The sequence below is a fragment of the Lycorma delicatula genome, chromosome 9 (assembly GCF_047948215.1).
Source record: "Lycorma delicatula isolate Av1 chromosome 9, ASM4794821v1, whole genome shotgun sequence".
NCBI classification, from domain to species: Eukaryota; Metazoa; Arthropoda; class Insecta; order Hemiptera; family Fulgoridae; genus Lycorma; species Lycorma delicatula.
The window spans coordinates 34,175,759-34,314,451 of NC_134463.1; the positions used below are offsets into that span (position 1 = coordinate 34,175,759).

At 28.7% G+C, this 138,693-nt stretch overlaps 2 protein-coding genes across 4 annotated transcripts; one reads left to right on the forward strand and one right to left on the reverse strand.

Moving 5' to 3' along the window:
* Positions 1–10,893: 10,893 nt before the first annotated feature.
* On the reverse strand, positions 10,894–17,466 carry mRpL12 (mitochondrial ribosomal protein L12). The gene is made up of 4 exons (XM_075375468.1): positions 17,288–17,466; positions 15,866–16,106; positions 11,793–11,921; positions 10,894–11,127 (listed from the first exon to the last, which is right to left on the reverse strand). Exons 1-4 carry the CDS (start codon positions 17,332–17,334, stop codon positions 11,011–11,013), a joined length of 534 nt encoding a protein of 177 aa, XP_075231583.1. The 5' UTR covers positions 17,335–17,466; the 3' UTR covers positions 10,894–11,010.
* A 13,617-nt stretch (positions 17,467–31,083) lies between these two features.
* On the forward strand, positions 31,084–121,139 carry LOC142330328 (uncharacterized). Of its 3 annotated transcripts, XM_075375550.1 has the most exons (5): positions 31,084–31,248; positions 35,178–35,357; positions 108,483–108,533; positions 112,619–112,702; positions 115,749–121,139. In XM_075375550.1, exons 3-5 carry the CDS (start codon positions 108,485–108,487, stop codon positions 116,138–116,140), a joined length of 525 nt encoding a protein of 174 aa, XP_075231665.1. In that variant the 5' UTR covers positions 31,084–31,248; positions 35,178–35,357; positions 108,483–108,484; the 3' UTR covers positions 116,141–121,139. The 3 variants fall into 3 exon arrangements, with proteins under 3 accessions (XP_075231665.1, XP_075231667.1, XP_075231666.1); XM_075375552.1 differs by lacking the exon at positions 35,178–35,357; XM_075375551.1 differs by lacking the exons at positions 31,084–31,248; positions 35,178–35,357 and adding an exon at positions 35,484–36,070.
* The last annotated feature ends 17,554 nt before the right edge of the window (positions 121,140–138,693 follow it).

Here is a 138,693-nt window from a genome sequence, read left to right on the forward strand (position 1 = left end):
GTGTATTGGGGGTGTTCCCAGGTTTTGATGTTTCATTTTGAACATGTGGATTTCGAGATTATACACTTTTTGCAGAAATCAAAGAGTCTGTTTTTTTCCGCAAGCCATTTTCTGATGATGTCATGGTATCATGGTTTATCAGTATGTTATTTATAGTCAGGTTGAATAGATCCCAGAACTTTTATGTTTCTTTATGGTCTTTTGGAGAGTTATTTTTATTATAAGTGGGTAAATGGGAATTTATTATAGAGTAGATTTTACTAAATGTTTTTAGGGTGAATATTGAGATTCTTGGGGACTGTGACTTGAATTCTTGTATGAAGTTAATGATTTTGAGGCTAACTAAAAAGCCAATTTCAAACTGTGGGACATTTTTCATCACTCTCTTCCCACATATACCTTTGTAGTCGTATTGGCATGTAAGTTGGCACAAAAAACTACCAGCATTCAACAAACCTTTGGCATGGTACTAAGCAGACTGAAAACATTGTCAGTTTAATATAGATCATATTTATAACCAAAAATACATACGACATTATTTAATTAAAACTAGTTTAATACCCCAATTAATATTATTATTTTAAAGTACTCTGGTAAATTCTGAAGTTGCTGTCATTAGTAGATTCTTAAGAACTAATATCTGATTCTGAATTTACATTTATCACAAAACTGCCGATGTCCACAACATATTAATGTTCATCTTCAATGTATTTTTTTTCAACATTAACATGCTCACAAATATCGCTCCACTCAGCCTCAGACACTTTATATGAAATTCTTCTTCAGCTAACTTAAGAGCATGAAACATGTTAAAAGTTGTATTTCTTTTAGTTACTTTCCCTTTCACTTGATTCCAAATCATTTCAATGGCATTTAAGTCAGGGTGATAAGGTGGCAACCACAGAACTGTGTGACCTTAATTTTTTAGAAAATGTCATCTCAGAAATTTCTTTTAATTTTTTTTATGTAATTTTATATCATATAATTCATTCTTTGTCATAGCACAACAGTTAATTTGTTGTTCAGCTAACCAATTTATCATATTGCTTTTTAAAGAGTTAGAATTTGGTTGCTTTTGTAGCAGAACATTGTGGTACGATACATTATCTAGTACAATGACTGGCTAAGGTGGCAAGTTGGGTATACACTTTTCCCGTAACCATTTTATGTACCTTTCGAAATCTCATCAATTTGTGATAATCAACTTTCTTATTTCACTCATACATAAGAAAAGTATTGTTAATGAATCCTTTATTACAGCTGGCACGAACAATTATTAATAGTGAGCTCTCTTTGATACTGGTGTTTTCAGTCCCTCATGAAGGTTTGTTTGTCATGTCGACCCATGATTTTGGTGTCACATGACAACTGTGAATGTAGGTTTCATCTGTTTACAATTTATCTTACTTCTTCGTAAAATAGGAAAATTTGTCATAGAAATTTCATTCTTTGCATTTTAATGTCGTGCCGTTCTATCAGTATTTTCGTGTTGTCTTCTGTTTTTTCCATCTAAATCCCATTTTATGTAATATTCTCCATAAAGATCTTTCACTCCCTTTGAAATTAATTTTTCTTTTGGAGGCTTTTTGCAAAATTATCTTTACAGTAGGAACGCATTTTCGGTTATATAAAATTTATTTATTAAATGCCTCAAAGCATTCTTGTCAGATGAATCTAAATTGCGCACAGCACTGGGGCGATTAACATGTTTTCTCGGTGAAACAAACATGGTTGGCTTCTCAGTTCCATTTGATTTCCCTTCTGCTATAATTCTTTGGATCATTCATTTTGATAGTTATGTCACTTGAACAACCATATTCAGCACTTCAGCCTTCCTCACTACTATGGTTCTGGCATCGTTTTGTAAAAAGAAGTTGTAAACATTGAATATGATTTTCCTCGCCTAACTACAAACTGTTGTATCCTTTTCTCCTAAATTCGGCATTTTAAAAGAAAATAACCTTATTGAAATATTAAAAATTTAAATGACTGAATTTACAATAAAACCTTCAGTGAAAATAACACAACAAATAAAAACAAATTGCTAAGAGCTATTCACTTCATTAAGTAAAATATACAATGCAATAAATGTTTCTATAATAACCACTTCTAGAACATAATTACAAGTGATGTGTGACTTATGATTCTTCACAGCGCAATCATTAGAGTAGATTAAATATAAGTAAATGAAATTCTTAGAACTGTAGTTGTGTTTACAATTCATAAATAGCACATTAGTCATGCACAATTCATGAATGATTCTAAAATTATTAGTTGCTATACAACAGGAACTAGGCCTAGATCACATCAATATATTTAAAATAAATCTCGACAATTATGCTACAGCAAGTTTATGAAACTTTTTTTATATATTAACGTTATTTTACATATTACCATACCTGAAAAGACATACAGAAATGACAATGTTTTTAGTTTGCTTGTAACAGAGGCCACTGCATGCAGACTGCTAGTACATAATCAGTCCCTGTGCTAACATCTATGCTGATGCATTTAAAGCCTATATCCTTGGATTCCATGGTGTCCTGGACAGTGTTTCTTATTTCCTGCAGACCCTGATGAGAACTGTGTTGGTCCCTTAGGCCAGTTATTTTTAGTTTACCAGTCTACATGAGCGAGCTTACATTGTGTGTGGAAATGTACCTGATTTGCGTATTTTTCTTGTTTATGATTGTATGTTATCTTCTAAGTGGCAGCCCACTGTATCCAAATGCCTTCTCTGCCTGTGAACTCTCCCTTCGCTGCCTTCTCTGAACTCTGGTGTTGCTCCCTTGTGATGGGACTGAAGATGTGATCTAGTGAGGTGTGATTTGATGATAAATGAAGCTGTGAAGTTTGTTTAGATTCAATTCACCAAACAAATTTCTCCTATTTTTTCCAGATATATCCAGACACACCTCATGGAGGCACAACCCGACTTTTGTTAAAAGTTATTAAGTCTGATCCAAAACATTACGCCCGAGCAACTAATTAAGATTATTTTCACTGATAATAGACTTTGTTAATTGTGAATTCAAAATGTTATGTTTGACCCTTACTTAACCAACATTTTTTTTTCTAACCTTACATTAATTAACATCGAGCCAAAAGATTTTTAGGATGAATATTTTTTTCCTTCTAATCCAACATAAATAACAATATAAAAGTCCATTCTGTCAGTTCTCATTCTTCTTACTGCTGCAGATATTACAATTAAAATTCAAACAGAACAGTGGTCAGGGAATATACTGGAGAGCTATTAGTTAAAATTTACCCCAATTATTAATCTATTATAGGAAGGTAACACTGCTTAAGCTGCTTAACCACCTGCACCATTCTAACACAATTAAATAGTAATAAATAGGCAGGTTCTACTATATCTATTCTTCATTCTGAATGTTTTACTAATAAACTTCTCTATCTCAATTTAGTTACGGGAGAGGAGAGTCTGTGCAAAATATTAATTGAATTTATTAATTCAATTAATATTTTGCCTTCCTTCAGAGAATGAAACTTCTTTTTTGTCTATAGTGAACTATACTTATAAACCTAATTATGCAAAACATGATGATGTGTGAAGTACAATAATTTTATTACATTAACTATATTCTTTTAAATAAATGTTTAAAAAATAATTTTATATTATTTGCTTTATTGTTTAGATTATACCACCATAAAAAGTATAATTCTCAGTTGGTGTGCACTATACTTTTTATTTATATATTTTATTATGTCTCAGGAAAAAATAATCAAAATTATGTATTTTAAATAACAAATATTATTTTTATTGAAATATTGTATGTATAAACAAAATTAAATATAAAGAAATATATGTTATTTTAACTTATAAACATTATTAATTATAAATAAAGCTCACGTAGTTATATTGTGGTTTATAAAATACATTAAAATTTAATATTTACTTTTTTCTTTTCCATTAAATTCTATAAATATCCTTACTATGATCAAAAATTAATTTACCCTAAATGATATTTAAATTAGTAATAATAAAATACATAACCTTTACAATCTGCAACACTTTTCTTTAGTAAAAAAGTTGTTTGAAATTTTAGAAGAGAATTTAATAATAAAATACGTATTTAGGAAAAATTAAAAATTTATTATATTTTTAATAAATAATTCCAATTATTTGTATACTTTATAAGTCATATGTTTATTTTAGTTAAGTAACGAGTTTCATATTATAATTTATGTATTGTTACTAGGCGATTGATTTTTAATTATTGAACGTAATTACCATGTTAAAGTTCATGACATACAATAATGTTTTCGTTCAGTAAAGTCTGAAATTTATGTTTCTATTTATTATAGATGTCTATTATTTATTGCTATTCTAAATATATATTTAACCAAATTGCGAAATTATTGTCACCATAAATTTTATTTTATACATGTATGTACTATATATATATATATATATATATATATATATATATATATATATATGGATGTTTAGACAGGGGACTGTTCCCCCTCGACCCCCATGTGTTTATTAAACACATGCTTGTGAGAATAATACTGATAAATAACAATTAAAGATTTTCAGTTTGCAAAAAAAATCAGTGTATTGTAATTTCTTCAGAGTAACAGTTTGGCAAGAACAGAACCCACGAATATGGTCCTGTACTTATCCAACTGTTTCCCCATGGTGGTCTTGCTCACGAAACACATAATCAGAATCACTTATATAAATTATCATCATAATGCTACCAAATCTCATAATGATTAATTAAATAGCAGTAAAAATAGGGAAAAATGTAAAAAAAAAAACAATTTGTTATTTACGCCGTGAAATATTAAAATTAAAAAAAGCACGAAAATGTTTAGACATTTATCTGAAGTATATTTGCAGAAGACCAAATCATGTGTATATCTCACTTAGTATAGTCGGATATGGGGAAAATTTTCAATCATTGTTCATATTATTTTATCTTTCTTCATCCCTTTCTAGGTTGAATTTCGAAAAATCTATAAATTTGTTTGAAGATATTTACACACACCAAAAATCAAGTTAATATCTTCATCTGTTACAGATAAATTAAAAAAATAAATAAATTTCTTTATTACTTCATTTTTAACCCTTATACTCGGAATTTCAAAAAATCCTTTCTTGTGTGCACCTACACCATATTAATAACTTGTACATCAATTTATCTTCTGTAGTTTTTCTGGGCGTTGATAAAACTGTCAGTCAGGACATTGGTTTATAGGTACATAAGATAAGATGTTTTATATATATATTTTTATATATATATTTTACATATATATGTAAAACACATATATATATATATATATATATATATATGGGACATTCTTTTACAAACCGAACACCTTTCTGACCGACACATTTTTGATTTAGCTAAAACTTTTTTTACGTGTTCTATACGACAAAATATACCTATTCCAGGATTTTTTTTTCTTTTCATTTTTTTGGAAAATAGAAAGGATTGAAAATTTAAGAATTTGGTGATTTTTGGCTTGTAGTATATTTTTAAAAAATTCATAACTCTGGTTCTATTTGAGCTACAGATTTCATTTTAACAATTGCCAGCGTATGAAGTTTTTAATATTTCTATCGTGTTCTCTGTCAAATTTCCTTTCAAAAACGCTTTTTTTATCGATGGGGAAATAATTATTACTATATGAAAAAAATTAATTTATCTAGCGCGGTTCATCACATCGGCGCGCAAGTCACAGCGCATGCTACTGAATCGCACGAGGAGTACTGACAGAGCGGAAACGGCCAATACGCAGCTGATGCGAATAACGCGCTAGATTAATTTTTTTCATATAGTAATAATTATTTCCCCATCGATAAAAAAAAGCGTACGGTTTGCCGTGTGAGGTCGGGCATTGTCATTCAAAAGCAAAATTTTGGATGACAATTTTCCTCGGCGCTAGTTTTTGGGACAGCTCTCCTAAGGTTTTGCAATGTTTGGCAGTACTGCTCAGAGTTATTGTTGCACCACGCTCGAGAAAATCACAATAAGAACACCTTGCCTGTCTCAGAACACTGTTGCCATGATCAAAAGTTTGCAGACATTTCCTTGGTTTTTTAGGGGAACTTGTGTGCCCCCACTCTATGGACTGTAATTTTGTCTCACAATTCACATGTTTCACCCAGGTTTCGTCTCCTGTTACGATTCGATCCAGTAGTGCATTTCCATGACTGTGGTAGGCCTCCAAAAACATCAAATCTGTTCCTATTCGTTGTTCTTTATGGTGATCTGCAAGCATTTTTGGCACCCATCTTGCACAAAATTTGTGGTAGCCTAGCTTCTGTGAAACAATTTCAAACAATAAAGTCCGTGAAACATGTGGGAAATAGAGTAAGCTCAGTTATTGTGAAATGGCGGTTTTCACGAATCTTTTCGTCAACTTTGGAGACCAGATCGTCAGTCACAATGCTCGGACATCCACTCATCTCTTTATCGTCAACGTTTGTTCGGCCATTTTTAAACTGAATGCACCACTTCCTGACAGAACTTTCACTCATTACGTTGTTCCCGTACACTTCACACAGTTCCCGATGAATTTCTATTGGTTTTAAGTTTTTTTCCAACAAAAAACGAATCGCAGACCGCACCTCACATCTGGCGGAATTTTCGATTGCAGCACACATTTCAAATTTGTATATAAAAAAAACGGGCATTGTGGAGATGTTCCCGTTGTCACGGCTGGATGCTGACTGAGGTGCCGAGCACGAGAGCACACCAATAAATACGCAATTAGCGTGCGCCTGGTGGCAATGTTCCTTACTTTCTAAACAGCCCTCGTATCTTGCTCTTTACTCTCGTCATTTTTCCTTCAACCAAATTTCTTTATGATAATCATACATAGCCTGACACAGTGCGAACCAAAGAAATATTTTTTTAGTAAATAGTTTGTTAATTAAATTAAAAATGAGATTAGATTCACTATATTAAGTTAGGTTAAGCTTAAGTGCAATATACGTTATTCAGAAAGTATATAACTTGTTAATTAAATTTACTTAGGTTTAGGTCAAGGTTAAGCTTAAGGTTAGGTAACTAATGATTTCACCAATAGAACTTTGTAAGATATTATCATAACCTAATGCTCATTAACATTAAATTGGCCAATTGATAGGTGAGGCCATAATTATATACAATAACCAATTACTTAGTCCAAAAATAATGTATATTACACTTGTACAATGCTGTATTATGAAATTTTAGGTGACTGTTCTGTGTAACTTACAGGAACATAACTTGGGTGAAAGGTATTTCTGACAAATAATTTCAATTGTAATAAATAACTTAATCTTAAATAAGTTACGTTCTTAATTGTATGTAGATGTATCTTTCATAACCTCTATCTATGCATCAAAAAATAATGTAAAAATTGCGCATACAAACATGCTCCGTTTGAGTCAGCCTTGCTGTGTTCTTGAACTGAAAGGGATATATTGATAAAGGGATAAGGGATATAACTGAAAGGGATGTCTTGTGGTGGTAACACTTGTGTTGTCTTCAAGCTATCCCAGCAGCAATTCTGTACAACATTCAGTACGTGTGTAGTGTCCACTGACAATATGGCGTATCCTCTAGTGGTTTTGTCCAGCATAGAAGTGCATTCAGTAGTCCAATAATTGTTATGAAATTCATTGCCAAATTGTTGAGGTATATGGTGAGAATGCATTGTCATACCTCATGATCACAACTAAAATGCTAAATGGAAGAACAAATGTGAGTGACGAACTACATGTTGGGCGTCCTTCAACAGCAAGATGGGTAACGTGAACACGTGAATGAAATGATCTTGAGTAACCAGTGCGCATTAAAATTACAGATTGCAAGTGAACTTATCATCAGTTATGGTAGTGTGTTTGCGATTATTCATGATCAGCTTGGTTCCCATAAAATGTGTACATGACAGGTGCCACATCTGTTCATCGACTACCACAAACATCAACGATTTGCATCTGCTCTTTCTTTTCTTCAACGTTATTCCAGGGCTGGTCCATAGTTTTAAAAATAATCATCACAGGGGTTGAGAGCTGGGTGCTTTATTACACTCCTGAGACTAAACAAGCATAACGTGAATGGAGACATAAAACTTCGCTGCAGCCAAAAAAAGGAGGTTATGCTGATGGTCTTTTTTGATTCTGAGGGAGTTGTTTACAGTGAATTTATGCCCTGAGGAACAACAATCAATGCTGAATCTTACTGTGAGACTTTAAAAAAGATTAAGTAAAGCCATTAAAGATCGGAGACCTATGAGGGATGGGGTCGTTTTTCTTCACGACAATGTTACTCCTCATTCAACTCTTGTTACAAAGGAGTTACTGCAAAAATTCAAGTGGAAAGTGTGGTCTCATCTATACAGCCGTGACCCTGCAACTACCACCTGTTTGGTCCTCTCAAGCGAGATCTGAGAGAGGAGCATTTCGCTAATGATAATGAATAATGATGATGAAGGAAGCAGTCCTTAAATGGTTGAAGGAAATTGGATGAAACTTTTATGAGAGTGTTATTGAAATGTAGTTTTTAGCTCAATAAAAAAAATTTTCTTATAAATATGTGTTTGTTTCATACAGAGGGTGTAACTTACTTTCTTATGGTCCCTCATAAGAGGCAGGATTAAAAATAAAATGAGTCCTAGAATCGTATCTAGAGTAGTTTTTGAGAAATCTGGGGCAAAAACTAACAAATTGACACACAATAACTTTGTTGGTTAATAGAGATAAAACTAATAGAAAATAACAAAAATTAGAATTTTCTTTAGAAACTGTACATTAGACCACAGTATAATATGTACCAATTTATAATAATGTTCAAAAATGAGTCTGCCACTTTCAACACACTTGGCACACTTCTGTACTGCTTTTGTTGCTCTTTTTAGTTCTTCATAACTGTTCTTTATTTGCTCAGCCACATCCATAATGCAAAAATTAATCCCTCAGAAAAATATTTGTTTTGTATACAATATTTGTTTTTCATCCATCCCCAGATGTAAAAATCTCTAAAGGTGTGTTAGATCAGGTGATACTGGTGGCCTCCAATATCAGTGGACCTCGATAACAAATGCATTTCTCAGGGAAATGATTTAACTGAGAGGAGTCTGTACAAGAGAAGTGGGGAGGCGCACATTGTGAAGTATATTTTGCATCTTAGCACTAGAGGAACTTCTTTAAGCAGCTGTGGCACTTTCTTCTTCTAGAAGAAAGTGCATGTAGACTTCTGCATTTGAATATTAGCCAGCTAATATGAATAATCAACCAAATCAATAAGATTTGGTCGGTTCAAAGAGCTGATTTTGAAGAAGACCACACCATACGACGACATTAAATTGGTGTTGAAAATTGCCTTCCACTGGTTCATGTAGAATTTACTTCTACCCATATATGCTCACAGCATGCCATATCGACAGAAATTTGCCTTGCTGGTAAACAAAACATACTTGTAGAGTTGTAATTTATATTCCACAAGTTGCATAACTCATACCGAAAGGGACCATCTCCTAAGTGCAGATGTTGAACTGGCTAACAACTATTCTTGTGTAACAGAAAATAAAAAAAGAATTTTATCATCACTTCACAATGAAAAGTTTCATGATATAGATCGGTCAACAATTTTTATCTTTTTTCTTTCATAACTATGTAAAATTCAGGTCATACAATCCTAGTAGCAGATGAAAACAAAATAAAAACACAATTGAAGCAAATTTCATATTATGAATTTTTAAGAAATAATTAAAAGATGAATTTTTAAACACATCTAATTTTCTACACCTCTGTTTTTTAAAACAAATCTGAATTTGATGCATCTCTATTAACTTGTACAAATTTGATCGACTATTATCTTCACGCATTTGTATTTTAAATTAATATGAACTTCATCAGTAAATTTTGTTATTTTATAACTGTTTATTTTGTGATTTCTCTAATCTTACTTTAACAATAGTTTTCCTTGATCTATCCAGGCATAGCAGTTTATTTGATGTAATTACATAACATATAAAATGATCAGAATAACATGTCTATTTACTGCATCATTGTTTTTCTTTTATTAAAATGGAGTGACTGCAGTACAATTAGTGAAGAAAGCAATTAAATAGTGCTCACATTTTCTGAACCAGAAAATATTTACCACACCTGTTTTTTTTTCTAGGAATGATGTCTGGGTCAAAAATATATATTTTAGAAAATATAAATTAATTTCATATAATTCATTATATACAGAATATTGATTACAAAGATATTGATTTATTGAAAATTCATTTAGTTATATTTTATGGCATAAAAATACTCTGAATTAACATAATCTTTGTAAAATACACACATGTATATTGAATTTCAATTGCTTATGCATCAAAATATAAATTTACAATATAAATTATAATTGAAAATTTGTTCCTTTTATAGTTGTTTCTTGTTACTACACAGCATACAAGATTTGTAAAATTTACGGCCGTGTTTATAAGTAACATTTCCAAGAATCTGAAAATATTGTATAGAGAATTTCTGTAACTGTTAACCTATCAAAAGATGCTAATAATAAACATGATGGAAGGAAGCCATTACGATAAATTAGCAATGGCAGGTAAAATAAATGCTGATATACAGCAGAAAATGAAGCTAAAATTAATAAGAAAAAAATTAAAATTCAGACTGCAATGCTAGAGCCAAATCAAAAAGATGAACAGGAAAAGGTAGCTAAAAGTGAATAAAAAAAACTAAAAGGAAAAATTAGGTTAAGATGGAATGTAAGAATTCAGAATGTATCTAGAGAAGAAATCTGAAACTGAAAGCAGGAATTTGAGGTGATACAAGAGTGATACCTGGTGGTACACCAGGTGTAAACATACCCCATATATCTGGTCAGGTCATTAGTTTAGTAATAAATAATTCAAAAATAAATTTCTAAAATATTAAATTTATTATACAAACAGCAAGATAACATTTAAATAAATGCGCCTGCTTATTCTGAAATTAACACTAAAATGTTCAAATATGAAACAAAAGAAAATTATTTAAACAATCTCACATTCACCCCCAACTTTAGCAAACGCTTCTTTCAGTTTTTCAGCTTCATCTTTTGGTATATCAGCCTTAACTACAGCAGGAGCACTTTCAACAAATTTCTTAGCCTGAAAACAAAATAATGATATATTTAATAATCACAATAACCAATGTATATTAACCTTACATTCACTATGTTCCTTCATTGCTTTCAATATAAAAAAATGTAAAGTATACATCTTTAAATCCTTGCCTCAAACTTTTATTAATACTATTTTTATGAAAATTTATTTAAGCAACTTGAAGACCATTAAAAATGGATGTTTATGCAGCAACAGATCTTATTTTCTACTCTTATCATAATTGAAAATAATAATACAATTCTCAAAACGTAAATAAACAAAAAGTATCACTTGCAAACTTATTCATTAAGAATTTCTTGAACACACAGTCCTACAAACTAAAATTTCCAATTGTCATAGATAAATGTTAAAAAATTAAAGAAAATTGTGCATATGTTCACTTTTCATGTAACAATTGTTACATGATATTGTTAAAATAAAATTTTAAGACACAAATGTAAAATAGTTCATATTTTTATGAATAAATTGAATCTGATCTCTATGAAGATCCTTTAAAAGCTATTAGCCCATTAGTACTGAAGTTAGCAATAATAATCCTGAGAAGATATTCTGGAATTTTGTTTCAATTATATTTTTTGCATAAATAACTTCTTGGATAGGTTTTTCAAATCTTTTTATTAATTAAAGATATTAGAATAGTGTTTGATTACCTGTACAAGATTCATTCCTTCTAATAAATTCTTGACTTCTTTTATCAATGCAACTTTCTGTTTGTCATCAAATTTTAACAACTTTACTGTAAAGCTAGTCTGTACTGCTACTTTTGGAGCTTCTTCTTCCTGGTAAACAAAAAAAAAGGAAAAACCATCGTGATAAATTAAAAAATTTATTCATTCATTTCTTTAAAAAAATAAATAAATAAAATCATATATATAAAATCATATATATAAAATTGTGAGAGAAAAACATATTTTATCAACATACAAAGTGGACAGTTCAAACCTTAAAACACTTTCATTATATCTTCCACAAATGTTTTTAATTACAAATTAAAAATCAACAATGACTTTAGATTGAAAAACAAAGCATTAGTGATATTAAGGTAACACTAAAACATGATTTGCAACATGTATTTTAGTGTAAAAATAAAAATCATTTAAATTTTAATTTGGTTTGGTTTTTTAATAAAAACTAATATATATAAAACCATCAAGGGTACCACCAATACAACTATAGACTGGAATAATAGTAAAAAGATTTTACCATCTATATATCTTTTTCATTAAAATTAACTAACCTATCCAGGTTTAGAATTTATTAATACAAATCATGAATGAAAATTAACATATGGTTTATCTTACTAAATAACCTACCAACTGTTAAGCTCTGCAAAGTTCTATACAATTGTTTTGTAAATAAATCAAAATTTTCAACAACCCTCTACCATCATAACACCATATAACAAATGATTCAAATCTTTTTGTTTATAACTTACCTTTTTGTCATGCTGTGCTATACATAAATATTATATATATTAGATATATATATCTATATATTATATTATATTATTATTATTAGATATATATATATATATTAGAAATTATATATCTGAGAGGGAGGGAGGGAGAGAGAGAGAGAGAGAGAGAAATTGCGATTGAATTTCTTTTACAAATGTTGATCCAGTAGTTCTCTGAAATTAGCTACCCGACTGTGGCAATGGATTTGCAGAAACTGGAATCGATTAATCAAAAATTTCTCACCAAAGAAGTGAATTGAACGAAGGACATCCATAGCAGGATGGTGACTGTGTAGGGTGATATTGTGCCTTCACAATACCAAGTGAAATTCTGGTCCAAACAATTTAAGTGGGAGAGGGAATCCATCAAAGATGATCCCTGCAGTGGAAGACCTGTGGAAGCAACCACACCTGACATATACCAGAAAGTGAACAGATTGGTTATGGAAGACAGGTGTATTAGGGTTGCAATACTTGTTACAGAATGTTAAGTCTGTGAAGGAGCCAATAACAATACTTCAACACTATTTACACATGACAGAAATCAGTCTCAAATGAGTCTCATGAAACTTCACACCACATCAGAAGCAATGTCATGTGCAGTTGAGTGCTGAGAACTTGCAACTGTGTGAAAGGAATCCTATGGTTTTTTAAGCAGGTTGCTGACTGGTGATGAAGCATGAGTTCATTACTGGGATCCTGAGACCAAACAAGAGTCCATGCAATGGAAACACAAAGGATCCCCAACACCCAAAAAATTCAAGATCCAGTCATTGGCTGGGAAGATCTTGGCCACAATTTTTTGGATAGTGAGGGAATTTTGTGACTGAATACATGGAGCACAAGCAAGCAGACTATCAGTCTTGAGTATCTTCAGAAGCTTCGGGCAGCAATAAAGGCTAAATAGCAAGGGAAGCTAACCAAAGGTGTCTTGCTTTTGCATGACAATGCTCCAGTTCACTCACCACATATTGCAAAGGAAACTTTGAGAGAGTGTGGGTTTCAAGAACTTCCTCACCTTTTGTTCAGTCTGGATCTGGTACTCAGCGAGTTTTCCTGTTCAGAAACCTACAAAAAACCTTCAAGGCAGACGTTTTCACAACGATGATGAATTGAAAGCAGTTGTTTCAGGATATCTTGAGGAGCAAGACAAAACGTCTTTTTACTCTGGCATAATGTCTGTGCAGGCTAAATGGAGCAAGTGTGTGGAAGTGCAAGGAACCTATATTGAAAAATCAAAATGACACTACTTCTCTCCACCACCACTCTTTCTAAGGTAGGTACATAACTTTTTGAGTGCCCTTTGTATATTATATAAAATAAATTGTATTTTTTTATTTTATTATACAGAATGTATAAGTTCTCCAAGGACTTTCATAACCTATTCTATTCATGAAATAACAGAAAAAGTTCATGTAAATAAATGCCCTAAAATTCATCGTTTTAAGATTTAATTAAGGGCAGCATTAATGATTTTTATGGTATTTTAGCCTGAAAATCAAATAAAATAGGTCCCAGAACCATATTTGCAGTAGTTTTTGAGAAAAAACTACTGGAGATAAATTGGGGTAAAAAACCATGTTTTCTTAAAATACAACTTTGCTAAATGAGTAACAAAGGGACAAAAATTTTAAACAAAACTAATTTAGAATTTAATTATGAACAAAATTGTGTAATATAAGTTGAAAAAAACGAAGAAAAGTTATAAATTATTTAGAAACAGAACACTAGACCAATATGCATTATATGTATCACTTTTTAATAAATGTTCAAAAATGACCCTGCCATTTTCAACGCATTTCTTGGCACACTTTCGTTTTCCAGGATGCATATATACATCTATAATGCGAACAATTAATTCCTTTTGAGAAAGTACTTTTGTTTTGTATACAATATTTTTCATCTCCATCCCTAGATGCAAAATCTAAGGGTGTATCAGGCGATCTTGGTGACCAAGAATGTGAACTTCCAAAATCGATCCATTTCTCTGGAAAATGATGATTTAAGCAAGCGAAAACTGGACAAGAAAAAAGGGGAGGCATGTTATTGTGCTCTTGCTGGAAGTATACTTTGCATCTCAGCACTAGAGGTACATCTTCAAGCAGCTCTGGCAATTCTTCTAGCAGGTATACCTCAGCACTTAAGCGGCGATAATATGAACAGTTCAAACAGCTGATTATGAAGAAGGCCACACCATACATTGAAGTTAAATTTGTATTGAAAATTGCCTTTCATGAGGATTTACTTCTGCCCATGTACCTCCAATCTCGGGTGAAATCTGGCTTGTCAGTAAACAAAGCATATTGGTAGAGAAACATAGTTTCCTGGATGTAGTTGTTGAACTGGCTGTCTATGATAAAGATAAAAATTGTTTTAAGTGTTCTAGAAGCCATGAAATGCGAAACTCTGATCCGCTCAGAGAGAAGTCTTGTACAGACACCTGGACTACACCATAGTTCACAATAACCAAACTGAATTGTTTATTAGCTGTTATTTTATTGCCAACTTTAAAATAATAATTTTTCAAATAATTTATTGTATTTCTGTAATTAATAAAAAATAAAAATATTATATAAGTAATTCTTATTTATTTTACAATCATGTAATTAACTGTTTTTAAAAAATGTTTTAACAGCAATTTTTAACACTAAATTAGGTTTTAACAAATTTTTCACAACAAAAAAATTATTTGGTTTTTGTTTACATTAAATAAATACTTTTCAGATACATGTGATAGTATGTTTCTAAATAAAATTTGAATTTTTCTAACTCCTTTTTGTTTTATTCAACTTATCTTAAACCATTTTGTTCAGAATTAAACTCTCTACAAGTTTTGTGTATTTATTACCCCATTTAACAACACTATTCACATCAAACATAAAAAAATAACCCCAAAATTCCTATTCCTTTTTTTACCGTAATTTATTGGTTTTCACCTTAGATTCTCAAAAACTACTGTAGTCGTTCTAGGTCCTATTTTATTCTATTTTTTCAGTCAAAAACCATAAGAAACCACTAATTCGGCTTCTTAATTAACATTCTAAAAATTTCAGTACAACCTCATTACCAGGTAAGCTGATATCCAAGTGAAATCTTTCACTAGCCATAACTCACAAGCATTTTAGAACATATGTTAATGAATTTTTCATTATTTCCACAGGTAGAATACGTTACAAAAGTCCTGGGTGAACTTAATGATATATTTTTATATTAAAAAAAATATTTAGGCAGATTAAAACATCCAACACAAGTATATTGATTTTTTACCTCAACAGAAGCTGGTGCAGCAAAAGCTGCACCCATTGCCATTACTGGTGCATCAGGAAGATTTAAACGTTTCTTGAGAGCCGTTGACAATTCAGAGACTTCTAAGAGAGTTAATTTTGTAATTTCAGCTACAAGACTTTCTACTTTGGGAGAATATACAATTTCATCACCTGGCTGGCCTTCTGATGGAGGTACTCTTAAAGTTTCTGTACTCAGATGCATTACTCCAAAAATACACCTGCTGCAAAAATTTATCAAACAAAACAATTTTCAAATATTTTAGTAATGGGTCTAGTTTTATTGCAGACGACAGCATTCTTCTTACTTATTTTTTAAGTATAACATTGCAGTTACTTTTCAGTCATCATTGTAGTTAGCCAAAAAAAAACCAACTTAAGTATTATAACCTAAGTTCAATTTCTATTTGTCATTAAAAAATGTAATAATTTTATAGAGCATATTTAAACTCAACATGTTAAACTGTCATCATGGCAGAAAATGTTATAATTTTAACCTTTTTTTTAAACTTTCACTAACAAGACTGCTTCAGAATACTAGAAGAGAAAAATAATTTTATATAATATTATATAAATAATTACTATTCTGTTGATTTAATAAATGTTCGGTCACTTGTAGTAACATGAAAATGTGTGAAACACAAATGTTAAATGGTGCAAAAATTTTCTAATTTTGTAAAATTGATAGGTTAAGTTTGGTTATAGGGGTAGGTTAACTATGGTTAAATTATATTTATAAAATAAATAAATAAATGGTTACAGAAATGGTAATATAATGGTGATATTAACAATAAATACTTTTTTCAAACTGCAGTATCACTTAAAGTGCACAAGCGCCAGATTTATTTACCAAAAATAAATAATTTACAATCAAAAAATGATAATAAAGTCAGGAATGTCATGTTACACTGATTTATTTCTCATACAAACAACTTTTTTTTTTGTTTTGAGAGTAAGGTTTACAATACCTAGGCTATTATATTAAGAGTGCAGGTGAAGAATATTTGTTTACAAATACATCTGTTACAAGGTTTTAATAGTACCTCGTTTTAAGATTTTTTTATCAATAATAAGCACGAACGATACAAAAACGAGTAAGCAAATTTCCTGCTCCAGAGCACCAAAAATTATCATGCGTTATAACCTAATATTAACTCCACAATGTTTATACCACCAATGTTCGGCCAGGTAAGAACAGTTATTTCAGCACTTAAATAAAAATTTGTAAAAATAAAAGTATCAGAAATATTACTTAATATTACAGATTTAAGTACTCAACAGTAGCATTAATATTTTTTTTTTAAGTAAACAGTTAACATCAGTTTCACTGGCCATGGAAACCATGCGATTTCATAAATAAAAGATATCAATCTCATTTTATTTAACAAAATAAAAGAATGCTTACCATTTCTGAAGCGATGAATTTTTTACTGCGGAACGAAGTGCTAACATATTAGCGATACTATTACAGAGGTCGAACAAAATCTCTTGGTGTAATGAATTTCCTAACCTCAAATTAGATCTCGGGGTAGATGAAGATGCGAAATATCACGGCAGTCTATGATACCAACGAAGATTCCCGACTCCCGTCGTGCGGCGACCTATCGTCAGCTGATGAAAATAATAAACGAAAACCAGGCATAACCTCGGCTGATATTTTTTTGAATCATGACGAATTAAAAATTTAGGCCTCCTTGGTACTTTAATACTTTATTGCATGTGAGCGATATAATAAAAACTACTAGCATTGCACCTATTCTTCTAATCAACTGAATTTGTTAACTGAAGTTTAGCTTCTGGGGTGTAAGTTAAAACAGTGACTATACATCTCTTGAAAACAGTTCAGTTTGAGAATGTTGCCTAAAATAAACAGTTGAATACCTCAAATACTTCATTTAAGCACTTCATACTTGTTTTTAGAATTATAATCTGCTAACATTAGGAAGTCGCATTACTGAAGAGACACATAGCTGTGTGCACTTACCTAGCACATACACACAGAAATAAAACATTTTAGCACAGACAATACTCTTATTACATTAAATAAATTTTAGAGAGATTAACTCTTAATTAAAAATATCTGTAAACAACATTGTTTTTGTTTGGAAAAAAATGAACCCTTATGTATAGGACATTATCAACAAATAATACACAATGCTCCAGGAGTATGTTAACTGAACTTCATATCATCTCTTGGCAGGCTAAACCCAAAATATGAGTTTTTTTATTGTCTTTATCTAACATTTGGTGAGACGTCTTTTATGTTAAGCCAAGTTTAGAGATTAATATAAATATTTTTCAAAACCTTCAATGTGTAAACTTATTATTATTTGTTTTAAAAAATCTCAATTTTTGCTGTTACTCATTAGAAATTTTTCAGAAAATTGAAAAATATTTCTAGGCCTTCCTTATGCGCATAGGCTTTTCTGAATTATTGTTAAAGTTTACACATGGTAAAATGTCCTATGTTATGAACATGAGAGGTAATGGAAGGCGAAATAATATAGACTGTTTAAGAAAAAAATAATGACAGTAATGTAAGTAATGGGAATTGAAGATAATAATGCAGGTGTTGATAACAGACATGCAGATTCATTACTATAATAGTGAAATTGATCACATTGTAAAATTAAATTATGAAGGAAACTGTCAAGAAGGTAAACTTACTGATAATGATGAAAAACAAAGGGAACATGTAAGAAGGAAACAAAAAAGTTGCATACTTTCTTGACTTTGTCTTGAACAATTTTTTTTTCAAATACACCATACAGTTTTTAAAAAATACCGATTACAATTATATGAATATTTAAAGTAAAACTATCAAAAGTATAAAAAGTTTATTAAAAAAGTTTAAATCTAATTGATTAAATGATGTTTTACTTCAAAAATTGTACAGTATTAAAAGCATAATTTAATAACATTTTTTATCTTGTAATTAATTGTGTATTCTGTGATATTGTTCTGACCAAGGTTTTACCAGCATCTCTCTTGATCTACCTAGATAAATGCTGGATCAGTAGCCTTTTTAAAAATGAATTAGCATACCTATTCACTCCTGAAATGATCTGCGTCATGTATTTTGCACCAATAAAAATAAAATATTTTTTTAGTTAATTTAGACTTTGTGTCATTTTAACTAATTTAATTTTGCACTGATTTTTTCTATATTGTTAAAATTTGTTTTATTTAAAACAATTGAAAAATGAAATTCCTATTTTAAAATGTACAAAATTTTATTTAGTATATATTCTTATTTTTGCATATTTTAAAATCATAATTTCATTAAGAATATCACACCAGCAATTAGAAATTATTAACATTGGGAATTAATATTTCTATTAATTTATTATAACAAGAAAATACGTAATTCAATAAAAAATATTTATAAAATATATTACGGTTTATAAAAATACATAAAATACATTATGGTTTTCCAACCATATCCTACAGATGATTTCAAAGTGACAACAGTTCCACTAGTCCCTAAAGATGCCTAAAAAGAGACTAAATCATTTGAATGTCTATTTTTTTAAAAGTATTAAAATAAATTTAGTATTACAAAAAAGCCAGTAAACAGGCGGCTGGTTTTGCTCTGGTTTTATTCTGGTTTTGCTCATGACACATTTCTACCATAAATATGCCATATTGTTTTTAAATATTGATTACTGAAATTTGTAATACTTACAGTACAATTGTAAACAAGATCAAAGTATTCAGTAAACAAATGTGGGTACTATTTGACCTCATTCTTCAAATAATATTTTTACCTTATTAGATGTATTTTCCAGCCCACATCATTATATTTTGGTGCATCTGTGATTTTTCTCATAAAAGAGGGAATTTTCTTTTAACCTAAAATACAGATTCCGATATCTATTACTCAGGTAAATTGCACATTATTGAAAATAAAACTAGTCTCTGTGACTGAACTTTGGGAAATCTCTATAGAAGAGCTTTGCTACAAGTTTCTCTTATAGCCATGCTTCAGTTCAAAAATTCATTTAGATGAGTAGGCTTAAGTGTTAAAACACAGAATTTCTTTTCATCATTTTTTTAAAGTATTGAACAGGGAATATTTGGCTTTGAAGACTTCTTAGTAGTTGATTTAAGAGGAAATTATAAATAAGATTCCTCAACAACTATCAGAACTGTTCAATCAACTGGGAAGATATCAAGATTGACTCAAATTGAAAAATATTTTTTCCCCTACTTTTGGAATATTACTGTGAGTAGAGTTCCCTTACCAAAATACTGAATGAAATCCTCTTATATTCATTTGCTTTTGTTTATTGTTTATTAACTTTATTGTTCACATTTTTGTTCATGTACCCAAACACTAGCAACAAGTTTCTATTCAGTTTAATATATGCTTGTGTTTGTCACCTCAACAACATTGCACAATTCTCAGCAAACATATAAAAAAACCTCAACTTTTAGCAAACATGGCTTGTTGTTGAATAAATGAAAGCAGCTAATTAACCTTTAAAATCATGTGATGATATGCAGTGTTACCAAACTATATGTTATATTATGGAAACAGACTTTCAGGCCGCAATTTAGAAGAACGGATTAAACATGGCTCAATAAATATTACCATTGTGGTATATGTATTAAATTAAATAACAGTTACACTTCAAAAAATAGATGGAGGAGCTTTTCAATTGACCCACATATCTTTGTTTATTAGACCTTATGTTTTACTAATTGCATTACTTTATTATTATTATTTTTTTTACTTCAGAATCTAGATATTCAATTCCAGTTATTATTTCCTTACTTCTTTTTTAGTAACAAGAAATGAATTTTGACATCACTTTTGTTATTTTGTAGTGGAACGTTACTCTGGTGGTTTTTTGTTGTAAATTTTTTTTGAACAGTTAGGTGACAGATATTTACAAAAAAACAATTACATAATCAATTTTAAGTTATTTTTTGTTTCATCATTATTTAGCACTAGTTTGTTGTTGCATGATGATATGATAGTACAATACCTTTCATATTCAACTAAATTGGCTGCAAAACATGAGGTAAAGAAATAATACATATTTCTATATTTCAGAGAACCTTTTTTTAGCATTAATAGGCAGTTCAGTTAATAGGCATTTGTGCAGCAGTGGACAGGAAACAGTCCGTGAATCAGACTGCAGACAGTCTTTTCCCACATCAAGGATGCAATGGCTCTTTCATAAAGTTCCCAGCTGGGTTAGATCTACACTCTAGAGAACTGATCAATGGAAAAGAAGGGATCAAATATACAAGGTAGAATTGGGCAGAAAAGAAAGAAAATTGTTCAGGGCATTTCACAAACTTGTCCAGGATCTGTATTCTAGTCTGCATGTAATTTCCCTACACTTCTTTTACTATTTTTATAAAGATGCAGTTTTCTTATTTTTTGTATTTCTTGTGAATGGTTTTTTATCTCTTATGGGTCACCATTTTTTTGTGGAGTCTAAGCATATTTTGAATAAAAATATAACTAACAAGTTTAAAATAAATAAACTAACTTAAAAATTTCACTAAAAAATACTTTTCAATTCTTTTTTAAAATTATTTGGTTTGTTTTTAATTTGGATCTATTTTTAAAAGATAGAAATTAAAAACAAAATTTAATAAATATAATTTTTCATTTTTATATGTATTTTAAAGGGGTTTTAAATGTTTATTTCATTTAAAATAATTCTGTGAAATTGCTTCATAAATATTAAAAATATTCCCAAAAATAATTCTGTATAATATTTACATGAAAATTATATCAAAATCTCTAGCTCTATTTTAGGAAATTCACCTTTGTGTGTGTTTGTGTTTTTTTTTTTTTTTAATTATGGTTATGATTATAATGCAAAGGTCTTAATTTAGTTTAAACTCTTTTTTCTCTCCTTATATTCTAGACTAAACACATCATTCAATAACCTTACAAAAATTTAAACCAACAGAATTTTTGTGTATAGGATATATTTTTATTTTTTATTTATGTATTGTTTTGTGTACCCTAGAATATTATACTTCTGCAATGTTTTTAGCAGTCGTGGACAATATTCTTAAAATGATTTTAAATAGAATAAATATAAAAAACCTAATTTAAAAAGACATTTGAGTAAAATATAATACTTCAAATTTTATGAGATTTTTGTGAAAATTTTGTTGTACTACTGTGTTTTGGTGAAGTTTGAAGTTTCTAATTAGCTTTAAGCCAAATTACAAGTTAACAGCTAGATTTACACTATGAAAATGGTGTAATTCTAGCTGTGTATTTTCATTCCTGAATGAAAATGTATATATAAATTTAAGCACTTTTATATTGAAAATCCTATTTACTCATGTTATATTAGAAATAAATGAATACAATTTAAAAGGAAAATGTAAATTTCAATTTTCTTCTAGTTTATCACAAATTGCCTTGCCAAAATTGCTTGTTTTTTTTTTTAATTTTAAAAAACTTAATGCATTTTAAAGTTAATTTTTTCTTTTTTTAAGGTGTGTCATCATCGTTTTAAACAATCAACTCTGTAATGTCTACTGTTTACAAAGTTATTTATGATAACAATAAAATGTAATACATAAAAGTCTGATATAAATTGCTAAATTAAATAAATACTGTAATATTAATTCAAGACACAATTTAGTAATATTTCATTAAATGTTCTTCATTAAAAACACAGCCTCAAAAATAATATAATAATAATAACTTTATAATATTGTTACAACATTATATTATGTGCTATACTTGATATGAATAAAAATATTAATGGTAGAGCAGTTGTAAAAACAAGCAATGTTTCTATATTATGGAAATTACACAGTTAGGTGTAGAGATAGAAATGAATAAATAACATTAAGTCACCACCCAGTTATTTTTTTATGTTGTAACTATTACAAAAGAGTTCTCATTATTCTAATGAAAAAGACAGAAATGACTGTTACTTCTATAAAAGGAAACAGATGATTCTTTCAAAATATATCCTTGAACTATAAATTTACTTAATAAATAACCTTAACTTTTTAAATTTTTGACCTTGATAGTACCGTTACAAAATCTACAAGAATTTAGTATTTTTTTTAATTTACCATATAAAACTTCAATTTAATAAACAAAGCAAAGCATAACAAGTTTAAGTTAAAAAATAATACAGATTATTTGTGTGTTTGTTAATATTTATGTGTGGTATTTTATATCGATTTTTTTACGGTATTTATTCCAAATATGAATTAAGATTTCAAGGATAAAATAATATTGTGTAATTGAGAAAAAATATATAATGATTTTATTCAAGTTTTTTGATATTAGCTTATATTTTAAAATTCAACTCCGACTCAGTGAAGTTGCAAATCATTTATTATTTATTTTATATATATAAAAAAAATAAATACCAGATCAATTTGTTAACCAATAAAAAGGAATTGAAATTCATTTACTTGTAAACTAAATTTTCAACATGTATAATTATAAAAATAACAAATAATGTCAAACAGTTTTATTAAAAAAGGATAAATATTTTAATAAATTACATATATTATTACTGTTTTAATAATTATATATTTTTTTATATATGTGTTGTTTTACAAGAATGCAATTACAAAAAAAAACTTTACACATCAAAACAAAAAAATAATAAAATTTCTATCAACATCTATGACTTGCTAGATTGAACAAAACTGATAATAATTGTACATAAGAACTAAAATTGTCAATTGTTATAAAAATTGTTTTTATTTACTTTAAGCACCTCAAATAAGCTGCTTAAGTTGGTACTAAATAAGGTGCACCAGGAAAGCAGCCAAAAAAATATGTATATTGAATTTATCAAAAACAATACGTGCACATATATTACATTTACCAATGTAATACTCCTGAAAGTAGAAAAAAATCACATCTTTTGTATCTGAAAACACAATGATAAGAATTTCAATAGCTAAATCTGTATTTTTCTTTTTCATTGGTGAATTGAGTGCTTTCACTTTGTATTATTTTTAAGAAGGTATTAAGTAACCTGGCTTGAACCAATAGTCATTTAAGTCATTAGGCTTATTGTACATCCATTAGAAAGGACAAAAGAAATCCTTCAACCAGTATATAGGCAACCCTCCAATCAGATAAAATCAATGTTTTTTTCTATAAAATGAGTAAATAAATCTTTTATTCTGATTGGTACCAAATAATAAATTATTTAGATCACATTATTAAAGGATAAAAAATATGATTATTTATGATTAAAATCCATATTAATTATACAAACATATGAAATAATGCTAAGGTAAATACATAAATATAAAAAAATTGCTACAAATAATTTAATTCAGAAGAATTATTTCATAATTTTCATTATTTCAGTTTTCAAAATTATTTTGAGTACTTATTTATGTACACACTGAATAAGATGCAGGAAAATCAGAGGTTCTTAAAATTATAATTATTTAAAAATTTATTTATAGAGTAAGTAGTATTGTTTCTGTAAACAAAGATATTTTAATTATGTTTTAAATAAATTGCTGAGAAAATTTTTCAAATACTTTAGTAATTGTAAAAAATTACAAGACCATAATAGGTCTTTTCTTGAAAGTTGAAGTATTATATTGAATTATATGAAAGGAGCTCTGTTGTCTGCTTTGATAGAGGTGGATATTGCTATTTTTTAAGAATAAGTAAGTATTCCCTTCATCAAAAGTGATATACATAAATATAAATATGTGTAAGTGAAGATATCATATTTTCTAAATAATGAAAATATAGGATGCATACTTAAGGCGACAGATAATGATCTGACATTATACTGTCATCAAGGTTTGCCTATCCAGCATGAAGGATCCTACAGGATCAGACTTACACCCAAAGAACTAAGGACCAAGGATATAGAAAAGGGGTGTGGGATAAGAAAGGATAATCTATTTATCAGGGTAGTTTTATATAGGTTACTACTATGCCAAGAACCAATTATTCACTTAAGTGTTTTCGATTGAAAATAAAAATAGTGCACTAAATACTTATTATAAGTTATAAATTGAGTAAAAATTCATTAATGTGAGCTTGCTTATGGTTTTCAGAAAATTTTATACTGAAGCTATGATCTAATGCCACCATCCTTATCAGTCTGGAATATGTTTATTGAAAATTCAAATTTATAATAATGGAAAAACTGTATCTTTACTAACAAAATCAGTATGAGTTATTTCTTAGCCATTACTAGCCTATTAAATTTTATAATTTCAACAATATCCTGCAGCAAGCTTGAAGTAATTTGGAATGGATAATTCAACAACTGGATAATTCAACTATAGAAATTAGAGTTACGATGAATATCATCGAATATTTAAACCGATATGGATATTACATAAGAAAGAAGCGGCTTCATTCGGCGTGAAACAAATAAATTTTATTTTTTATTTCACAAGCGCCATTTTTCAACTGCAATTACTTTTTATTACTGTAATTAGTCGCGAAAAGGCATCGAGACATTAAAGCAGTATATATGAAGCAAATCGAAAAGTTACAATGAATCTCATTAAAAGACATGTAAATGAACGCATCGATTAACTAAATATAAATTTTTTAACGCGAATTATAATACGGAGGAAACACGATAGGCATCTTTTACGGCCTAAAATATATATAATCATTTATTAAAATTGTAACGGACAATAAAAAAAAAATATCGCAGTTTGTGTTTTCATTTTCTGAATTTTTAAATAAATAAATATAAAAAGCGCGTAAATCACTTCATATTACAGAAATGAGTGCGGGGCTAGACGTTAAAACAGATGTGTAGACGATTACAAAACACTACAGTAATCCCTCGCTATTCACGGGGGTTCCGTTTCGTGAAAATAGAGTGAATAACAAAACCGCGAACAGCAGAGCCAAACTTATATGGAAAGAACGGGGTTACATTCTTAAGTAACCCGAATGTCAATACAGAACCTATTAATAAACTACATAACACATTACTATATGCTTATAAATGAATGTGGACGTAATAAATATTTTTACTCGTCTACAGTATCGCATTTTTATCATGTTATTTTGAACGATGAAAAACGCAAGTACAGTACTGGATATATATAAATAAAACCGTTAATCATCTTTGTTCATCTGCAGTGATGGAATTGGTAATACTTTACATGTTAAATCTATATTTACAATATTTTTTAGGTTTACATGTAATTTTTTATACTGTTACAAAAATCTAACCTTACTACTTTGATTGATTTTTTCAACAAAAGAACATTTCTCTAATTGTAAGGTGATAATTGAAAAATAATACTATCAAACAAAATTAAAGGGTTAATTTTTTAGCAGTCAAAACACATTTTAAACAATGATATCAGCTTAATTTTTTAGCAGTTTTCATGAAAAATTACATTGAATTAAAATTCTAAAATGAGAATAAAAAGAATTACCTAATTTGAAATTTATTTTTTGTTGATAGTAATTGGGACAACACATGTTTATAGCAGTACTTTCATATTGAAGATTTGTTAGGTGTAATCCAATAATGATTACTTTTAATAATTAATGAGATAAATCTTACAAGTTAAAAAACTTTAAAAAAGGTATTCTGAATTTTCTCTTTTTAATAACAGTTGTATAATTTTCCCATTTCATAGCAGTCTTCTTACATTTTATGTATAAAACCTTATTAACATTCAGAAAAAATAACTTTTGTTAAATTATTTTGCAATTTTAATGGAAACCTGCTATTCCAGTATATTACAATATATTATTATTATTATTATTACTATAAACTGGATTTAAAATTATGCTAAAATCATGCAGTGACATTTAATTTATAACATATATCAAATCTACCCAATAATTCTGTTGAATTAATGTGCTGGTTAAAATTTATTTACAGAAAAACTGAAACAGAACTGATAAAAATTACTCAACTCTTTTTTGCTAAATTGATAAAAAAACTAGATTATTTAAAACTTAGAAAGGTCACTTGTTCATGCTTATCTGTATCTGAATATTCTGATTATGTTTTTAAAGGGTTCAGAACCATGCTGCACATGGTATACAGCACTGCCTTTTCATTTAAGCATTACTAACATTAATCATATACAGTAAAATGTTTAACCAAAGTCAATGTGTACAACAGAACAATATACTTGAACTCCATAAAAAGTTCAAAACAGAAACCAGATTAACAACCAATTAAAAATATTGCCTAAAAATTAAAAAAAAGTAAGCTGAAATATTACACAAACTATTAACAAAATAAAATACATGTTGTCAAACAGAAACAAAATAAAATCTCAGTTACCTGGGATCTTTTACTGTAGGAAGATATATAAATGTCAAACAGATACAGATATTAACAAGTATACTGAGATGACAAAAGTACATCAATCTATCAGTGAATCTACTTTTACAAACCACTTTATTGAAACAAGTTATACTTGTACGAACTTCAATCAAATTAAAATCTTGTATGTAAACAATAAATTGCAAAAATCAAATTCACTTGAAGAAATCAAAATACACAAAAACAGGTAAAAAAAATAAATAAATAAAAGATAATATGCAATTTACTCGCTTATGCTTTGAGTACATTACAAACAACAAAAATTCTTCAAAACCTAATCTAACACCAATGGCAAAAAATCAGTACTTCTAGTATCAGTCTCGAAGAATCTTGATTTTGTAGTGAAAATTAACTGAGACTTGGGTAAAGTTTTTTCAATCCATACCATAAAATAAAGTGTAAACTGATCATTTTAAAGATGTTTTTATATTTTTTAAATATGGTGCATCATGGAGAATCAAAATTGAAATTTTTTGTTTCTCATGTCATCCAAACAAATTAGAGAATTTTTTTTGTTAATACTGTCTAATCAACTTTACAAATAAATATAAAATTTTAGATGATTTGTTTTCTACATTAAATAAGACATATATTCATTAACTCTGGAAAAGAATGCATCTGAGATGTAAACATCTGACAGATAATGTTCCAGATATTTTAAGGATAAAATATTAACATATGAAACCATGGTTCACAAATTGGTTGTTACTAAAATTAATTAATATATGTTGAGTGTTATTTTTTTCTGCAATAAAAAAGACCTAGTAGAATTATAGCATGGAATAAGAACTATTATGTATATTTCAAGTCTGATTAATTGTAAATTCATCTTTCTTAATACAAATGACCAGTGATTACCTATGTGGCAGAGAAATAGAGATTAAGTACTAGAGGATAAAATTCCCAACAGATTTTTTGGAAAAAAATAATAAGGGTTTTGTTCCTTAATATTAATTAAATATTAAACTATTACTGTAGTCTACCTCATGATAGTAAAGGGATTTTCTTTATGTATAATTTGATGGTCTGCAACATAGGAATGTAACAGGGAGTAATATATTCTCTAAATTGAAGGCTTTGAATATGTTGTAAGTGATAGAAGGAAATCTCGAGTCAGAAATCATAATATCAATGGACAGACATTGTTGCAGTATTCTTTACAATGAACTAAGTACATATTTTACAGATTTACTCATGTTCCAAAAATGTTGTCAGCAACATTATCGATCTATACTGGTAAAGAAATACCTTATATGTATAAGTAATGACTCTGAAGTTTCTCTCACTTTTCTGGATTTGGCTCCAGCTGATGTTTACTTGTTTTCTTGCTTGAACTTGTCTTTGTAAGAAAAAGAGTACAATAACACTGATCAACAACAAATTTGAAGGGGATTTTTATGAATAGAATTCCCTATTTTTTTTGGGGGGATTTTTTGGGATATTTCCAAAAATGTATGAATATCTGTCAAAGGAAACGACATTGAAGCCAATATAACGTAGAACTTTTTAATGTTCATGGATTTTGTAAAGTAAATGGTACTCTGGGAACATTTTAAAACTATTAAGCAATAATCTCATTTATGTAGTTCTAAATACTTAAGAATATTTCTACTGCTCGTTGTGTCGAATATTTATGGTGATACCCAAAATTCTCAGATAATAAATCCTTGTAAAAGATTAAACTGCTTTCATCTCTAGTAAAATAAACTATACACTTTCAGGTAGATGTGTCTAAATAAATGTTATTTTTGCAACTTTTATGAAAAATTATACAATTATTACTTATGTTCCAGTTTGAAATATTACACTGGTCTCAGGATTCCTTCAAAAAGCTCAAAATTAATATTTAGCATATAAAATAAAGAACCATTATTTGATGGTTAATTATTTAATGATAGTTATTTTTTTTAAATAATGATTTATTTTTTAAAAATAACAATAATTCCTCTTTCAAATCACAGTAGGGAACTAGTTTCAAATAATATAACAAAATACTTTTATAAGGGAGGGTTTTATTTCTGTTACCATTTTTAACAAATTACTTCAGAATTAATGATTTTTCTAAAAAAATCAGTTTTTAAATAATAGTAATAATAATTTACAAAAGTAATTTTAATTTTCTTTATCCTTGTTTGGTAACTGGTAACTTATTCAGTGAATATACTCAAAAATTTCTCAGTTGATGTTTTAAAATTATTGCTACATTACTTCTCTTTATTACTTTTACATATTTGATTTATTATTATTTCAAAAAAGTTCTATACTTATAAATATAGAATTTATATATTTTTCATCTTTTATGATTAATTTTATATTTTGTGGTGCTTTTCTGATCAAGGTTTCCCTTGAGCCTTCTAGGCAGATGCTGGATAAGTTCCTTTTGTTTATCTTTCAGATAGTACACGTAATTTCTAATATAGTTTATACATCTGAATTTATTTATCTGAATAAAATAATTATACATATTCATTCATTTATAAGTTGAATATTTACAAAATATTTATTCACTTATAAAATAGATTCTGAATAATGTCTTTCAGTTTAAAGAACAAATCAAACAAAAATATAACTTATAATATATTTTCCATATCATAAATTATGCTGTGAGAGTTTGTGGGAATACAGAATTTGCACATGTATTTTTAAATATTACATAATATACTTGTGTTCTTTTAATTTCACAGTAAATTTTTAACATAACTGTGACTTCTTCTTCTTTCTTTTTCCTGTTTAGCCTCCGGTAACTACCGTTTTAGATAATACTTCAGAGGATGAATGAGGATGATATGTATGAGTGTGAATGAAGTGTAGTCTTGTACATTCTCAGTTAGACCATACCTGAGATGTGTGGTTAATTGAAACCCAACCACCAAAGAACACCGGTATCCACGATCTAGTATTCAAGATAACATAACATAACTGTGACTAGATTCTCAAATGTTTTCTTATTTAGACAATATATTTTTTAAATAAGACTTAATTTGTTTTTATCTTATAAAGATAAATTAAGATATCTTTATCTTGTAAGATAAATTACTTTATTTTATAAACTAATCTTTATCCAATAAAGTTTATAATATTTTTTTAAAAAGAAATATTACTAGTTATGAGAATTAATTTTCTGATAATGATCTGACAATAATAAGAAAGCTTTGCTCATTACTCGCATGTTGCTAGAAAGTTATCTTTGGCATTCTCACCTTTTAATAATTTCTTCTTTTTATTCAGTAAAATTAATTTGTTTTTTTATTATGATAACTACAGCTATGGTCGTTAGCCCGGAGAAAATTGATAGCATATGAAAAGATGCCATGCCTAACCGGATTCAAACGCGGGACCACCTCACAAAACTCTGAGACGCTACCTACTCAGCCACGAAGCTGCAATTCGTTTTTTAATTTACTTGTTAGGAGTAAAAAACATGATCATGGGCAAATTTATCCAACTCTCTAAAACTGTGAGTTCAGTGTGGCAACCCAATAGAATATCATGTTTTAAACTGATTTCAAAAAGAGACAAAGGAAGAAAGTAAGTATTCACAAATAAATGCATAAACTTCAATTTTTTTTATGGAGGAAGTTCTTATAACATTTTTTAGAATAAAATTTCATGATCCTGTAGATACTATATGAATATTTTTTATTTGTTTATTTAGTTTTTATTTTTGTTTTATATTGTTATTTAGTATAGAATCAGAATAGTTTTAACACTTTAAATCCTTTATCCGAATGTAGCCCGCGTCCTACATTTAATTCTATTACAACCGGCACGCGAGCTATTCTCGTGAACAGGATAGATACAATGATTCTTTAATTCATTTTGAACGGTTCTGGGTAGCTCTTCCCGCGATTTTGTTAACTACGTAATTTTAGTCATGTGATTCTTGCCGGTGAAAAGCTAGGTTATGGCCACTTCGTTCCAGGCACTGCTTGATGTTGTGTATTTATATTGGTATTTCGCTAAGATATCAACATAATGTATTTAATTTTTATTAGTGAAAGAATTACTGTGTTCTTTATTCGTTTTAGTAAATTAGTTTTTTAAAATATTCGTCTGTTTTACGCCGGTAAGTATTTTTTAATTTGTGGTTTACGTGCTATTATTTTTTCTAATGCGAGTCGATGTTTTAATTTTTCCAGGTGCGTTTATTGTTTTATTTTCTAATAATTATTATTTGATCAAGTAAAAATTTTCTTCAGTATGAGTGAACGTTATTACGTAGGCGATCCAAAAACAATAAACCTGTTAAATGATCTGTTAGATTCAGATTCTGATATTGATAATATTAGTTCAAATGAAATTCACTCTAAAATTCTAAATGAAATAAGTTTTGATCTTGGATCTGAAGAGAAATTGACGATGAGGGTGAAGAGTCAGATTTTGAAGTACAGATTTTTTAAACTATAGATTGTGGTGATTCAAAGCATGTAAGATTTTCTAATTTATGTTTATAATGAAGATAGTTATAATTTTTTCAGAATATCCCTAAAATGTCTAGTATTACGGTATCTGGTATTACACAATGGCTTAGGATTCAAAGTTTTAAATCAATACTACTCAAACTTAATATTTAGCTAAATACAGCCACCACACTCACACACGCGTGTGCGCGGGAACACACACGCGCGCGCGCGCATACATTAAATTAGTTGAAGTCTGGTTTTTAAAATACTTGTATTTTCACTTAAAATTAAAAAAAAAAAAACATTAATCATTATATTAAGGTAAAAAATCTAATGTGGACAACACATGACTTCATGTACGCCTATTAAATTAACATTACATATTTTTTAAAATGAAAAGTACATAAAATCTTATTTCATTAAAAACTTGTGATATTTTTTCATTTTTTTGTTGTTGTTATTATTGAATTATTATTTATTAAACAACGAATAATCAATCATAAGAATTGTATTATTTCCGTAAATGTGATATGTATTACATGTAAATGAAATCGGGCTGGTAAGAGAGTATTGTAACAATTTTTTCTTTTTTTTTTGCTTGTTGTATGAAGCGCTTAAACATTGTTTATTATTTATTATTGTATATCTATTTCCATTATTATATTTAACATGAATATTTTTTTAAACAAAATTCTAATTTATTAACAGATTTTGATATTAGAAATGTAGTGTCAAACGTATTTTGATATCAGTATCATTTTGTTAAAAACAGTCTTATTTATATACAAAAATGTTTCTTTTTGAGCGGAAGAAATGATATCTGCAAGACTTTTACCGTACGGTTTACAATTTCATTGTAACTTTTCTTTTATATCACTGCGTTTTGTTAGATTATTCTTTTATTTTTCTATGAATTACTGATTGTTATCTAATGAATTTATCTTAGAACAAACAAATTGAATTTCACAGGCAATTTTTTTTTATAGTCACTTCATACCATATTTTTCGTTTTTTAATAAAACTAGTATAATGACCTTTAAGAATCGAAAATCCGTGATGAATTATTACTTAGTAAGTGTAACCTTCAATTTTTATCGTTAAATTCGATTTTAGCAATCGGAATTTATTTCTGTTTTATTTATTCCTTTTTTATCACTAATAATCACTTTTATAATCGCTTGTAAACTACTTTTATTTTTTTTTTTAAATAAGTGATGAGAATTAAAAAAATTGTTTCATCTTCAGTACTTTCATTTACATAACAGCATTTACTATTAAATTATTTCTGATGTTATCTGTTTAATAATATACTTATTATATTCCGATCAGAATAAAATATTTATCCTGCTTCTTATTACTATTATTTTTCTTTTAAAAGGGAAAATTTTTATTGTATCAGAAATAATAGTTGTTTTACTGTTCAATAAATGTAGTAAATTTTTGAAGAATTGGGACGTTTTATTAAGCGTGATTACCAAATTTATTTTTTACACGACTGTCCAAAAAAGAAATGTATTTAGGGTGTATGTATGTATGTATGTTTGTTTGTTTGTTTGTTTGTTTGTTTGTTTATTTGTTTGTTTATTTGTTTGTTACACCGTAGCAGATCAACCGATTTAACCGATTTAGATGTATTACATTGCGTTGGAATCCTAAGTTACCGGGGAATGTCGTAGGCTATATATATATGTGCAGGTGATTCAAAAGGAAAGGGAAGTAATCTGGAAACTGATTCTAGAACTTGAAATAAGGAAACCAGTTTATACAAATGTATTATGTCTGAAAACAAATGTATATATGTCTGAAAACAGTTAAGGCTTGCAAAAACTTTTGCGCGGATTTAAATTCCTCTGGTTAAATTGTTGTATATTAGCGGTAAACATTTCTTATGCTTTTTGACCTGAAAATTGAATAAAACAGGTTTAAAACTGTATTTCCTGTAATTTTTATTATATACAACGTAAAACAGAAAACTTCGGTGACGGAAATCATTTTTTTTAGGTTTGAAGTACAATAAATTTGTTAAATGACTAATAAATGCGTCATCCTTGTAGATTGCGTACGTTATGGGGCGTTGCGTAATAAATTTAAGTTGCCCAAGAACACCTGCCAAATCCTGGTGAAAGATAATGACGTTTTGGACCGGCTGTTTTTATTTGTCCGGACGTGTTAATATTTTACATACCTTTTAATTGTGTTAAAATTATGATTTTCATGTTAAATTTTTTTTCGTTGTCCGAGAAGGAGCTTTTACACTCCTCTCGGAGTCAAAGATATTATATATATATATATATATATGTGTAGTTTTTTTTTCTGTGGTCGTTTTTATAATTAATTTTTTAGTATGTTAACTTTAATAGTAGTATGTTTTCGTGTTCAATATTTTGTTTTTTGATTTTATTATTTTAATTTAAGTTTTAATTTAATTTTTAGTCTAAGTTATTTTCTGGTTTTAATATTTTAGTTTTAAGTTTAAATTGTGTTTTTAAATTTCTAGTTTAAGTTATTTTTTTGTTATTTAGATTTTATATTTCATTTTTATATTTTTGTTTCTCGGGCGATAACGTTAAAACGTTTTTCATCCCCCGCCAAAAAAAAAAAAAATATAATGAGTAAATTTTATTATCAAATTGTGTAGAAAATTTTATTCTGAGAAAATTGATTTAATAAAGTCTATGTAAAACAAAAAAAATAAAATAAATATTTTTATTAACAAAAAAATCTTATATACAAATTAAAAGCAGCTGTTTTTTGTACAATAAATCAGACCTTTGAGAAATTAGACCTTTGAAAAATAAAAGAAATATTTTTAATTTCGTTTTTATAAATAACCAGTGTGGTTCATAATCTTTCTTTCTTTTTCCTGTTTAGCCTCCGGTAACTACCGTTTAGATAATTCTTCAGAGGATGAATGAGGATGATATGTATGAGTGTAAATGAAGTGTAGTCTTGTACATTCTCAGTTCGACCGTACCTGAGATGTGTGGTTAATTGAAACCCAACCACCAAAGAACACCGGTATCCACGATCTAGTATTCAAATCCATGTAAAAATAGTGGTTCATAATCTAACAATTTATTCAACGACGCCCAGAAAGGGGTGTAATGTATTTAGGGTGTATGTGTGTATGTTTGTTCCATCAGCTCAAAGACTGAACTGATTTAGATGTGTGACCGTTGGAAACCTTTCGTTATCTGGAATGTCACAGCTATATAAATATGTATATATATGTTTAAATAAATTTAAAAGATTTGAAAACAAAATTTTACTCTTTACAAAACTGTCACCGCACGCTCTTTAATTATCCTAATTCGTAATAATCCTACATTAAAGAGAAATGTTTTTCAGTAATGTTTTTTTTTTTTTTTTTTTAGTAATCATGTTTTTTAATATTTATCTCTTTTTACACAATAAAAATGGCTGATATTATTTTGTATAATTGTTTAAAAATTACTTTGGGATATACGAAATATTAAAAAATCAGTTAATAATATGCTTATTATAAATCATATTAATAATGTCATAATTTTTATGTCATTTAAAATTTTTTTGCTTAATGGGACGTAATTTTTACATACATTTATATGTTCAGGAAACCTGATGCGATTACCATACTTACTATTACATCAGCTGAACAACGTATTATTAGTCTTTGTTAAAAAACTCATCTTTGGTAAAATATGTAAAAATAAAAATAATAAATACAAGGGATTTTGAAATGATCATAAAAAAGATACAACCGATCAGCTGTCTCCAAGGACGACAAAAACAAGTAAGTACTAAGCTGTAGCAATAAGATGAAAAATATAATAGTTGTAGTATAAGTGGAGGGGGTTTTATGTAGTATAATAAAGGTAAAAATAACATCAATGAAGCAACAATCTCGTACAAGATTCAATCAAGTTGGTGTTGGTGTTGTGTTGTGCAGTGAATTGAAATAAAAGTGGTGGTCAATGAGTCGCTGTGTGATAGTTACAGTAATAACGCAGAACTCTCCGCAAGTATTTATACAACGTTAGTGTTTGTTCTCTTTTCATAATGCATCAACGTATAGACAACAAAACAACAAACTAGTCGGTTTATTTAACTAAATTTATAAATTGTTACGTATAGTTAATTTTTTTATTTCTTATTTTATTTACTTTTTAATAAATATAAGAAAATAATAAATTGCAGTTTATTTATGAAAAATAATTGTGTTAAATTACCGTAAACAAAAAAAAGATGATATTAAAATTAATGATTCAAAGGTATAAATTATTTATTAAAAAAATTATTTTAGAAAAATAAATAAAAAAAACTAGGTGAAAAGGAAAACGAAAACAAATAAGAAAATTAGTGAATAATCATTAATTATTATTATTTGTTACTAATGAACATTAAGATTGAAGTTTCTACGAAAAAAAATTATTATTTATGTTCTAAAAAAACTACGCACTAATTATTAATTTTCTTCAAAGCAAGAGGAATATTTATTTCAAAAAGGTAGGCTAATTATTTAACCAGTTATATATATATTTTTTTATTATGTGATTAAACTTGATTTATAATTAACTAATATTTTAGAATAATTTATTATTTATTATAAGGAAACCTACTTCCGGATAAAAAATTTAAATCATTGTTTGTGTAAATTAAAATTTAATTTAACGTGTAAATGAACTTAATTAAAAACTTTAGAAAAAGTAAACATATGTTTCTCAATTAAATTTGAGTATTTAAATCGGCGCCAAATTAAAAATAAATAGATAAATTTACCAATTAATTTGTCGCCGACTTAAAAAATACAAAATTTAAACAGTTGAAAAAATGTATTTTAAAATTCGCTATTACAAAAATTATTTTAAAAATCTATTTAATAATAAAAAAAAAAATTCTAATTTTATTTAAAATTTGTTTAGATTAGCAGAAAAAACTTTTATGAAACAATCTATCACGAAATAAAAGTACGTTTAAATGCTTTTTATCGACTTTTCGAAGAAAAGTATGGTACTACATTCGGTCGCATGGTGTGAGTAGGGGGTGAAAATGAATTTTCTTTACGTACTTAAATTGGGGTTTTCTTTTATATATATATATATATATATATATATATATATATATATATATATATATATATATATATGACTATGTGCAAAATTTTGTGGCCCAAAAATCTCCAAAAGTACTTGGTAAATTCATTGAAATTTAAATATATTACAGTTGGTGGATCTGAAGTTGTGCATGTTAAAATTTTATGAAGATAATAAAAGTTTATTCGTTCTTCATCTACGCAATTTAATGCCGAAGAAATTTGAGCAGGGCAAGTTAGAAGCGTGGTTCGTTATGTTGTTGCAAATTGGAACGTTGCCGTTTATTTAGCTACGTTACCTTATTGTTAGCAATATTAAAATAAAAAATTAAAATCTAACTAAATTAACGAAAAATCGGTCTTCTTGAGCAGAACTGCGCATGATTTTTATAATTTAATGACATTCGAATACATATATCATTATACTATAAAAACCCGGAACTAAGCTATGATTGTGACAAAAGATTTTAAAAAATATCTTCAATTTGTGTAGGAAGGCAATAAAATTTTTAATTTAAAAAATATGTAAATAAAATTGCAGGACAATCATATTAAAACTTTTTACAAAATAAAAAATTAATCATCGAAATCGGTCAATTTTGATTAAGAGTAAAGCCTAAATATATTATTAAATTGAATAAATCGAGAATCTCGTAATTTTTCAAATCTATTAATGCCAATTTAGCACTTGAAACATTTGAAATGACAAATTGATCAAAAATGCTTACAATTTTACATTCTTTCCTACGTATTCTCATAATTGTTCTTTGTATAATTAATTTTATACAGTAAAGTATGATGATAAATAGTGATCATTAGAAAAAAACCGGTTAACATTTTAAGATTTATTGTAAATACAATCAGCCTGTTAACATTCACCTAAATTTAATATTTTATTCAGAATATTAAACGAACTGAATTTTACAAACAAAAAAACTTCAGAAAATTGTGATAATTAATTTTCTTATTTAAAAAAAAAAAATTGCTAAAGTAGTAATCTAAAATGTTTTATCTCATCAATAAAAATAACCAAAATTAAAAATTCCAAGCAAAACTTCGCTGTTCATACGATCAATAATAATAATAAAAATAAAAAAAATTATTTTTATGCACATGTGCAACTATCAGAGTTCTTTACATCTTATAAGATTAAAAATTTTGCTTATTAATATCATGATTTTTTTGTGTAAAATAAATTTAAAATAAATCATGACATTTGCCTTCGGTATATTATAGAGATAATGTCAGAACCGTTTTAACTTTCCCTCCATTAATCAAATAAGAACCTATCAATGAATGAACTGAAGAGTGAAAAATCGCTTATTATTTTTATCATAGGCGGAAGAAGGATTCAGACGTATAAAACGTGATTTAGGTAAAAAAAAAAACCTATAAATTTAAATTCATATATCTTCTTTATTGTTCTTTCATATAAAAATAAAAATATTTTCTAACGGCTTTTTAAAATTTGAGTAAACGTTTCTGAAGTACGTAAAGCTGATAATTTTACCTTTACGAGGTAATTTTGTATACATTACTTTGATGATGTTGCAAAATTGTGTTTTATTAAATTAATATTTTTTTCGTGAACAAAATATCACACTTGTTGAAATCCGTTTTTTGTACAGCTCAGATATGATTGAAATTATTTAAGTTTATTTATCCTAATGTTGCGTAGCAATCTGTTCAGTTAATGAACAGTAAGAAACTGCCCCCCCTAAAACCCCAATGAGTTGAGGTTAATTCATTTATAACACTTTCGGTGTTGTATATTTATCCAGTAGTTTTCTAAAATCGGTTCTTTCGAAAATCATATTCATCTGTACTATACAAATTATATTAATCCAATTAACTTAAGTACAGAATAATAAAATAAAATAGAATGACACCTACCTTATTCCATAATTCAAGCAAGGGCGCTTTCGCGAATCCCTCGCATTATCAGTTGCTCTATTTAATTTCGGTTTTAATGTGTAATTTGGTACGAATGATTTGAAAAATTATATAGAGCAACTGATGATGCGAAGGACTCGCGAAAGCGCTCTTGCTTGAATTATGGAATAAGGTAGGTGTCATCCTATTTTATTTTATTTTATTATTCTGTACTTAGAGTGATCGGATTAATATAATTTTTCCAATAATAAAATACTTCATTAAATGACTTTAATTAATTGAATTAACGCTGTTAGATGGATTCCTTACGTTATACAATTTATACAATTCGTAATATAGAAGAATTAATGTGCGGTCCAAGTTTATTTTATTATATTAACATTATTAATTTGTATTCGATATAAATACTTTATTAATTAACAAGTACTTTATTAAATAATAAAAAAGCTGTTAACGCTGTTGTAGGAATCCACAGTTGTAGGAAATTCCTACAACTATGGCTTGTTTCTGATACACGATTTAGACACACAAATTAATTAAAAATATTTATCATTTTATTTAAATATAATATTTTTTTCGTTTATTTAATTTAATGAGAGAAATTAAAGCGCGCGCGCATAAATTTCGTGCGGGTGTGGCGGTATTAGCTGTGACGGTCGATATTGAAGCTAAACTAATATAATTTCACAACTTACTTAGAACGAATTTTGCATGTACGGTCGGCAGTGGTGTAGCTGCCAGGCTTAACGCACTAGGTACAGAGTCAACCGGGTGATCGAGTTCTAGACTTGGCCAGACCGAGTTACTTTTTTAAACTTTAAATATTATTCATTTATTTAATTCTACCGCTCACCTGTGATGTCAGAACACTGCAGGCAACTACAACAGAATTTTTGGGTTGTAGGGCTGTGATTTTGCAAGTATTGTTATTTTTTTATTTTTAACAAATATGCCTAAGAAAAATGTGACCTTAATTAGGCGAAATCTCGAAATACTGAGGGTGACTTTGCTCTATAGTTTTAGCCATTTAAGTTGAAAATGTAATGGTATCAATATCCCATATAATGAAGTAGTCTGACCAAGTCTGGTCAAAATCGGGTTCCGTAATTTTTGATATATAAGGTGATTTGGAAGCCAATACTGAACACTCGTACATACGAACATTAACATCCGGAAAATTTCCGTCCGGTTTTTTGGTTTTTTAGGTTCCTTAAATGGCAAAACGTCAAAATCCGGGGAAAACTGCATATGCCCAAATTGGACGGATTACAATAATTTCCTTTCTAGAGATGCTATCTAGTCGGGAAAGTAAAATATTTAAAATAATTTTATAATTTTTGAAATTATAAAAATTACATAGCTCTAAATGAGATGTAGTCATGTACAGACTCAGGTCGACCATTCCTTAAACGTGTTACTTGAACCTCAACCACCAAAATACACCGATATCCTCTATTTAGTATTAAAATCTGTATAAAAACAATTAATACATACTAGGATTTGAACCTCAGAACCTTCGACTTCGAAAGCCAGCTATTGTATAACTGATTTGCAACGACGAGTTAACCACCGCAACAGCCTGGTGGAGTTATTACTTCTTTGTGCAAGTGAAGGAAATATTATGATCGCGAAAAATTTCGGTTTTCAGATCTCAACGGAAGTATCCATTTTGATCATCCCCGAATCCATTTTGACTAGTTTCGGCGTGACGTCTGAACATACATATATTTTTGTGCATTCAAATAAAATATAAAATTATAATTTTTTTAAATCTGATAGAAAAAAGGCAGGCCTATGGCTCGCTGTGAAAATGTTAGATGGTTTATATTTCATTACACGTGATTTTGTACGTGCATATATCTCGCATAACTAAAAAACGATTAGCCGTAGCATGTTGAAATTTTGGATTTAGGACTTTTGTAACATCTAGTTTTGTACCTCCCCTTTTGATTACAATCAACTGAACTAAAAGTACTAAAAAAAGCAAAAAATCCAAAAATTTGGATTTTGGACGTTTTCTTAATTGCAGTTCTTCATTGAGAGCTTTTCAACGATATATCATAAGTAGTACTTATTTTCATTGGTTCCAGAGTTATAGTCAAATAAAATTTTAATTAATGAAATATTTGGATCTTATTAGGGGAAGGCACATCGGTTCGAATCAGACTTCTTCTCCTTTTTTTTAAATTTAAATATATTGATTTATTAATAATTATTAACCTCTGATGTTTTTTAAAAATTTTACGATAAATAATAATTCAGGAATAACAATAAAAAAAAAAGAAAAAATATCAGAAATTATTAATGAAATAAAATATTATGCACTTTTAATTTAAAATAATGTGTTTATGTAATTTAGTAAGAGTACAAGGAAGTCATGTAGTGTCCACATCAAATCTTTGTCTGTAGTAGAAATTATGTAGTCTAACAATTTATTCCTGCTTTCATTTACTAATAATAGTAGAAATTATAATTAATAATTTTAATTCAATTAGAGAAAGATTATATTTTTTACGAGAACTAAAAGATGGACGATTTATTAATCTAAATTTATTTTTGCTTAAAGTTAATAAGTTAATAAAAGTTCAACTGAGATAAAAAAAAATTACATTAACATTTTAAAAGTAATATAAATTAAGTTCTGATTAGTACTGAAAAAAAATAAAATGGTAATTTAATTCATCAATATTTTTCGGTATTTGAGCAATTTTTTTTTTTTTTTACCACCCGAGGTTCATTAAGTCACCATTTTGATCATCCTAAATCAAGAATTCTTTAACAAATTTGAAAACAACGCGCCCAAGTGTGAAATATACATTCGTTATTATTAGTTACTGGTTAAATTGTAAAATAATAACGAAAAATGAATGCAAATTTAAAATAAAGTTTATCTCTTTCTATTTTATCTGCGTACGAATTCGTCTTAGAAGGAACTACACAATAAAGATTAATAAAAAACCTCTTTTATGTGTATATATCTATATATATATATATATAATCATACATGAAAACTTATCGGTTGTTTGTTCTAACAGACAACAAGTATTATAAAATTGTTGTGTTACCAAAAGATTTATAAAATAAAATATTTGTTATAAAAATATACATGATATAAATATAAAGTTAATGATTTTATTTTTACTTTCCTGACATCATAGCTCTAAGCTATGCTGAAAAAAAGGAAAGTGTGGTAAGCAGTCAAAAATTGGGACATGGGTTTTTGTACATTTCGTGAACCAGGGACCCCAAAAAACAAAAAAAGGAAATTTGTTCGTAGTACGTAAGTCTGTACGTGCGTTGGCGTTTGAAGCTTAGTGCGTTGGCGTTTGAAGCTTAATAACTTTTGACTGTATAAACTAATTTTGATGAGATTTTATACATAAACTCGTGTATATGGGGAACTATTTTGAGGTCAATATCTTCAAAAAATGGGAGATTTGTGGAGGTCAATTTTCTCAAAATCTTGCAAACATAACCCCAATTAATACTAAACTCATATTCGTGCATGCCACTTTAAAAAAATTGCCCCAAAATTACCCCTTTCCGAAAAATCAAAAAGCTATCTTTATATTTATTGCATATTTTTTAACCGAATTGTTTTTAATGTCTTCTTTGGCATAATAGTAGTGCAAGTAACCTCAAAAAATACTTTGCGGGTGGGGGAGCCGTTCAAAGTTTAAAAATATCGACTTTTTGAATTTTTCAAAACTTTTTCAAAATTATTTAAATTTTTAATAATATTAAAATTTAAATAATGAACTTTTCGAATAATATTACAATCAAATTTCATTAACAGTAAATAGTAATCTCAGTTAACTTTTTATTGGTTGTACATTTTTTTAGTGGAATTTTTTTGTTTCTTCCGTTTAAGAAAATAAACGTGGAAAAATCAAACCAGTTTCTGGAAGTAATTTTGCAAGTGGGAAGCAGAAAAAAATAAAAAATATTGATTTTTGTAATTAAATTTTTTTTGGTTTACTTAAACATATAATGTTTAAATTTAACTTCAAAATTTTTATCTTAAATTAGCCCCCTGAAAAAAGTAATCTTATGTAACTTTTTTCATGTAAAGTTATATAAGATGTAACTTACATCTTATGTTACGTCTTGTATCTTTTTTCATGTTAGTTTATTCACAATATTTTTTTTTTGTCTTCAGTCATTTGACTGGTTTGATGCAGCTCTCCAATATTCCCTATCTAGTGCTAGTCGTTTCATTTTGGTATACCCCCTACATCTTACATCCCTAACAATTTGTTTTACATATTCCAAACAATGCCTGCCTACACAATTTTTTCCTTCTTCCTGTCCCTCCAATATTAAAGCGACTATTCCAGGATGACTTAATATGTAGCCTATAAGTCTGTCTCTTCTTTTAGTTATATTTTTCCCAATGCTTCCTTTTTCTTCATCTATTTGCCGCAATACCTCTTCATTTGTCACTTTATCCACCCATCTGATTTTTAACATTCTCCTGTAGCACCACATTTCAAAAGCTTCTAATTTTTTTCTACTCAGATACTCGGATCGTCCAAGTTTCACTTCCATATAAAGCGACACTCCAAACATACTTTCAAAAATATTTTCCTGACATTTAAATTATTTTTTTATGTAAACAAATTGTATTTGTGACTGAAGGCTCGTTTCGCCTGTGCTATTCGGCATTTTATATCGCTCCTGCTTCGTCCATCTTTAGTAATTGTACTTCCCGAATAACAAAATTCTTCTACCTCCATAATCTCTTCTCCTCCTATTTTCACATTCAGTGGTCCATCTTTGCTATTTCTACTACATTCACTATATAAGAATAAATAACCAATGCCAGGAAAGTATTACAACGTTGTCAGCTTTTTTCCTTTATATAAAGTTATATAAGCAAAATTTGCTACTAGCAAAATATCGATTAATTTTATAGGTAATTAAAACTATAAAATTAAAACGTTTAAGCTATACATTATAAAATATATTTATGTAAAAAAACAAAATTAAAAAAAATACAAATAACGGAATTAAATGAAATTTTATTATTTGATAATGTGATCATTAAATAATCGGTATGTTCCGATGATAATTCTAATGCATACACTTCATAATGCTGTACAATAAATTAGTGTGGGATCTAAGTTTATTTTTTATATAAATGTCCGCGTGCGCGCGCGCGTGTGTTTGTGTGTGGCTAGTAATGAGTCGTAGCCGGCCTCCGTGGCGCGAATGTTAGCATCTCGGCCTTTTGTCTGGAGGTCCCGGGTTCACATCCCGGCCAGGTATGGCATTTTCACACGCTAAAAATTTGTCATTCATCTCATCCTCTGAAGTAATACCTAACGGTGATCCCGGAGGTTAAAAAAAAATGATTTTAATAATTTTCGTGTTTTGTAATATATAACCATAAAATTATATTATAGGTCGTATTTTTATATCTTAATAAAGCAACAAAATACTCACTTCAAGCAATAATCATTGAATATTTCAACTCCTGACACGTTGCGTTGTTTAAAAGATTACAGTTATTAATCGACTAATTTTAAACAAATAAAGCGCAGAGGATAAAATTGAGAGTTAACAGATAATGTTAATAATTATTTATTTAGATTCTTATAATAAACTCTAATTAGAGTGATGACAACCGTAATTATTAAATTGAACATTAGAGAAGGCTACGTTTAATGAAAGAGAAATCAAAATTGTTTTACTGAATTAACGGGCTAAATTAAAAAATACGTTTATATTAGACTGGATTTTATAATCCCACCGTTGTTTGGTTATTATATTAAGCAAACGATCTATGACTGATCTCTTGTTATTTGGATGCAAGTATAATTATATTTAACAAATAGAATAAAAAACGAAAAAATTAAATTAAATTTTAATTTTTAATAGAATTGAATACATGCACTTTTTTCTTTCCCTTCTGAGCTTCCAGAATTAGGGTATTAAATTAAACAGTCAATATAACATTAAATAAATATATATATACATATATAAAGAAATATTTTTTTAGCGAAAAAAGAAAGATTTCTGCAGATGTGTTTAACAGTTGTATTTTCCTAAAAAAAAACAAAACAAAAAATTAATATGAATTATTTTAAGACACATTTACGTATTAGATGATCGAACAAAAATAAATCTTATTACCGCAACTTGACATGAACGAAAAAATACAAAAAAAATTAAGATTAATTTTTTGAATAATATTCGTACGTTTAATTTATACATTTAGAATGGTATAATGAATATGAAAGATTAATTTCGTAACGTTTTATAAATGTAAAACCAGTTCGGCGGCCTCTGTGGCGCGAGTGGTAGCTCTCGGCCTTTCACCCGGAGGTCCCGGGTTGAATCTCGGTCAGGCATGGCACTTTCACACGCTACAAAAAATTGCCATTCATCTCATCCTCTGAAGTAGTACTTCAGTAGTACTAGAACTTCAGAAGTAGTACTTCATGGTGGTTCCGGAGGTTAAAATTAAACAAAGAAAAACCATTTCGGGATTGGAACTCAGGACTTTTCGAATGAAAAACAGAGATTTTACCGCTTTGAAAAATATTAAAATGGTTTGGTAATTTACAAAAAATAACAATTGATTTGTAATAAAGCCCTTTCTCGTAAGCCGAAATATTTTTAGTTGTATGAAAAGATTTCTATTGTCTGGTTTCATAGAGATGGATTCTGTTGTTTTATAAATAATTGATTTATTTTAGCGAAGATTGTGTATTTATAAATATAAACAATAAGTTCACATTTTTAATTTTTTAAATATCAGCGTGTGTTGTTCATACTTGGGGAACAACATTCGTTCTGATAGCCCAATTTTTTATTTAAAAAAAACTAGTTCTAATTTTTTTCAGGAAGAGATAATATTGTATTTCATGTTAAACATAATAAATGTTTAATGTTAGCAAACTTAGCGTTTTGCGTTTTATTAAGGCGCTACATAGAAGAACTAATTTTTTTTTTTTAATTTATCGAGGAGTTGTATTTATACAGAGGCAATACGTAGCATATCTCGATAAAGCGCCCAAAAAGTTTTTTTATTGCTTTTTTCTGTTGTCTTTTCTATAAACGTAATTTTTTTTGTATTGCTTTATTTAGAATTAGCTTCCTGAGCAATGAAACCACAAGTAAATTGCACTGTAATAATGACGTGAAAGGAAGGCATCCAGTGATCAGTGGCGGCTCGTAGCTGAAATTAGTGGGGGTGCTGCTCCAGAAAAATCTTTTCTGGACCTTTTCAAGGCCATGATTAAAGGGGTTTGAAAAATAAAAGAATCGAAAAAATCAAATAGAATAGCTGGAAGCAGGATAATAATCTAATTCTACACTTTGTCACATTCAAGAATATGGTGCACGGTTTGTAAGCATATTGTGCTTAAAACCCGTATTCAGTTTCACCGAATAAATAATAAAATGTTAATACAAATAATATTTTTTAGTATTATTAGATAATAACTTAATAAAATGTCCGCTTAAAAGGACTTAGTCCAATGGTGCTTAATTTAAATTTCTATGTGCACAGAAACAAATATATAATTAGTTTTTACTAATTATCTTCTCTTTTGCCCTTCCAGCGTGTTTTTGAATAGATTTAGCGATCAAAGAGCCCTTGCTTTCCGCCATCTTCTGATCACTACTGAAAAACCAACTAAACCACTTTCATATTCCTTTCACCGACTAAACTAGAAAGGGAACGAACAAGAAACGTTCCATACATGCGGAGTAAAAAAAAAGTACCTTCCACAAGCATGCCAGGGTCGGCGTTGCGGAAGCGACAGTGCTTTCTCTTCCTCACAGCCTTGCGTGCAGCTTCCTACGTCCGCATGCGCACAATAGCCAAACACCACGCGGGTGGAACTGTGAAGCGCACAGTTCCACACAAAGACTTTTGTATCTTTTTCATAAACTACGGGATGGCTACTGACATTAAGCTTACGGATTATATATTGTACAAGTATAAAGAAAAAAGGACTCATTATTTTAAATGTTATCGATAATATCAAATGGAAATAGGGGTGCTGCAGTTCAACAGTGCTTATACGCGAGCCGCCACTGCCAGTGATACTTCTTAAGACAATATAAAGGTTTAAACACAGAATAGTAAAATAAAAAATATAACCAATAAATTTATAACTATGCATAGCAAAGTACAAACAACTCGAAAATTGACTGTTAAGAACAAAAAAAAGTTTAATGGTAACATAACTTAGGTATTGAGAACAATAAAATTAAACGGTTAACAAAAGAGAACAAGCAATTGAGTATTAACAAAATTTGCACAAGTCATACATGAGAAAAAAAGAAAACTAATATAACAAATTAACACTGATTGCATATGAAACGAAGTCAATACCACGAAACTTAAACAATTCATAAGCAACAAAACAAAAGAATTACTAAATTTAAATAATTCATCAATAGTATCAGAAAATTTCACTAACAAAAGTATGATGATATTCAACGCACATCAGTCTCGAGATCCAATACATGCGGTTCTTTAGTAGTCTCACATCTTCACTATTATCCACATGGTTAACAGCCAGATGGTTTTGGTGCGCGTTAAGCGAAGTACATACTTTGAACTTAGCCGGTGGATTTCTTCAGGAATAGATGACATCCCTAGGTAATCATGTCTTGTTTTTCGCAAACCATGGTGCCTATTACGGAAAAAAATTTCCGATAATGTTACTCTTTTTTTTAAATAATATTTACTCACTTTTTCCAAAAAATTAATGTGGACACCACATGACTTCTTTGTACGCCTATTAAATTACATATATAAATTCTTTTAAAATGTAAAGTACATAAAATTTTATTTCACTAATATCTTCTGTTTTTTTTTCATATTTTTTTTCTTGTTATTATTGAATTATTATTTATTGTAAAACTTTTTTTGCAATCAGAGGTTAATAATTATTAATAGATAATATATTTAAATTAAAAAAAGGAAATGAAGTCGAATTCGAACCGATCTGCCTTCCCCTTGTAAGATCCAGATAATTCATTAATTAAAATTTTATTTGGCTATAACTCTGGAACCACTGAAAATAAGTACCACTTATTATGATATATCGTTGAATAGCTCTCAATGAGGACTTATTAATGCAATTAGAAAAAATCCAAATATTTTGGATTTTAGGCTTTTTAGGACATTTTTGGTCAACTAGATTGCAATCAAACGTGGGGAGGTATGCAACTAGATGTTACAACAGTCCTAAAACCAAAATTTTAACATTCTACGGCTAATAGTTATTGAGTTATGCGAGATACATGCTTACATATGCATGTACAGACGTGACGCCAAAATGGATTCAAGGATGGTCAAAAAGGATGTTTCCTTTGAAATCTAAAAACCGAAATTTTTCTCGATTACAATACTTCGTACAAGGAAGTAAAATCTGCTCTTTATAAAACATTTCAAACTTACCGCCAACCAGTTTTGGTGACAATAATAATATAATTGTTTTACTAATTTTGTTACATTTCCTGGTAAATTATCCAGTTTTTACCGCATTCTTGTGTTAAACATTTCTTTAATGTCTACTTATGGTATTTAATAATTAAAATGGGTTAAATTTTATGTAATATTTTTGAGATTTAAGTACAATATTTTCTTCCTTGTAAAGGAAGTATTGTGATAGCGAAAAATTTCGGTTTTCAGATTTCAAAGGAAATATACATTTTCACTAGATTCGGCGTGACGTCTGTACGTACGTATGTATGTATATATGTATCTATGTCGCATAAGTTAAAATCTACCGTTTTTATTAGCTATAGTATGTTGAAATTTTGGATTTAGGACTGTTATAACATCTAGTTGTGCACCTCTGTTTTTGATTCCAATCGACTGAACCAAGTGTTCAAAAAAGCCAAAATCCAAAAACATTTGGATTTGGGCCTTATTTTTAACTGTAGTAATAAGCCCTCATTGAGAGCTTTTTAACGATATATCATAAGTGGAACTTATTTTCATTGGTTCCAGAGTTACAGAAAGAGTAAGAGTTAAGAAAAAGTATAAACTCCAAATTATTTTGGATTTTGGGTTTTTTTGGTTCAGTCAATTGCAATCAAAAGGAAAGGTACACAACTAGATGTTACAACAGTTTTATATTCAAAATTTCAACATCTTACGGCTAATTGTTTTTGAGTTACGCGAGGTACGTAGGGTACGTACAGATGTCACCCATTGTTCTGAAAGTGTGTCATAATTAACTTACCAGCTGTTTTTCCTCCACTTCTCCGTTAAAGCCACTACTGTCAAGAAACGGAGAGGGTGGTGTAGCGACCGGACACGCTACGGTGGCGGGATCTTCTCCCCTCGGGTGGGGGGGGGGGGTAATCGAGATGTTTTTCCTCCACAGCTGTTTGGGTCTTTAATAATTGAATTACCCTCTTGAGAAAAAAAGTGTGTGTATGTGTTTTGTGTGTGTGTGTGTGTGTGTGTGTGTGTGTGTGTGTGTGTAAACAAAATATATATACATACATTGTATATATATATATTTATATACATGTATAAATATATTTATATTTTTTCCTATTGGTGTATCCATTTTTTTTACTTGCTTTAACTCACAATGGTTTTTTTTTTCATGTTTGTCCTCAAATCTTAAGTCCTTAATTTTTTTATATACTTCTTCCTGAGATTGCCTATTGATGAAATTTTTGCATAGTTACTAAAGGCGGGTGACAATACAATATTCAACCATTACGTTTGCAAACATCCCTCCGTATGGGGGTAAATTAAGGGTGCGGGTGTAACAAATTGAAAAATGTGCAAACTGGTTATGCGAGGTTTTTGGGGTCGCAGATGACAAATCCGACAGCCGTTTGACATAAAACAGTGATAAAAACTTGGTACGGGAGTTTTTGTGGTTTCGAATTTGACATTTCATCACTCATATATGTATACAGATGATTTTTGGCGGACAGTTGAGACACAGCTCCTGATGATTCACTCGGCTCCGTACCATTCACACAGTTCCTGGCGGTTCAAAATTTGTTTGATATTTTATAAGTTTATTAGAAATTTCAATATACGATGTTATGTTTTGAAATTCAAACTAGCCTACTAATTAAACTCATGCTTTGTATGATAATAATTTGATAAACTATGACTAAAAAGTATAAAGCAAATTTGTAACACTGTTTGTAGTATTATTTATTATTGTGGACGGAAAGGAATTAAATAAAGGAGTCAAAGTACTTGTTCTTACTTATTGATTAAGACTTGTAATTAAATGTATGAACAATTATTGATATTTCTAATTGGTACCATAAGAAAAGGATATCATTATTTGTACTTGTCCTTTCATTTGAGAACAAAAAATTTGTAGAAAAAAAGTTTCTCACAGAAAACTTTAAGTATTCATTGGTGGAACACTGCACTAATACATCCCTGCATTAAGTAATAATAAAAACTAACCATAATCAATTAGTTTCATTATTAATTAAAAATAATTACTAAATTTATAAGTTTTTGTAAAATTATACCAAAATTAACCGGTTTTTATGTCGTAAATTTTTAAAAAAATTTATGATTGTAAATAAACATTTATGCTTATTTAAAAAAAGATAAATAAACAAGTTTATGGGACTAAAGATTTATTATTAATTAACTTTTTTTTAATAAAAATGTAATCAATACACTGAAAAATATTAAAATAGAATTTGTTGCAATTATATTATTATTTGTAATTAATGTAGTCTATGAGGAAAAATATCACCGTAATTGAATTAGGTCAAATTAATTCAAAACATTACATTTATTCCCATACATATTAGAATATATAAACTTACACGAAGATTTTTTTTACAAACTTTTTAATGTTTTCGATTATACAAATATGGAAGTAAAACTAATTTTTACTATTTTTTATATAAAATTTTGTTTATAAATAAAGAAATATTTTACTACTTAATTCTCAATAAGTAATATATCCTGAAAGAGTTGTATATCCTTAATTATCTATGTGTTACCAACTGTTGCCCGCGGCTTCCTTCAAGTGGATTTTGGATTTGAATCTAGAAAAGGTTTTCAAAAGAAATAGTAAATTTGTTTAAATTATACCATATTTTAAAGTTTGATATTTTAACGGATATATTGGCAAAATGATATACCTGTTTTGGCGAAGATTTTGGTGTTTAGTGGCTCATTGAGATTAACTTTGTGAGTTTTTGGAAATTTCCGTTTTGTCTGGTACGTATATTATGTGCGTTTAAAATAGTCGTTAGTTTTAGTATGAAACATTTTTCGAACTTCAGATGAAAGGCCGAGCGCTACCACTCCGCCACGGAGGTTGGCGGATTAATTAAATAAGAATGAAATATCATAATCATTAATAAAATTAATATTTGTAAAAATCTGATGTGGACACTACATGACTGACTTCCTTGTACGCCTATTTAATTACATATACACATATTTTGCTACACTTCATTTAAACTAATTTCAATTGAACGTGAGATACGATCCACCAATTCTTTAATAAAGTGGTCAGTTAAATAATTGCATTATGGTAGACACCACATTGCACCACATTTTTTCGTGGTGTCTGTATCAGCATTATTATATTAGTTTATATATTAATTTTGTTTTGCGTCGCTCAAGTAGTTATGTGGTGTAAGTGAGAACGTGTTAGATCCGTAACCAGGCCACATCAGTTCGAATAAGACTGTATATACATATATTTTTTTAACTTTTTTTTTTTTAATTTAAATATATTGATTTGTTAATAATTATTATTACATCTGTAAAAAGTTTTGAATTAAAATGAAAAGTACATAAAATTTTATTTCACTAATAACTTTTGATTTTTTTCAATCGGAGGTTAAAAATTATTAATAAATCAGTATATTTAAATTGAAAAAAATTAAAAAGAAAAAATGTAAATGAACCATTCACTCATTCGAACCGATGTGCCTTCCCCATTATAAGATGCAAATATTTCATTAATTAGAATTTTATTTTGCTATAACTCTGGAACCAGTGAAAATAAGTACCACTTTATGATATGTCGTTGAAAAGCTCTCAATGAGAGCTCTTTACTGCAGTTAAGAAAAAGTCCAAAATCCAATTTGTTTTGGATTTTATACGGCTAATTTTGTACGCCTAATCGTTTTTGAGTTATGCGAGATACGTATACGACAGACGTCACGCCGAAACTAGTCAAAATGGATTCACTGTTGGTCAAAATGGATATTTCCGTTGAAATCTGAAAACCGCGCGATTACAATACTTCCTTTATCGTACAAGGAAGTAAAAATTAAATTTAATAAAATAATCGAATCATGAGATATATTATATTATATTTAATAAATTAAGACAAAAGCATTTACACAGCATTTAACTTATGAAATATAGTTTGTTTTCGTCTTCGTAAATAAAATTTACAACTACCATCACACTGTGGGATTATACAGACTTGAAAAAATCATCAAACAGAAAAAAACCAAGCAAGTATTAGGATTAAAACTCGCTTGCACGTAAAAATTAGTTGAGTGGACAAAATAATTATATTTCGCATCGAATTTGAATGTTAAAGACGGTAAAGAAAATGGGCTTGAGACGTTACCTATAAAATACAGTCACAATCATTAATCATTAATTATTAAAATTAAATAATTAATTAAAATTTTCATGGAAAATTTTGGTTTTTTCTTTCCCCATCAAATTTGATTTTTGAAAATAGTGAAACATGTTCACTTTTGTTAAAAAAAAGTCAAAATATCAATTTTTCGTGTGATATAACATTTTTGATTTAATATAGTTTACTGGAAAACTTGTTATTCCAAATTGGATTTTCGAAAAAATGTTTCATCATTTTTCGATGATCATTTTTTATGCAACTTTTTTTTTACTCTATAGACTAGATTCGATATTTTGGTAGTTGTTAATCATTCCCTTTAGATATCATTATTTAAACGTAAAATTATATTATCTACATGACGTTTTTTTTTTTTTTTTATCGCCATTATCTATTATTGGATCGTTGCAGAATAATAATATATAGTCTGAAGTAAATATGGTACTTAAAGTATCTTTACGTAAATTTCCAAAAGGACTGTTAGGAAACTTAAGGTAAACATATGTTACATAATCTGCAAAAATATATTATATAATCAGCATTCCAGTGAGGAGCTAAGCTCCTTTGTTTCGTAATATTCTTTCTACCTTGTTTCTGTGCACTCTTTTTCTTATTTTTATCAACATGGAGGTTACAACTTTTGTGAGTCTTGCACAATGTTTCTTTTTTTTATATAGGCGCCGTTAGTTTATTTCTTTGTAAAATTTTAAATTAGATTAACTATGTAAACGATTTTAAGACATTCATTTTTTATTCATTTAAAACATGATGAAAAAAATTTAATGTTATGAAATGTTGAAGTCAGCGTAGCGTTAAAGGTTAGGAAATAATTATTTGTACGTGTGATTTTAATTTGATGCTAACTTCAAAATTTTGAAAATTGAAGAAGGATTGAATAGAATTATTAATAATTTTGAATTGTACATTACCTATCAAAGATCTTACTAAATCGTAATTCTTATTTTTCGCTATGGCTTTTTTTATTTGAATTTAAGATTCATTGGCAATTCGGAAATATTTATTAATTCTTTATATTGTTCTTTATCTATTAATTCAGTTCTTCATCTATCACTCTAGGGAAGTGGAAGAATATTTTTATTCATTAATAAAGTTTTAATTATAGGCTACAGATGCCCAATTAAATTGTTTTTTTTTTTTTGTTTTGGGATGACTGGCGTAACCGACATTCAAATTCTTGAATGCCAACCTTCCGAATGAAAACAGAAAGTTTCACTCTATCATGTAGATCTATATTTATTTGTGAATACCACAAGAGATTCATTAGTTTTAATTATAATCTTTATTTAAATAAAAGTTAAAGACAAAAAGAAAATTAGTAAAGGATACAATAAAATGAGCGTTTTTAAATAAAGCTCGTATGTACTTATGTTCGCACGTAAGTAGTTATACTTCTTTGACGTGAATAAAAAAATAATTTTTAAACGCATTCAAACAAATTTGAACTGAGTCAAACGATCGATAGACGACATTAAATATAATGAATACAAGTTTGAATAAATAACACTTAAATTAATTGATATTTATTTCACACAGTTTAAAAAGTATTGAAGTATTCGTTGTCATATAAAACAAAGTTCATCGAATATATTTCCATTAGTTTAGTTCCATTAATGCTTCGGATTACGATTGAATAGGCACGAGGGTTATCAGCGGTTTATGATATGAAAAATGTGATACAAATAGTGTATTTATGATAGCGTATTTTATCGAAAATTTTGTTTTTGGTAAATTAAAAAATTATTTATGCAAAATCAAGAATGTATCTTGATGTGTGCTATTTTCTGTATCATTAAAAAATATAATTTTACTCAAAAAAAAAAAAAAAAAAAAATACTTACATAAATATATCTTGATACACTATTTTTACAAAATAAAAATAAATATACGCAGCAATATAAATAAAGTTTTATGAATATGAACAACAGTTTTCACAGTTTAAAATATCCGTCTTCAGAAATTCGTGTATATAAATATATATTTATTACGATTCAATATTTGTTATGTTTACAACACGTGATAATCACTTAATTGCATTGAATGACTGACTGAATTAGACACTACACGCATGTACGTGCAAACTGATCCACTTGGGCCTGCGCAAATCTTCATAGTGTGTTACATCGGCGCGCGTAACTTCCGTAACTTGCTGAAAATACACTCTGATCAGTTTCTCCTAACGCGCCAAAAGAAGTATAACTTCAAAAAATTACTTAACCACTCTCTACACTCCGCGTGTGCGTGTGTATGTGCTAGCGCGCTTGCCTCCGTTCACTTCCTTTACTCGAGCAACTTATACTAGAATCTCTCTACTTGGTATCCTTGAAATTAAAAAACGTACAATTATGTCCACCAGTTCTATTTGTAATTAGTATGAAATGTAGTCAAATCAGATGCCGTGCGAAATCTATTAGGTATAAAGTTTTGTAAAGAATTCAATCTTTTGCAAAATCGAGCAATACACCGTAGATATACGTTGAATAACAATGACAAAGTATTTATTAATTATTACGATTGTGTGTTGTTTTAACGTAGTTAAATTGTATTTTCAGCTAATCAATAACGTGTATAATCGATTGACTACCGAAAAAATATCGTCATTATACCATAATTACGATCTTATAATTTTTATTTCAAAACTTTATGTAAACAATTAATTTGATTGTAGACCAACTTAACTTAGTAAAAGTTCTTTATTAAGTTAATGAGTTGAGTATCCTTTGTTACAGACTTATTCTAATGTAGTGTTAACTTTGTCCAAAACTACAAATATTATTATTCTAGAAATTTCTTTCGCTTTGAATACTGAAATTTCGACTTTAATTTGGAATAATAAGTAGCTGCTCGTTCAGCAGATATATAGGATTATTAATAATAAATAATTACTAAAAATATCTAGTTTCTGTGTATTTATAAGTTATAACTATTAAATAAAGTTATAAGACAGGCGCGTCCAACTAAAACGTTCCGGTACAATCCTTAAATTAATAAATAAATATAATCGTAGAGATGAAATAGAAAGTTGATAACCAGAACTCATACATTCGTATGTTATCTTATATATATATCCTATCTGGAATGATAATCAACACCCAGCAAAAACTACTGAAGATAAATTGATAAAAATTTTTATACACGTTTTTCTTACAGTGAAAGTGCACACTAAGAAGAATTTTTTTTTGAAATCCTAGTTTAAATGGTTAAAGTAGAGTAAGAATGAAATTTACTATTTTTTTAATTTTTCGGTAACAACTGAAAATATCAACTTGATTGTTAATGTATATAATCTTCATATAAATATCTAAAAACTAATTTCTAGATTTTTTTTTTAAATTCAGAGTTTAAAAAGGATTTTGAGTTTTTTTAAAAGCCGGCTATTTTTTTTTTTTTTTTAATTTCTCGGTAACAAATGAAGATGTTAACTTGATTTTTAGTGGATGTAATTTTCGTGTAAAAATATCTAAAAACCAAATTCTACATTTTTTTTAACCTCCGGGACCACCGTTAGGTATTGCTTCAGAGGATGAGATGAATGACAATTTTTTTTTTTTGAAAATGCCATGCCTTACCGGGATTTGACCCTGGGACCTCCGGATGAAAGGCCGAGACGCTATTACTCGTGCCACGGAGGTCGGTTCATTTTCCGAACTTCGACCTTGAAAAGGGGAAAGAAAAGGTAAAATAATTTGAACAATGCTTACAAATTTTTCCCATTTCCGACTATACTGAAGTACGCATTCATTGGATTGAGGCTTGCAAATAATCTTCAGGTAAAGATCAAAAAATAATTTTCGGGTTTTTGAATTTCGATTTTTTAAGGGGGTGCGACTGTGTACGGCGGGGCGTTTCAACCAACACAATCACTGTTATTGTATGTACCACGCGAATGGCTACACCTGCCTCCGGTTACTTAATTAAAAAACATGAAATAAATTTAATTAAACGATTTAAAAAAAAAACAAATGAGACGAAGAATAGTCACTTTATAGTGGTGTTTGTCGAGTAATGCTAAGAACCGGGAAAAATAAATTTTTATCCATACGAAGTATGGTAACCAGTTATAACTAATATTTTTAAGATGAAGGGTGATTGTTTTGAAACCCATATTCTTAAATCACTCAAAATTAAGGCCTGCACTGACCAAAACTGTTGCTGTGAAAAAGTTATAATACACCGATAGTTTTTGTAAATAGAACAAGCTTTAATTTTTATTTATCATTATTATTCTCACAAGCATGAGTTTAATGAACTCAGAGGGGTCCAGGGAGCAGAGCCCTGACCAACTCAACATTCTCTAACCGTGACAGGAAACACAAGTAACCATAAAAAGCGCGGGCGAAGCCGCGACGGGGATGTTAGTTTATTATAAAATAACCATGAAAACCTTTTTGTTATATACTTGATTAATAAATATTTTTCATTTTTCCCTATAACTCAGCAGTTTCTAAATGATAAGCTAAAATAAGGTGTTAATCTTTTCTTTTTTTTTTAATTAAGTATTTAAAATATTTAAGTCTAAAGTATTCCTAATATATAAATCTGCAAGTATTATGTTCCAACTTAGGCAAAAAATAAAAAAAATAATAATCTGCATAAAAAATTGATTAGCAACATATTTTATTTCTTAATACAAACATTTATAAAAGAGTATTTATATATTAAAACATATGTTGTACATTTATTTCATAAGATTTCGGAGGATGAATTTTGAGATTTTTTTTTTCTTTAAAAAAGCGACTTAAGTATATAAAACATAAAAGATATGTCATATGATATAAATATTAAAATTAAATAAAAAGATTGAAATGTGAAATTGAAGATTTACTGTTATCACTGCATAATGTGAACATTTATGTAAATTTAAAACAGTTTTAAATTTTAAATAAATTTTTCAGTAAAAAAAAAATACTGTCCCATATAAAAAATTTAATGTTAAATACTTTATATAAATCAAAGAAAATGGTTTTTTTTGGTAGAAATTATTTTTTCGAATCACCTGATGGTTGGTCACTAATATTTAATAAATAACAGTAATAATGAAACTGAATAATGCAGTATAGCAGAATAGGAAAATATATAAAAACTAAAATGTTACTTATTATATAAGGAACGTGTACACCATAAACACGATAGCAAGTCAACTCTATTTAACGGTGCCAACAAGATTTCAACATCAAATTTATGTATATACATATTAGAAATTTCGTAAATTTATTAATAGATTAAAATGTCCTCATTAAAAAAAGTTATATATAATGAGTCAAAAATTTTAATGAAATTATGAAAAATAATTCAGGGTTCAAATACAGAGATAGAAGAACAATTGCTAACATGTACAGGAACCAAACAGCAACAGTAGCAATTGAAGAACATAAGAAAGAAGCCATAATAAGAAAGGGAGTCCGACAAGGATGTTCTCTATCTCCGTTACTTTTTAATCTTTACATGGAACTAGCAGTTAATGATGTTAAAGAACAATTTAGATTCGGAGTAACAGTACAAGGTGAAAAGATAAAGATGCTACGATTTGCTGATGATATAGTAATTCTAGCCGAAAATAAAAAGGATTTAGAAGAAACAATGAACGGCATAGATGAAGTCCTACGCAAGAACTATCGCATGAAAATAAACAAAAACAAAACAAAAGTAATGAAATGTAGTAGAAATAACAAAGATGGACCACTGAATGTGAAAATAGGAGGAGAAAAGATTATGGAGGTAGAAGAATTTTGTTATTTGGGAAGTAGAATTACTAAAGATGGACGAAGCAGGAGCGATATAAAATTCCGAATAGCACAAGCTAAACGAGCCTTCAGTAAGAAATATAAGTTGTTTACATAAAAAATTAATTTAAATGTCAGAAAAAGATTTTTGAAAGTGTATGTTTGGAGTGTCGCTTTATATGGAAGTGAAACTTGGACAATCGGAGTATCTGAGAAGAAAAGGTTAGAAGCTTTTGAAATGTGGTGCTATAGGAGAATGTTAAAAATCAGACGGGTGGATAAAGTAACAAATGAGGAGGTATTGCGGCAAATAGATGAAGAAAGAAGCATTTGGAAAAATATAGTTAAAAGAAGAGACAGACTTATAGGCCACATACTAAGGCATCCTGGAATAGTCGCTTTAATTTTGGAAGGACAGGTAGAAGGGAAAAATTGTGTGGGCAGGCCACGTTTGGAATATGTAAAACAAATTGTTAGGGATGTAGGATGTAGAGGGTATACTGAAATGAAACGACTAGCACTAGATAGGGAATCTTGGAGAGCTGCATCAAACCAGTCAAATGACTGAAGACAAAAAAAAAAAAAATGAAAAATATTGTATACGGGTTGTTCTACAATACGATTTTTCTACTCAGTCGTTCGAGATTTAAGAATATTAGTCGAAATTTCAACTTATACCAATTGTAAAATTAATATAACTACGGATTGGAATTATATTGAAAATAAACACTAAAAATCTGGTAACAATTCTGTTGAGCTTTCCTGGTGTTTAAAAATTAAGTTAAAATTGAATCCCTTCTTTCAGTAAAAAAAAGTTTAAAATTATCATAGTCCGTAGCACGTTACACATTTATTTATTTTTATTAATTGAAAAAAAAATAAAAAAATAAAAAAGTTTTGAATTTGTAAAATATAACAAAAATAAAGAGATAAGATCTAATGAACAGATATACGATAAAATTGAAAACCTGGAGGTAACAACAAGAAAACTACGACTAAAATTCTATGGACAAATCATTCGAATGAACCAATCAAGGCTAAACAAACAGAAATTACGGAATTACGGAAATAAATTACCATCACAGTGTTACAAATCTAATAAAAATTGTTCAATAGCGGTCGCATAAAGCGGCAAAAATGTAAAAATCAATTTATATTTTTTACCCCTTAAAATATTAAAATTAATAAAAAAAATCTAAGATTAATTTTAGATATTTATGTGAAGAGTATTTATTTGCAAGGCCAGATCTAGTAAATATCTCATTTAGTAAAGTCGGAAATAGAGGAAAAAAACGAATTTAATCACTAGACGATTTCCTTGTTAAGCAAATCATTATTCGAAATTTTTTTTACCTTTCTTCACCCTTTCAAGAATCCTAATTTCAAGATTTTTAAAAAATCTAGAAATTATGTACATATTCACATGAAAATTACATACACCAAAAATCAAGTTGATATCTTCATTTGTTACAGAGAAATTAAAAAAAGAAAATAGTATAATTTAATGTTACTCCATTTTAACCTTTTAAACTCGGAATTAAAAACAAAAACACAACTGGAAATTGGTTTTTTGATATTCACATAAAGATTACATACACCAAAAATCAAGTTGATATCTACATTTTTTACCAAGAAATGAAAAAAAAAAAACTAAATTTTGTTGTTCATTTTAACCCTTTAAACTTGGAATCTCAAAAACTCCTTTCTTAGTATGCACTTACACCGTAAGAAGAACACGTATACAGATATTCATCAATTTATCTTCATTAGGTTTTGCTGGGCGATGATTATCAGTCAGTCAGGACATATTCTTTTATAAATATAGACTATTAGTATTATAATGTACATGGTAAACATATTTCGTTATTTTATGCAGCAGTATGAGTAAATGTTTAACCTTTATTGAACTTTGTTTCATGATTTATACTAGAATAATTTGTAATGAAGTACAATGTTTTATACTACATTAAATTACAAGTGAAAGTTACATTAAAAAGTCTAAATTGCATATAATCGTAAATAATCTATTAAAATTTAACATAAATTTAACATCTATTAACATAAACGAATATTAAAATAAATTTTAATGAAATAATAATAAAATGATTTAACAAAAATAATAAAATAAAAAAATATAATGACGTATGCTACGAACTATTTCATTATTAATTAAAACAAAATCCTATACTTAATACTCATGTACTTATACATATTTTCATAATCGGAACGCAACTCTAAGGATTAACTTAGATTATTGTATTTCTTACTCATATTTCATCCTCTATTATATATATATATATATATATATATATTGTGCGCGCGCGCGCGCGCGTGTGGTCTCTTTGCTCTAAACCCATATTGGCATGGAGAGAAGATCTTAATTCCTTCCAGATGACATTTCAGTCTGTTATTTATCACCTTCTCCATCACCTCGCAAAGGGTGTATGTTAAGACAAACGGACGGTAGTTCTCTGTCGAAGTGCAGTTACAGTTGGGCTTAACCATAGGGATGACTATAGTCTCCATCCAGACATGCGGAAATAACCCTTCCTCCAGGATAGTGTTGAATGGATTTAACAAGCGGTGGAGATCGCGTATTCTTAGTTCTTAGAAATCTGACGTCCAAGTTTAAATCACTCGAATATTATTTTTATTTTAAATATTATTGTATTATATTATTTTTACTTAATATCGATCAATTAAATTATGAAATATAAATAGGAAACGATTTTGGAAATAGATTTTAGATAATAATATGGAAATGTTTTAATTAAATCTCATAAGTTAAAATATAAAATCTGTTTAAGGATATTAGAAGAAAATTAATAATTGTGAAATCTTGTATTACAAGCATTTGCTACAAAGTTGTATTACAAAGGGATGGAGATGGAAAATTATGCAACCTGACAGTTTTATGCCTGTTCTTATGCATAATTTGTGCGCTACTTTAATTATTTTAGTCATATTGCTGCTGTTTATCAGTCGAGTTGGATAAATAAGGTCCCATTTTGTTCTCAACAAAAGGGTTAACAATTTACCTAAAAAAATATTATTCAATAAAACTATTATCTAAAGATCTATTAAATATTAAAAAAGATTAATGACCACCATTTTGGAATTTTCTATGGTAAAATTTTCAAATTTATTTATTTTTTTATGTTGTTGGATAGATATATACCAAATATCATTAAAATATCTCAATATCTTCTTAATATATCTGAATATCTTCTTCAGATATTCATTTTTTGTGGAAAAAACGTATGGTGAAGAGGGAAAATAAAGCAAGATAGGGGATTTATCGATGTGAAGTTTTTTATTTATTTTAATGCCTTGAATCTGACCGTTAAGTCTGATTGACACCTGTTAAAACACTCCGTATAGCTATTGTGAGGGAGGGAAAAAGCGGCAGAAAGAGGGAAAATAAAGTGAGATAGGGATTTTATCAACATGAAGTTTTTTTACCGACTTTTATGAGAAAAATACGGTATCACTTTTGTTCGCACGGTTTTAGGGTTGGGGGTGAAATTTAATTTTCTATACGTTTTGAGGTATGAGAATTACGAAAATATCATTCACTTAATACATATATCATTATATATATATTTCTCGTGTGCGTATGTATGTCACTGAACTCCTCCTAAACGGCTGGACCGATTTTGATGAAAGTTTTTGTGTATGTTCAAGGGGATTCGAGAATGATTTAGATTCACAATTTGGTCCACTGGAAAATGTTTTTTTAATTATTTTTTTATTTATAAGTACTTGTTGATTTTGGAATGTTTTACATTGGATCCGGCAGACTGCACTACCATCGCAGTATCGAATATTCAATAATATTCTATTTTAATTTTAGTTTGTCCCGACAGTTGGTGCTGCGATCAAATTGAGAAAAATATTTCGTAATTTTGTGTTATTGTGTTACAAAAAATCGCGAGAAAACAGTTTTTTAATAAATAAGAGGCTAATAAATCAGATGGAAATGTAAACAAAGGAAAACCAATCAGATCAATGCAAGATGGCCGCTGTTAAACACAACGACCAATCACAAAGAGCCCGTATGGCCGTTGCCAATGTAAACAAAATCACAACTGATTAAGTAACAAGTAGGCAGCACTGCGATCGCGTTTAGAATTGTGCGCGTATTGAGAAATATTATATTATTATTTATTGAAATAACGTTTTAAAGTGTAATTAAAAAATATACATTGTGCAAATTTGTAATGTACAGTATTGAAGCGAAAATGTTTTTTTAAATTTGTTTATGTGTTGATCTTGGGATGGTTAAGGTTCACAATTGGGTCCGGTAGGCAGAGTGTGGGTCCGGTAGGCAGAGCTGCGATTGCGTTTTAGAAGTTTTTTTTTATTTTTGGTTTATCAGTCAAACCCGGTAGTTGGTGCTGCGATCGGATTCTAGGATTTTATTTTGTTGCTTTTTCGCATATCAGTTACTTGCGTCGTAGCTTAGTGTTGTTCTTACATTAAAATTCGTATTTAGAGAATAGTTTGAATTAAATCCGATAGGTAGTGCTGTTCTGACAATTGGATTTATTTACATTCTGAATTTTATAAAGTTAAAGGTGAAATTTTATCATTACTTACGTAATGTTTTGTAAGTTTCTTAATGTTCAGTATTAATTGTAATGATTTTGCAGCCACAACACTTTTCGTTAAAAAATTATTTTCCACCGAATACTGTGATTAGAGAGTGGTGTGAATTAAATCCGATAGGTAGTGATGTTGTTTTGCCATTTGGATTTATTTACATGCTGACTTTTATAAAGTGAAAGGTTAAATTTTGTTAAATTGCTAATGTTCAGTTTTTTAAGGCTTTATGAAACTTTCAATTGTTGTCATTTAATCTGTATGTATACTCAGATCTAGCAATAGCGAAGCATTGCCGAGTCTGCTAGAATTGCGCGCTTATTGAGAATATTATATTATATTATTATTTATTGAAATAACGTTTTAAAGTTTAATTAAAAAATGTACATTGTGCAAATTTGTAAGGTGCAGTATTGAAGTGAGGATTTTACATGATTTTTCATGAATTTTAATGATGTATGCACGTGCATTCAATAACAATCAACTTAACCTACAAATTTAAATTATCAGTTCTCATTTGATTGTATGCAACTTATGAAGTATTGAACGGCTCTTTGAAAATAAAAATTTAAGTTTGTAAAATAAATTATAACATTTATAAAAAAGTTACTTATAATATAGTTTAAAGTAAATTTAAAAAATTGAATTTATAATGTTTTAGCTGATTAATTTTATAAAAAGTTTTCTAAAATTATTTTTAATTTACAATTATCTAAAATTTGGTAAAATAGATGCTAAAATAAAGAATGAGATAAATGATAAAAATCTACTAAAATTTTAACTACGTTGCTTTTTTACAGTGCTTTAATTTTTTTATTAATTGATTAATTAAGCTGTTACATGGTTATGAAACATCAAAATTATTAAATAAAAAAAAAATATGTAGGAGGTACTTTTTTAGAATGATGTTAAGTGAAATTTTGTAGTAATGTGGATGAAAATTTATTAATTACACTAATTATTAATTTTACGACGTTTCGATTTTTTAATTCAATTTTCGTCAGACATCTCAATATTTAGTGAAAATAAATATTAACCATACTACACAATTAATCAATAAACCCATTGCAATAATACAACAATCACAAACTGATAATATCATACTAATAGTCATTTTAATAAAATTTAGAACACATTCCTGCTAATTTTAACTTAATTAAGTTAGTTATATTTATGTGTGTGCATTTATTACAGAATAATACCGCGTCAGGACAACGTCTGTCGGGTCCGCTAGTATATATATAGATTGTAATGTCAGTGCATTGAAGTGACGTTTACTAACATTTTTATTGTAAGAATATAAATTATAAATTTGTCTTCTACTCTTATTACATATATAAAATAGATGAGACAAAAGATAAGCACTGAACACGAATGTCTGTTTAATTACGTTTTTTTAAATTACTATAAACAACTTGAACATATTTATTAACCAACCCACCGGGTTGGTCTAGTGGATAACTTGTCGTTGATACGAATACATTTTTAAATATTATTTCATTAAAGTTTTGTAGTTTTTTTATTTAAATTTTCACTATACAATACAGTACAAAAGTAGTCTAATATTTATTAGAATGTACAATAACATCGGAATATTAAAAAAAAAAAAAAAAAAGTTGACAACTGTCGGTTGTTTCTGATACACGCAACTTGATTTAAAATATCATAATTTTATTTAAATATAATATTTTATCGTTTACCTAGTTCAATGGTTCTAATTAAAGCGCGTGCGTATACCGTATGTAATTTGCGCGGGTGTGGGGTACTAGCGGTGATGGTCGGCACCAGCTAAACTAATATAATTTCGCAACTTGCATACAACAAATTTCGCTCGTACGATCGGCATCTGGTGTAGCCGCGAGGTTTAACGCGCCAGGTACCGAGACAACCGGGCGATCGAGTTAAAAACCGAGTTTTTCTTTTGCACTTTAAAAATTATTCATTTATTTAATTCTATCGCTCACCTGTGACGTAACAATATAGCAGACGACTACAACAACATTTTTCGGGGTAGAAGTGCGATTTTGCAAATATTGTTAACAAATGTGCCTAAGAAAAATATCACCTTAATTAGGTGAAATCTCGAGATAGCTGAGAGTGACCTTGGTCTACATTCTCACCCCCTTGACCTTTAAGTTGAAAATTTAATGGCATCAATGTCCTATATATAGAAGTAATCTGACAAAGTTTGGTCAAAATCGGTCCAGTAGTTCTGGAGATATAAAGTGATTTAGAGGCTAACACCGATCACACGTACATATGAACATTAATATCCGGAAAAATTTTCATCCGATCATTTTTGGGTTTTTTTGGGTTTATTAGGTGTCAAAACGTCAAGATCCGGTGAAAACCGCATATGCCAAAATTGGACAGTACTTTCCTTTCTAGAGCTGTAGCTTTGCTATAGTGCTAGACGGGAAAGTAAAATTACCGTTTTTACGGATTTCAGAAACCTGCTGTTTTACAAAAATAATTGCTAAGAAACTACGGAATAACTAAAAGGTCAAATTGATAACTTTTTCTATTTTTTTAAATCTGTTAAAAAAAACTATACAACAGTTTTTTTACGATTTTCAACAAGAAAATAATATTTATTCTTTTAAATAATTTTTTATATGAGTAATTGATACTATGTAAGTGGTAGCGTCTCGGCCTTTCATCCGGAGGTCCCGGGTTCGAATCCCGGTCAGGCATGGCATTTTCACACGCTACAAATCATTTCATCTCATCCTCTGATGCAATACTTAACGGTGGTCCCGGAGATTAAATGAAAAAAAAAAACACGAAAAAATAGCCTAAACTATTATATTAAATTTTATGAAATATTCTAGGATTAATTTTTCTAATTATGTACTCTACTATGTGTATTAGGTAACGCTAAAATTTATTTTATAATGTAGTAGATAAATTAATAATTGTTTCGTAAAGGAAAAAATATAAATTTGTATCATTTAGGACATTAATGCCATTTAAACTACATGTAATACGAGTATTAAAAATTCTGCACCAGTAATGAAGGAATACGGTGTAAAAATTTATGAAAGAATTGTTCATTGGTTATTTAGTTAGATCACGAATAAAAAAATCGTGTTCCAAGACAGTTAAATGAGTCTGTCTGATAATGTTTAACTGGCTATCGTATTAAAAATTGTAGATACATAACGGTATATAATTTACTACAATTACAAGGTGTTTCTAAAATGGTGAACTGGTTATTCTTTATCGGATTCTACTTGTAAAACTAAACAAAAAATATACTTAGAAAAAATGGCGATTTCTCTTTCGTTCTCCCCCTGTCAGCCATTTTTTTATTTTTATATAAAAATTTATATCTCAAGTTCGGATAGACGAATCACATTCATATTTGGTAAGCGTCTTGATAATAAAGATTTAAAATTAACAAAAAAATCAGAAATTAAATCTCTTGGAAAATTACAAAATAGCGGCCATGTTTATTTTTGAAAACGTTATATCACCGTAAATATTAGTTTTATCAAAATTTATGAAATTTTTTTTTAAAGTCGGTTAAAAAATAGCCGAGGTATAGCAGAAAACTGATGAAATTTTGTGTCTGTTTTCATGTCCTCCACTTTACGTCCAATTTGATTAAATATTAATTGTTAATTCTAGTTTTGTAAAGTAATTGTAATATTGATGCAGTAGTTTTGTTGATTTTTGCGCCACAAAATTTTATACACAGGCTTATAAATAAATATATATATAAGGAAACAAATTCAAATGAAAGGCTTTTCGTAATCATATCTCAAAACGGGAGAAAAAAGAGTTAATTTTCACCTTCCCCATTCCCATCATGCGACGTACTTTTCTTTGAAAGTCGGTTAAAGGAGCTGACAAAATCTTAATTGTGAAATTGTAGTATTTATTTTGGATGTCGTTTGTTTCGTTGATTTTTTCAGTACTTTTTTTTATAATTTTGAATAATCTACACTTCCATTAAACAAAATTCTTACACAACGTACGAACGTTTGGACATTTTAATGTTCCAAAAATATATGTAATTTCAAATTTCTTAACCATTTAAGAAATCTTTACATATTTTATAATAATGTTTTAGGTCTTCAAATCCTAAAAATATTTAAATATTCTTTAAAGAGCACAAGATAAAACTTTTATAAAAATTAAAGAAAGCTATTAAGAAGCTATTTAACAAATTAAAGAAATTAGTTTTTTTATTCTAAGAGAATTTATTGTACTATACATTGCCTTTAAGATATTTTATATAATTTACATTTCAAGAGTGTAGGTTGTCTGTATGTAGGTATCACACATCCACACCATTAAAATTATTATGCAACTACAAGTTACACCCCCTCGGTTTGAGAAACTCCTTCCATTAGATTGTCTCAAGGATGGAGTAATCCCGACATCCTTGGCATGGATTTAGCGGGATCAGATCTACACATTTAGAACCCAAAAATGAGGAATCAAGAGGAAAAAAAAGGTGTGGTGAGAAATTTTTATAGTAATGAAAGAAAAGTATTAAAACTGCAATAAGTACAATATTAATCTACTTATTTTGAAGATTTTTAAAGCGATCTATTAAATAAAATTCCTAAATTAATTTTTGTATAAAGTGATCCAGGAAAAATTTAAGAAACTTTCAGCGTATATTTTAGTGGTGGAAATAAAGAAGAAAATTCATATAAATATCGGTTCGGAAACACTTCGTTAGCGAATGTTCGCTTGTGAAAGATTTCGCTCTGATTTCTCCGCTTTTCTGAAAAAAAAAAACAAATTAACCTAGATTATAATTCTTACAACCGAAATTAAGGGGGTAAATATAGTGGTTTTATATGAAAACTGAGCTAAAATATTGAAAAAAATAGGTACCAGGTCTGTATTTTTAGTAGTTTTTGAGAAATCTGAGGTAAAAGACAAAATACTGGGATCGAAAAATATCAACAGTGTTTTAACTTTGTTAAATGGGTAATAAACTCATAAAAGTTTTAAAGAAAACTTATGGAGAATTTGATTCCAAGTAAAATTGTATGAATGAAGTCCACAGAAATGAAATACATACGTTAGAATTTTGTAGTTATTAAAAACATAACACTCGATACCTTAGACTTTTAGCTCAGATGATTACCTTGGATTTCTCAAAAACTATTGAAAATAAAATTCTGGGTCCTATTTTATTGAGTTTTTCAGGTCATATTTCTTATAAAACCACTATATTTACCCCTTAATGTGTATCCTAAAAAGTACAGTCTGGCTTAATTTTATTGAAGGCTCAGAAATCGGACCGATATCTTCGCCAGCCGACACTCGCTAAGAAAGCGTTTCCAAATTTCTGTTTATATGAACTTTCTTCTTTATTTTTACCAGAAGAACATGTCCGGAATTTTTTTTACATTCTTCGTGAATCATTCTATAGCTTAATTTATACTACTTGAATTTGATTTTCGTAATTTATTTTAATAAAAACTATGATTCATTCTCGTAAAGTTATTTGATAAAAACTTTCAAACTTTAACAAAACATTACGTAAATGAGTTTCTTTCCTAACAATTTTACCTAATGATACGTACCAAAAATTTAGTGGAATTGATTCAATGTATTCCAAATATCTTTGCTTATATTATAGTAAATTATATCACAGCTTAAGTAATTAATATAATACCAGAAAAAAATTGTATTAAAAAAACCGTTTCCAATCTGCTTCATTATTGTTTAGCGTAGCTGTTTCTTAGTGTGTTATATTAGAAGCTAAATCTGTGAATTTGTTTCTTGATTTTTTAGTAAATCAAGAGGAATTTAACTAAATTGAATTGTAGGACAAATTTTTTATTGTCGCGATCAACACTTGTTTTGTTGGTATGAGGATAATATTTTTGGTTTATAAAGACACAATCAACTAATGATTTGAGTGCATAGTTTAATTGAAGTTAATAGGAAGAATTTTTGTATGAAACCTTCGGTGTTAGGGAAGGCGCGGGGATTGCGCGTCCGCGAATCTGTTAATTTGGTAGTTGAGGGTTGTAAATTTGGTAGGTAATCGTAGTTGGAAGACACCATACGAAGATGGTGGTTGTGTAAATACACTGATGGAAATGTCTACCGAGGCATTTGCATCGGTAGCATCCTGACAGAGGGAAACTGATGACAGTGTTGTGTTATAAACCCACCGGGTTGGTCTAGTGGTGAACGCGGCTTCCCAAATCAGCTGATTTGGAAGTCGAGAGTTCCAGCGTTCAAGTCCTAGTAAAGCCAGCTATTTTTACACAGACTTGAATACTAGATCCTGGATACCGGTATTCTTTGGTGGTTGGGTTTCAATTAACCACACATCTCAGGTATGGTCGAACTGAGAATGTACAAGACCTACACTTCATTCACACTCATACATATCATCCTCATTCATCCTCTGAAGTATTATCTAAACGGTAGTTATCGGAGGCTAAACAGGAAAAGAAAGAGTAAAAAGTGTTGTGTTATAAAGTAGTCTGAAAGACAACCTCCGGTAAAGTTCATCAGGGCTGTGAACGGAGGGCGTGGTGTGGCAACCGGGATCCTCACAAGTCTTTCTCTTTGGGAGTCAGGATCTTTATGTGTTCTGTATGTAATGATACTGGATATATTATTGAAGAAATGCTAAATCTTATGTATGATTCAATTATTGGACATAATAGTCCTAATATTTATAACACTATTTTGTTATTGTAGACAGTTATGATTAGAGTAAACATACAAAATAAGATTGATGTATAAAAAAAGACAATAAAATAAATTTTTGATGCCTTATTGTTTGATCACAAAGGAAAAACGATGCGTAGAGTTACATTCTTTGTTATTTAATATATTACAAAATACAGCTTTAGTGTGGAAAAACGTAAACTTTTTCGGATGTGAATCATTTTTGTTATATTTTATAAATTGGTATTTGTGAATTATGCGATTAATATTATAATTGTGGAGATATTAATAAAATATTAGAAAGCTACTACTTTCAAGCCATATATGGTACACAGAATGGATTTTAGTTGCATACGGAATACAAAATACAGAACAGACAAGAAACATTAATATTTATAAATAATTTAAACATCTTTGTTTTTTTATCTTTCCGGTTTAATTATACAGTTCACTTAAGTTATTCGTTATTAATAAAATAATTTTTGTTTACGGAATAAATAAGAATTTTAATTTAATTCCTCGTTTTCAGTGTACATTATAATTTTTATAGTAATTTTGGACGATGTGTTTTTAAAAATAAGTTTCAGGTTGTTAATAGTTGAACCCCAAAAAATAAATTCTCAATATGTATTTTTTATGTATTATTATCTTTCCTTATAAATGATTTTTTATTTTTTTAAAGTTTTTTATTTATTTTTTTGTAAAGGAACATTCTTTATTGATAACGTTAATCAATCTGTAACTTCTTAATAAAGTTAGAATGTTAAACAAAAGTTACGTCATCATGTAAACAATTTGAAAATGCTTTTTGTTTGTGGTGATTGCTTAGGGTTGGATTGTTATAGGGTTAATATATTAATTTGATTTATAAAAAGGTTAATATCATTTTGATATTTAAAATATTTTTATCGCCATTTTGAGAATACTGAGAGAAAATAAAAATCGTTGAATAAAGAAAAATAATGTAAAATACATAAACTTACATTTTAGAAACCCTAATTCATTCTTGATAAATAGTTACTTTCTCTACAATTTTATTTTTGTTTTATCAAAACGCAGATTTTTTCCCTTTTACATCTTCTGAACGAATTCTTTCCTTTTTCCCCATTTTTTTTTCTTCCTTGTACGAAGTAAAGGAGATATTGTGATCGTGAAAAATCTCGGTTTTCAGATTTCAACGGAATATCCATTTTGATCATCCCTGAATCCATTTTGACTAGTTTCGGCGTGACATCTGTACGTACGTATCTTGCGTAACTCAAAAACGATTAGCTTTAAGATGTTGAAATTTTGGATTTAGGACTGTTGTAACATCTAGTTATGCACTTCCCCTTTTGATTGCAATCGACTGAACCAAAACTCTTCAAAAAAGTCCAAAATCCAAAAGAAATTGGTTTTTGGACTTTTTTTAACTGCAGTAATAAGCCTTCATTGTGAGCTTTTTAACTATACATCATGAGCGGTAATTATTTTCATTGGTTCCTGGGTTATAGCCAAATGAGATTTTAATTAATTAACTATCTGAATCTTATAAGAGGAAGGCACATTGGTTCGAATGAGACTTCATCTCCTTTTTTTTTAACTTTCTTTTTAATTTAAATATATTGATTTCTTAATATTTATTAACCTCTGATTGTAAAACAAAAATTACAATAAATAATAATTTTATGTACTTTTAATTTTAAAATAATGTGTATATGTAATTTAATTGGCGTACAAGTAAGTCATGTGGTGTCCACATCAGATTTGGTGAAACATCTGAGTATTCGTTTTTGTTTTCATTTTGTTGATGGTTAAATCATAATAATTTAAAAAACAACATAGTATTAGAAATATATAAGATACATTTATTTAAAGAGTAATAGAGGGACAAATCCTAATATTTCAAGTAAGATTGTTGAATTAATAATTGTATAAATATTTGATGTTATTAACTAATATTTTAGCAATTTGTGTAACTGTCCACTTTATAAAAGAATTAGAGAATCGTACCTCACATTCAAATGAAGTGTAGCAAAAAATGTGTTTTTTTTTGTCTTCAGTCATTTGACTGGTTTGATGCAGCTCTCCAAGATTCCCTATCTAGTGCTAGTCGTTTCATTTCAGTATACCCTCTACATCCTACATCCCCAACAATTTGTTTTACATACTCCAAACGTGGCCTGCCTACACAATTTTTCCCTTCTACCTGTCCTTCCAATATTAAAGCGACTATTCCAGGATGCCTTAGTATGTGGCCTGTAAGTCTGTCTCTTCTTTTAACTATATTTTTCCAAATGCTTCTTTCTTCATCTATTTGCCGCAATACCTCTTCATTTGTCACTTTATCCACCCATCTGATTTTTAACATTCTCCTATAGCACCACATTTCAAAAGCTTCTAATCTTTTCTTCTCAGATACTCCGATTGTCCAAATTTCACTTCCATATAAAGCGACACTCCAAACATACACTTTCAAAAATCTTTTCCTGAGATTTAAATTAATTTTTGATGTAAAAAAAATTATATTTCTTACTGAAGGCTCGTTTAGCTTGTGCTATTCGGCATTTTATATCGCTCCTGCTTCGTCCATCTTTAGTAATTTTACTTCCCAAATAACAAAATTCTTCTACCTCCATAATCTTTTCTCCTCCTATTTTCACATTCAGCGGTCCATCTTTGTTATTTCTACTACATTTCATTACTTTTGTTTTGTTCTTGTTTATTTTCATGCGATAGTTCTTGTGTAGGACTTCATCTATACCGTTCATTGTTTCTTCTAAATCCTTTTTACTCTCGGCTAGAATTACTATATCATCAGCAAATCGTTGCATCTTTATCTTTTCACCTTGTACTGTTACTCCGAATCTAAATTGTTCTTTAACATCATTAACTGCTAAAAAATGTGTAATGTAATTTAATAGGCGTACAAGGAAGTCATGTGGTGTCCACATCAGATTTTTTTTTTGTTAGTCATAACCTATTTATATAAAAGAACATGACTGATTTATAATCAACGTCTAGCAAAGAGTACTGAAAATAAATTGATTAGAATTTGTATATACGTTCTTCTAAAGGAGTAGTTCACACAAAGAAAGACTTTTTTGAAATTTCAAGTTTAAAGGGTTAAAATGATTTAACAATAAATTTTTTTTTATTTGAATTTCTCGGTAACGATTGAAGATATCAATTTGATTTTTGGTGCATGTGTAATTTTCATGTGAACATCTAAAAACCAATTTCTTAACTTTTTTAAAAATACTACCTTTCGAACAATGATTGCAAATTTACCCTATTTCCGACTAATAAATGAAATATTCAGTAGATCTGTGCTTGTAAATATTCTTCAGATAATATCTAAAAACTATTTCCGGTTTTTTTTTTAACTATAATATTTTAACGGGTAAAAATATGTACTATTTTTATGTTTTTTGCGGTTTCAATCGCTTTTGAATTAATCTTTATGAAATCTGGTTACATTGTGATCATAATTTATGTTTGTAATTCTGATCACGTATTTCGCGGGCGAAGCCATGAAGAGAAATTAAAAACCAATTAGTGGGTTCTCTTTCTCTATGTTTCTGTTTAGCCTCCGAAATCACCATAAGGTATTACTTCAATGGATGAGTGAGGATTATATGTGTGAATGTAAATGAAGTGTAGTCATGTACAGTCTCAGGTCGATCATTCCTGAGATGAGAGGTTAATTGAAACCCAACCGCTAAAGAACACCGGTATTCCCGATCCAGTATTCTAATCTACATAAAAGTAACTGCCTTTATTAGGATTTGAAACCTAGAACTTGCGACTTCAAAATCAGCTGATTTTCGATGACGAGTTAACTGCTAGACCAGCCCGGTGAGCTAAATATTGGATCCTGTACTGACCAAATTGTTGCTCTGAAGAAATTACAATAAATTGATATGTTTTATAAATTAAACAGGCTTTAATTTTGAATTATCATTATTATTTTCACAAGCATGAGTTTAATGAACACAGAAAGTTCTCTCTAGCTAGATAGGAAGGGTTGACGAAACGATTCCTATGACTTGCTAAATATCCCCTTACCGCGACGGGAAACGCAAGTAACCATTTTGCGTGGGCGAAGCTGCGACGGAATACTAGTTTAAAAATATAGTAAAACTACAAAATTAAACGTAAAATAAATTTAAAATAATAAATTAATTAAAATCAACTCTTCGGAAAGTGTATTAAAAGAATAAGATATTAACACTACCCAATTCTTTAGACTTTGAATTTTAAAATCGGCGCCAAATTAAAAGTTATTAGAATTTATTCTCAATTTGGGGCTGAGTTACAAAAACAAAAATTAAAGAATATTAAATTATCATTCATTTTGTAGTTTTAGTTTATAATTTGAAAGTCTATTTTTCATATTTTATTTTAGCCAATGTTTTTAAAATGTTAATAATTTTTTGAAACTCTCTTTAATGAGAAAGTCATTAAAGACATGTTCTGGAGCTAAAACGGTTTATTTAATCAGAATGACATTTTTTTCACTTTTCAACATAATTTCAGGAACATTAATTTATTTATCCTATCTCTGAGTCAGCTTATTTATCCCAGCTACAAAGTAAACTTTGTCTTAGTGTCGGAGCTAATTTAGCACATTATATTTGCCATCGTCATTATTATTAAACTTCTTATCACTTCTTATATTAAGGAGGCTTATAGCGGCTTCGTGAGTGGACCAAACAAGTGGAAATCTGATAGAGCCAAGTTAGGACTTTATGGTGAAGGGGTGAATGTACTTCCCCATGTAATTTGTCTAAAGTTTTTCAAGTTACCTGAACTGCATGAGGCCGGGCGTTATTGTGAAGTAGAATAATGCTTTTGCGCTGAGATCCAGACTGTTTTTTCAACACTTTGTTGATTAGCTTATTACAATAGTAAGTGCTGTTAATTGTTATCTGATCTAGGAAATCTACAGAAACCGGGCCTTTTGGATCCCAAAATATTGTCATTATTATTTTTCCTGCTGACGTTCGAGTTCGAAACTTTTTCTTCACAAGTGAATTCGGGTGTGCTTCTTTTTGATTCCGGTTTATATTGATGAATGTCTCATCACGGGTTAGTGTACTGTGAAAAAAAAAAACATTACCTTCTTGCTAATATAATTGTTACAGCTCTGATATATGTGGAGTCTTGTCTCCTTATAGTAATCTAATTCTCTTAGAACCCATCTTGCGCTTGTTTTATGGTACTTGAGTTTGTTGGTGATTTATGAACTGTACCAACACTTACTTGCAATTTTTCGGATATAACAACTGTAATCGGTCGTTTCTCTTGGATGAGAGAATCTATGGGGGTTTCATTCGCTGGAGTTAAAATTTCAATTGGTCGTCCAGAGCAGTGCTTGTAAATCGCTAAACGTTCGACTGGTTTTACAACTTTCTAGTTGCCTGTAAAAATTTCTTTGATTCATACAATTTATCTATATTGTTTGGTCATACCAGAGTAAATGTTAACCGGATTTTCACTTTTAAAAAACGGATCTCTGCACCCTGATCAATTAATTCGAAAATTAAAAAAAAAATCCCTTTCGGCACGCCGGAAGACGAAGGTAGATTTCACTGGTGTTAAATAGGGGATTAAGATTTCCACCTTAAATTTAAGAAAAACTTCAACACGACAATACGACAATGGATGCATGTGAAAAAAAGTTTCGCATGTTTACCGTACGACAAGCTCCATCGTCTTACAATTCCAGTAACATTTTGGTCATCCCATGCCGTAAGGGTTGGTCATATCGAAAATTGTTCGGAAAAAGGTTTTAGGTAATATTTAAAAGACTAACGACTATTTAAAACCGATTTGATACTGTGCCTATCAAGGGAGGTGTGATTTTTTGTCTTCGAAACCCATTTTTTCAACTCCCTGGGTCAATGGTTGGTGATATAAAAACAATTTACTTAGATAAGTTTTAGGCCCTTATCCAAAGAATAGTAGGAACTTTAAACGAATTCAATATTTTACTTAATAAGAAAGTTATAGCAATATTTTGTTTTTTCGAAAAAGCCCCCCATTCCACCCCTATGGTCCGATTTTGGCCGTTAACGAACTCGACCGAGATTTTGGGAGAGTAATTTTTAAGGAACAATTCGAAAGTGATTGGCGCAAAATTACGGCAGTTATAGTGTCCACAAAAAAGTGAAATATATACCTAAATGTTTATATAAACGTATGTATATATATATCAAATTTTGAACTGACAGTGGTTTTGGGGTCTGGGGGATGTGAAACGCGAAGATATATCGAAATTTCCCGGAAGTTGAATCATGGTACCCATTACAAAAAAATCTTATTTCTACCTAAAAGAGATACCTAAAATGAGATTTTGACGTTGTAAACAAAATAATTTTACCCAAATAACTGATCAGAAGTCATTATAGGGTTACCAACATACTGTTGTGAACGTAACATAAACCCTTTTACCAAACTGTTTTGCCTCCAAAATTATTTGTTTCTTTAATAACCCTAATACATAATTTTCTTAGCTAAGTATTAATTCTTACTATCATTGGTGTTGTAGTTAACGTTCTTATAATCGGGATAACCATCTGGAAACATATTTCTGTATATTTAGAGGAAAGTCATTTTATTATTTTTTCTTAAGTGTTTTTTTCAAAATATTATTATCATGCATTTACTTAATTTCACATGATTTATTTTTAATAAAAGTTTTTTCATAATGTTTTACTTTTGTATGTTTAAATGTTAAGATTTATGGTGATGTTAAGATTAAGAAATAAAAATTTGGTACTTTGTTTTATTAATTACACGGACGCCAGTTTGAAAGAATTTCAACTTGGAAATTCAAGTTGTCAAATTATGTATATCAATACAGTCTTAGATTTTTAACTTTCACAATCAAACTGGATAACAGGTTGGAAAGAGACCCGTTACATTTATTTTCTGAAACAAGCGAAGTTATTTACGACTTGTAACTAAATTAAATTAATAAAATATCCAAAATATAACATAGGAAATTCATTAAATACAATAATAAATTATGCAAAAGATGTGTTTAATTGTTTGAATAATTAATTTTAAAACTTGAAAAAACTTACGTAAATTTGAATTATCGAAGCGGTTTTTTTTTATCTTTGTCGAACATGAAGTTTGATTAGAATACTGAATTTTATATCATTTAATGCAGAGCTCCGTTTCCGGTCAGGTCTGGAATTTTTTTCACTTCTAGTTCACTCATTATCGTATGTTCGTTAAAACACGAAAAAGAATGTTCAGTAATTTAATTACAAGCTATTATTTAATTAAATTTAAAAAGAATATTAAATTTATGACTGAACCAAAAGTGGAAACTCATTTCAGTTATTTTAATGTAATTTCAAATACTCAAATAACCTGTTGAATCCGTAGCTTTCTTTAGTATTCTTTATTTTCGTCGGAAAACTTCGTTAACCGATTAGGCTTTGTATTTTTCAAACGCTAAAAAGAATTAATCTATTAATATAATTAACCATAAATGAAGGTTAAGTTCCTCTAATAACCTTTTGTAAATGAATGAATAAACGTTGATATATAACTAGGAAAAAGCCTACAGCCCGCCCCGAAAAATTTACACGGTTTATGTTTCATTATACATGATTTTGTTAAATTTTTTTGTCAATTTTAACTAAATAACGTTCATGAATTTAGCCTATTAATAACAACAAAAAATTTTACAACGAAAAGATTCAATAATTTAAAAAAAAAAAATTGCAATACAATGAAAAGATAATAAAAAGAATTGCGATAAATTTGCTTAATTTTTTTCAATACAATAAGGGAGATTTTTTCAAAAAAATAAAGCAAGCAAATGCAGTTTACTTCGTTGTTGAATTTTGCTAAGAAAAATAAAAATATGAGCACATATCAAACAAACCAACGCACCACGTTTCTCAGTTTAATTTTTAATCTTTAAGTGTGATGTTTTCTTTTTAGATAGATTTCATAAGAAATCTACCTATTGTAATGGGTACCATGATTCGATTTTCGGAAAATTTCCACATATCTTCGAGTTTCACATCCCCCTGACCCCAAAGCCACCGTCAGTTAAAAAGTTTATATATATTTCACTTTCTTGTCGACACTGTAACTGCCATAATTTTGCGCCAATCACTTTCAAATTGATACATAAAATATAACGAACCAAAATCTCGGTAATAGGCAAAATCGGACCATGGGGGTGAAAGGGGGGCTTTTAAAAAAAATATTGCTATAACTTTCTTATTAAGTAAAATATCGAACTAGTTTAAAGTTCCTACTATTTTTTGAATGAGAACCTAAAACTTATGTAACTTAAGTTTTTGATATCACCAATTATTGACCCAGGGACAGGGGATGGAAAAATGGGGTTTCGAAATAAAAAAAATCCAACTTCCCTTAATAGGCACAATATCGAATCGCGGTATAAAGAGGTCGTTAGTCCACTAAACATTACTTAAAACTTTTGTCTGAAACAATTTTTGATATGACCAACCCTTACGGCAAGGGATGACCAAAATTTGCTGAAATTGTAAGAAGGGGGCTTGTCGTATGGTAAACATGTGACCATGGTGACATGTGACTTTTTTCACATGCAACCATTGCCGTATTGAGTAAATTTGTAGTTTTTCGTAACTTTAAGGTGGAAATCTTTTTTATCTCCTAGTTAGGTCCGGTGAAATCTATCTCCGCCTTTCTGCGTGCGAAAAGGGATTTTTTTATATTGTGAAGGGAAAAGTTAATTTTATTTGAAATTTCTACATATACAGTATTGCTATTAGTTTGTAATTCTTATTCTATTTTGGACATATTTTAAGAAAAAAATGTGTTAGTTTTATATTTATTTATTATGTTTTGTTTTCTTCTGGAATTTATTTTTAAAACTTTTCTTTTAATAAACATACTTTATTTACGTTATTTTTATGTATGAATCATACTTAATATTTTTCTTTGTGAAAATAAATTATTGTTTTCAATATTTCTGTTCGGCGATTTCTGTTCGTTCAAAAAACTGGTACAGATACGCTTCATTCAAAATAAAAGTGTGTGAACACATTCAGCAAACAAACCAACACACCATACTACTTCATCTGGTTGATGTTGACTTTTATTTATAACTTATATAATAATTTTAGATCTAAAATGCATTAAATAACGTTAAGTAAGAATTACTACATAGGCATATATGTGAATATAAATAAATTAAATTTTTTTTAATTTGTAAATCTTTTTCAAGTTGAAAAAATATCGAATTCGTGACTGAATAAGTATAAAATAAATCACAGTTCTTTCAAGAACACACATCTCAAGATTCCAACTGTCTCTAGCTTATTCCTTCTGTATGTATTATTATCTTAAACTCTTGATTCATTTTCTTTAACTTCCATTCTTTCTTTAGTTAAAGAAAAAATCAGTGTAGTCTGTAAGGATGGTAATCATATAAACAACGAATTTTCTCTCTTTTTCTGCAGGCCAGTTAAGAGATTATGTTTTTAATGCGGAAGTTACAAAAAAAAAATTGTATTACATATTTGTACTTCCGGTTAATACCAAGATTCCTTCTCTCAGATTTACAATACCAATAAAAATTGTTTGATCAATAAAAAAAGAAAGTATGATACTTTTAATATTATAATCTTAAAAATTTTGTTACATAATAGAGCGGGTTTAAATTGTAATTGTCGTTTTAGGTTTGACATTTCTTTATTTAGCATTCTTTTTCATTGCTTTAATGAAGTAATGTATTTTTAACCGATTATATGAAGATAAAAAATACTTTAATATAATGAAAAGTAATAATTTAAAAAGGTCGTAGCGTATTATACATAATTAAAACGAAATTGTAATTAAAAATAAAAAAAAGTTGAAAATAATTTACATTATTACAAGTAAGTGGAAAGTAAAAAAGTAATATGAAAAAATATATGTATAATTTTCGTGACTCTCTATATCAGTACAAACTCATTTGTACATAACAACAGAAGAGACAGCATATTATATTTAAGTTGTCAAGGTGAAACTTGATGTAATATTTTAACGTGGACTAAACAAACTTGAAATATATAATCAAAAGTCAACTTCTAATTAATATTTAAAGATAAGGTATCGCTTTATTGATACTTTTAATATTATAATCTTAAAAATGTTGTTACATAATAGAGCGGGTTTAAATTGTAATTGTCGTTTTAGGTTTGACATTTCTTTATTTAGCATTCTTTTTCATTGCTTTAATGAAGTAATGTATTTTTAACCGATTATATGAAGATAAAAAATACTTTAATATAATGAAAAGTAATAATTTAAAAAGGTCGTAGCGTATTATACATAATTAAAACGAAATTGTAATTAAAAATAAAAAAAAGTTGAAAATAATTTACATTATTACAAGTAAGTGGAAAGTAAAAAAGTAATATGAAAAAATATATGTATAATTTTCGTGACTCTCTATATCAGTACAAACTCATTTGTACATAACAACAGAAGAGACAGCATATTATATTTAAGTTGTCAAGGTGAAACTTGATGTAATATTTTAACGTGGACTAAACAAACTTGAAATATATAATCAAACGTCAACTTCTAATTAATATTTAAAGATAAGATATCGCTTTATTAAAAAACATATAACGTGAAATAAATGCAACTAAATTTATTACCAATTATGTGGTAATATATATATATATATATATATATATATATATATATATATATATATAAAATATTTATATTAGTTGATATTAAATTAAGAGTACATGTACGTTATGCGATGTTAAAGGAAGGGAGATGGTAAATATACCTTCCATAAGAACATGTTTTTCCTCCCAGTCTAGCTTCCAAACAGTATATCTAATTCCATATAAAAGACAAAAAAAAAAATTTTGTTGCAAAACTCTTACCGGCCTGATATCAGTTATTAAACAACAAATAGTCATAAAAATTATATTATTTCTGTAAATGTGATATGTATTATGTATAAATAAAATCGGGCTGGTAAGAGTTTTGAAACAAACTTTTCTTTTTTTTTGCTTATTATATGGAACGCTTAAACATTGTTTATTATCTATTATTATAATATATCTATTGTCAACAATAATAGATGTGTTACATATATTTAACATATATTTTTTTCTTTTTGGTTTTGTTAAAAACAGTTTTATTTATATTACACAAATTTTTATTTTTTTAGCGGATGAAATATCTGCGAGACTCTTCTGTACGGTTTACAATTTCATTGCAGTTTTTTTGTGGATATAACTACGTTTTGTTAGATTATTCTTTTATTTTTTGAATTACTGATTGCTATCTTATGAATTTATTACTAAATTTTATTGCCTTAGAACAAACAGATTGAATTACACAATTTTTTTTTGATGATAGTCATTTTATACCATATTTTTCCTTTTTTAATAAAACTAGTATAATGACATTTACGAATCGAAAATCCGTGATGTAATATTGCACTTATTACTTTGTATGTGTAACCCTCGATTTTTAACGTTAAATTCGATTTTACCAATCAAATTTATTTCTGTTTTTTTATTCCTTTTTTTAATAAAACTATCTCTTGCAAACTAATATTTTTATTTTTTTTTTAAAGTAATGATGGGAATTAAAAAAATTGTTTCATCTTCAGTACTTTCATTTACATAACAGCATTTATTATTAAAACAAGCTGTAGTATATTTTACTTTAAATTTTATTATTTCAAGTACGTTATCAAGTTTTTGTACGCTTTCTAGTACTATCCAGTACTGATATATACGGCGCGATTCGTAAAGTTACATTAAAAAAAATCAATAAGATGACATATCGGAGTCCCGCGGTTCATCAAATGGAAAAAAAGACGTCTAACAAAATTCGAGGTACTTTTTTTTTAAAGTATTCTCTATTAATAATCTAATTGAACTGAAATATAATGTTTTCATGCTTATTTTTCCGGCTATTTTCATTTCACTGTTAGGTTAGATCATGTTTAGAACTGTAAACGCAGTTCGTTGACTTCGTCGCCTCTTAGTCATGGAGTTCGTTAGAACTGCGTTGGTAACTTCTGTATAAACTGTGGTTTATTAAATTTAATAAAATGTAATAAAAATATTTATTTTTTTAGTTTTTTTTATTAATAAAAAAAATTAAAGAAATAAAAATACAAGCTCTATTCACAGCTTCGTCCAGGTCTCTAAAAAGGGGATTTAAGCTTAATAGAAATTTTTATAAAGCTGCAGTATTCATTGTCTAAATCATATTTTAAATATCTTGGGAAATATCTTATGGAAGTGATACTAAAGATATTATTATAATATTGTAAAGGAAAAGGGGATTGTAAGAAGATTGCATTTGGTTTTGTGGAATAACAATATCTCAATGAAAAATAAACATAATTTTTTTAAAACTTTAGTTGAAAGCAGTATGAAGCGTGGATCTGAGTTATGGACTCAGCCGGAGACTTACGGCTGTAGAGATTATGTACTGGAGGAGATGTTGCCAAGTTACACTGACGGATAAAATTAAAAGTTATAGAGTAAGAGAAATTATTAAGGTCACATCATCTTTGTTAAAGAATGTAGCGGTTAGACATGTAGGTATGGTATGGTCATATTTGCAAGATGGGTCCAGACAGATCATCTCGTCAAGATTGAGTATGGCAGCCATTAAATTGAAGAAGAGGGGAAGGCCACGGAGGATGTGGAGGTCATGATGTGGTGAAGATTATGTGGTTTGTTGAACGAAGAAACCAAGGATAGGAAGGCTTGGGGATTAGGATGCGGGAAATGGCGGTAATGGCTGTAAAAAAGCCGCTAAATCATATTTTATATTTTTACTTGAAATGTGTGTGAGGAGGGGAGAGAAACTGTCTGACTGACGGATCACTGGGACAAATATAGACAAACATTAATACTTGCATTAAGCTTGTAGGATTGCATCAGTTACACCCACAGCCGCATTCCGGTCGACAAGTAAGGATAAACTAGTAATTTTATTTATTGTAGAATTACAATGATATTGTTAACCGTCAAGAATAATCGAGGATAAACAATCAACGCACTATGTTAATGAGCGAAGAGAAATCTTGCATATTTCTCTTTAAATTCTTTTTCCATTAGCCTGACTGTGGCTTTTACCACGTGTAATTTACACATGTTTTTCTCTCTACTCTACCTTCTTTACTTCTACATATTAATATCATTGTCATTAACTAACAGTTGGAGGTTTTACAGAGTTATTATTTTTATACGCGATAGAATAACTTCTGGTATCATGGATGGAATAGACAGAGAGAGAACGGGGTGAATGAGTGGGGCTATGTTCTCTGTTATGTATTCTATTCAGGATATGAACTGTTGGGGATAAACGGACAGAGATTTCAATCAGGTTCGGCGTATTTTTTAATAGGATATATTGTAGAATGCGTGGGTAATACGTATAAGTATTTACGAGATAGTATAACTTCAGAATAGCTACGCAGATTTTCACAGAGTAGGTATTGCAGGAACCAGCTCATTTGAGCAAATTTCTGTTTTTTGATTGTTAAAAAACGAGTTTTTTTACAATAATAGCCGGTTAAATTCTTCAAGTAAATACAAAAATACTTGATGTAAGGATTTTAAACAGATATTTATTTCATATTGTACCGTAACTAACTCATTTTAAAATTATAAAAAAGATTAGTCAGAATTCAACCAGTTGGTTGAAAAATCAAGAAAATATTAACAAAAATTTATTTTATTTAAACTAATTACTGTAACAGAACGATATGATATGAATGATAAATATCATGAAATGAAGATCCGAATAGTCATTCTCAAAAGTAAATGTCTGATGTGGACAGCAAATGACTTCCTTGTATGCCTATTAAATTACATTTACACATTTTTTTTTTTTAAATGAAGAGTACATAAAATTTTATTTCATTAAAAACTGATATTTTTTCATTTTTTTTTTTTTTATTATTGAAAGAATATTCATCGTAAAATTTTTTTACAATGAGGTTAATAATTATTAATATATTTAAATTAATTAAATGAAGTTAAAAAAATGAGATGAAGTCTGATTCGAACTGATGTGCCTTCCCCAAGATCCAAATATTTAATTAATTAAAAGTTTATTTGGCTATAATTCTTGAACTAATGAAAATACTGCAGTTAAGAAAAATTGCAAAATACAAATTTGTTTGGATTTTGGGCTTTTTTGGACACTTTTAGTTCAGTCGATTGCAATCAAAAGGGGAGGTGCACAACTAGATGTTATAACAGTTCTAAATCTAAATTTCAACAGCCTACGACTAATCGTTTTTGATTTATGCGAGATACAGTCATACGCACATATAAAATTATTCTATTATAAATTTCAGTAATGTGTTAACATTAATGAAAGATAATCGATTGCGACAATATCAACTTTACCCATTGCTTAAGGCAACTGAAATTATAACTAGTATAGAAATGTAAAACATTTTAGAGAAAAATTCAAACTTGCCTCTTATTATAATTTGTTTATATATAAAAAAAATGTATAAATAAGCCTCAGGTGAAATTTAATTGAAAATAAATTATTTCATTTTATAAATCCGCAATCCATGCAAGATAATGTAATAAGATCTACTTAGATAAAGAGAATTAAAAACGCAATCATTTTATACGCTTTCCTAGTTTGGCCTATCACGAATGTCTTTAAAAAAATTTTCTAAAGAAAATTCGTGATTGGTCATTGATATTTACTCTCTCTCTTTCTTTACCTCCCGGCAAATATAAAATAAAAAACAAGCATTGATATTGCATAAAGTATTACGTAACAAATGCACGAATTAGCATGAGATCGAGAAAACATTTTATATCTCATATGTGTGCTATTTCATTTATATGAAATAAACAGTGTATTTCGTCATTAACTTTTAACGGTTTACTGTAACGGTTTATTTAATACTGTACGCGTAAGTAAATTATATGTAATTTCTTTTACGTCCTTATTTTCAAATAAAGGTGGTAAATTAATAATAGTCTTTATTAAATTATTATTATTTTATTGTTATATAATATATATTATAATGTTATTTCTCATTTCGTTGTAATATTATTGAAGGAACCTGATGAAATTAGACGTAGCTTTCTTGGGGCAATTTTATACAAAATTTGTTCGCAAATTTTCTGAAATTCTTTAAAAATTTTTTTTTTTAAAGTGTGCATAATTTAATTCTAGTATTTCTAAATGTATTTGTTCCAAAGTTATATTGACCTTTTTGAAATAATCTATTTAAACCAATTTTAAATTTGAGAATATAAGTTAATTGGGCTTTTAAGGAATTAATAACAAATTTTTTTGATCAGATTTCAAATATATATATATATATATATAACTCACCGGGTTGTTCTATTGGTGAATTCGTCATCGCAAATCAGTTGATTTCGAAGTCGAGAGTTCTAAGGTTCACATCTCAGGAATGGTCGACCTCATACTGACAAGACTATATTTTATTTACATTCATACATATCATCCTAATTCATCCTCTGAAGTAATACCTTACGGTAGTTCCGGAGGATAACAGAAAAAAAAAATATATATATATATATATCTATAAAACGCAAGAATTTTCAATTAAAATTATTATTATTATTAAAAACAAAACGTATCAAAATGTGGTGGATTTTAATTAGGTATTAAACAACAGAAAATTTTCAGTATTAATACTGAATGGTAATATTGAAAAAGAATTTGAAATATTTTTCTAAAGTAATTAATTCTTTTGTTTTTCTAATAACTAATTAAAATCTGCCACATTTTAGATGTTTTATTTTTAATAAAGTTAAAAATTCTTACATTTGCGTTTTATTTGTATGGAGTTTCATACCATTGTATTTAGAATCAAATTCTCTACAAGTTTTATTTATAAATTTTATGCGTTTATTAAAATTTAACAAAGTTATTTTACGCCAAATATAAAATAATATGTTATCCGACCCCAATTTTTTGTATTTTACCCTAGATTTCTCGTAAACTACTAAAAATAAAGTTCTGGGAACTTTAAAGTTTACAGTTCTTATTTTTTTTTCAAATATAATCATTAAATTTACCCCTTAATTTGGTTTCCAAGACTTACAGTGTGACTTAATTTTACTGAAGACGTAGTAATCTTTCTCCAACCCGCATTCGCTAACGAAGCGTTTCTGAACCAATGTTACATTTTTATTTATTTTTACCAGTAGAACATATTCTGATAATTTATTATATTTTTCATGAATCGCTATCTAATAGACGATTTTATTGATTTTAAGAACTTCGATTGCTGTCGGTACTACACATTTTTTCTTACAACATTAACATAACTGTTACATCCTCTACCTTCTCAGTTAGTGATTTCATAATACATACTAATTTTTATCTTGTTTTACTAGTTTTTCATCTTCATTTCCTTTTAAAACCAAATTAATTAAATGTAGTTATTTTAATATATAGTCCATCAGCCTTTTTTTTTATTTTTATAACGGTAAATTTCTCTTTTCTAATTATTAGTCTTGAATTCTCTTTTAACTTTTTATAATTATTTTTGTGGAAGTTTACTAAGAAAATACGTTGAATGTCAAAAAGGCTTTCGATTTTTTATCAGTAGTCTATAAAAATATTAAGCAATTATGATATAAGAAAAATATATTTTTTTAAATCTACAACTGTTTAAAAAAAAGTTTAATAAGTCTTCTGTAGATGTTATCTGAAGCAACTTAATACGAAACATCAGAGGAACTTCTAGTAAATAATAAATAAATATTAAAAAAATGAAAACGGATTTAAACGTGAACGATCTGTTATATTATGTTGGTTACAGAAAGAAATTAATAACTAAAAGAGTATATAGGAACAAAATATAAAAAGAAATAATGATGTTTCAAGGTAAAAGAAAGTAATAAAAGCATTATAGAAAGGAACAAGTATGAAGGTCACGATTCACGGAAAATGTTTAGACAGGATGAAATGTTCCGCTAACGTAATTTAACTAATTAATCTAGATATCTAACTTATAATTAAGAAGGTATATATATAATTGTTTATTAATTAATTAAGAAGTTGTATATTATATAATATAAAAATATAGTAATTACGCATTTCGTGAATAGATACATTCATTACTTACAAGGCATATATAAATAGTTCAAATTTTTTTTTTTTTCAAAAACAACTCCCACCTCAAATTGGAATATACGTTTTAGTTCTTTTGCTCTATTTTCCTTCGGTTTAAATATTTTTCAAAAACGTTTTGCAAATTTATAGTTCATATACAGAGCTATCGAGAAACGTCTACAATTTTTTTTTTTTTTATTACACCTCAAACCTAAAATGCAGCAAAGTTTTTGAAAATTTTCTTTCTTATTTTACCACCGTATATTGTAAGGAATGTTAGAATTACAGAAAACTTTACTTAAGAAAATTTGTTAAGCTTAACCTATATATGAATATTTTTTAGAAAAAATAACTTTTATTAAAATTTATTTCACGTTCAAAAAATATTTGCTGTTATTTATTTTATTTTTTTGGCTCGAACTCTATTTATTATTATTATTAGCCGGGAAAGTAATACAATTCTTTGCCAGCTTTTTATTTATTATATATATATATATATATATATATATATATATATATATATATATATATATATATATATATATTTTAATAGAATTATTCTAAATTACTTACCCTTTCTAAGATTATTAAATTATAAGATGATTATATTATTATTATAAGCCTTTTTTTTACTATAATTAATAATACTTATTTAAAATAGATTATAATTAATCAAATAATAATTATGTGTAAACCTTTTCAAATAATAATAACAAAAGTAATTATCAGGAACAACAATTTAAGCGTGTTCAATAAACGCTATGTACTTAATTCGCGATAAAAACATACTCGTACTTATCAGCAAATAACAAATTAACTATTAAGATTATACAAATCTAAAATGAATAATACCGTTTAAAAGCGTTTTATGATAAAATAAAAGCTTTCAATACTTTAAAATATACATCTTTACTTATTAGTATTTAATTATCAAAGAATTATAAAATCTCTAATTACAATTATTATTCTACTAATTTTATTTTACAGTGGCGACAGTATATTTTAAGTAATCTTATAACTGGTCTTAAATTTCATAAAAATTATATTCAAAAACGACGTATTAATTACACGTAAGAAATTGTTATTTTAGTCATTATTTTTAAAGATTAAAAATGTTGTACATTCGTATTGATAATGTGAATAAGAAATGTTGTTCAGAATTACTTATAATAGGGCTATCGCTAAATCGCGCTTTGGAAGATCTTTCGTTGCCTTTTTCATTCATGAGGGGGGTGGATAACTGTCTGGAGGTAATGACTGGTAGGAGGCGAGAAAATGCTTTCCTCTAAGAAGAATTTCTTGCTCATTAACAGTTTCCATCATCTATAGGTACTTAACAATATTCTTCAGACGCCATGTTGATTTTTCAAAGGGCAAGCGCATACTGGCTAAAATATAGCTTTAAATTTGCGTAATAAATAAGGAACATTCTAATTGGTTGGATATGTTTGCTCATGAATGGTTACAAATGATGACGTAATACTGCACATCCTTTCCTCACTGCATACTTGTGGGCTGAAGAAGATGATATAATCTTTATTTTTTCTAAATTTAAATCTTTTAATATTATTCATTTTTTTAAATTTTATATTTATTTAAAAAGGCGCTGTATCAATAATTTTATTGCATTTTACATTCATAACGAATGCAGTAAGAACTTTAAACAGTGTTATAATATTAATAATAATAAGTATTAACTAATAATTAACAACAACAACAATTAAAACGGCTATATCAACTGATATTATTTTCAAAATAAAAATTAATGTGTGAATATCTGAAACCAGTTTCTAGATTTTTTTTAAATCCGCATTTTAAGTGTTAAAATACATTTTTGTATTTTTTTTTAAACCCGGCTTTTTTTATTTTTTTTAATTTCTCGGTTACAAACGAAGATATCAATTTGATTTTTTTTGTGTGTAATCTTCAAGCGAATATTTAGAAAAGTAATTTCTAGATTTTCCGAAATTCAACCTTAAAAGAGATAATGAAAGGTAAAAGATTTTCGAACAATGATTGCAAATTTTATTCATTTTCAACTGTATTAAACGAAATATTCTGTAGATTTGAGCTTGCAAATACTTTTCAGATAAATATTTAAAAACTATCTTCGGGTTTTTTTGAATTTATATATTTTAAAGGAGCGATGGTGTACGGCGCGGGGTCAACCAATCCACCCATTGCTACTGTTTTTGTATATGTGACGTGACTGACTGTACCTATCTCTGGTTACTTGACTAAAAAACATAAAATTAAAAAAAAAAAATTGACCGCGATGTGAAACGTTCCTAACCATTTAGGGTGGGTGAAGCCGCGGACTAAATGGTTAATTCAGTGTAATATATATATTACACTGACCTACCATGTGACATGTATAGTATATTATGTACCATTCAGAATAAAATACTCATTTTTTGAAAATATTGTGCAGTGAAAGAAAAAAATCGGATGGACTGTGTCGGAATGCGTGGCCGTTGGTTTAACGTGAAACATTAAAACGCCAGTGGTCCTGCATCGCATCAATTCGCGACTAATGTTGATATCCATCAGCCCTGGGACATCTTCGACAGATATGTGGGTCTTATCTTCACTCGTTATGTCCAGCAGTTCGGGTACAGCAGCGGTAGAGGTGCTCGCGCCGTCGGCGCCGTTCACTGAGTGAGCCGTGCCAGCTTTGCAACGCTTCCGAAAGTCTCGCCCGCTCGGAACCAGGCATTGGGGTACCTGTGCGTAACCCCTCCCCCCCTTTCCAACGATTTGCGCAATTTATATTTGCGGCTGGCTTTTGCACGGGCTGAGACTGACATATTGAAATTTTATACTTTTTTACATGTTTACTTTAATTTTATACATATAAATATTGTCCAGAATACAGTAATAATTACTTAAATCGATCTATTTGGACAAACTCTAAACACAAACTCACAAATAACCGCGCTATCACGTCTAAATCGTGAGCTATACTGAATGGAAATGAATGAGAACGCCAGTTTTGGCCGATCTGCGCTGTGCCCCCTCCCCACCAACAAACTCACCAGTGATGCAAACTCAAAGTCGGCGAGGTAACCATGTATGTTCTAAAATGACACCGCATTTACTTCTCTGAGGATAATAGTTAGGGAGTTATTAAGGCAGGACGATATTGACTACTTGAGTATTTTAGTTTTCACCTCTTTATGGTCTGAAAACATAATGAAATTACTGTAATAATGTTTTGTTTCATCTTATTTTACATCGTAAAATAAAAAAATCTGGTGTGGACACCACCTGACTTCCTTGTATGCCTATTAAATTACGTAAACACATTTTTAATAGTACATTAATGCTTATTTCTGTAATAACTTCTGATTTTTTCCATTTTTTTTTATTGTTATTGAATTATTATTTATCGTAGATTTTTTTTACTATCAGAGGTTAATAATTGTTAATAAATCAATATAAAATTAAAAAAATAAGATGAAGTAGGATTGAACCGATATGCCTTCCCCTTATAAGATGAAAATATTTTATTAATTAAACTTTTATTTGGCTTTAACTCTGGAACCAATGAAAATAAGTAGAACTTATCATATATCGTTGAAAAGCGCTCAATAAGGGTTTATTACTGTAGTTAAGAAAAAGTCCAAAATCAAATTTTTTTGGATTTTGAGCTTTTTGGACAATTTTGGTCCAGTCCATTGCAATCAGAAAGGAAAGTGCACAACTAGATGTTACAGCAGTCGTAAATCCAAAATTTCAACATTCTACGGCTAATCGTTTTTGAGTTATGCGAGATATATACGTACGTACAGACGTCACGACGAAACTATTCAAAATTGATTCACGGATGGTCAAAATGGATATTAACGTTGAAATTTAAAAACATAAATTTTTTCGATTACAATACTTCCTTTACTTCGTACTAGGAAGTAAAAATCCAACTTAACTAATTATTTTATATAATTAACTTCATTTAAAAATAGTGATAAGTAAGTACGAAGTAATTCAGTTTTATAGAGATGTTAAAATATTTTAACGTGACTTATTTGATTTTATTATATTAAAATTGAGTATAACTCTAACGCATTTTCTCCATAATCCATGTAAAACAGGTTAGAGCCTTCGACTGATGCCGCCTGCGACAGAATGTAGTACATGCTTAGTTGTCAGATTGTTAAACCTCCATTAAGTATGTTTTCCGAACTTGGTCAGCTATAGTATGTTACATTCATACATTTGTTATATGATACCAAATAATTTATATAAATACTTTTTCAATTCTATGTAACCTAGATCCTTATTTTAACTGCTGCTGTTAATCTTTTATTAAAAGCTTATATATATATATATATATATATATATTTACTTGCGTTCCCATCGCGGTCAATTTCTGTTTTGTTTTTTATATTTTTTAGTCAAGTAACCGGAGGTACAGCCAGTTGCATCGAATATACAGTAACAGTGGCAGTGGCGGCTATGTAGGTTGAGCCGCCGTGCCGTACACCGTAGCACCCCTTAAAAAATCTGATGTGTACACATTTTTTTTAAAATGAAAAGTACATAAAATTTTATTTCATTAATAACTTCTCATATTTTTTTTTAATATTGTTATTATTGAATTATTATTTATTGTAAAATTTGTTTTACAATCAGAGGTTAATAACTGTTAGTAAATCAATATATTTAAATTTTTTAAAAATCTAAAAAAAAATGAAAAAAAGGAGATGTAGTCGGATTCGAACCGATCTGCCTTCCCCTTGTAAGATCAAAATATTTTATTAATTAAAATTTTATTTGGCTATAACTCTGGAACCAATGAAAATAAGTACCAATTATCATATATACATCGTTGAAAAGCGCTCAATAACTGCAGTTAAAAAAAGTCAAAAATCAATTTTTTTTGGGGGGGATTTTGGCCTTTTTGGACACTTTTGGTCCAGTCGATTGCAATCTAAAAGGAAGGTGTACAACTAGGTGTTACAACAATCGTAAATAAAAAATTTCAACATCCTACGGCTAATCGTTTTTGTGTTATGCGAGATGCGGTCGTACGCACATACGTACGTACGTACAGACGTCACGCCGAAACTAGTCAAAATGGATTCAAGGATGGTCAAAATGTATATTTCCGTTGGAATCTGAATACCGAAAAAATTTGTCATGATCACAATACTTTCTCTACTTCGAACAAGGAAGTAAAAACCCGAAAATTGTTTTTAAATATTTATATGAAAAATATTTGCAAGCCCAAATTTACTGAATATCTCGTTTAATATAGTCGGAAATTGGTAACATTTACAATCATTGTTCAACATTTTTTACTTTTCTTGACCTCTTTCAAAGTCGAATTTCGAAAAAATTAGAAATTAATTTTTAGTTATTGACATGAAGATGACGCTCACCAAAAATCAAGGTCATAACTACGAAAACTTAAAATAATTTTCGTTATTACTCCATTTTAATCCTTTATAATTGGAATTTCAAAAATTTTTTCTTAGTGTGCACTTTCACTGTAAGAGGAACTTGTATTCAAATTTTCATCAGTTAATTTATCTTCAGTAGTTGATTATGGACGTTGATTATGAATCAGTCTCTACATGTTGGTAAATATATATATATATATATATATATATATATATACAAAGGTCTGTAAATAAAGTAATGAGACTGGTTCAGAAAAACTTTTTATTTATAATCCAGTTACACATGGACGGTATCACCTTCGAAGTAGTTCCCTTGGGAAGTCACGTAAACGGCTTCAAACGGTTTTCCCATTCTTTATAGCAGTGTTGGAACTCAGAAACCGGACATCCTTCAGATGGTCGGTTACATTTTTTTTAATGTTTCAAAATGGTGTCCTGTGAGGTGTTTTTTAAAGTCGGGAACAAGAAAAGGTCTCTGGGACTCAACTCAGGTGAATAAAGTGGTTGAGAAACGACAGAAATGTTTTTCTTTACCAAAATCTCATTAATTGAGAGTGCAGTAAGACAAGGTGCATAGTCATGATGCAGTATCCAAATGTCTTTGATGGCTGGTCTCACGCGGGCAACTCTTCCCCACAGTCTTTCAAGAATTTATCGGTAAACATATTGAATTAAAGTCTATCCTGTAGACGAAAACTTCTTATGGACAATGCCATTACTATCGAAGAAACAAATTAGCATGGTTTTGATTTGATTCATGATGCTGCATTATGACAATGCACCTTGTTACATCTTCTATTTAAATATAAAAGAACATGTCCTGACCGACTGATTCATCAACACCTACCAAAAACTACTGAAGATAAATTGATGAAAATTGGTATACACGTTCTTGTTACGATGAAAGTGCACACTAAAAAAGGATTTTTGAAATTCCGAATTTAAACGGTTATAATGGTGTAACAATGAAATTTACTATATATATATATTTTTAATTTCTCGGTAACAATTGAAAATATCTACTTGTTTTCTAAAATCAATTTCTAAATTTTTCGAAATTCAACTTTAAAAAGGGTGAAGAAAGGTAAAGAAAGATTGAAAAATTATTGCAAATTTTCATTATTTCCGACTATACGTCACGAGATAGGGGGTTATTGAAATACTCTAGATAATTATTTAAAAACAATTTTCCGGTTCTTGAATTTCATTTTGTAACGGGTGCGACTGTGTTTGATGCGGCGGCGTAACCAATACAGCCAATTTTACTGATATGCAACACGGTTGGCTGCACCTGCCTCCTGTGACTTGACTAAAAAAACATAAAATAAAAGTAATTAAACATTTTAAAAAATTGAGAAATGAAGTACGGAAAATAGATTTTTACGCATACCAAGTACGGGTAACCACTTATAACTAATATTTTTAAGATGAAAAACAACAGTTTTGAAACCCACATTCTTAGATCACTCAAAGTTTTTGATTCTGTACTGACCAAACTGTTGCTGGGAAAAAATTAAAATACGCTACTAGTTTTTATAAATTGAACAGGCTTCAATTCTTATTTATTATTATTCTTACTAGTGTGAGTTTGATGAACGCAGCGGTATCCAAGGGTCATAGCACTCTGGCTAGATGGAAAGGACAATTGAAGTAAGCCTTGACGGCTAAACATTCCCTTACCGTGAAGGTAAACGATATACCGTCGGTGAAGCCGCGACGGGTATGCTAGTATATATATGTTAAGGCTGCGAACTCAACCTTGACAAGACTGGTTATATTAATTTTTCTTAATTTTATTTAAATTCAATTTATTAAGAACAAATAATGTCGTGTGTTAATCAGGTATTTTTTATGAGTATTTTAATTCCTAAAATGCTAAACATTAATTTACATATCGTATATTTGTACATATATAATATATATTACTACTATTGTACAGGTTATAAAATTGTTTAATAATAAAGAAACTTAATTAATTAGCATTTAAAATAAATAAAAGAAACTTGTCAATGATAATAATATCAGTCCTGATATTTTCTAATTAGTGTTGTGCACAGAAATTATAAATAAAACCCTCTCACTTTTGAACTTTTATCTTCAGTTTTTTAGCATCTTTATAATATAAAATGGAAACATGAAATTACTTTATGTAGTTTCTCTTGCTTAAAAAAAAATCCCTTTCGGCACGCCGGAAGGCGGGGGTAGATTTAACCAGTGCTAAGTAGGGGATAAAAAATATTTCTACCTTAAAGTTAAGAAAAACATCAAATTTACTCAATACGACAATGGTTATATGTGAAAAAAATGTTAACATGTATATCATACGACAAGCCCCCATTTTCTGACAATTCCAGCAACATTTTAGTCATCCCTTGCCGTAAGGGCTGGTCATATCAAAAATTGTTTCAGAAAAAAGTTTTAGGTTAATGTTTAGAGGACTAATGAATACTTTAAACCGATTCGATACTGTGCCTATTGAGGGAGGTATGATATTTTTTGTCTTCGAAACCCCATTTTTCCACCCCCTGGGCCAATGGTTAGTGATATCAAAACCCATTACTGAGATACGTTTAGGCCGTTATCCAAAGAATAGTAGGAACTTTAAACGAATTCGATATTTTACTTAATAAGAAATTTATAGTGATATTTTGTTTTTTTTTCGAAAAAACCCCACCCCCATTTCCATCCCCATGGTCCGATTTTGATCGTTAACAAACTCGATTTGAGATTTTGGGACCAGTTGTTTTTTAGGAACAATTTGAAAGTGATTGGCGCAAAATTACGGCAGTTATCGTGTCCACAAGAAAGTAAAATATATATACATATATATAAATTTCTGAACTGACAGTGGTTTTGGGGTCTGTGGAATGAGAAACGCGAAGATATGTCGAAATTTTCCGGAAGTAGAATCATGGTATCATGGAAGTGTGAAAGGAAATTGCTAAATTTGTTTTAATACGAGGGTTATTTTTTTTCAAGGTCCGATCGGTCACGAAATTAAAACCATAGTGAAAATAAAAAAAATTATATTTGTAACAAGTTACTTACATAGTTACGCTATTTCTCTACATAGTCGCCACTCCGATTTAGACATTTGTCGTAGCGTGGTACCAACTTTCCAATACCCTCGTCATAGAACGGAGCCGCCTGTGTTTTCAGCCATGTTCCTACGCTGGTCTGCAGATCGATGTCTGTGCCAAAATGTTATCTTCCTAGCCAGCGTTTCATGTGAGCAAAGAGGTGAAAATCGGATGGAGCCAAGTCTGGGCTGAATGATGGGTGATCAAACACTTCCCAACGAAAACGCTGCAGGAGCTTCTTTGTTATTTTAACCTTCCAGTGAAGGTAGTACTTTACTAATCAGTGCAAACAATCTGAGATAGCTGGCCTTTATGAGATTTAGCACATACATTGCTAGACATATTTTCTTCTGAGGTTTGAAATAGGATCCACGATAATAAAAAGTAATAAAAAATAATAATTAAAAGATACTTAAAAAAATTTAAAAAATGTTATAATATATTTAATATTATAATTAAAAAATTACAATGTTAAAAAATTAAAATTTCTATCATGGATGTAATCCATGATAATTTTCTTTTACTTTTCTCATTGTCCCAATCGTTTTCTTATATTTTTTTTGGTTACATCCCAAGTGGCATTTTACATTTTTTCATTACTGATTCGCGAAATACATTGGAATTATGAAAGTTATTTTTAACAGTTTCAGTGAAAAATAAAGTAAAGAAAGAAATTTGTGACTTCCTGATAATCCCGGATGAAATGATTAACCAACTCCAGCCACTCGATGTCTGTATTATGAATCCTTTCAAATACCACTTAAGGAAAGAATACGAAAACTGGTTTTATTCAACAAACCATCCTTTAATTGAATCAGGAAAAATAAAAAAAGCAACTTCTTTAACAATCAATAGCGGAATGGTTAAAATAGAATAAAATCCCGAATGAAATAATATCTTCTTTATAAAAACGCACTATCACAAATGCCTTAGATGGAACAGAAGACTACCTGATATGGGATAGTGATGACGTTCATACCGCTTCCAGAGACAGCAGTGATAACGAAAGCGAGAGTTTGTCTGATTGTAATTAATATTTATTAAATTTTGTATTGATAGCAATATAAACCAAATTAAAAAAAAGAAGATATTAAAACCAAATTAAATTAACGAAAAAGTCTACTTGCGCAGAACTGCACAAAATTTACAAAAAATTGTTACTGTATTTTAACATTTTATCTTTATTTAAAGTATTGATAGGCCTATAAAAAGATTGCTTTCCAAACAAAAAAATTTAGTATGGACACCACATGACTTCCTTGTACGCCTATTAAGTTACATATACATTTTTTTTTTTTTTTTAATGAAAAGTACATAAAATTTTATTTCATTAATAACTTTTGATATTTTTTTGTATTTTTTATTTTTATTGTTATTATTGAATTATTATTTTGTATTTTTTTTTTTTACAATCAGAGGTTAATAAATATTAATAAATTAACATATTTAAATTTAAAAAAAAGAAATGAGATTTCGTCGGATTTCAATCGATGTGCTTTCCCCTTGTAAAATCCAAATATTTCATTAATTAAACTTTTATTTGGCTATAACTCTGGAACCAATGAAAATAAGTACCGCTTATGATATATCCTTAAAAGGCTCTCATTGAGGGCTTATTACTGCAGTTATGAAAAAGTCCAAAATTATAATTTTTTTTTTGGATTTTGTGCTTTTTTGGACACTTTTGGTCCAGTTGATTGCAATAAAAAATGAAGGTGCACAACTAGATGTTACAACAGTCCTAAAAACCAAAATTCCAACATCCTAAAGCTAATCGTTTTTGAGTTATGCAAGATAAATACGCACATACGTACGTACAGACGTCACGCCGAAACTAGTCAAAATGGATTCAGGGATGGTCAAAATGGATATTTCAGTTGACATCTGAAAACCGAAATATTTCGCAATCGCAATAATTCCTTTACTTCGTACAAAAAAATAAAAATTACTTATATGGAATTATCTTATATGTTGCGAATTTATTATTTAAATTTAAATGTTATTTTTCTTCTAGTAAGCTTATCAAATAATCTATTTTTTTAAACAATCCTTTGAAGTAATTCTTATTATTATTTATCTATTTTTATTGTAAAAAATTATTTTTAAGTAAATCTCTTATTATTCTTATTTTTATTTATCAGTTATTTCCACAAAAACCTTTTGAAAATTTATTGTCGGTTTAGAATTAGGGACGGCTTAAATCTGAACAAATACGGTAGTAATAGTACATGTTATAAAATATATTCGTATTATAAAATAAATATTATAATGAAAAAATTTCATCATTTAGAAGTATAATAAGTATACAATAAATAAAGAGGATGAATGAAGAATTTAAAATAGTTATATTAAAAATATAGTCGAAATCTGATAACGCCAGTATAACTGCTTAATGTTATTTCTAATCTAAGAAAAAAACTTTTAATCTGCTTACTTAATATGGCAGTACAACGTTATAAAATATCTTTGTTGGTCGCGTGTTCTTAAGTATTGCCACTAGTAGTAGTAGTAAGTAGCATTACTCGCATTTAAACTACGTTATTAAGAATTATAGACATACCATTTATATACTGATTTTGACTAGAAGATATTATCGTTCCTTCTCTTTTTAATACAGTATAGCTTATATCTCATTGCGAAATTAAATACTGTACATTTATCACTATGGTTAGTTTACAAAAAAATGTTATAATAAAAATAATAACTGTACCTACGTAAGAATACAGAATGTAGCGACTATGTTACGTAATTAAAATAAATGACTTAATTGTCACAAATCAATTTTAAATCTAAATAAAGTACTAATAATATCAGTAATATAAAAAAATTAATAAAAATCAGGATTATAAATTATTGTTAGAAAATCAGGATTTCATAGAAGCTTATCTATTGCGAAAACGTTTCTAGTTTTATTAAACAAATGAAGTAACCTATCTCATGTTGCTGCTATCTGCCGTATCTCTTCTTCCCACTTAATTCTCCCGACTTGTATACTTTCGTTCTCTAGTACAGTCACAGTTCTACAGCGTTTCATCTTTCACTTTTTATTATATCTTCAATCTTCCTTAATGTATAATACAAAATCTCTTTAATTCACTTCTATTTTTATTATACATATACTATATTTTTAATATATATACTTTTTTCTTTTTTATAATTGAAATAATACTTTAATAACTCAATGACGTAATTTAAAAATTACTACTATAAAATAATTACATTTCTCAATGAATTATTTTTTAAGCAAACATTTTTATAAAATCTTGCATTTTTTGTAAATACGTTTTTATGTATTTTTTTTATTACAAGTATGGGAAATATAAATTACATATTCCTAAAATGTGTAAAACTGCCCTTGGGCGAGCTTACACGCCAGATAATAATCTCGCATGTAATATACGTGAGTTTCAAAATGAATATCGGGGTTTTAAAGCTATATAATATTTCTGACGTTTCACGTAAATTGATTAATTATACATGAAATGAAAGAACAATATTTTGAGCTGTGTACAAGCTCATAAACTGTTTTCTGTACCTGCCGCTTGAAATCGTTAGTAGCAAAGATGGCGCCCCCAACAGAATGAGTTCTTTGTTTTGCAGTTTGCAAAGTGTGGATCTGTAATTACCGTTCAACGTGCGTTCCGTATGAAGTTACCTTATAATCCCCCGAGTGACAATAACGTTCGTAGGTGGTATAAACAATTTTAAACCACTGGCTGTATTTGTAAGGGAAGAGTTCAGGACGACCGAGTGCATCTGAAGACAATGTTGAACGTGTAAGAGAATATTTTGTGCGTAGTCTTAAGGAATCTTTTAGGAAGGCTAGCCGCGAATTAGCAATTCCAGTGACCTCTGTGTGGTCGGATTTTAAGGAAAGGCTTACAACTGCATCCGATCTTTACAGGTGTTATAAGCGCTAAAGCTTATAGATTATAGTTTGCGTGCTAGCTTTGCTGATGAAATAATGCACCGTGACGTGATGACTTTCTTTATCAAGTCGTATTCAGTAAAGAATCAACATTTCATGTTTTGTAAAACACTCACAATGTGCATATCTAGGAATCAGAAAATCCTCACGAAATATTGCATTGTGAACGAGACTCCTTAAAACTGAGTGTTTTTTGTGCTATATCCCAACGGAAAATTTACGGGCCGTTCTTTTACGCGGAAGAAAGTGTGTCTGGAACGAACTATTTTGATATGCTACAACTATGACTGTTTCCTCAACTACAGAATGAACCACAGAACTTTATTTGGCAACAAGATGGTGCGCCTCCCCCACCGGCATAACCCTGTACGATTGATTGAAAGAAATTCTCCTCGACCGCTGGATTGGGTCGCCGGAAACCAGATGACAGGGCTTGTTTTCCGTGCCTTTCACGTTCGCCCGATCTGACTCCGTACGATTTTTTTCTTTGGGGGTTTATAAAGGATCAAGTGATGTGCCACCGTTATCAGCTGATCTCCCCAACTTGAGACACAAGATTGAACATCTGTCGCATCAACAACAAGTATGAAGTAAATTACTTCATACTTGTTGATGAGTGTATGGGACGAACTCTCCTATCGGCTGGATGTGTGCCGTGTGATGAATGGTGCTCACGTTAAATATTTATAGAAAAAACTATTTTAGTTGCTCTTTCTTTTCTTGTATAATTTATTAATTTAAGTAAAAATTAATAAATATTATATAACTTTAAAACCCTACGAAACACACACGCGTGTGTGTGTGTGTGTGTGTGTGTGTGTGTGTGTGTGTGTGTGTGTGTGTATATATGTTTTGTTTGTAATATTGAAAATTTTGTTTCATTTAATACTTAATTAAAATCTGTGGCATTTCGATATGTTCTGTTTTAAATAATCTTTGAAATTCTTATTAGAATTTGGTAGACTTCGAATTATTTAGTTTCCGTGGACTTTAATCGTATCATTTTACTTAGAATTTAACTGTTTATATATATATATATATATATATTGAAACCTCAATCATTGATTCTCCAGTTTTTAGAAAACTTAGAAAGCTAAAATTTTGCTGTTGTTTATGACAACCTTAATACATAAACTAGGCATTAATTACAATAATTAAAGTGTTGGAAGGAGGTTAAACTTTGCGTAACACCATTATTTATTTTGTTACATTTTTAGACATTTGGTTTTTTAATTTTTTTGTTATTATCCCTGAAATGATAATAGATAATTATTGATAAATTATCGAACTCGTAGGAGATGAAAATAATAATTAATCTATATTTAGATATAATTTGTTTTCTCACATTTATATTTACTGTGTTTTATTAGAAGATTCATCAATAAATATTTAATTAAGATATACAACATACCTCATAAGCTTCTTACAAATTTTTGTCCCAAATAAAATATCGATCTAAAGTTTTATACTTAAAAAAAAAAAGAAAAAGGAACTGTCACAATTTTGAAGTATTTCTGAACAGATATTTCTTACAATACATATGGAGATATATTAATCAGCATTCAACTCTTGATAAAAAATTGATTTCATCATTTAAAAACCCCCTTACATTCTTTGAATCTTGGCGTTAAACATATCTAATTATATAAAAATTTGATTCGTTATTTATTTTTGTATTTATTTTTTTTTTTAAATATTCAATTCTTTTGTTTTGTAATTTGAAAATTGTATTTCGTTTAATACTTAATTAAAATTCCGCGCATTTCGATATGTTTTGTTTTTAATAAACTTTTAAATTATTATTTGAATCTCGTAAAATTTGAAATATTTAGTTTCCGTGGACTTTAATCATACCATTTTACTTAGAATTAAATTATGTAAACGTTTTGTAAAAAAAAAATTCCTTGTTTATTTAACAGATCTTTTTTACGCCAGATGTAGAATAGTATGTTTTTCGACCCAAATCTACAGTCTTTTACCCCAGATTTCACAGAAACTTCTAAAAATATAGTTCTGGAACCTATTTTTTAGGTTAGATATCATAAAAAACCAGTAAATGTACTCCTTAATTTAAATCCTAAGAATTACAGTCTGGCAATTTTACCGAAGGCGTAGAAATTAGGGTGAAATCGTTCTGAGGAACGATTTCACCCTAATTTCTACGTGTATTTATTTTGAAAATAAATCATGTTTGTACGTTTTCTAATCTTTTATATAATGTGAATTACTGTATGTTTGAAAGGTACAATATTTATTCAAGTAAAGGAGTAACAGTGGAATTCGTTATATGTGAACGCTCAAATTTCAGAACAAGGAGAATTTCATAACGAAGGAAATGCAAGTTTCCTTCGTTATAAAATATGTCATATTACATATCTATTACCAAATGTATTACTGAATTTTTTTCATTTTTTGTATTTATTCATGTTATATGAAAAATATAATAATACTAGCCAGCCCGTCTAGCCAGAACCTGGGCCTTCGGGGCTCAGGTTAGCCCAGGCGAATCCCGGAGCCATTTCAGGGGCTCCTCCGGGCCTTTCGGAGCCAATGGGTCCATATAGCCGCAGAGCTCGTTTTGCTAGCCATTCCTAATATACCGGTGCCTTGGACACCCGCAGAGCTTGGTTTGATCGCCATTCCCATCTACCCAGAGACCTCCATCCTACAGACCATCGCACTGTATGTTATTTTCATGGTTGTGAGAATAATACTGATAAATTATAATTATAGTATCAGGTTTTATAGAAAACTGAAAAAGAAACTAAATTATAAAAGATAGAATAATAGTAACTATGGTAACTTACAACTTTGACGACGAAAATTCATAATTTATTTCATTGCCATGGTGGTAGAAATGTAATAATAAAGTAAAATGATTAATTTATTATTTCTTTAATGAATATCTTTAGTTCACACTTTACCCTCCTTGGGGTCGAAGAATTAATGAATATTTTTAATATCTTAACCTTCAAAGGATGTAGAGGCTCAGTCGATGGCTTAAAACTTTCCCTGGGATAACACGAATGTATCCTGCAACTTTTAATGTAATCTGTTGGTTGGCTCTTGGGTGATGCGGTAACAAACACAAAATTTATTTCCGAATAACCGTGATCTGTTAGATCGAGAGTGTTCCTGATGTAGGCAAAGGTTAGCCTTCAACCTATTAACAAATACCTCATTTGAATTTTGAAAATCGGACGATTGTTTGAAGAAGTATTATAAGAGCACCGTATTGCACCTCCCAAAATAGCGCCTCGGGGGCACCAAGTTTGTTTCCAGTTGATGGTGATGATTGATCTAGCCTCTCACGAGGTGCTCGCATAACTTACCATTCTAGCCTCACATGCAGTCCCCACGGGAACCCCATTATTGTTAAACAGAAATTTTTTTAATTTATTTAATATTATTTTATTTAACGTACATTTAATTATATTATTTTACTAACATTATTCATTTGATTGATTCTAATCATTCAGTTCAAACCCAGCTCACACAATGATAGGGACTCACAAGTCATTAATTCAGTTCATTAAAGTTTATGCCTCAACCGGAAAATCTCCTCTAAACTATATATACATATTTTTTTAGAAATTTTTCTAGATGAAATACGTACTCCTTCTCAGTTATGCCGAGAAACATGGGTAAAAATTTGGTTGCAAATGATCGAGTAGTTTTTTGTTTATTCCGAACAAACAAAAACCCGCTTCCTCTTTATGTAATAGTATAGATATAGATAAGAGCAGTACCAGGCTTCATCCAGGTGATACTTTTTCTTTTCAACAAAACAAAAGTAAAAATTATTTTTACAAAAAAAATAAAATATATATATACTAGTACTCCTGTCGTGGCTGCGCCTGGGCAATATATTAGTTGTGTTTCGCGTCGCGGTTGATTTTTTTATTTTATATTTTTTTAGTTAAATAACCGGAGGTAGGTGAAGCCAATTGCGTCGCACTGAGGTAACAGTGGCAATTGGCTATGTTGGTTGAACCGCCTGGCCGTACACCGTCGCTCCTTTAAAAAATCAAATTCAAAAAACCGATTATGGTTTTTAGATATTTATCTGAAGAGTATTTGCAAGTCCAAATAACCTGAATATCACGTTTATTAAAGTCGGAAATTTGAAAAATTTGCTCAAAATCATAATTAACATTTTTTACCGTACTTAATTATTTTAAGGTTGAATTTCGAAAAATCTAGAAATCAGTTTTTTAGATATTTACATTGAAATTGAAAAACACCTAAAATCAAGCTGATAACTTCATTTGTAACCGAGAAATTAAAACAATAGCCGCGTTTCAAACAAAATTCAAATATCCATTTTAACTCTTTAAACTCGGAATTTCAAAAAAAATCTACAAATTGATTTTTCGATGTTTACAGGAAGATTACATACACAAAAAAAACAAGTTTATATCTTCATTTTTTACCGAGAAATTGAAAAAAAAAAAGAAATAAATTTTATTGTTACTCCATTTTAACCCTTTTAAACTCGGAATTTAATAAAATCCTTTCTTAGTGTGCACTTATTCGTAAGAAGAACTTGTATACAAATTTTTATTAATTTATCTTCAGTAGTTTTGCAGGGCGTTTATTGTGAATTATTCACAACATGTTATATTATTTAAATATATACTTATAAAAAAAATACAAAGTACAAATTTTTATAAGTTTATTATTCTTAATAAAGAATCACTTACATAATCTTGGCCAAGATTTAATAAAAATATTAGCTAAAAAAGTGATTTTAATTTTTTAGCCGTTCAAAATTTTTAACTTAAAATTTGTTTCAGAATTAATCTTTAGTTAAAAAATTCTCCTAAATAATTGTTCTGCTAAAAAATCTAACTGCTTAATGACTCTTATTTTATCAAATAGTGGCAAATTTTAATAGTTCATAGGAAGAATATTTACAAATTGTTAGTTAACTGAATATTATAATTATAAGTCCAGAGTTCTAAGGTTCAAATGCTATTAAAGGCAGCTACTTTTATACGGATTGAAATACTAGATCGTGGATACCGGTGTTCTTTGGTGGTTGGGTTTCAATTAACCACAGATCTCAAGTAATAGTCGACCTGAGACTGTACAAGACTACATTTCTATACATTCATACATATCATCATCTGAAGTAATATCTTACTTTGGTTCTGGAGGCTAAACAGAAAAAGAGAGAGTAGTACTTGTACTACTCTCTCTTTTACAACAAGTACATTTTAGTTAATTTAGTTTTGTTTTTAATAATTTATTTATTGAAATTTTCATCATAAATATGTACATAAAAAATACGTAACATTAAACATTAATTCATATTTATAAAACTTTTAAAATTTTGTTAAAATAAAAACTAATTGATCCAAAGGAATAAATTTAAATATTTTAGTAAACATAATACAATTAAGATTTCTTGTATTTTAAATTTAAGGATTTAATTTTTTTTAAGGTACTTTAAGTATATGTTTCAGTAACACAAATGTCATATGCTACATCAAATATGGATAGAGACTGGAAAACAAATCAACTATAATGTAGTTGCTAACATTAACAGTTGATGAGACTTAAAGAAAAAAAGAACAACATTTTGTGCATCATGTACCGTATCAATCGATGATAATTAATAATCATCATGTGGTGTTCTGCCTGTTGGCAGGTCCCTGGCATTTAAATTCTCTCCATTTGATTTTGTCGTATTATTTTCTTTTCATCTTATCACAATGATATGGACTGATTTTTTAGAGGCAATACATATAGTCTTTACATAAAAGTGTATAATAGATTTGATTATTTTGGTTACCGATGACAACTATGATAAAACTTACAAAGTCAACATAAAATATTTTCCTTTATTTTAATGTTATCCCTGCTTAAAAAAGTTATGCATATACATAAAAAAAAATTTAAATACAACAGTGATTAGGAGGAGGAATCTTCCTTGCATCCCATAGTAGGGCTAAAATATAAATAAATAATAACAGCATAGGTTATTTATATTTATTTATTATGTTTGTTTTAATTTTATATTATCTATTCTATTTAAATTTTTTGCTTGACAATAATCAATGGATTGTACAATTTTTTTTAGATGCTTAAAATAGAATAAATATAAAACAGGCAATAAAGTGATCAATCAATTAGTTTAAAAGTGACTAACATTTATTAAAGGAGTGGCTGCTTTGTAATCTCTAAAAGGAGAAGTAGTCTTTCAAGTTTAGTATGTCGTATCGTCTAGTTCTACAATATCTTGTATTGAAATTTGTTGAAAAATTGTGCACAGTATGTACTTGTAATATCATACAACCAACTTTATACGGGCCACAAGTTTACAAACTACAGATACATATATATATATATATATAATAAGAATTACTTTATAATGAGGTCAAAAAAAAAATCTATTTAACCAGTAAATTTATTTTATATATCAAACTAGTAAGATAAAAAATTTCATCATAAAATAATAAAATTTTCATAAGAAAGAAAACACGATATACAAATGCAATAAAAATAAACTAGTTCATATTACACGCGTAACAACAGTATTTTAAATTATATAACATAATTATATTATATAACATATAATCATTATATTAATAATATGATGTCAAATTAATTAATATACATTTAAATGAATTTGTTATGAAAGAACAGGCGTCAGCAGCTATGTTCGTTCATTAACCCAATGAAAATTAGTAGTGCATGAAAAGATGCCATGCCTTACCAGGATTCGAACCCGGGAATGCAGAAAAATTAATTTAATACAAATGTTCCGTATTTAACAAATTATGTCATATTTATAAAACTGTAAAAAGTTTTAGTAAAATAAAAACCAACTGACCCACAAAAATAAATTTAAATATTTTAGTAAACATAATATAAATAAGATTTCTTATATTTGGTAGATTTCATAAGAAAAACCAACCGTGTTGGTCTAGTGATAAACGTTGTCTCAATTCAGCTGATTTGGAAGTCGAGAGTTCCAGCATTCAAGTACTAATAACCAGCATTCAAGTCCTATTAAAGTCAGTTATTTTTATACGGATTTGAATACTAGATCGTGGATAAGGGTGCTCTTTGGTGGTTGGGTTTCAATTAACCACACATCTCAGCAATGGTCGAACTGAGACTCTATAAGACTACACTTCATTTACACTCATACATATAATCTTCATTCATCCTCTGAAGTAATACCTGAACAGTAATTTTCAGAGGCTAAACAGGAAAAACAAAAGATTTCATAAGAAAGCTACTAATTGTAATGGGTACCATGATTCGACTTCCGGAAAATTTCAACATATCTTTGCGTTTCACATCTCCCAGACTCCAAAACCACCGTCAGCTCAAAAGTTAATATATATATATATTTCACTTTCTTGTGGATACTATAACTACCGTAATTTTACATCAATCACTTCCAAATTGTTCCTTAAAAATAACTCGTTCCAAAACACGGTCGAGTTTGTTAATGGCCAAAATCGAATAATCATGGGGGTGGAAATGTGGGAGCATTTTCGAAAAAACAAAATATCGCTATAACGTTCTTATTAAGTAAGATATCGAATTCGTTTAAAGTTCCTACTATTCTTTGGATAAGGGCCTAAAACGGTATATAAGTAAAGTTTTTGATATCATCAACTCCAGATATCATCCTCCAGGTCCAGAGGATGGAAAAAATGGGGTTTCGAAGACAAAAAAATCATACTTCCCTTAATAGGCACAGTATCGAATCGGTTTAAAGTGTTCATTAGTCCTCTAAACATTACCTAAAACTTTTGTCTGAAACAGTTTTCGATATATGACCAACTTTTACGGCAAGGGGATAACCAAAATGTTACTGGAATTGAAAGAAGATGAGGCTTGTCATAAGCTAAACATGTGAAACTTTTTTTCACATGCAACCTTGTCGTATTGAGTAAATTTGAAGTATTTCTTAACTTTAAGATGGAAATTTCTTATATCCCTTACTTAGCACTGGTGAAATTTACCTCCGTCTTCCGGCGTGCCAAGAGGGATTTTTTAAAATTTAAGAATTTAATTACTTTTTAAGTTACTTTAAAGGTGTCTGGCTCTCAGTGGCGCAGATAGAACTGTGCTCAGCTGCTACATCAAATCTAGATAGAGTGACTGCAGTGTAGTTAGTTGTTAATTTTAACAGTTAAAGAAAAAAACAAATGACACTTAAAGAAAAAAATAACAATATTTTGTGTATCACGTACATTATTAATCATGATAATTAATAAACAATCTGATGTGGACACCACATAACTTCCTTGTACGCCTATTAAATTGTATATACACATAAAAGTTTATTTCATTATAAACTTCTGATAATTTTTCTTTTTTTATTGCTATTATTGAATTATTATTTATCGTAATGCTTTTTTACAATCAAGAGGTTAATAATTATTAATAATCAATATATTTAAATTAAAAAATTAAAAAAAAAGGAGATGAAGTCTGATTCGAATTGATATGCCTTTCTGTTGTAAGATCCAAATATTTCATTAATTAAAATTTTATTTGGCTATAACTCTAGAACCAATGAAAACAAGTATTACTTATGATATATCGTTGAAAAGCTCTCAATAACGGCTTATTACTGCAGTTAAGAAAAAGTCCAAAATCCAACTTTTTTGGACACTTAACGATTAATTCGATTCCAATCATGAGTGGAGGTGCACAACTAGATGTTACAACAGTCCTAAATCCAAAATTTCATCATCGTAAGGCTAATCGTTTTTGAGTTATATGAGATACGTACATACGTACAGACGTCACGCTGAAACTAGGCAAAATGGATTCAGAGATGGTCAAAATGGATATTTCCGTTGAAATCTGAAAACCGAAATTTTTTGCTATCACAATTTTTTCGCTTTAGTTCGTACAAGGAAGTAAAAATCATGTGGTGTTCTGCATGTTGACAGGTTTCTGGTACTAAAATTATCTCCACCTCTTTTTGTGCTCTGCTTTTCTTTTCATCTCAACCATAACCTTCACTACCCTTTATGTAACTTCCTTCCTGTTCTTTTTAATTTCTTGTACGAAGTAAAGATAGTATTGTGATCAGAAAAATTTCGGTTTTCAGATTTCAATGGAAATATCCATTTTGACCACCCCTGAATCCAGTTTGATTAGTTTCGGCGTGACGTCTCTACGTATGTATGTATCTCGCCTAACTCAAAAAACGATTAGCCGTAAGATGTTGAAATGTTGGATTTAGGACTGTTGTAACATCTAGTTGTGCACCTCCACTCATGATTGGAATCGAATTAATCGTTAAGAGTCCAAAAAATTTGGATTTTGGACCTTTTCTTAACTGCAGTAATAAGCCCTCATTGAGAGCAAATCATAAGTGGTATTTATTTTCATTGGTTCCATAGTTATAGCCAAATAAAATTTTAATTAATGAAATATTTGGATCTTACAAGGGGAAGGTACATTGGTCCGAATCAGACTTCATCCCCTTTTTTTTAACTTTTTTTTTAATTTAAATATATTGATTTATTAATAATTATTAACCATTGATTATAAAAAAATGTGTATATGTAATTTAATAGGCGTGCAAGGAAGTCATGTAGTGTCCACATCAGATTTTTTCACCTTCAACAGAACCCTCAAGAACTGTATTTATTATTCCTTTTTCCCTAATTATATGCCCAATTCAATGCCTTTCCTCCTTTTGGTACTTATCAATATTGTTTTATTTTCATTTATTCTTCTTAATACTTCTAAGATAACATTAATAAGATATTTTTTATGCAAAATATCTTTTTTTTATTTATATATTATTTTAATAGATAAAATGTTTATATAACAATAGACAAATTAAAATAATGTTAATGAATTTTTTTTCAGACATGTACCAGATTAGCAGTTTATATTATACTATATTTTTCTTCACTTCAAGTAAGTAAGATATCTATAAATCGTGAAAATACTAGCAGAATTATCAAACTATACTTTATTTTAAAGTTTGATAACATTATGAACAATGCATATACACAATGATTATCCATCATGCAAATTGCAAAATTTGTAGATCAGCTTTTCCTTTTACTATAAACACTCAAAATTCAGCAGTTGAGATAATTCTTTAACTAGATATTAAATTAATTAGATCAACTCTCTATTAGACAATGTATAATTTTTTTCTTAAATAATATTATTCCAATATCATAAGAGTTTTTTATTTAATAAAAAAGCATATAGTAAGGAATGGATGTAAGAAATTTAAAATTATTGGAGGTAAAGAAAGGTAGGAAATTAATAAAATAAAAGTAATCCCTAATATTAATAAAAAAAAGATCTATTTAAAGTAATGTAGATATTACATAATTATTAATCTTGAGATATTCAAAAAGAATTCAAAATAATAATCGAAATAATAAATCATAGAAATGACAATAATTGGTCCTACATAAGATAGTAAGTAATCTGCACTCCTTATTATCTGATGGTATCATAATATGTGAAATATCTCAGAGTGTAAAATTCTACAAAATTGAAGTTTGACATGACTAATACCAGTCATAAGCTGGTTCTGAAAGATTTTCAAACTCACAAGAACATTAGATATAACTATTCTGCATGCTATTGTTGGCATTTGTTAAAATGTTTTAGTATTTAAATCTTAAATTTGTAAAATAAAATTCATACTAATAATTAATACATATTACCAACCTCAATGGAGAGATGCACATGTAAATTTACACTAATGTTATGTGGAATATTAGTTTTCAAATGATTGTATTTGCATATATTGTTCATTAAGAATTTCTTCATTCTAGTAATCCTGTTCACATTTGCAAAGATGTAGTCTTGATAGCATGGAACTAATATTCATAATATTTACTATTATTTTATTATGCTTTTACAAGAAAAGTACATTTAAAATGATCTTGAACAAATGCTATCAGAATATACAAATTTCTGCAATTCACAGTCATCAATTCCTAATCAGTGTTGAGTTGATGATTTATTGATAAAAATTGAGTATAGAACAAATTGAGCATTTAATACGTTTAGTTAACCAAGACACTTTAATGTATATCATCTAAATTCATTTCATGTTTGTGCTTAGTGGATTACCAAAAAGTAGGGTGCTGAGCTAAACACAGTTTGTTTTATGTACATGTACGTGTGAGTGAGTGACGTGGGGACGTGTTTGTGAAAAGTTTGTTTCATGTTTATCACAGAAGGTATTAGTTTATACTTATTGTAACTTTTGTACACTTTTTATCCATATAAATAAACAGTATTTACTACTAATTACTGAAATTATAATTTATATAGAGAATGATGATACCATTGCTATTAAGTTTCAACTAGCTTTCTGTATAAAACCCATAAACATATGAATAATAATAAAAAAACTATACTGTAATTAAAATTTATTTAAAGAAAATAATAATTATTGGTAGCATTTACTATGATAATTTTTATAACATTTTTTGAAGTAAAAACTACAAAACTTTAGTCCAAGAGCTAGAACCGAAAAAGTAGTTTGATCTTTGTGCTGGACGAAATTTATTGGAAATCGATGTATTTCTAAGATATGTTACGGATCCGAGCGAGCCGGCTGACAATTCTTTTGGTACAGGGACCAGGTAAGACATGTGAAAGATGCCATTTTTCCAGGAAACCCTTTCCGTCGATGTAGTGCTTGAAAATTTGTACAATGAAAGTTAACAATGTACTAAACCTAACTTCGAAAGGGCAGACAGGTAGATTGGGGCGAAGGGTTTGGCTGATAGGGGTAAATTTGCCAAAATTTCTGCAATAAAATTTCATCGTGGATATGTCAACCAATTCAACCACTTGTTTCTTAACGTTGAACAGTGCATGTGTAAAAATAGTTGACAGAGTTGTTGGTACGTAAGGCAGTAAATCGGGGTTACATTGTCACGCTCCCATGTATGTACTATGCACATGGAGTACGCAGATACATGCTGTATGTTGCAAATAACTTACATAAATGCATTTTTTATGCTTTATATGTTCATTAATGTTTAAAAAAATAGACGCAAAGACCATGTACAATTAATTCTAAGCAGAGAAATCACCCAAAGATCATAAACAGGCAAATGTTGTGCTACAGGTAAACTAAAAAAATTTATTTTTTTAAAAATTCTAAAAAAGAATAATCATAAAATTAAAAAAGAGAAATTCTGCAACTAGTGACATACAGACAAAAGAAAAAAAAAAGTAAATGGGTGGTAGTAAAGGAACCTCATAAATAGTAGGAAAATAGTATATGATGTAAAAATCCATCGTTTAGAAAAAGTAAATTCAAAGAAAAAAGTTAAAAAATAAATAATGAGAAGAAAAACATATTTAAAATAAGTAGCAATAATTAACATTATACGCAATTTGCAAGAAATCAAAGTAAAATGTAAGACTTTATCAGATTTAAAAAAAAGTTTAATTACTGTAAATTTTGACAAAATCATCACCAAAGTGTAGCTAATTCTAAATGTTATCTTAAATCTATAAGGCAGTTGCTTTTATTGTAAGCAATCAAGAAAATAACCACATTGTCACATGGAGAACATATGTATACAAACATTAAAAATAATATGGAAATAATAAAGTTATTTAACATACTCTCATACCTGCAGAGAGTATTTAACATACTCTCAACATACTTTTACCTTGATATATTACAAAGATATCTTAATACATATAAATCATAGATTAAATGAATAAACTCAACAAAAATCAAATGTACTTTTAGCTTTTGTACATTTCTCATTAGATTCCTATTTTCAAATCTTTAAATAAACTAACTAAAACTTTCTATCAACATTCCTAAAATCCATCCTTCCACTTAACAAAGAAATATCAAGATCCCTAAAACCCTTTAGATCTATAATTCACATCAAATCTGCGATTGAGTTGGAAACATTATTAATTTCTAATATTTTATATAATTCCTGTTACTTATCTTAAGTAAGCAAACTTTGAGAGAAATTGTGTATGTTTTAAAATGTAAGGTGTTTTACAGAAATCTGATATTAGTTTAATGTAATAATAACAAATTATTACTTAACCTCAGATAAATGGATGGTATTTATATGAATGATGTCTATAACATCAGCAGCATTATGTTTGTCCCTAATTACAATTCTACATTTTATATTATCAGACTGTTTCTGTATGAAAGCTCTCCTTACTTATGCAGTTTCTATGTGATGTCTTTCCTTAGTTTGTCCACTCATTAGTTTTTAGCTACTTCTTAATTACTAAATATAATTTCTTTACTATTAAAATTCAGTGTTGTGATCTAGATAAATATTTTATTTTTTATTATCAACCTTTTTGTCATATTTCTTTAAGTTAATAACCAAAAGGAATTTTAAACATTACTAAATATTTGGTTCCATGAATGTTCTGAATCCAAGCATCTTATTCTTCTTAGATAACATTCATTCTCAATCCAAAATTGATACAGTTTAATGCATAATTTATAAAACATTTTATTATGTCTAATTTCAACAAATGTTGAGAAATGTGGTATTTTTTTAGTTCAAAAGTAACCACAACCTTTCCTTACCATGAATGTTATTTCACTATAAAGTATAAAAATTATTATGTATAGTAAAGAATAAATTAGGCTTCTTCTTAGTAAAGAATAATTAGGCTTCTGCAAACTGACAGAATTATAATAAAAAATGTTCATAAATATAGATGAATATATGATGCAGAAAAAAACTAAATATCATTACATATACTAAAGTTAACAAATAAATACTTTAACATTTTATAAATTTCATTAATAGTTCTGTAGATATTCAAGAAAAAAGCACAGTTAAAATATATTATATAGATAATGATTTACTGGTGATAAATTATATCATTTGTAATAAAAATGATATAGTACATGGAAAGAATGAGATGAGAATGCAGTAGAGCATGTACAGAGTTACTATGATTAGTATGAAGGTTATCTGTTGTTGCCCAGCATAATGTCGACTAATATGGGGCTATTGCAGCTGTCAGTGCGGGATTATTCTTCCCAGAGGATCTTCCAACCTCCTTGAACGTCGCCTACTCACGAATTCCTTCAGTAAAAACAGGTATATTTTATATAAATTTATAAACTTTATGTTAGCAGGAATAATATATTTTGTTTTAAATTAAATAAGTTTATAGTATTTTAGTAGTAAAGCAAAAAGGAAAGATTAATTTTAATTGAATTTGAATGATCATGATGTTAACTTTGTCAACTTTGATAGTTGGGAATCAAAATATTTTATCTTTATTTTAAGCACACTATTTTGTTGACCTCAGTCCAGGAAAAGAGAAACTATTAATTTATAATCATGTTAATAACAAGCATGTAAACAGTGTAATATATAAAATTCATTTTTCAAAGTAAGAGACAAAACTTATAATAAAAAAGTATGATACTTTCAAAGTCATAAGTTGGCTATTCCTGTCATCAATTTATTTTTAATTTATGTGCGTAGATACTAATGATCAATTATTTAACAATAAATTACTTTATTGTATTTCTCTACTGTATTAAAATAAAAAATTCAGTAGTCAGGCCAACTTTTATCATTGAAATTGTCAAATTTAAAGTGGTCATATAAGCGCTACTGATAACCAATGTAAGAGAAAAGTGATTGAGATTTCTTCAGCTTTGAAATCTTATGTTAAACTTATTACATGTAAGATACTGAAATTATTAATGTAAGTAACAGTATAGTTTACTTGGGTATTCATAAGAAGTTGAATTACTATAAGCCACATGCATGTTGGGTACCAAGAGAAAACTCTTCAGTTCCTGTGCATACCAAGTTGAGTTTCCTTAATCTAATTAAAGGAGATGAATTTGTTAAAAGAATTATAACTTCTAATGAGAACTGCATCTATCATCAGTCCCATTAGTTGAAAGCCATTCTAATGATATTTTGTGATGCTAAGTGTCCAGTTCTCCATGATATTTTGCAAAGATAGCATACTAGTATGCTATGTATACTTAGCACAGCATAGTAACCTATACAAAACCCACCGGGTTGCTCTACCGGTGAACGTGTCTTACCAAATCAGCTGATTTGGAAGTTGAGAGTTGCAGTGTTTAAGTCCTAGTAAAGGCAGTTACTTTTATACAGATTTGAATACTAGATCATGGATACCGATGTTTGTTCTTTGGTGGTTGGGTTTGATTAACCACATATCTCAGGAATGGTCGAACTGAGACTGTACAAGACTACACTCATATATATTAACCTCATTCATCCTCTAAAGTAATACCTGAATGGTAATTGCCGGAGGCTACACAGGAAAAAGAAAAAAGTAGCCTATACAGACATGTATGTAAATAAAGTGAAGTCCGTAATACTGAAAAAATAAATACGTTGATGAAAGAAAGTGACTTCAAAATTGTTTGTCTGTCCATTGTATAATCCATGCTTAAATCACCAGTCAAGACCTTACCTCATCAGACCTCTTTTCTTGGGCCTCTGAAGGAGTACCAAAATGACATAGAAGTAAATAAAAGAATACACACTTTTATCAGAAGTCAAATAAAGAATTCCTTGCTGTTAGCCAAAAAAATACTATTAGAACTTGAAAAAGAGAAAAAAATATTATATTTATTGAAGTTGTATGTGTGTGTGTTTTTATTAAATGAAATGCATTTATGTATATACAAGATTATTTATATATATATATATATATTTGATATAATGTTCAGTCCTGAACAGATCAAATATTTTTTTTGTTGTTATGAAACTTGCAGGATGATTTAATCTTAGGTATGATTAAAACTGTACAACTTAAAAATATTCTCTGGGATAGTTGTTCCACTCTTGGTCAAATGTATTTTTTTGCCATTCATCTCTTAAATTAATCTTATTCAACCATTCCTGGGACATTACTATTAAGTGAACTTACACAATCAAAGGAAAATTTGGAAATAATGGTACAAAAAATTCAGTTAGTTAATTTTATGTTACTTAACAAGATTTATACCCAAATACTTCAGTATCACAAAACATCTGTAATAATTTTTCCTCTGAAATTGTGTACCAATCCATTCCAGTAAGCAATAAAAATGTGCTGTTTGTATCAACAAAGTATTTAGCCCATATTATTTAAAAAATCTATAAAAATGATTTATAATAAATACAAACTATAAAATAATTCTTTTCTTTTTTCTATTAATTATTATATATTTGTCGAATTCCTTAAGTGGAAACCGTTCTGGGCTTACAGTTTTACACAGATGTATAACTTTCTGTTGTCATTATATAACTGTACACGAAATAGATGCAAGTAAGCAAGATGAAACAATATGTCAGAATCTTGATGCAAGTTAATTTAGATACTTAGGTGATGAAATGAAACAATTTTTATTAATCAATTTATGAAAATATTTTTTTACGTGGTCATCTTCCAACATTAATATAATTTAAAAATTACAAAACAGTTAACTATCTATCAATACTTTTTTGCTAAGAATTCATTTTTGCTACAGAACAAGATTTGATAGTTCAAATCCTAGTTTTTTGGGACCAAATTTTCAGAATACTTTAAACAAGTAAAAGATGAACTAAAAATCATAATAGGAAGGGCATTTTGTGGAGTGGTGTTAGTAGAACCCACAACCTCTAAAATCTATTATTGTAGTGAAAGCTCACAGTTATTATAAATTCTTATTCTTACCTGCTACTTGCATGAAATAAATTCAGAATTAATATCCATTTCGCAAATTAGTGTTATCATCTTACTAAAATGTCATTTTTTTTAAACATTCACTAAATATTTTTATGAATAATAAACAAAATAGTGCTATTAAACAGACAAGTCAGTATAAATGTTTGTCTGTTAGTGAGTAAATGTTTGTCTTTGACATGGAGGTTAGGTTTTACATTAGTATGTGTTAGTTTGTACACACAATGTTAGTTGTCAAAGAAAGTTGATGTAATCATGACGTCTTGCATTTAAATTGCACCACATCTGTTGCTAACTGCTCTAATGTTAGAAATTAGTACACACCTGGTTTAAATTGGTAATACACACACACAAATTCTATAAACTTGACATAGTTTGCTTATAATCTGATTTGAATTTTGTCTGCAAAATTGGGTAATTTTTTTGGCATTCTTTTTTTAGGGACTGATTCAAGGCTTGGTATTGGATTCCGAATAGGACCGAATGCAGATCTACAAGTTCAGTGGGAATTAGGACCCCAGGAAAATTCATTAACATCAAGGATGTTAAGTAAATCAAAGAAATCTATTAATAAAACAAATAATAATGATGGTATTGATGAAAAGCAGGGATCATCGACATCACCACCACCACCACCATCATCATCATCATCATCATCATCATCATCATCATCATCATCATCTGAAACCTCATCTTCATCACCAGAAATATCAACAAGATCACCAGTTTCAAATAATATTAGATCAACAAGATTAAGAAAATTAAACCACGATCCAGATTATGGTGTTAAAAGACTTAGAAAAACATTATTATCATTGTTCAGAAATACATAGCACATATTTTAGGTTTATTCATACTTTACTGATAATAATCATAATTTCCTAATTAGTTACCACTTTATTAAATATAAATTTTATTAATTAAATTAATATTTTATTCATCATAATTATAAGTATTTTAAACCATCTAATTTAAGTAATACGGTATAAAATGATGACACTAATTAAAAAAACAGGTACGTAATAATATTTTATGAGATAGAGGAATTCTTAGATTTGTGTTTTTTTTAGTATTAAGTTTTTATTTTGATATAATTATAACACTAGTAATTATTAATTTATTATTATTATTATTAATTACTAGTAATAACAATACAAGTTCAGAAGTGTTTAAACTGTAATTTCATTAAAGTTATAACAAGTTAAAAACAGGTTATTGAAAAATAATCAACATTAAATTTATATGAGTAGTAATATTGCATACTTGACCTGATTATGAAAATAATGAGTATCAAGAATGATGTACTTATAGATGGTGGCTGTTATACAAATATAATCATCAGTCATCAATTTTATTACAATAATTTAAAATAAAATACATAAACAAAACTGAGTATTATAAACAATATGTAATTAGTAAGTAAATAAATTAAATCTTTTGTCCATGCTAAGTCCATTGAAGAAATTTTACATTTTAGTACATGTTTACTATATAATGACATGAATATACAAAAAGAATGAGTTATTTATTTTAGCGAACCATATATGTTAAAAAGTTTTAATTACTGTAACATATCATGTTATCTAAATAAAGTTAAAACGAAAATGAACCGAAATATCATTCCCCATTTGAAAACAGTTTATGTAGAAGATAAAACATCAACTGATGTGACATGTTACTAAAAATAATACTGTCTGTTTTACTACTTACTAAGTTTGTACTTACATCACTAAGTTTATTCTATGGTATGAATTCTCTGGATTTGAACTCTACAAAAAGAAAATAATTAATCTGAAACACCATTAACCTGAGGGCTGCTTTGATCTTTAAAATGATGTCACCAAAGGCTACATAACCTTAAAAGCACTACGAAATTGCATTTAGCTAAGGGTTATAATCAGTATTATTCCAATTTCCCCTTTATATACCAACTAATGATTACTGTATCTGTACTATAAAATTATTAGATCGTGTAATAATCTAGTAATCAGCGGGGTTCCAAGCAAGAAGACAAATTATTACTTCTACAAACACCTCTAATGAGCCCTTCCCATGTATTTTTGTAGCTTATATGTCTAGTGCATAAAATAAATTATACACAAATGTAGTAATACCTTAGTTATGATCACAACTTTATCTTTGTGTTTTAATTTTTTGTTACATTATCTATCTCAGTTTTTGTGATGGCTGTAATATCTGTAAAGCAGTTATAGGCACCCACTTCATTCAAATTCCTATCTGAAAGTAATGATGTTTATTTGCCAGTTTGCTATCTTCTATGGATGGAAGTTAGCATCTTTGTCTTTCATCCAGAAGATTCTAGGATTGAATTCTTAATGGTTCTACCATTTTTCATATGCTAAAGATTTCAATACTTCATTCCAAATCTGACTATTTGGTATCAGGAATGATATTTGATTATAAAAGTAGTGCCAAATCCCTTCTGATTAACCATAGAAAAAAATGGGAAAAAATAAATGTAAAAGGTAAACAAAAAAAAGATAATATTCACAAAACTGTTGTTTTGATGAACATGAAAACTGAATTGTCAATATGAATTTCGTCAGATAAATAGTTGTTTGTATTTTTGCAAAGTTAACCATCACAACTGCATTTAATTTGTTTTAAAAGACAAAAATAGGAAATCCGTTCTATTCGTTACTTTCTGTAGTAAACCTAGTATGGGAACTTGTTTTTCATGAGTACAGGTGTGCCAATTTCATGAGTAACATGTGTTTCATACCAGGTGTAACTGCAGCATTATAACTTGGACATTAAGAGAGAAGTCAATCAAAATTCATCCTTTGGATGCTATCATAATTTTCCCACAGTGCATGCCGACATAATATCTACACTTCACAGCTTAAATTATTAATTTCTTTTTATGTTTCATAGAAATGAGGATACAATTATTTTTAAAAAAGTAATTAAAATATTAAAACTGGTACATAAGTTGGTTTGTTTAGTTTAAATCAGAAGTGTTATTTGAAGTTATAATATGAAGTTTAATTTACTAGGAATAAATTCTTAAACCATGACCATATAATTATATAAATGTTAGGTTTACTGTAAAACAAACCAGTAAATAATATTGTTATAAAGCTTTAAGCTATAATAATTATTACAGTTAGTTACAACATGGTAGTAACATTCATTAACAACTGTTGAGAAATAATAGAGAAAGTGTAAACTACAGTTGAACCCATCGTTATTATTACAACATGAAATCATAAATTAAAATGTGAAATGTATGAAATTATTTAATTGGCTATATATTAAAAAAAAAAATTAAGAAAATTACTTTAAAAAAAATAAAAATATGGATTACTAAAATTGTAACTATTAATACAGCCAAAATATTTCTGTATATAATTTACTTTATTCTAATGAATAAAAAATAGAAGTGATCATTTTACCAACCTTAACATGTTAATAAACTATTCCTCACATATATACTATTATTAAGTAACAGTTGACATAATTAGCAAATGAATGTGAACCCACCAGGTTGGTCTAGTGGTGAATGCGTCTTGCCAAATCAGCTGATTTGGGAATTCGAGAGTTCCATTGTTCAAGTCCTAGTAAAGTCAGTTATTTTTACATGGATTTGAATACTAGATCTTGGATACCAGTGTTTTTTGGTGGTTGGGTTTCAATTAACCACACATCTCAGGAATGGTCGAACGGAGACTGTACAAGACTACACTTCATTTACACTCATTCATATTATCCTCATTCATCCTCTGAAGTATTATCTGAAAGGTAATTGCCAGAGGTTAAACAAGAGAAAGAAAAGAAAGTAAATGAATGTGACTGTTCACATTTATATCATGAACTACTGACATCTTCCAGCAGGTTGTCACCATGAAGGGCAGGCAACTCAAAGATTTTTCTAAAAATCTATAAAAAAAAAAATGTTAAATTATTTCTGTGTAAAGGAACTAAGTTTTAACTAATTAGAAATGTGTCATCATAGGATACTGTTTTTTAATTAAAAATCAAAGTTTATCTGTGAAATTGTACTAATTTATTGTACTACTATTCTGTTCTTCTAGCAAGTTCTTTAATTCTGTCATATTTAATGTATTCTGTATCATTTTTATTAATGATTTTTGTCAATTCATTCACCATGTGAATTTCCATATCATATACCCCAGAGGCATGAATGAATTTTATCTTTAGGAAATATAGTATAGAAATTTCAGTGCTTGAAAAATTACTTAGCTTGACTTGTAATTAAATCCAGAACCTGCTGGATTAAAGGCAGAGCTTTATTTTGATTTTATAATGATAGCTTTTATTACTTTCTGTATTCCACATCTTAAACGTTTTTTCTGCTTGAAAGCAGTGAACTAATTAACTCTCTTCAACTTTTGTACATTTGAAATACTGCTACATAAGAGGTGAAACAGTGTGTATAAATGATTGTTTCATAATAGATAAGTTACATTAATCTGTTGCAATGCTGAAAACCTTCTTTCTTTTGACAGTGATACATGTAAGTGTCTGAAGTAAAGGAGTTCCTGTCTCTGAAAATAATGATATTCACTTTTACAACCAATAACTGAGAGAGTGAATAGTGTGAAAGTGTCATTTGTAGAAATTAAATATTATCTACATTTCAGTGAACTTGGCATGTTGCCAATATGTAACAGTATATTCATCTCAGTGAAAAAGACAACAAGAAACTATTCATTCACTCGAGCGTGGGATGATTGTTATTATTTAGTATGACTGTATTATTTTTGGCAGTGACTTACAATCATATCAGTGTTTACAATCATGATTATTACACTAAATATACATAAACTATTATATAAGATATTCTTTAGCTTTATAAACCATATTTTGCAATATCCTATGCAAAATATCTGATATTCTCTTTTGCAAGAAAGGTATGAGAAAACATACTGCCATGAGTTCAGTACTCGATCAGGATATTGAGAGACTAACAATTAAAAATTTTTATATAATTACAATTTATTAGTTTAATAACATAAGTAAAATAACTTGCAAATACTGCAAATACTTTTCCTGTTCACAAATAAAACTATCCTATAGTTTATGAATGAATTGAATATTTTATCGCTTTCACTAAATGCACAGTAACTCGTTGAACAACTTCCTGTATTCATGTGCTATCTGTACTAGAACACTTGCGACATCATGTCAAACACTATGTTTATATGCACTAAAATACTCAATTCTTTTCTGACTTCTTGCTTAATACTGATCTTAACTCGTCTTTCATGGAGAACTTATACTGCTATCCTTTTGACCTGTAGAACCAGATCCAAGTTGAAGAATGAGAATGATCGTCAGAGTTTTTACATTTTCCCATAAATTCCTACCCTGTTCTGGTGATCTTTCTCATTGAACATCTGTTGAGGTGTGTCAGGGGCAATATTATATATTATAAATTCCGCTATCATCTACCTGTTAATGGTTTTGAAAAGACTACTTATTTAACACTGATCATTTTCTTGCCTGTTCTTAAATCAAAGTGTATTATATATTAAACTAATATTACATTCCATTACAGTAATTTAAAAATTGTTGAATAAAAATCAATTGTAATAATGTAATTGAAAAATTTAACATTTCTTAGATTGCAATCGTAATAAATTATGAACAAATAAACATAATGGCAAAAGAAACCAGCAATTGCGTAAAAAAATAATCAGAACCAATTATTAATCTCTGGTAAAATGATTATTTATGTATATTAAAAAATGATTTTATGTTTTAAATTAACATAAGCTATTTTACAAAACCTGTTTATAACACCTCGCAGCAAAACTAATGAAGAATGCTGTTCTCAACTTATATATATATATATATAATATATATATATATATATTTTAATAATATTTGAAAGATATCAGCTAAAAGTTTAGGGCTATCAAAAAAAAAAAAAACATTAAATCTTTGATGTACCAATTTTTATTTTTCTATAATTTATTTATTAAATTTTGCTTATAAATTTATTATTATAGTAGATAGCATAGTGGTGGTACAGCATAGCATTAGGGATATTACCTAATTGTAGTTTGCCAATAGGAATCTTGGGAATATTGCAAGTGAAATGATTCAGTTGGTAGGAATAAATATAGAATTAAATTTATAACATTAAACAGGAAAAATAATTTATTATTATAATAGTGTTTTTTTTTATTTTTTTATTATCTGATTTAATTTGCAATTGGTTGACAAAAATTAAATTAGATATGTGTACTATTTATTTATATAAGTCATTTTTTGTAGGAAATATCTAAAATTAGTATTAAGATAATCTTTTAGCTGTTTACTAGGAAGGCCATTTTATATGCTTGATTTAATAAATAAGAAACTACAAAATGCAAAACAGTAAATTATTAATTCACAATCCATTTGTAGACTTTAACAGTAATAATGTAAAAAACATATTTCTATATTTTGCAAAACAAATAAAATATATTGTACACCTATAATTAATATATAAGGTGTAATTAGGTGTAAGGTGATTGTAATGTTACTGAAAGAAATTTTTTGCTTTATTTTACATCATTATGCAACATTAATATAAAACTAAAGTTATGCCTTTTAGATTTCTCTATCTTATTTTTATTAATTTTTTTGAAAGGTGAGAAGCAGAAGATTGTTTGTTGCATAACAAGTTTATGTTAAAAAGATTTGTTCATACGTATTTCGATATCATATAGTGAAAGTCAATGAACTAGCATTACATGACTGAGCTATTCAGAATTCAAGTTCACATTTTAAGTAATAATATCAACAGTGTACCACATTGGATTGAGGAAAATATTAAAATAGAATAATGCAATATCTTCTTTGGAACTTAATTTATTTTTCAGTTTTTGCTTTCTTTAAAGTGATCTATTTGGTATTCCAGATGTAGTACTAAAATGAAGGTAGTTATTGTAATATATTTTATAACAGTCATAAAACAGGTTTATTAAGAGTCTACTGGGTGTAATACTCACTCAGTGATCTACATAGTTAAATAAATAGAGGAATGTAGTACTAAAATTTCTAGTTTTAAAATAGTATTAACACTGATAAAAGTAATAAAATAAATGAATTAATAATTTTTTTTTTTGAATTCAAGTTGTTTTTATTAAGACGTTTTAAATTCTTTCTTTTTTTCTTTCTTTTTATACATCTCATTTTACATTGTATTACAAATAAATAAAATTAAAAAAGATATTGAAGGAAATTTTAATTTACAAAAGACATCTTAATGCACAACTTTAACAATTTAAAGCTTTCCTGCAAATCCAAAATTTGTTTATATTTTTTATTTTAAAAAACTCAAGCCCTTTTAATTATATTATTGTAAAGTACCTGCTTTCCAGGCATGCTGTAGCTGCAGATGTAGTAAAATGTAAGTGTAAAATGTACCAGTAAACATGTAGTCTGAAACAGATTAAGACTCCTGAGATGTGTGGTTAGAGTTACAGCGTTCAAGTCCTAGTAAAGCCAGTTATTTTTACACGGATTTGAATACTAGATCGTGGATACTGGTGTTCTTTGGTGATTGGGTTTCAATTAACCACACATCTCAGGAATGGTCAAGACTACACAAAAATGAATAACAAGACTATACTTGAATGTACACTGAGAATGTACACTTCATTTACACTCATACATATCATCCTCATTCATCCTCTGACAAATTATCTAAACGGTAGTTACCGGAGGTTAAACAGGAAAAAGAGAGATGTGTGGTTAATTGAAACCCAACCACCAAGAACACTGTATCCACAGTCTAGCATTCAGTTCAAATAAAAGCAACTGCTTTTACAAGGACTTGAACCTTAGAACTTCATGAGACTTCAAAAATCAGCTGATTTTGCCATGATGAGTTTAACCAATAGTAGGAAATGTTATGTTTGTATAATCTTTTTGAGAGTTTATTTGTGTTATTGTCACCAGAAAATAACATAATCACAGCCCCTATTTAAAGATTTTAATGGTCTATTACATCTTTATTAGTTACTGCACTTTGTCATTCATCGATCAATGGTTAGTTACATTATTAATAACATAGTCACAAATATTTTGAATCATATACTGTTATAATGTATAGGTTTTAAATACTTCGAACGCCTGAACTTTTTTTTGAATTTTTCTGATCAGGTCAATGCTCAGATGTTTTCATATGCCATGATTTTGGATAAAAATGTATTAAGTGTTATATTATATTACTGTCACGTAATAGCATTTCAGTTTATTTTTTGCTTTTTTTTAGAACATTACTTGTGTTTCTGTATGACACTAATGACCAGTTTTAACACAGTGTGAATATTATGTGTTTTAAGCTATCTGTTTCAGATTGATACACATTTTGGTAAAATCTAAAAGATCACATTAAAGAGTAAAATAAATTTTGTATTATGCAAACAACATAATCATATAGAAGAACTAAATCTATACGATAAAATAAATATTATGATATAATATAAAACAACATTGCAAACTATGAAATATAATAATATAAAAATTTTAAGATGAAAATTATGAACTATAAAAAGAAATTATCTTGGTAAATAAATATCTCAGTAAAATGAAAAAAAAAAAATGTTTGCTACTTTAAGTTCAAAGAAGCGTTTCATACACATAAAATTTTCATTACACACAATATATTTTGGAGAAAATTGATCTCTTTTCTTCAGAGCTAATAGGAAACCACTGTTTTAGAAGGTGTAGCATAACAAACATTGCATTGGCCTTGTTTATCAGTGTCCAACAATTTGTGATTAGATAACTGAATGATTTATATTAGTTGTGGAATTTGATGATACTAATATTTCTAGTTGAAACTTTTTCAAAAAGAAAGAGTGCATAATGATTACTGTGTTGCATTTCAATTCTACACTTACTTTTCAGTAATATTTTATACTTCTGTGAATCGGTTAATTTGATAGTTGAGAGTTATAAGTTATGGTAGATGATGGTTAGAAGAGGCCATATGAAGACGATAGTAAGATGTGTAAATATATTGATGGAAATATCTGCTTAGACATTTGCATCGGTGGCATCCTGACAGAGATCAAATTGATGACTGATATGTTATCAGATGTGTTTCTTCACCACTGGTAAAGCCCATCAGGGCTAAGATCAGAGGGGTGGTCTGGTGACTGGAATCATCACAAGGTGGGTGTGTTCACGTATGGGGATCAGGAGTTTGTATTCATCTTTGACATACACACCTACATTCCAGTTAAATTTTATTTATATATTACTACGGGTGATTATTCATATTTTATTAATTAAAATGCATGGACATCTTTATAGTAAAATTTCCTCATAAATTTCTATTTAAAAGCAATAAACCATGTTGAAAATCTTTTGGTTTTATATTCAAAATAAATGCATTATCAAACTGGTAGATGTATTCTGGTAATAGATTAATGAAGCGTGTGTATTACATAGATCACAGTTATACGGATAAATAAACTTGAAAAACATTTTTAGTAGTTTCCGATTCGAAAATATGGACAAAGTGATTTCTATAAATTATGGAAGTTATTATTAATTATAATTAAAATAAAAGCATATAAAGATATTATACTTTAATAATTTGATAGAAAAGTTCTGCAAACAATACTGAAAAAACTGACAACAAAGTTGTAATACTTTTCTGCCATTGGTTACTTATTCTTATGTAGTTGAAAAATAATTATGCATGAGAAAAGTTACCTAAAGGATTTATTTTTTTGAGTGGGGAGTTAAATTATGATAAAGTTTTGTTGTAAAATTTTTATTATATGTTTAAATAAACCAAAAAAAGTTTTAAAAAAATCAAAGAATTAAAAAAAAAATTTTTTTTATGCTCTCGCTTCCAAAATCACCTTCAACAATTTTTTTTCTAGATTTTTCTATGTTTACTATGTTAAATGGAAGCAACTAAAAAAAAAAATCCACTAAAAAATTTACAACCAATAAAAAGTTACCTAAGGTCTCATTTTTGGGATTAGGGGTGAATTATGATGAAATTTTATTGTAGTACTAGCAGCCTGGCAATGCTTCGCTAGTGCTAGGTTTGAGTATATATATAGATTAAATGAACACAATTGAAAGCTTGGTAAAACATTAACAAAATGAACATTATGGAACTTCAAAAAATTTAACCTTTCCCTTTCTGTTTTCCTTTTTCCCCATTTTCATTTTTATCATAATTCCTTCCCTTTCCTTTTCCTTCCCCTATTTATCTTACCCTTATTTCCTTTTCCCGCTTTCTCTTTCCCATTTCTTTTTCCTTTTCCCTTTTTTCCCATTTTTTATTTTTTCCATATTCCCCTTGTCTAGAGTGTGTTGCTTTTACATCAAACAGATAGCGCTGTTTTTCAAAAAAAGTATGTTTTTACCTGTCACAGGTGTGACATTTTAGGTATATAAAAACTTGTGCATATTCAAATGCAACATTGTGTCAAAAATTCAACGCAATCGTAGAAGAACTTTCGGAGATTTAAGATTTTGAACAAGCAAACATTTACATTTTTATTTATATAGATTATTGATAAATAATACTACAATAAATATCTAAGTTAAATATTACTAAATACTAACTTAAATATTTAAGTTTAATATTAGTTTTAAAATAAAATTTTAATATTATTAGTATAAATAAACTAAAAAAATTTTTAATAATGAAAAAAAAATTAATATATTTTTAAACTTTAATCGGCTCCCTCACCACCAATATTGCCCCCGAAGTATTGTTTTGGTTTGCTTGCACTATTATTATGCCTAGGAAGACATTTAAATAATCTGTTATAAAATCCAATAAAAAGGTTAGTTTATTCAATTTTTGGAAAATTTTGGGCCAAAATTCTTTTAAAAATAAGCATTCATGCATGTAGTGAGTTTAATGTAAAGTGGGGTTGTTTGAAAAGTGTTTATAAAACTGACCCCCAAAACCCTCCCACTCCATGAAGATATTGACCCCAAAATTTTACCAAAAAATTGTCCCATATATGTGACTTCCTGTAAAAAATTTCATCAAAGTTAACCAGCCAAAAGTTATTCAAACATGCCCCCACATATACATTCATATGTATGAACATTTCCCCCATTTTTTATTTTTTTGATTCCTAGGTCCTAGGTCATGAAATGTCAAGAAATGGAAAACACCCATACCCATTTTTTGATTGATTACCATACTTTCCTTCTTGTAGCAGAACTCTAGAGCTATAATGCTAGAAATTCATATAAACATAGGTCTAGAAAGATTTATTGTGAGTTAATGAAAAATTTGACTTCTTTTCTACTTGATATAGGATGTTTTCAATCCTATATTAAATGATGCTACACTGAAGTTCTTAGGATAAAAATTATGTGATAAAATTGGTGGATTAATTTAAAAAAATCTTTTAGAAATGGGTTGCAAAACTATAACCCAAGTGGCCTTCAAGAAAATTTTTATCAGAAAAAATTTGGAGCCAAAAATTATTCTTTTATTTTAGGTTTAATTTAGTATAATTTTTTTTTTTGTTAAATCTTTTATACAAAAATAAGAAGAGTTTAACATAATTTGTGGAAAAATTAATTCTAAGAAAATTAATATTGGTTAAGTCAAGAAAAAATGTATAAAATTTTAAGAAAGTAAATTTTTTTAACGAATAAGAAACAAAAATGTTATAATTTTAAACCAAACCAAAAATCCTTTTTATTATTGTAAAAACAAAATTTCAGAAGTCCTCAATCATGTTCTTGTGGTTAAACTGAAAAATAAAGAAAGAAGGTTAGAAAAACCATTGTTACTGTTTATTAAAATTTTTAATATAACTCCCTGTGAGTTTGGGGTCCATTCAAATGAGTGGTGAGAACAATGTAGACACATGGTGTCAATTGTATAAGCCACAAAACTTTGAATACCTGCCGAGGAATAATTTTTTGCCTGAAAGGGTTCTGGAAATTGACATTACTGAAATTGTAGATGAGCTTTGTCCCCAATGTGTTATAGAGATGAAACAAATAATGAAATGTCAGAGCAGAGTGGAGGAACTTGCTCCTTCCCTTATGTTAACATTCAACCTTCTGTATCACTGGAGAAAATAAAAGTACATTACTGTCAGTTGGTCAGTTATGACCAATCATTCATCCCCAACTCATGGCGATATTTCCATTGTCATGGGTATGGCCACATTACAATATCTTGCTCAAAAACTGCAGTATGTGCTGTATGCGCAATAAAAGTCACCATGAGACTAACTGCCAGGAGGAAAAAAACTTTTTTAAATGTGGTAATGCCACACCATAGTCAAGCATCATACAGCTGTTGTGAGGCAGTATAATTTCAAATAAATCTAATCTGATAAGGTACCAAACTGTTAAGATAATTTTATTGTCTATGATAACATATTATCATAGACAATAAATAACATATTATCATAGACAATAAATAACATATACAATAACATATACAGCATATGTATATACATATATGATAATATGTTATCATATACAGCTGTACTACCACAATAAAATAAGACTAATATATCCTTACAAATAATTAGTTTCTCTAATTCAGTAATATATCAGCAAATAGTTACATGGAAAATAAAGATGTGAAGGAAGAGTAAAATACTGGTAGCTAGAGGTATTTGTAATAAACTGGTTTTTTTTTTTTATTACAGTAATTAAATAATACTTAGTTTAGTTTCCTTATTGGTGTTACCACAAGCTTTAAGTGGACAAATGTCCACTTAAATGCCTACAGCATTTAAGTTTGGTTGGTTGGTTGGTTTTGTATCCTATGGCTATTAGCCACAGTATACAAAACCACTTAAGAAATTAGACATAAAATTAAAAATTATTTCCTTAAAACTGAATGTAATAAAATAACCCAATTAAATAATTATTTCCATACTTTACTCAGTTGATTTACCATTTTAAATTATGTATTTAAAAACAATTAATAGTTATAATGATTAAAAAGAAAATATATTTATTTTTATAGATTTGGACATACTGTTCAATAAATACCTTTTATTTTTGTAATTTCATATAATTTACTTGTCTTATCTTCCTTAAATCAAAAAACCTGTGGCCCTTTTATTATTAGTAATTTTAAAACCAAGTATTTTATGTATATATATGTATATATAATATTTTTTAATATATGATTGTCCCCGATGGGGAGTCTTACTCTTTAAGACTTTGGGGGTTGGCATCCCCACGGCCCTAAGCCTATGCAGCTTTTCTTCCTACTACATCCTGAGCTGTTGATCAGTTTACACTATATATATATGCTACACCAAGAACACTATACCTGTTTGCAACATATACCCTTACACAACTACACAACAACATCCTATACTGCTTCTTCTCACATTTACACACGGTAGTGTTGTGATATCTTAATGAAACACAACTGTTACCCAAGGTTGAAACTATGTCTTGATGGGAGGATGGCTCTACATAGTGAGTTTTGAATGATGTTCTCTTGCATATGACTGACATATTCAGTCAGTCATATGCAAGTGGGCGCTGCAGAGGTGGTCCTGTAGTATTTTCCTGGTACTCGTGGGAAAACAAAATTAGTAATCTACAAGAAAACACTATGGTGGTTTTTTCAGATAGATCAATATCTATCTGAAAAAACCACCAAAAAGGATTTTTGTAAAAAGGACTTGGTCAGCAATGTCTGATGAGGTTAATAGTAATGTGGAAGATAATGTAAACCGTGACGCATCCCATCCATAATTTAAAAATATTAGATTCATAGTTATGCAAAATAATCAGGAAGGTGGGTTCCTTCATATGGTCTTGCCTTTCAAGATCAAAAAAGTAGTAACAGGATCAAGTGACTCACTGAAGAACATAAAAAAATTAAGAGATGGATCGATTCTAATTGAAACGCCTAATAATGAACAAAGTTAGTGTACCCTCTTACACCTCACCAACATGGGAGTATAGTATAAATACTATATCTTAATTTTAATCCTGTTTTATTAATATTATTCTTATAAAATGCCTTCATTCAAGAAGGCCTTTTCGGACCACTCGACTCCATCATCTGTCAATAAGACACTATAATAAACAAAATAACAAGATATTTGGTTACTAAGGCTAAGATCAATTAAAACCTTTAATCGGATGTTGAAGCAGATGCCAATGCCAACTTAAATAGTGTAGTATTTAAGAATATTGAAAAACTAAATTGATAAAACTCTAACAACAGATCAGTTGTTTAAATATTAAACACTATAATATTTATAAATTTATTTAAAATTTTAATGACTAGTTTTAATAGCCATTAAAAAAAAAAAGAGTTCATTTTGGCTCTCACTAAAGATAAGAAATTTTTCAGTGAATCATGTGTTACAACAATTCTCTATTATGTTGTGTATACCACAGTCTTATGATCTTAATTAATTTTCATTTGTATGGGGAAAAACACTGTGAAACAAAGAAGAATTTTCATTAGGCTAATTCGGTCACTGTTAGAAAAAGAGAGCAGTTGTTTCACATACTTATACAATATTATTTGTAGTTCTGTGTACTGCAGTATTGCTGTGAAGCATTAAGAGCAGATTGTATTCCTCTCAAATTATAACCGAGTTGGTATCAGTTTTAATACAAATCCTTTTTTTTCACTTTTTCTGAATTACAATTTTACCAACCGCTGATAATTAAAACTGAAAATTATACATTTTTTATTAAGCTTATTAAAACAATTTATTTTACGAAAGAGCGATAATTTTTTTTATCAACATTTATGGTTTTTAGCTCAGTGGAAATTGGTAGCATGTGAAAAGATGTCACGCCTGACTGAGTTCGAACCTGGGACATCTGCACAAAATATCAAGGGCTACTTTTGATTTTCAACCACGGAGAATAAGTAAAATAAAATTATTTAAACAAATATATATATATCGATCTATTTTTTAATTAAAAAAATTATTTAAATACATATTTCTTAAAAAATAAAAATTACTGGAAAATCATTTTGAAAGTTGAGTGAGAGAAGATTTACAATATTATTAAGTAGTTCGTAGGACATATTTTAAAAATATTTTTACATATAGAGTGAATTCCTGTAAGAGAGAAAAATTTAATACTTTTTTGAGTTTTTGAAAATAAGTAGTCCATAAATCACGCGGGGTTTAAATTAACTACATTTTTTTTTCAGTCATCTCATGTATTAGAAAAATTGGGCCGAATACCTATTTCAGTCCGTCTGGATGTTTTACTAGACGGATCGGGTTGATTTTTTTCTGTTCTGCTCGGAATTACCCAGATATGTCATCTAGCGTTATCGGACCCCAAACTTAGTCTACTTTGAGAATTCCTCAAAAAATCCTCATTTATTTCTTAATTGAACAATTTTCCGAGGTTATTACATACAGGAAAATCACTTTGAACATAGAAAAATCTCGATGCTTGATGACATATCTGCGGGCCATTCCGGGTAGAATATATAGAAATAAGCCCGATCCGTCTAGTAGAACGTCTGGACGGACTGGAAATAGGACTGGACGGACTGAGCATGCATTTTACTTACGGTAGGTAAGGAAAGAAAAAACAAGGTGTTGGGGTGAGATTTTTTTTAAATATACAAGATCTGTAAATAAAGAAATGTGACTGGTTTAGAAAAACTTTTTATTTACAATCCAATTATATATGGATTCTTATCACCTTCGAAATAGTTCCCTTGGGAAGTACGTAACGCTTCAAACGGTTTTCCTACACTTTATACCAGTGTTGGAATTCAGAAACCGGAATATCCTTCAGATGGTTACATTTTTTATTTTCTTCTATTCCAAAATTGTGTTCTTTGAGGTGTTTTTTAAAGTCGGGAACAGGAACAAGTTGCAGGGACTTAAGTCAGGTGAATAAGGTGGTTGAGGAACTACAGAATTGTTTTTTCTTTGCCAAAAAATCATTAATTGAGAGTACAGTGTGAGAAGGTACATTATCATAATGCAGCATCCAGTTATCTTTGGTGGCTGGTCTCACGCGGTCAACTCTTTTCCGCAGTCTTTCAAGAATTTCTTGGTAAACATATTGATTTACAGTCTGTCCTGTAGGCAAGAACTCCTTATGGACAACGCCATTACTATCGAAGAAACAAATTAGCATGGTTTTGATTTGGTCATTTTTGCTTTTTTGGGGCGTGGTGAGTTTGAAGTGTGCCACCCTTGTCCTGGCGTTTTGTTTCTGGGTCGTACTCAAATATCCAAGATTCATCACTAGTGATAACATTTTTTTTTAGAAAATCAGCATCAGTTTCAATTTGCCCTAGAAGATCGCGGCACACTTCCGCACTGTTGTTTTTCTGTTTAACAGTGACGGTTTTTTGGGACCAGTTTTTCACAAACTTTTTTCATGTCCAATTCGTTTGTCAAAATTTGATGGACTGTGGTATGGTTCAAATTCCATTGTTCTGCAGTCATTCTGAAAGTTAATCGCCTGTCGTACCATATCAAGTCTTTGATTCGCTCAACATTATCGTCACTTTTTGATGTTAACAGTCTTCCAGAGCGTGGATCGTGCGCAACTGATTCCCGGCCATCTGAAACTGCTTTAAACCACCTAAAAACTTGGGATAATCACAGGGCGTCATCTCCATACTTCCTTTTCAATTTTGAAAAGTTTCAGTAGCATTCTCACCGAGTTTAACACAAAACTTGATTGCACAACGTTGCTCATAATTAGTATCACTCATTTTTGTAACGCACAACAAAAACTCGTTTCACGAGATGTTTACGTCTCACGTGGCAACAATAGACTAAAAATATTAATACCTAATATAAGTCAGCTGCTCATATAGCCACTTATTTACTAGAAAGTTTACAGTGTTGCCACTTTAGCTGCTGAAAAAACTAGTCTCATTACTTAACAGACCTCGTGTAACATTATTTTGTAATAATAGTGCTGTGGAGCAGCACGGGTCCACTAGGATTTTTGGCCAGAATAGCACTTAGCCGATTTTTAAAAATATTTAACATTTCATTGTAATAACAACGTTGTGGAGCAGTAAAGGGCCGCTAGTTTTTAAAAAAATTTTTTTAATAAACTGATTGTTGGGAAATTTATTTTTTATTATATATGAAAAATCACATCCTTTAAATGATACTCATTACTACCCTAGCAAAGATGATCTTTTTTGCGGTATTTTCCGTAAAGCCATAAGTATCACTGATTATAGTGCTCTAATTTCTTCACGAATATTCTCCTTCAATTATGTTTGTATAGCCTGCGGTTTATTTATACACTCCTTATTTTTAGATATCCCTACAAGACGTTAGGAGCTGCCTAATCAGGGGATCGTGACAGCCGATTGTTTGCACATCACTTCGATTTTAATCGCTAGCAAAAAATTTCTCTTAGAAGTCGAATTTGAGTTTCAGCAGTACGGCATGATGCAACTCCATTTCACTGAAATCACATTAAAGGTTTATTTTTCACAAAAGGCCATACAACCTTTTCTAGGATATACCGATATCGTGGACCAGTTATCGTGACCGCATCACCATCTAAATCTTCAATAAAAAAAGACCAATAATTTCTGCTGATTTAACGCCGCACCAAATCGTGCACTTAACAGAATGCAGTTGATATTGGCGTACCCACCGGGTTGGTCTACTGGTGAACATGTCTTCCTAAATCAACTGATTTGAAAGTCGAGAATTCTAGCGTTCAAGTCCTAATAAAGTCAGTTATTTTTACACGGATTTGAATACTAGATCGTGGATACCGGTGTTCTTTGGTGTGTTTGGGTTTCAATTAACCACACATCTCAGGAATAGTCGAACTGAGACTGTACAAGACTACACTTCATTTATACTCGTACATATCATCCTCATTCATGCTCTGAAGTATTATCTGAAAGGTAGTTACCGGAGGCTAAACAGGAAAAAGAAAAAAAGTTGAAATATCAAATTCTTTTCTTTTTCCTGTTGGCATATTGCTCGTGGATTTTTCATATAACAAATTCTTCAATTTTGCCTGTTGACAGACCCGTTCAAATGAAAATGCGTTTCATCAGACACGATAAAATTGTGATTAAATCCATTTTCTTCCCTAGATAATTGTTGAAATCGGATTGCAAAGTCTAATCTTTGCTGATAATCTGCAGGTATTAGTGCCTGTACCGGTTGAATTTTATGTGGAAAAATATTTAAACTGTGTAAAATGCGTTGCAATGACATGCGAGCTACACCGTGTTGAGCGGATCGTCCTCGAGTTGGCATTGTGCCTTCTCATTCTTGTTCACGTAAAATATTTGCATTTGTCTTGGCTGAACGTGGTATACGAGCACGTGGAAGAACTACAGCATCTTGCTGTCTAAAACGTTGGACAAGATGACGAACCATTATTTTTGAAGGGCCTTTTCTTATTCTGAAATGACGACGGTGTGGAAGTTGTGTCTTAGTTATTCGGTGTGGAAGTTGTTACTGATTTTCAGTGTAGAATTAACTTAGTTCGCTATATAGTTGTAAATTTCTCTATTATAAATCTCCCATATTAGAGACTACAATTTTTGAAGAAAAAGTAAAGAAAGAATGAATTATAAATAAAAAAAAGGTAATTATTTAGTTGAGGTGCCTCACCCCGAAATCACAAAAATACATATCGAATTCATTAAAAATTAATATTTATTTATTTAATGATGTATTTTGGGTGTAGAAAATTAGTAAAAATTTACATAGTGATACAAATAACACATAACACAATGAAAATCGAAAAAAAATACTTATATCATAGTGAAACATTATATTTAAAGATATAAACATGAAAATAAATAATATAATGTAACCAAACTTAACCTACGCTCGCTAACCTTGACTGATCAACAGTAATGTTTTGATTATTTAAGTAATAAATAATTAATTAGGTTAGTTTCAGCTCTTGATGATTGCCGTTGCGTTTTTCTTGCTCCGAGTATTCGTGGTTATTATTGCAGTTTTCGTTAATAGTTCTGTTACTTTTTAGTTTTGTTGTTGGTTTTTAGTTGTTAGTGATGTTTTTAGTAGTTCTGTTGCGTTTTTGTTGAGTTTTCGTTTTTTTTTTATTTGTATCACTATATAAATTTTTACTAATTTTCTAATTTCCGACATCCAAAATATATCAATAAATGAATAAATATTAATTCTGAATGAATTTGATATGTTTTTTTTTTTGTGATTTCGTGATGAGGCACCTCAACTAATTACAAAAAAGGAAATTATTGGACATTTAAACGTCGTTGTAACTTATGGGCCATATATTTAAGAAAATAATTAAAATTTTTTGCTTGATTCATAAGAACGTAAAATCATTTAATTGTTAAATAAGGTTAATTTTCTTTACTTTTTTTTTATTGGTTAAAGATACATGAAAGTAATGAAGTTAAATTACACAATATAAAATTAATTTGGAGTATACTAAGGCGCCTTGCTTTTATTTTGAATTGATATTATCAAATAAGTTATTTAGCTTAAATTCATAAGAAAGATGTGTAGCTTTACCTAATAATTGATAAAAAAATAATAATTAAAGATCGGACATTGAAACGAAGTAACAAAAATATTATTTTCAATAAATGCTGGCAACATTATCGTAATAACGGACCGGTATTTTTATCGGTTGAATTTTAAGCATTTTTACAACTAAGTTCGATGGTTGAAATTTACGTTTTGAAATGTAGTGTATTATTTATTTAAAATACCTTCAAACTAATCATTAAATAGTTAAAATTTTTGTTTGAAATATTGGTAGGGCTTCAATATACTTGCTCAGATTAATAAATACAAAGGCAAGAAACTGTTAACATTTACTAACCGAAAGTTAAGTTTCTTTGGTATGCAGGAATTACTTTTTTACTTTAGGTTTTTCAATTAATTTTATTGAATTTTGAAGTGAAAATGATTTGAAAATCAGAATGACTTCAGGTTACACATCATTACGCTATAACAATCCAATGATAAGCAACGATGACGAGAAGAAAAAATAAAAATTAATTATGTAGAAATTTCGTCATTTGTTTTTTTTTTATTAAAAAAGTTTTTATTTTATTTATTAAGTAAAAGCTTAACCGGAACCATCAGAAGAACTGGGCCGGTCGTACAGATAAACTGGTATCGTATTCAATGATAATAGTCTGACATCTTTTTTACCATCAACCTTCAAGAGAGAGAGTAAGACTGAATTCAAAAAATAAAAAAAATAACGCCTTTATAAAATAAAAAATAGAATTATCAAATTCGGGAGCAATTTAAAGAAGAATTTTAATTAAAAAAACTCTGTCACAGTATGTCCGTCAGAAAGGCAGATCTCTGGTTTTAGTTAAGAAAGAATTTTGCATTGCTATAATGATTTTTGAAAGTAATATTGCTTTCGGTGTAGCCCAAACCTGATCTGGCCTACAAACTTGATGTTTTGGGACCATTGGGAAATCAATTTGCACTTGGTGGGGCTTGCAAAAATATGATAGCTTTCTAAAGTGTTACCTTTCAGTTACATGAAAACCATAAAAGCTGATGTGGACACCACATGACTTCCTTGTACGCCAATTACATTACACATGTACATTTTTAAAATTACATAAAATTTTATTTCACTTATAATTTCCGTTTTTTTTTTTTCATTCTTTATTGTTATTAGTGAATTATTATTTATGGTACACATTTATTTACAATCAGAGGTTAATAAATTATTAATAAATCAATATATTGAAATTAAGAAAAAGGAAATGAAGTCGGATTCGAACGATGTGCCTTCCCTTTGTAAGATCCAAATATTTCGTTAATTAAAACTTTATTTAGCTATAACTCTGGAACCAATGAAAATAAGTACCACTTATAATATATAGTTGAAAAGCTCTCAATGAAGACTTTGCGTCCGGTAGAGCGGGCGAAAAAATCTTACATACACATGTATATAAACATGACCGGCCGCAGTAGCGATTTCCAAATTCTTTGCTAAAAATAATATCTGTGGGCCAAATTAAGAATATTCCTCATTTTAAATCTGTTATAATTACTATGTAGTTTTGTAGGATTTATAATTACCGGAGTTTGGTTTTGGGTAATACATAGGAATTGATTGACAACTGTAAAATGTCAGTTAAATCGATGAACAATTTAAACAGTCGTACTTGTATTATTTATAATTTTACTTTAAATTTAGAGGTATAATAATTTAAAACAGAAATAGATTCACTATTTTAGTATTATAAAACCAATTAAATTAAAAAGCGTTACAAAACAAGTTATGTAAACTTATGAAATTTCAGCTGTCAAGATTTGTTATTACGTTTGGATTAGTAATATTTTAATTATTACTAAAAGGTATTTTCTATTTAAAAATGACATTGAATGAAATTATTTCGTAATATTTAAATGAAAATTTAACAATATGTAAGCAGGATTTTGTAATAGGTTGTGATAATATAGAGAACAGGAGGTATACGATTTAATAATAATTAGAAAATACATCTCAAAATAACAACTAATAATGATTTGTAAATTTTATTACAGTCTATTACTTATAGTGTATAAAAGTAGGTTATAAGTTTTATTGTTAAATTTTACAGATGAATTATCCTTGATTAAATATTTTTAAAAAAATAGTCATTACATCGTACTAAATGAAATCACCATTTGTTTTTTAATACATGTAAATATAAACGGGTCATATCTCTTCTTTTTTGAGATCGGACAGAAAACTGAAAAAAAGTTAAAGAAAAATGTTCTTTTACGAACATTCAACTTTAAGTTCAAGTTAAACGCCTAAAAATGTATAAAAATATAATTAACTACGAAATAACTAATAATTTCTAATTGTCCTAAGAATGTTTAAACAGTTTTTTAAAGGTCCATTTTTAGTTTTATTTTTGTATTTATATAAAAATAAGCTGTCATTTAGATCAAATTTTAATTAAATTTTCATCAAGCATTTTTTTTATAGCCTGATTAACGAAAGAATGTATGTGAATTATAACTTAACTTTATAACAAACAAAAAGGAAAAACATATACCAAATTAAAGCCTGTATTGTTTTATGCACTTAATTAATCAGCAAAAACGCCTCATGTGTAATTGTAGAAAACCATAGGATAATTCGGTTTTTGATTTTTTTGGTATAAATAATTTCCGAGCTCTATAATTTAGATGAAACAATTCTGTAAAATACGTAGAAAATAAATATCAAAATTACGAATAGTATTAGTTTATAATGTGAAACGATTTTAGTATTAATTTAAAACGTTTTATTTATTTTAATAAATCTCTGCTGTAGGCTACACTTCTACATGTACAAACAACCGAATTTTTACTTAGATTAAAAATTCTTGTCATATAAAAATAAAACAAATGTGCAATCAATATTCTTAAAAACTTTCTTTTTAGTTTAAAGCAAGAAAAAACAAATCAAGAAAGCAAAAAAAAATACAAAATACACTTTCTTTTAAATTTTATTATATTTAAATATATTAATTAACTTTGTGACGGAGTATCTTTGTTTTTTTTTTATCCGGATGTTCCGGGTTCGAAACTCGGATCGAACATTTAATTTTTTTCATACGATTAGTAAATTTCCTTTAGTAATTTGGTTCAAGAAGGATATCCGGCCGAAAAAATCCCTCACTCAGTAAAAAAAACTGCAGCAATACTCAACAAGACAAAAAAACATATTCGTTAATAATTTATTAATTATTCTCATTATTATTTGGTAAAACAAAAAAGTTCAAGTTTAAAATTCTGATAAACCAATTTTTTAAGAGAATTATTTGAAAATAATGATTTCATCGTTTGGTTTTTAAACAGATTAATTTTTGTTTTTAAAAAATACAAAATATATAAAAGTATATATAACTGCGGTTTATACCAAAAGCGTGAACGTTAGTTTTTTTTAATCTAACATTTTCTATTTTACCAAAACATTCATGGAACCGTTAAATTTAAAGTCGAATCATTTCTAAAATCTATTCTGAGCAGTGAGTTAACTGTATAGATACGTATTATCTCTCTCTTATTCGCTCTCTCTCTCTCTGGGTGAGCGTGTAGGCGTGTATAATCAGGTTCTGTTTGCCATAAATTCATACACGTGCGCGCGAAAACACGCGTGCACGCACGTACACAACACACACACACATATATATATATATATCTTATATAAAGCAGAAAGTTTGTTTGCTTGTCTATCTATTTGTTTGTATATCCTCGCATCACAGAAGAACCGACCGACCGACTGCTTTCAAATTTGCAGGCTACAGGCTACGTTGTATTATCCCAGAAAAGTTACAGACTGAGGCCCTAGACCCCTTGGGTGTGAAAAAAAATTAGTCATTAAAATTAGATTAATTTCTGTTACCATGGCAACAGAAATAAGTTGTGAAATTTTCCTAGTCAAAATTGTTCTAGTCTGTGTACTTTAGTTACATAGTTACTACTAT

Coding starts and splice junctions, on each gene's coding strand:
- mRpL12 (XM_075375468.1), bottom strand. CDS start 17,334: ATGTTAGCACTTCGTTCCGCAGTAAAAAATTCATCGCTTCAGAAATG. Junction 16,107..17,287: donor AATTCATCGCTTCAGAAATG/GTAAGCATTCTT, acceptor AAATTTTTGCAG/CAGGTGTATTTTTGGAGTAA. Junction 11,128..11,792: donor AAGGAATGAATCTTGTACAG/GTAATCAAACAC, acceptor TTTTGTTTTCAG/GCTAAGAAATTTGTTGAAAG.
- LOC142330328 (XM_075375550.1), top strand. CDS start 108,485: ATGTACCAGATTAGCAGTTTATATTATACTATATTTTTCTTCACTTCA. Junction 108,534..112,618: donor TATATTTTTCTTCACTTCAA/GTAAGTAAGATA, acceptor GGGCTATTGCAG/CTGTCAGTGCGGGATTATTC. Junction 112,703..115,748: donor AATTCCTTCAGTAAAAACAG/GTATATTTTATA, acceptor TTCTTTTTTTAG/GGACTGATTCAAGGCTTGGT.